Raw genomic sequence first — 144,179 nt, 5'->3', positions numbered from 1 at the left:
TATGATATAGAGGGGGTAAATTGAAGTGTGTTTGGTTGTCAAAAAGTAAATACTTTAAAAGACTATACAAGACGAACAACACAAGGTAGAACGGTACACAAGATTTTTTTTTTAGGGAAAAACTGTTTATAACATTTCATTAGTGATCAAAGTTTCAATACAATTGGGTATATAAAACTAAATAGCGGGACTAGTGAGAAATGTGACATCTCCTGCAAGAGTATGAGCCACCACATTAGCTTGTCGCCTAACAAACTCCACACGAGAGTTGGTAAACTTGGACGAGAGCAAAGACCGGGAAGCGATGATTATGTTACCGACTTCGGTTATTTCTTCCCGACCCGAGTAAATTGCATCTTTTGTGGTTTTTGAGTCAACTTCAAAATCAATATGATCAAGTTGCATATCACTCACCCATTAAAGAGCATGGTAGAGACCCAAAGCTTCCCCAATATCAACCGGATATACACCATGAAACTTCTTGTTTTAGCCAAAACAAAGACTCCACCTTCATCACGAATGTAAATGCCGATGTCGGTTTGTTACGATGACCGAAAAATGCCGCATCGATGTTACACTTCATGCGGCCATGCTCGGGAGCTGCCACCACAATTTGGGCAACGAAGGTACATTAGGGGCAGCAACGCTAGCTGGCGATGTATGCAAAACAACGGGATACACATTCAAAGTATCGGCTCCGGAACCATTTGCAAGCTTCCAATCTTCAACCAACGACCGAGTTCTTTCAACCACCAATGCATAAGTTTCCGTAACATCTTCACATACCTTTATATTCCTATGCTTCCAAATACTCCAAAAGAGTGCAACCAACCGTTGAGAAAGCGAGGCAAATAAAGATGGTAGCAAAGAAAAAAATAGCCTCAATAGCCAAAGGTGACATTGCCACCACACCTTGAATCTCTTGCCATAAACCTGCCATAAACCAAACTGAACAACAAAATGACACTCAAAAAATATGTGAGCTAAATCCTCATGATTAGAATCACAACTTACACACCGAGTGAGACAATGAACACATTTATCAAGCATCCGAACCCGAGTTGGTAGGCAACCCCGATACATTCGCCAAATCAAACTTTAAACCTTCGAGAGGAGCTTTAAGTTTCCAAATTCCGGCCCAATAACCGGTCTTTGAAGATGGGATACATCTACTAACTCATTAACACACAACCGGTAAGCACTTTGCACAGAATATCACCCATTCTTTTCGGCCTTCAAAAGTAACTTATCATTGTGAACTGTTCACAGAGAGGTGTGTTGATAATTTTAGAAGTTAAATCCTCACTAAAGACTTTTCGGACAATAGGTTTGTTCCATCGTTTAAAGTAGGGATCCATAAGGCTATTTATTGAGGCACGACTAACAAAATGAGCTCCTGGAATATTACTTGGAATATTTTCCCCATTAAGACCACAACTCATCAAGAATAAGGATACAATTACCTTGACAAATGCTCCAACGAGCACCTCCTCGGACAATGAATCGAGCACGGAGGATGTTGCACCACACATAGCTCGGATTATGACCAATGTTAGGCGTTAGATATGATTTATTAGGAAAATAACGCGTCTTAAAAATACAAGACACAAGAGACTCGAGATTCGTTTGGAATTTCCAACCCCGCTTACCCAACATAGGTAAATTGAAAGCCGAAAGATCTTTGAAACTCATACCTCCTTGAGTTTTATGCATCGATAATTTTTCCCGAACTTACTTACGACAAACTTTTAAGATATTGAATAATTTTTTGTTTTATACGATGTTTGATAAACAAAATATTTTTTTAATATTTTAAACAACTTGTATTTGAGATAAAAAATTATGTCGTCATTTAGTCCTCTACCCTCTATTTGTTTTGTCTATGAAACATTTTTACAATCGAACACGGTATGATTGAAATTGTCAAGTTCTTTTATTTTTTAGCCGATCAAAAGCATTTTCGCAATCATTATTATTTTTTGTTGAAAGGCACCTTCCTAGCACTAATTTGGCTGTTGTAATAATTTAAGTTGATTGATTCTTGGTAAATCTGAAAAAGAAAAATAACTATTGTGACGTGCATGATAGTGATTTTTCATTTATTCTGAATGAAAGAAGCAAGAACAAGTTGGAAACACACAAGACCCACCCACCTCGCCACAACGATAACAAGACTTTCTTCTTTTCTTCTCTGTCTCATAAATAACCGTCATCAACCTCTCTCTCTCTCTCTCTCTCTCTCTCTCTCTCTCTCTCTCCATTTTCTTCTTATTTTCACCTTCAAATCAAATATATACGAATAATTGATACATGTTGTTGAAACTTTGCTGAGACCTTGATCCTTTTGAATCTAATCTATGGAACAGCTTGTCAACTTCATCATTCGTCCACCAAGGTATCAATTTTTCAATCCAAAAAATACCCTCTTTTTACTTTCCCTTATTACCCAGATAGGTTTTTTAACTTATACCTCATATTCTTCATTTGGAATTTCGAACATGATGTAATTCAATTATAAAAATTTGATTTTTATTTTCTGCTATATCTTAAATCATGTTAACTTAGGTATTACTTTATCTATGGTTGGAAATTTAGATCTATTATTTATTCATCATGCAAAAAAAAGTATTTTTTTCCTTCCAAATAACACCTGTAGATTTTTTTTTTTGTTATTGATTTTATTGTCACGTGATCTTGAGAGTTTCATGCTTGAATGTAACTGCTACTTTAGATGATGCTGATGTGTGATTAAAGTGAGATCTATGAAGTTAAGTGATAATCAGTAACAACAGTTTCTTATGATTTGGTAATTCTTTAGTTGTGATTTTGGCTCTTTGGTATTTCTATGGTTATGATTGATTGATGGAGTAGGATATTAATGAGATGTTTTGTTTTTACACATAATCTAAAGCTTAACTCAACTGCAAAATGCCAATATTGTTAGACTGACCACCATCACCTGGGTTTGATCCTATGACCTCGCAGTTGTGTGTGAGTTTCAAATGGTTCTTGTCACTTTGTCTACATGCCAAAAACAATGAGTAATTGAGAATATAATATAGTCCCGTAAAAAGAGATAGAAAAAAAAGCGCAACCATTTTTTTCAAGAGTTATAATGAGAAGGAACAATCTTTAAAATTTTGTAGATATTAGAGGATGCCCAGTTTCAATATAGGCCTTGAGTTGAGACTGATCTTTGCGTATTACTATCAACGAATCGAGTAGTATGCAATATCCCTATCCTATCATATAACAGCTACATTAAGCACTTCTACTTTGGGCCATCTCTTTGCAAGTGTGGTCTAAAGATAAATTGACTTGTATTGTTTATTGCCTAACCAATTTATTTGTACTATTTTAATTTCAAATTTAATTTAAACTAAGTTTTAACTATTATGATATTTTGACCGTATCCATTACTTGGGTGCAGAGCTGAATATGACCCCAATAGTGATTTATTAGATAAAGAGTTCTTGCTGAGAGGGAAGTGGTATCAACGGAAGGATGTAGAGGTAAGCTTAAAAAAGTAGTAGAATTCAGTATGTTAGTAAATTTTTGTAGCATTGATTACATGGAGGAAATGCATTCCAAGATAGTTTTTATCTTATCTCACAGTTCGTTAGTGATGGATTCACAACTCTTAAATTTTTTAATCCTCAATTACTGTCTTGTCATCTTTTTATTCGTAATATTTTCTTCTTGTGTTCTTCCAAGTGATCACTACTATTAATAGACAAAATTTGTGTCAATAGAGAGATCCATTAGGCAGGCCATTATTGACTTCAATGAGAATTATGAACATGTGAAATTGGCACGGCACCATTAATTTCTACCTTGAAAGACATGCCAATTATATGCTTGAAATATGCCAAAAGACATACTACACGTAGTTCTTTATTGCTCTTCTTGAAACTGCAATTAGAAGGTTTTCTTATCTATAATAGTAGAATGTCAGCATGAAAGGCCAAGTTATTTACGTTTGCATAGTGAAATATAGTAAGATAAGAAAAATTCTATTCTAGAAGAATTATCCTTAAATGTTGCGGTGATTACTTTTGTTTAGAATACTTCTTTTCTACTTTTCATACATAAAGGGTGTGTATGTGATGTAACTTCTACAACTTCCTTTTCTGTTGATTTTTGTGTTGCTCCCCATCACAAGCATTTTTCTTTGAATCAAGTCATACTTCCAAATCTACATGGTCAGCCTCTAATGTATATTGATATTGTGCAGTTAAAAAACAGTCGGGGTGATGTTCTTCAATGCAGCCATTACATTCCTATTGGCAGTGCTGAAGGAAAGCCTCTTCCTTGTGTAATATATTGTCATGGAAACAGGTAACTTCATAATAATGTTTTTTTTTCTTTCTTTTTTTCGTTTGACAACCATTTGCCATTCGACAATATTCCATTGAAACTGCAAACTTTTTTCTGGGCATTTCCAATTCTCCTTTGAAGTTTGTGTGTGTTTTACTTTGCTTTCCTTTTTTCACCTCTAAAAATCAGGTATATATGATCACTTCGTCTGTTAATTTTATTTTTGCAGATGGTTTACATTTTCTACTAGGGTACCGTACAACCTATATCTAGAAATTAACTTGCATTCATGATATACTTAAGTCCTTTAAATATTCCTTTTTTAGCTGTATAGATTTATACGTTTTATAGGTCTGGCAAATTGATTGTTTGAAAATCACTACATTTACACATTATAACGATACTTCTATAATTTTACTCATAATTTATTCTTTCTGACAACAAGCATTTTTTCACATCGCTTCATGTATAAGAATGATTATTATAGAATGAACATTATAGATTTATACGTTTTATAGGTCTGGCAAAGTGATTGTTTGAAAATCGCTACATTTACACATTATAACGTTACTTCTATAATTTTACTCATAATTTATTCTTTCTGACAACAAGCAGTTTTTCACATCACTCCATGTATAAGAATGAACATTATAGATGATCCAGCATAAAATTAAAAGAAAAGGCGATAACTATGATGTTTCTTAAAATTGGGCTTAGGGTCTATCTCATCCCCACAAAACCTGCTTGTTAGGTGAGAGATGTCCATCACTTTATAAATTATAACCACAATATACTATTTAGACTATATCACCATCCAATGTGAAACTTCCAACATATTCCCTCACGCCCAAGACTGGGCTTCTGAAGTGTGATCAGTGTGGCCCAATAACAGATGAATCAACTGATCTAGATAGAATAGACATTGATACAATTTGAAATTTGGGTTTGTGACCCATTTCTTCCCTACAAAACCAACTTGTATGGACACTACTCATGACCACTATTTAGGCCATACTATACTATCCAATGTGAGACTCTCAACTACATTTAAGTATTAGTCATCTAGTTAGTTATGTTATGATTTAGTAGAGACTGAAGAATCTTGTTAGTTCATTGTATGTTATGCGGACAACCTAATAAGCTCCTTTTTCCGTCGAAGTTTTAAACAATCTAACCAGAATTTTAAATTTCATCTTAAATTATGAAATTTAGATGCTTGTAAATTTATTTTGATGCCTTCGAATGAGAGAAAAAGGGAAAGACATGGTGCAATCACGTGTGTCTCAATTACACAATGAAGTCTCTTCATACAGGCTTAAACCAATAAATAAAATTATTAAAAATGTTCTATTTCTATTTACACGATATGATATGCCTATCCTATAGAATAAATACATGGATCCTAATCTTATCTTATCTTCAACACCTTCTATATGGATTATTTTCTGGTCTATGACTTACGTTTGGTGTTATATAGTTTATTGATTTCAATTTCATAGGGCCATGCTGATTAGTTGCAATGTTTATTGACAGTGGATGTAGGGCTGATGCCAGTGAGGCTGCTATAATTTTACTTCCTTCAAATATTACAGTTTTCACTCTGGATTTCTCGGGATCTGGACTTTCTGGAGGGGAGCATGTCACTCTAGGCTGGAATGAAGTAAATACTTGCTCAACAATCTTTTAAAAATATTCAGATCTGACTTTTATTTTACCATCAATTTTGCTTAGTCTTATTACTGTTTCGTTTATCAGCTATGGGGAAGGAGTAATTTTCTCCTTCTTTGTCCATTATTAGAAAAGTTCATGAAATGAAGGGATAAATGATATGTAATTATTTTCCCTACCGAAATCTTCCACGCATGTTGGCAATAACACATCACTAAACTTTATGTAAAGATATCTTCAAGAACTTGCACATTGATGTTTTTGCAAGTTCATTCCAAAATTAGTTCAAGTTGAATTTCGTAAATGTTTTATTTGACTAATCTGAAGCATCAGTGGAATTATAAAACTTGCTATATGATCGGGGAGGGCACTTATCCTTGATTCTTTTTACGTTTTTCTTTTATTACAGTAGAACAAGTTTGCATATATATCACTACTACCATTTGCTTTGTGGTCATTATTGATGGTGAAATATATATGTCATTATTGTTTGTTTGACATTATTGACTGTTCTCAGAAGGATGATCTGACTGCTGTGGTCAACTATCTGAGGAATGATGGAAATGTCTCTTTAATTGGTTTGTGGGGCCGCTCAATGGGAGCTGTAACTTGGTAGGTTTTCTCCGTTCTATTATTCCTTTGAATTTTATTTTGGAATGAGGTTTTAGGGAAGGTTTGCTCTTGCACATGGCTTATGTAGCACTGTAGCAATGATGTGTAGTTTGTTTACAATTTATCAGTTCTTGCAGTATAATATGACTGAGAACTAGGAAGTTTTCCCAAATTTGTTAGATACTTCCATTGATTGAGATTTCACTATTATTTATTATAGGAAACTACAGTGCATGGATTAAAGTCTGTTAGGTGGTTTTGGAAATGACTTGTGAACGAAAGTTATCTACCAATACCATTACCATTCTTGAATTAGATTGTTTATGTCATTAGTTTTAAACCTGAAGATGAAGAATCTGATCATATATTCAAGTATGCATATTTGAAATAGGAAAGAAGTTAAAAGTTCTGCATTTGTGTAGATTTGTGGTGATGTTTCTTTTTGGTATAGAAACTCGTGTATATCTTAATTCCCTTATGATTCTAAGGTTTTTCTTTCTCCATCTTTAGTGCACTCAATTATGTACTCTCTGGTTATGTAGCCATTCAGACCACCACTTTGGCTAATGTAAGTGGCTTTTCCTCATGCATTGATTATGTTATTCTTGCAGCCTGATGTATGGAGCGGAGGATCCTTCAATTGCAGGGATGGTTTTAGACAGTCCCTTCTCTGATTTGGTTGATTTGATGATGGAACTCGTAGACACGTATAAAATTCGTCTGCCAAAGTTCACTGTGAGTATCTTGTATATTGTATTACTTTTTTGGGTAAAAATAGTAATACCTTTTACAGAAAGAATATCTCCAAATGTTGAATTTACAGTCTTGTTTAATACTTTATTTCCTTTTACATTGAGGTCGTAAGAATTATCTTGAGTCTGTGGGGTGTACCTGATACAAAAAGTTTGATTGCAGACGTCATATCAATACCAATGAAATTCCCTTCTGTCCATTCTTAAACTTATTACCAAGTAACACTAAGGATGAAAATACCTGCAGTCTGTGAGACCCCGATAAAGGTCTGCATTAGAAGAGATAAAGGGCAAATGCCAAATAGGCATATTGGTCAGGAGCAGTAACTAACTATAGGACTTTATTGGGTGGTTAGGGCAATAAATATAGGGTGGATGGTAAAAAGAGGATTGGAGGGAGCAGAGACACTATAGTGTATTGTAAGAAAGGGTAATGGGCTCCAGATCTCTCGTAATCCTGGAAGAGCAGAGAGGAGAGATTGCATGCCTCATGAAACAAGTATCATCTTGATATTGTCTTAGGCATTCTTCAATTAAAAGTCGTATCGTATCTCTTTCTTCTTGTTTCTTGGCCAGTCTATCGCAGTACTTGAGGGTCTGCCAACCTCCCTGCCCAAAGGGCCCCGCTGCCCCAGAACCTCACACATAGGCATCCTGTTATGCTGTAGTGGAATATTTCTCATTGTGCACTCCTTGCCCACAATAATATGTGCTTAAAAACAAAGACTATTCTGCTGCGACATAAAAGTTCTTATCAAGGCAAGGGGCATGCAACATTAAACCAGTATGCTGTTATTGCCTTGCCTTGCATAAGTTTGTCAAGCAAACTATTAATTTAACACTTGGAATGTTGGGACTTCTGATAACTTGTAGGAAACCTCATGACATGCTAATGTTCCTTTACACTTTTAGAGGAGGTTTCATTGCCTACAATCCTTTAGTTATACAAACCTTCAATTTATCATGTTCGCTGCTGCTACTACAAAAGATTGTTATTTTTGTTAAGAGGGTTGCGATTATCTGAAATATGCTGTGTATAGATCTTATACCGAATAATTAACATACTTCATATCATCTGGCTAATATCTGATTTAACGCCTTTACTTGTTTTGTTCTTATCATATGAATAAATTTTCATTGCCATTAGGACTCCCCATTTAGTAATAGATAAATTGTTGGTGCCAGTACTTGCTGTTATGCTGATTCTGTTTCATTTTTCTTGTTACAGGTGAAGTATGCAATCCAGTACATGAAAAGAATAATCCAAAAGAAGGCAAAATTTGACATAACGGACCTCAATACTATTAAGGTTGTTTTTCCTTTATTTTTATTTTTCTAATTATTTGTTTATTATTTTTTTGATAAAAGGTTCTTTAGTTAAAGAAATTACTATTGCACGTTTTTATGAAATGATTGATTAGTCCAACATAAAAAAGTTATAAGCTAGAGCCCCTTTGTTTTTCCTCATTACTTTTCAGCATAAAAGTCAAAGTTTCCCTCCAGCCCGGACTTAGTTAAACAAACATATGTTTTTTAGCTTGAACTTGAAGAAGTATATGCATCATTGTGTCTCATTTTCCTGCATGGTTGGTTATATACTATTTGTCAGTCATATGAATCTGAATCTCCAAGTTCATTCGTAATTTATTCAGTAATTCATAATATATTCCCCACAAACCTGTGCTGATTTTCTTGTACAATTACTCGATGAGTTGCAATTATAATTAGTAGCGAAACCTTTGCTAGTTAATAAATGAGTATGTTAGTTTGATTCAAATGGTTCTTTATTTCAAAGTATACTTTTGGTGGTAATGGGGAAAGGTCTTGCATCTTCTGCTTGTCCTTCGTTGCTTCCTAACTGGTAAAGCGGAAATTTATAAAACTTTAACCAAAATCAGCTTTACAGTGTTCATTTTCAAAATTTTAGATCCTAGCTAGTTGCTAAACCTGTGGAAAACAGTGAAGGTTTTTGAGTACTTGCTTAAGTCGAGTGAGTCACATATGTCACGTGTGTTTGAAATATCTGATTTGGTCCTCATTTTTTTGTTCTAATCTGATCTTGTCCAGATGATGCAAAGCAGAAAATCAAAAGAAACAAATAATATTGCTTTTGGTTTTGTTCTGTTTTCCTCTTGATCATATATTGCTTTTGGTTTTTTTCAATTTTTTGTATTGCCCATCATATTCTTTCATTATTTGTTTGCATTGCAGGTAGCAAAATCTTGTTTTGTTCCAGCTCTATTAGGGCATGCCATTGACGATGATTTTATACAACCCCATCACTCTGATCGTATATTTGAGGCTTACATGGTAAGTGTCTCGACAAGAGTTCCTTTTTCTATAAAAAATGATTATGAAGCACGGACACTCCTCGGATTGGGCGTGTCCCAGTCGGACACGTGTCGTGTCCGACACCGACACGACACCGACACTTGTAATTACACTGAATTATGTGATTTTTCAAATTATTAGCTGTGTCGGCGTGTCGGTGTCCGTGTCGTGTCCCGTGTCCGTGTCCGTATCTATGCTTCATACTATCTGATTTACAATTGTCAACTTCTTGTTCTGTTGGGCTAGTCTAAGTCCCCATCATATTTTGTAGGCCTTTAGAGCATGCCTTCAAAATTATAAAATAAGTCCTTTAGATGTTTAAAGTTGCTTAAAGTTCCTCTAGATATTTCTATTGTACTAATTCATTCACTGTTTTATATGCCCTGCATTACGGATCTTTAATATGGGTTTCTGTGCTTTGCAGGGAGACAAAAACATAATTAAATTTGAGGGAGATCACAATTCTCCACGTCCTCAGTTTTACTTTGATTCCATAAACATCTTTTTTCACAATGTTCTGCAACCTCCCGAGGATGAGGTTGGTGAATCATTTTATGACCCTGTAAATGATTACTTCGGTAAGGTAAAATCAACAATGCATATCATTTGTTCCATTTTTGATAAAATTTCACTGTTAAATAGTGAACATATTTAAAACTTGACTCTTTACTCAGGATGCATGGAGATCTGTGCACGAATTAGGCTACAGCAATGAATCATCTTCTAAAAACAAAGGCATGGTCCAAGTACCTAATTTCTTAATTATTTCTTTTGCGTGGTTTCCATTAGAATTTTTGTGTGAATCTCTTACCTTACCTGTTTATTTGTTAGATACAGAACCATCAACTAGCAGTACTGTAGATGCTATTAAGGAAGTCCGTTCCAGACGGCCAATGAGCAGGATGGAGGTTTGTATTTATTAGCTCTCAGATGTATTTTAAAAAAGATTTCAATAATTTTTTGTCACACATTGTTTTATATTATGATTTCAATTGTATTTGAACTACACTTGAGGTGCTAGCTAAGTGGTAAGAGCTTAGCATTGTAACCTCAAGTTACTTAGTTTGAATCCCCTCGGGAGTGGTTGTAAAATGACCATTAGCATCACATTAACTAATAACCCCCCGTCTCCTCATATTTTTAAAACAAATTTGTATTTGAATTCTGTGGCACTGATTTTATTGCATGACTTTTCCCAGGTTCCATCTGATATTTCTTCAAAAGATGAACAAAGTGTAAATGAGGTATTTCCTTTTTATCCTTTTTTTAAATTGAAAATTTATTTATATCTTCTTCATACACACTTGTGTATATATATTTGCTATAAGATTATTGGCAATCATACAATGGACCATGTACGGGCCACTGCATTTCTATTTTGCGCCACATACATTTTTTTGGTCGTGGTGGTCTGGTGGATGACCACTTCTAGTTTAACCTACTACCCAGTACCTGGGCTTGAAGAATGTAATTCAAATATCTAACTTTAGGTTGAAACTGATGAAATACTTCGGATTTTAACCACATACATGAACTAGATTCTCACAATTTGCATGATTTTCTTGCAAGCAGGAAGAGAAGTGTGGTGATACATCCCCACCCTCTTCATCCATGATAAGCTTTGAATTGTCAGATGGTCATCCTTATGGTCCCCATGTACCCACCGTGTTGGATGACAATCAGTATGTGGAATATCAACTTGAAGACCTTGCAGGTTTTCCATCCAGTGCAGAGGAGGAAGAAAGAGTGAGTCAAGTTGACGACTTCACATGATCTAAATACCACCTGATTAACATACATGAAAAAAAAAATGGATTCAGAGATTTTATTTATGTTTGATTTGTGTATGATATTCAGATGTTAATGGAAGCAGTAATGGAGTCACTGAAGGACCTGGAAGTACAAAATCCGAAGGCAGAACAACCACCAGCCAGTAGTATTGCTAATGTATCTGCAGAGCCATCAGATAAAGATGACTCACATTCTTCACAGGAGATTTCTAAGCCCATGCAAAAAGAATCTTCTCTGTTCAAATACAATACAGATGCAAAATCTATAACCATTTCCATTGCATCAGAAGAATCTGTACAGTTGAAAGCTGAGTCAAATACCATTTCAGCGGTTTCCGAGTCAAGTTCAATTGGGGGAACCCAGCCACCCCTGCCACAGGACAACACATTATCCGTAACCGAGTCTAGCAATACAAGCGGATCTGCTCGCAGTGATAGTTCTGCTAGTTTACAAAGTTCATCAGATACTGACATATCACATAATACAACCGCCACAGTAACTGTTGTTAGGAATCCTGCTGGCCATATCATGGATGGTTTAATGCGTCGTTGGGATTTCAATTTTTTCAAAAATAGCAACTCACGGTGACCACCGAGAGGTTCTCTTCTATTCATGGTTGATTATACTTGTTTTTGTAACTAAGAAAGAAAATCATAGTCTGTATCAAAGAAATAGGTTGCTCGTGTGTAAATTTTAGTAAATGTTGAGATTCTCATCTAACAAATTTCCAATATTCTTTGGCTGTAAGTGAGCATTATCATATTTTGTTTTGATTTTGTGAATTTAAATGGGGAACAAACTTTTTCCAAGTAACCGTAGTATATTATGTTAACAAAGTTAATGGGGCAGCTGGGTGTATTCAGTTATTGGTCTCTTACCCATTTACCCATGCAATTCACCCATTGTATTTTGATTTAAGTATGACTAACTAACATTGTAGGAAACACACTACAATACTCTATTATCTCTTTCCTTTCTCTCCTTCATGCAAATTCAATTATTTTTAGAGGATTGGATTTAAATAGAATATAGGGAAAGGGTAATTTTTAAAAGTGGCACTAATAATCATTTTCCAATAAAATTGAAGGGAGTAACATTATTATGATCTTCGTTTTCTTAAATTGTTATTGAAGTACATGTGATGCCTCAAAAAGCATTTTGGTGCAAGTAAGGTCGTTTCCAAGAATTTGGTGGCCTAAGACGAATCTACAATTTGAATAAAATTTCGAAAGTAATTTTGATGGAAGAGTTTGGGATGATGGAAGGCTGGGATTTTGAACTCCCTTTATAACATCACAATAAATTATAAATTGGTCAACAAAGACCTATTACTAACAACCACACCTCCCATTAGAATTTAAGTAATTTTTTTAGGGACTAATGAACCCCAATTATTTTTTGTTGCCCACAAAATTCACACTTATTTTTTAAGGTCTATGACGGTCGCCACTGCCTCGAGATACGGCCATGGATACAAGGATCAATGGATTGTTGTCATGTGTACATTATTCATTAGAAAATAAGCCTGAACAAAATATAAAATTACACTTTAACATTGGTATACTTTGCCTCCTAATTGATAGGTGTGGAGGTTCAAATTATTTAAAAACGATTGTAAATGATACAGATAATTTAAATAGAAAATTTAGATATGTATTTCGATCAATTCCTTTTCTTTTTATTTTATAAAATTTTGCTGTCGTTTCTTGTTTGAACAGTTTTTTTTTGTTGATCTGTTTGAACATTTTTATTAAAAAAATTGCAATATACTTTTACTGTAATTGGCTGATACTTTTCTTAACGATAATTAATTGCAATAATTTTTTTTGAAGGAATTAATTGCAATAATGAAATTTTGAATATTTCAATTTATGATTTTTTTCAAAGATGGAGGAAATACTCTAGAATAAAAGATTCGAAGAATGTGATTTTTATAAAGAAAATGTTAAATCTTTTTTTGAACGAGACAAAAATGGGACATATATTAACAACCTAATAAATTAGTGAAGCTGGACAAAATGAGCGGACACATCAACGGGGTCAACTCCGGACACCCCAATCCAAGCAACGACCATATGCCATAACTGCTAAAAATGGGACAAGAAACAAATAAATGCCGTGTTGTTTCCACTTCCCCACGACTGTGACACAACCGTGCATCGGGGGTAATCATACCACGAGTCACTAAATTCGCCTTTGTTGGCAATCGATTTCGAAGGAGACACCAAACAAGGATTTACACCTTCAACGGAACCTGTCTATGCCAAATTAAGTCGAAATCCCTGTAACCATATTACTCCCATACGAAGTGAGCAAATCATAAGCCGATCGGACAATATAGCTTCCTACGGGATCACGAGACCATCTCCGGTGATCTGTAGAATTAACCCTGCAAAACAACATTAGCCAACAACAGCCTACACTCCTCCACTAACATCTCCTCCCAATCCCACAGCCTCCTACACCACTCCCACACGTCACCCCCTTCACCCCAACCCTTGACAAACATTTCCTCCACCGTTCGATTTTGATTAACGCTTAAGTTATACAAGCGCTGAATCGAACCGACAACGCAATACCTCCCACTCACGAATCAGTCCAAATATAAGTATCCCGCCCATTTCCCACCGTTTTTGTAACACTATCGTGGAACCACCCATCTCCGACACCTCCTCCACTACTACCACGCAAACGCACAACCTCCTTCCACCAAGAAGAGGCTCGGCCTCCCCCATCAAGCACCTCCCCATTATCTTCACCATACCGGGCAGCCAACACTTTATACCACAAGCCCTCTCTATCTACTAACAACCTCCAACACCATTTGCCTAAAAGGGCCAAATTAAATTCATTCATTCTCCTCACCCCCAAACCCCCTTCCTCCTTACGAACACAAATATTTTTCCAACTAATCCAAGATGTTTTCCTAAGATCCTCACAACCCCCCCAAAAAAATTTATTAAACAAAGATTCTATAGAAGAGATTATACTGACGGAGCTTTGAAGAAGAAAATGTTAAATCTAATGGTTCAACTAGTTGATAAACGTAAAATTAGATAAAAGAACATCCTTAATTCATAATATAATTTATATAAATTAATATTTAAGTATTTAGAATTTAATAATTTAAATTTATTTATTAATTTAACGTGTTTTATATATTATTAACTTGTTTTTTATTCACTAAAAAATTATTTTATTTAAACATTTATTAATAATAAACAAATAATAGTAAACGTAACGAGTGAACGAGTTTTTTAAAAGAAGAAAATCAATTGGTAAGGACAATGCATAATATATGCAAGACCTGGGGTTCGAATCCCGGACACCACCAAAAAGAAGAAAATCAATTAACGTAATAATGTACAGTTCTTTTACCTTGGTATTATTATTGTGTCATGCTAACTTGCGTTTTTACGGCACATGTTAAGTATTTCATAAGTAGTAAATATTTATTACAAAACATTAATTTTCAATCTCTAAAATTATAAATTGGCATAATTTTTTAGACAAAATTTTCACTTTTAAGTTTATAACATGTGACCTAAGAGCACAAATTAGCATTTCTTTAATTTTTATTTTTGTATCGATGAAGGTAATAACCAGCTAATAACACTTTGTTTAAAAAAAATTAGCTAATAACACTTGTAAAAAATAAAACTAGCTAATCCTAACAATAACAATGAACTTCATTCTTAAAAAAAAAACAAAGAACTTTTTTCAAAAAGAAAAAACTAATACTCTCTCTGTCCCAAATTGTACGACGTTTTGGACATTTCACACATATTAAAAAATATAATTAATATTGTGTGAGAAAGAGATATTATGAGTTGTTTTACAATATTGTCTTTAATAAATGATATGGGAAAGATAAAAGAAATAATTGAAAGAAGAGAAAGTAATGAATAGTTAATGATATAATAGAAAAGGTAACATTAATGTTTCATTGATATTGTTAAGCGACATATAATTTAGAAATTTTTTTCTTCTAAAGCGACATACAATTTGAGACGGGGGAGTAGTAACAATGAACGTATACCCCTTTTCACAAGAAAAAGAAAAACAATGAACGTATTGAATTTGAGCGTATAATTTTATTTTATTTTTGGTAAAAAAGAGAGTCGACACCCTGAGCATATAAATTTTAGAGCTTAAAAGTGGTGAGAGTTTAAAACAACTTTGCACACACAACTAATCAAAACATTTAAAATTGGCACATTAATTAAATTATTGTTCAGTTAATAAATGATAAATTAATACTTATGATTAATATATTTTTAATTTTAAAAATATTATAACAACATAGATTAAATCTAAATTATTCATATAAACCTTAAAAAACTCTCAGGATACTTCTTGAGTACAATTTTAGAATCCCCAAATGAAGAAGATTTTGTGTTATTAAGGAAAATGAATATCCCTTCCATCCCAATGACCTCTATTTCATGCACTTGCACATTCCTTATTTTTAAAATTCTCTCCTCCATTCTTTCCAAACTCGAAAACAGACGCGTCTAAGTTCTATCCTTTTTTATGACCAATGCACGACAAAAACAAGGAAATCATAAATTAAATACATTAAAAATGTTTCCTTACAAGTTATTTTTTTCTGATATTTGTATATTCAATAAAAATTCTATTGACATTGTTTTGGTCATGCTACTTAAAAATTATCTATAAAATGGGATTTCTATTTTATGTTTTTTAAGGAAAAATGGGATTGTTTTTTTATGACCAAGGTAGTGAAAAAGAGACAACGATTCTCTCCGGTGTCTTTTTCACCGCACTTGGTCCAAGTGACAATCTCAACCATTAAATTGCTTTTAAATAATTTTTATAGAGTTTAGTGAACTAAAATGAGCGGCTGAGATCCCACTGGACTCTCCGGTCACTGCAGCAGCTCCGTGAAAAAGATATGATACTCTTTTGAAAAATATGTAGAGAAAAAGATATGATACAAAAGTATGAGCCTTTTTAAATGACATTTCCGAATTTAATGCATTTGATTTTTAGGACAGAAATGTTTCCTTCCACACTGCACCTTTTAACAGAAGAATATGCAAAAAGGCGTTCACACATGTAATTCACATTTCACATCCTGTATCTTTTTCAAGAGTTAGGTTTTCCTCCCTCATAAATTGGACACAAGATTTGTTCTATAGGATCATACTACTACGTTCTTGATTTCTCATGAGACCGAAACATTAACGAGACCTCTTTTCAAATTAATCCACACATTTAAATTTCTCTATCAATCTCATTTACTGTTTTTTTAATAACAATCTCATTTACCTTTTTTTTTAATCTCATTTACATATTTGTTGATATTGAACATTTCCTTAAATGCACTTTTTTTTTTTTTACTTCCATCATCTCAAAATAATAGTCGTTTAATATTTGTATATGATTGTTGAGAAAATGATTAATTGTATTGATTTCAATGAAAAAATTAGTGCAATTTATTAAATTACATTTATTGATTGTAGTTAGTAGAGTAGTTAAGTTGGATGAAATTCAATAAATAAGGGTATAATAGTGGAAAAAATAAATAAATACTACATTGATATTGTAAAGTAACAATCATTGTGAGACAAAAAAATAAAAATAAAGAGACAGATATTTTGAGATGGAGGGAGTGGTTGTTTAAGATTTATACACGATTGTTAAGGAAATGATTAATTGTGTTGATTTTAGTGGTTATAAATTCAACTTTTTAAGGCGAATAAGTTGGGTGTTTGAGGTTCGAATCTCAACCCCTGCATATATTATTCAATGTCCGTAGCTAAACTTACGAGAACTAAATGCATATTATTTATTACCGAGTATTTTAAACTAAAATAAAAATTTCTTAAAAAGAAAACTAAAATAAAAAATTAACCATTAGTTTATTTATTTATTTTTACTGAAAGAAGCTTCTCCGCATATTCGCAATTGGGTTTCATTCTTCCCCCAAAAGTTAACCATTGGTCTTTTTTGAAAACACCATTTGCAAAATTTCGTTCTTTTTTTTTTTAGAAAGGCTAACAACACTCTCTTTTGAGCATTCTCTTTAGCACTCACTCTTTTATTGGGTGAAATCAATATGGGACCTACACTTTGGAAATGGAACCCACATAAAGTGGTGGGACATACATTGATTTTACCCAATAAAAGAGTGAGTGCTAGAGAGAGTGCTCAAAAAGAGTGTTGCTAGCATTCTTTTTTTTTTTTAATTAGCAAAATTTCGTTCTTGAAGATAGACTTATTTGGAATGGAATTTTTTTCTTAAAAAAATACTTGAAATTAATATTATTATCAAATTTAAATTAATTTCAATGCAGCAACACAAATACAATAACAATTTCATTAAAAAGTTTCAAATTAATTTTCTTGGGGGAAGTTTCAAATTAATTATTAGTAAAAATAATTAATTGGGTTAAGAAATATAATTAATTTTGTGTTGGAAAGAGATATTATGAGTTGTTTTAACCCTTTCAAAAAAAGGAAAAAAACGCTATGCTAGGTTTCCTAGCTTGAGCGCCGATTCTTAGTTTTGTGGTCTGATCACCATCGCTTGTGGTTTGGCTTTAGATTAATTGTTATCAACCCACTTTCAGATTTCTTCTTATACACACGTGATTGTCCAATTCCAATTTGAAGCTTTATTGTCCAATTCCAATTTGAACCTTTACGTGAAAGCCTTACTTGCGTGAAAATTTGGAATTGAATTTGTTTAATCAATTTCCAATTCACGGAAGTGCCACTCAATTCCATTGCAATTGGATTCATTGGACTCAGTCGTTGCCATGCCTTTTGACTGGCAGGCTGAGTTTCCCCCGTTGGCCACTCCTGCAGCTACGACGGTGCGTTCCGGTCCACCGGTTGCAGCTTTTTGCTCATATTTTGTCGGCATCGACACCAACGTCATCTAATGATGATCTACCTCAGCCATCCATTCGAGGGAGACCCTTAATATCAAAATTTCGCAGGGAATGTATGAGAAAGGCATGGCTTTTTGTAAGCGAAACTTGCGAGGTCGGTGGTTATCAACAAGGGCGACAAACCGTACGCGAAAAGGGATATTGAGCTGAAACTTCGAAGCTTTGGAAGACATCGGGCGCGTGGTCCCTGCTTTCTCTAGGTAGGGGTTATTATGAATTCATTTTTGCCTCCGAGGATGATTTACGATCGGTTTGGGCGATGGGAACGGTAAATTTGAAACCTGGTTTGTTACGGTTTTTTGAATGGTCCAAAGATTTTAATTTGCACACACAACGTAACACACATGCCCAAGTTTGAATCCGTTTTATGGCTTTACCTCAAGAGTATTGGATGGATAGGACTCTTCGTGAGATTGCTAGTGCAATTGGTACTCCACTCCTTATTGATAATGCGACATCCAAGCGTCTTTTTGGCCATTATGCACGTATACTTGTCGACATGGATTTTACTCGCAAGATTTTCTATGAAATTGTTGTGGAAAGAGAGGGCTTTGCTTTTCCCGTTGAGGTGGTTTATGAGCGTATGCCGGATTTTTGTACTCATTGCCAAAACATAGGGCATCATGTTTCGGTTTGTCGGTGGATTCACCCGGAAAGAAAAAGAAAATAATATAGAGAAGGATAAAATCGCTCGGGGAAAGAAGCAGTTGCCAACACGAGAGGATTGAATGGGTTCCTCTTCGGGACAATCCTTCGGGTATAGGCTCATCTGCGGCCTTCCAACAACATGTGTCTCGGCCGGTTGCTTTAGAGAAAGCTTTACGGATTCAACATTCAAGTCCACAAACTTGTCTCTACGGAGATTGTGAAGGAACCCGCACCTTCTACAATTAGTGTTCCATTGCAAAATGTGGAGGAAGTGGTCCCTCGGCGTACCTTTGCCTCGGTATGCGAACTGTTCTTACTTTAGGCCGAAAGGATGTTCAAGAAGTTTCTCTTGAGAGGGAAAGAGCTGCTACTAGTCCTCCAATTGCTTCTGCTTCTTTGTTTACGCAGGAGAAGGTGCCGAAATTTCGGTTGAGGTGCCTTTTGATGTTACTAGCCCCGCCGCCGGCTTGCCGATGTAGAGGTGCGGGTCAATATTGATGGGGATGGTTCGGACCTTTGCTCAAATTAAAGGGTCTGTTGATGCTTGTAAAGAAGATGATGCGGCTGTTGATAGGGAGCCCTCTTTATTCCAACACGCGACAAACAATATCACATGAGGCGAGAGGTAAATTTATCGTTTTCGGTCCCACCCGTACAACGGCATGTTAGCAAGAACATTCAAGATGGTCTTGATTTATGGGCCGAATTCGTGAATATGATCAACGAATGGCCGATGAAGGCTTCACTCAAGTTCTTACCAAGGCGCGAAGCAAACTCGTAAAAAGCAAGTCCTTGGCACGTCCTATCAAACCCGCGCAAAGAGTGCTCTTCCATCTTCCAAATGATTAGTTATATTGGAGCTGTGCGGACAAATTGACGAATATGGGTCATGGGATTCAAAGTTCTATTTGGTTAGATACTCTTCGGCGGATCGTCGGTTGCATATGGATTTCTTCGTGATAGAGTTGGTTTGTTTAACTACTGGATTTTCTTAGTACGTAGTAGTTTTTTTCCGGCTTTTTTTGTTTGTTTTCTTGGGGGTTTTGGCCTAGTCCCCCCTCTTCTTGTATATTTTTTTTTCCTTTTTTTTAATAATATTTTAGAGTTTGGCGGCATAGGACGGAGGTTTCCCGGATGCCAACCTAGTTGGTATGTCGGTGTTTCCTTCCGATGTCTGCCATTACTCCTTGCTTAGCAAAAAAAAAGTTGTTTTACAAAATTTTCTTTAATAAATGGTATATGAAAGATAAATTAAAAGAATTGAAAGAAGATAAAGTAATAAATAGTTAAGGATATAATAGGAAAAATAATATTAATGTTTCATTGTTATTGTAAAATGACATATAATTTATGAGAATTTGTTTTCAAAGCGACATACAATTTGGGACGGAGGGAGCATTGTTTTGCGAGATGTTAAGAAAAATGAGAGAAACTAGTTTGGACACCCGTGCCAAGCACGGGCTAGAACCCCCGAAGGGAGTAAGATATTGAGGAGGAATACAATTATGGTGAAGATATGGACATTGAGATTGACGTAGAGGATGTCCCTTCACGGTCGGACTTTTCCCTCATGATGGACGGACGGGGCAGCATGATGAGTGATTCTCACTTGTCATTGTAGTAGTGTAGTGTTTACTTTTGTTTTTGATTTAGTACTTTGCATAATAAAAACTCATGTGTGATTGCTGCTAGTGTCTTGATAGTTTAAATCCCCCTTATTTTGTAATTGCATCGGCATTTGTTTATTAATGAATTTTCGTTGATTCTGAAATTTACCGGTTTTGTAGCATTTGGTTCATCAATGGTGTGTCAAAAGTTCAAAGGAGGTAGAGCTTGCACAAGGATACAACGGTGAAGTGTACGGCAGTGTAAATTGTCACAACTTCCATAAACCTAAACTTGTAAGTTCACAAACCAAATTTTTATTTTTCAATTTCCACAAATATGAGTGCTCCATGCTGTGCTATTTCTAGGATTTGCGAATTTTCTTTATGTCGATTGGTTGCATCTCATAACACACTAAGGCAAAGTGCTTGTACCTTGAGCCTTTGAAGCCTACCCTTTGCATTGAATATTTCCATTTTTAAGCCAACTTTGAGCCAATAGGTTAGACCACGTTGTTTCGGTGACAACCCATGTTACATGCCTAGAGCCTTAGGATGTTAAACCCGATTCTTGTTGGAGTTATGCATTGTGATGTGTTGGCAAAAATATAAGTTTGGGGTTGCTCATGGGATAGCAACTTTCTAAGTTTGGGGTAGGGGATTTAGAGAACAAAATTTTATACTTTTATGGAAAATCACTATGTCTCTAATAAAAAATATCAAAAAAATGAATGAAAATCAAGTTGAAAGTACAGAGAATCAACTTACAAAAAAAAAAGGTTAATAAATAGAGACTTTGTAATTATAAGTGATCTAAGAGCTCCACGTGTTCTCTAAAGTCCCAAATGTTTATGTGAATCTATTTTGTGGGTTGTTTTCTTTCAAGAAGTAGCATAACTCCAAAGTTTTAATTTTAACCTACTTCCCAAATTATCCCACCTTGTTTAACCCTGGCCCCGTTACACCTTGAAAGTCCTTAAAAGTGTGAAATGTGATGCAACTTTGATTGATGTTTAGAAGGTTTTCAAATTTTGGCAATATAGTATTAGCATGTCGATTGTGTGCACCTTGTATTTAAAATGTTGCGTGAAGTTGTGGGATGATGATTGGCAAGCATGTTAGCCATCTAATTGCTAACAAGAAGATGAACTTTTGACACTTTGCCATTGTTGAGGTAAATGCTATGTTACTGTTGAATTTCATTTTTAAAGTTTATTCCTTGAGGACAAGTAATGATGCAAGTTTGGGGTTGTGATGACACTAGGTCATACATTACTTTTAGAGCAATTTTTATGTAATTTTTAGGCTGAGTTCAGGTGTTTTCGGCATGAGTTTAAGGCTAGAAAAGACAATTTTGATGATCAAGGGAAGCGGAAATCGTACTCCGATTTATGTCATCGTAGTTCGATTTATGCTGAAATTTTGAAGCTTTTGCTTCGTAAAAAATTGGGCTACGATGAGACCATATCGTGCTCCGATGGAGAAGCGTCAGGACCTGGTTGACCAAGTTTTAATGAGAAATCGGACTCCGATTTAGCGGATCGGGCTTCGATTTTGACGAACCCGATTTTTTATTATAAAAGCCAAGTTGTTTTACGGAAGAGGGGTTCGCAATTTTGGAGAAGAAATCATACTTTTGGAGGCTGGATCACGAGCAAACGGTGGAATACCACCAAAACTCATAGCCGGTCATCATTTTCATGTAATGAATTCTCTTTTGTATTTAGTTATTTGTGCTTAGCCATGAGTAGCTAGATCTATTGTGACTAGGTCTAGAGATGATTCTGTATTAGCTTCACCGATGTAACCTTGAAACTACGATTGTTTTATGAATATTAATCTAGTTCATTCAATATATCTTATGCTTAATGCTTTTATGATATTGACACCATATAATTGATCTTAGAGATTACTTGACTACGACAATAGCTCGTAACTCGGACATAGTTATCTTGTTCAATCTAACGGATGATCTAGGGATAGAAAGTTGTCGAGGTTGTGATAATTGAATTAACGGACTCAATAGCCTTTGATGATTATAGGTCCACCTAAGGAATTAGGGAATTGTGATTAGATAAGCGGACTTAGGATCAAGGGATTGGCCTAAGTTAATTTGTTAATTCGTCGTTTACTTTGTAATATTCGTAAAACATAAGAATCGGGTTGCTAGTAAGTGAAATACGAGATGAATCGAATGCCCTAGTCATCTCTCTAAATTGATTTTAAACCAAAAGTTATCTTTGTTATTTCAAATTATAATTGAACTCAAATCCAATTCGCCTAAGGCGACCCCCCTTATTTACACACATCTTAACAATAACATTCTTGTTTAGTAGAAATCAAAACGGTCCACGAGGATACGAATTATTTTATTACTTCGATATTAATTAGTACACTTGCTAATTTATTATCAAGTACTGAAACTTATGAAATATTGATAAATTATGTCATGAAAGAAAGATCTCAATGGAATGAGATGGAACCAAAATGAAGTCAACATTGACGTATTTTTGGATATAATATAGCGCTATATGTGATAAGTAATAATGAGGATCTTGAATTCAAGTATATTAAGATTATAGAAAAGGAAAATATCTCAGATGGAAAAGAGACAGTTCCGGTGAAATCAAACTCTTTGGACTGTAGTCCGCATACTCAAAGATGTGAAGTTAAATGGATATATATGATTTTTCTAGCAAAAAGGGAATTAGAATGGTAAAAATACATACATTTATATATATATATATATATATATATATATATATATATATATATATATATATATTGTCATACCTCAATTTTTGACCTAAGGTCCCACCGACACATGTCCTCTTACCGGAATATTCTCTGTCTTTTCGGTGAAAGAATTCGGCAAAGTAGTACTTTAAAATACCTCATTTTTTGGTCTAATATCGGGCCCTCTTCTCACCCTTTTTTTTTATTATTAGTTTCTTATTTTTATCTTTAGTTTTTATTATTTCCATCTTTTATTTAATTTTATAATTTTAATTTTTATTGCCAATTTTTATTTTATCTTTTAATTAGTCATTTTTTATTTTATTTTAGTCACGTTCATTTTATTGTCCAAGTCAATAAAAAAAAAAACAAACAAAGTGTCAATAGGTCGAGAAAATAATTGTCCACGGTCCTTCTTTTTTCTTTGCGCCACAATCAACTCCAGGTTACAAGAAGTCTGCTCTTTCTTTCCATAAACGCGAGAAACGCGTTTCTTTTGTCATTAACCACCATCAAGCCAATTCATGGCCCTTTAATCTATTTCCTTTTAAGAATTTGCATCGGTCTTTATAAGAGAAGGAGGAAATCGTAACCGAGGACACACAATTTTACCCAACAACAATTTTCACACGCACAAATATTCACCCTGTTTTCAGTTTAAATTTTATTTCTAAAAAGGCCTAGCCACCGTAAATATTTTCGTTTTGTTTCTTTTATTTTTATCGCTGTTGTTCTATACCTCAATTCATTCGATTTCAATTTTCAGCCGCTATATGGTTATATAATCGCTGCAGTTCTATATTGATTTCAATTTGCAGCCGCTATATGATTATATAAATTTGAGAAACCTTATTCCCATGCAATTTTGAAGTTTCAATTGTCCTTTATTTCTTATTTTTATTCACGCTACTTCTTTCAATTTGCTATTCTCATATTTTATTGTTGCAGCCTGTTACTTCCTTGGTTTCGTGATTAACAAAGGGATGCACCAATTCAATTCCAATTCCTTTCCTTGTTGTTGCGCTGCTGTTCCACTTTAATCCAAATTGATATTGCCTTTCATTGTTGCTATGCACTTATTCCCTTAATTGAAAGTCATTCATCAATTAACAGGTAGTAAATTGTTCGAGTTTAGTTTAGGTTTAATATCAAACATATTTAATTTTCCGCCGTTTTTATTATTGCACAATTTAGAATGTAAAAATAGGTTTTAATGTAATTTATTTTTTCACTGCAGACCCTAGAATGTATAGTAGGTTTTTATGTAATAGCTTTAGGTGCATGTGCGCGGGTGTGTGTGTGTGTGTATGTTTACCTTTTATGCTTGGTAGTTTAGGTCAAAGGTTCTCGTGGTGGTCCAACGCCACCATAAGGTCCCTACGCTTTTATTTTTTCTGCTCCGTTAGTTTAATTTTTATTCCAATTATTTGAAAACAACAAAAAAATGCATATAACAAAATCACAAAAAATATTTTCATAAACAAACCTTGATCCTAAATCAAGTGACCGTCTTTTTCATTTTATTTTCTTAATCAAACTTCAATCAATTTAATCTTACTTCAAGTCTATTCCTTTCAATATTAAAAAATACAAACCAATTCCATCTTGCCACTTGGCTCTTTACTTTAAAACTTTTTCAAAACAAATAAAAAACACCCAACCAATCAAACGTCAATTTCTACCCCGAACTACGAGGTTTTGATCCCTCACGGGTACGTAGGCGAGAGGACACTCGTCCTTCCAAATCAATAAAATGTAGATAATTAGGTCTTCCTTTTTTAATCATTTCAGAATTCCATTTTTAAAAAAGCAAGCAAGTTTAAAGCACAAAACGTTAAATAAAACCAAAAGGTTCTCGTAGAGTACTACGAATATTTAGGGTGCTAATACCTTCCCTAAATATAACCAACCCCCGGACCCCCCAATTTAAATAAATTTTTTCAAAGTCGTGAAATAAAAAGTGAGTCAAACGCTAACCAAATAGCTTTGATCTCCGAAAAATGACGCGACGAAATGGCGACTTCCTTTGGGGATACCTTAAGAGGGTTAAGCCTAACTTGGTTTTGTTTAAAATTTTGTGCTTTAAACTTGCTTAAAAATCAAAAAAATCAAAAATCAAAAAATAAAAGATGGAAATTCGTGTATATATTTGTTCTTCCTTCTTCTTTCTCCTTTCTTAAACGTGAGTGGTGAGATAAGTCCTACACCCGGACTTGAGGGAAACATAAGATAGGATGGTGGTATAATCAAAGTCCCATACCGAGAGTAAGTTTCGGGATATGGCACATGTGATAACCCCACTCAACGGAGGTCTCTTGGAAGTAATTTATGTCGACATGAGTAGTCGTGATTGGCATTGCTATTTTCAAGTGATTGTTAATGTTGAGGACCTTTAGTTACCTTTAACCCATCTTGGCCTTTTAGGACGTAGTGCGGTGGCTAATCAAGAGTAGTCTTGAGTTGGTTGATACGCGATACTACACTCGGACGAGACTTTCTTACGAACGTTGTTGGACCGGAAGTAGTTCCGCAACCCGATAATGTTCGGAAGTGGTTGACAACTACGGGAACTTGGTAGAACCCTTGTTACAAGTACAAATGAAACCATGGTCCTTACCAAAAGACGTTATTACCCTTGACTCCAACATTATTGACTTAAACCTCGCCATGTTTTCACTATTCTTGTTGCATAATCATGCATACATGCATACATTCATAAACTTTTTCTCATTAAATACCGAAGGACTTCGATAAGTTTTTATAAACATTAGAGGTATGAACCTTATAAAAGGAACACCGAGAAATACATTTTCAAAAGTCTTATCCAGACCTTAGCTTTTGTTGGGGTCTCTTTCCTTGACTTTGCTTTTGCTCTTAAGGAAGCTGTTTGTAACACTTCAAATTATCAATTGAAACAATGTTCCTTATAATGTTTACAATTACTTTGAAAAGTCCTTCAAATAAAATAAAAATTGTCCATTTTTGCATAAGCATATCATGCATCATTTTGCATTCATATTTTTAAGTTCGAGTCTTACATTGTGTTTTTTCTACAAAAGTCAACTCGTTTCAAAAGTGGTCGACATCCTCATTCAAAGTTAGTTCGCACCTACCACACTCGTGCAAACAAAAAGGGTGAACATATCAATGCGAACAAGAGATCACAACACTCCGGGCCAGGTCGAGAGACCGAGCACCCCGGTGGTTTCACCGGTAGCTTCGCAAAATCAGCCGCGGTTCCAACAAGGGCCCGAATGCCAACATCAACGGCGGCCTCGACAACGGGCTCCAAGGATGCGGTTTGACCCAATCCCAATGACATATGCGAAGCCGCTTCCCATCTTGCTCATGAAGAGCCTTGTCCAAACTAGAAAGCCTCCTCTAGTGCTTAATGAGTTGCCGGTTTGGAATCAACACGACCTCTCATGTGCCTTCCATCAAGGAGCATCCGGCCATGACATCGAGCACTGTTTCTCTTTGAAGTTTGAACTCCGAAGGCGATTAAAGCCAATATCTTGCTTTTCGAAGATTGAATTCGGACGTTCAAATTAATCCACCGCCGGACTATATTAGCCGCAATTGGGTCGTTTTTGATGTTCCTTCTACTACTTATTTGTTCAAATAATGCGTTAATTTGTTGTTTGCTGCTTTTCAAAAAAATCGTTTCGTCCGTCCGAGACGAAAGTGAACTTGTGTAGGGATTTTTGCTTCATGTGTTTTCCATCATTAATAAAAAGTCATTTTTATCCCGGCTTTGCTTTTTATTTTTGCTTTTTCGGAAAAATGGTAACACAAAAAACCAAAAAAATAAAACTTACTTGCCAACATCAATAATCAAATCATGCATTAATAAACCCGTTGAACACTTTAACCTTGTACTCTCTTCCACCTTTGAGTTCCTTGTATCCGAAGTGAAGAAGTGAACAAAGAGACTCTGATGAAATCTTTCGCATCTTTGGGGCATCTTAGCCGTCAAAGCGGCAAACAAAAATATCAAGGAGATTGTCTACGAAGATGACTTTCATTTACAAAGACTAGCACAAGGTGCTACCATACGCACTTCATGAGCATTGTACTTCGGTACACATTTCAACGAGGGCAGCCCCCTCCTTCCCCAATATGCAACATGGAGGTCGTGCTTCTCGTGGAAGTCGAAGTCCCGTCAATAGGAGTTCTGCTAAAGTCCAAGCTTCATCGAATTTAAACGAATGACGACACTGGTGCAAATATATCAAAAGAGGTTTGAAACAAACTTCCAACAAGAAGGTTCGTCCCTTAATTGAAAGTCATTCATCAATTAACAGGTAGTAAATTGTTTGAGTTTAGTTTAGGTTTAATATCAAGCATATTTAATTTTCCGCCGTTTATATTATTGCACAATTTAGAATATAAAAATAGGCTTTAATGTAATTTATTTTTTCACTGAGACCCTAGAATGTATAGTAGGTTTTTATGTAATAGCTTTAGGTGCATGTGCGCGGGTGTGTGTGTGTGTATGTTTACCTTTTATGCTTGGTAGTTTAGGTCAAAGGTCCTCGTGGTGGTCCAACGCCACCATAAGGTCCCTACGCTTTTATTTTTTCTCGCTCCGTTAGTTTAATTTTTATTCCAATTATTTGAAAACAACAAAAAAATGCATATAACAAAATCACAAAAAATATTTTCATAAACAAACCATGATCCTAAATCAAGTGACCGTCTTTTTCATTTTATTTTCTTAATCAAACTTCAATCAATTTAATCTTACTTCAAGTCTATTCCTTTCAATATTAAAAAATACAAACCAATTCCATCTTGCCACTTGGCTCTTTACTTTAAAACTTTTTCAAAACAAATAAAAAACACCCAACCAATCAAACGTCAATTTCTACCCCGAACTACGAGGTTTTGATCCCTCACGGGTACGTAGGCGAGAGGACACTCGTCCTTCCAAATCAATAAAATGTAGATAATTAGGTCTTCCTTTTTTAATCATTTCAAAATTCCATTTTTAAAAAAGCAAGCAAGTTTAAAGCACAAAACGTTAAATAAAACCAAAAGGTTCTCGTAGAGTACTACGAATATTTAGGGTGCTAATATCTTCCCTAAATATAACCAACCCCGATGAAGTAATTTTGCATCAAACAAGATAAGTATTTGTGTATCGTCTCCACGGGGAATAGTGCGTTATCAATGACAGTTTAACATCGATTATCATTCAAAGTATTAAGAGTACTTGTTTGTTTGAATTGAAATGTATCTAGCTAAACTAATTGCAAAAAGTAAAAGTTGAGATAAATAAGGATTGAAACTTGTTAGGAGTAGCGTTCCTTAACCAAGCGTCACACGTAACCTAATTGATCTATATGAATTCTAGCTTCATAAGCAACATTATCACAGTCAATTCTAAACTATCCTTCGTGTCCAAAGTGATATAATTATTTCTAAGTTATCGTTTAAACATTCGTGTCCAAATTCCTTAAACGATAACAAAGTCGATCGGATAACCTAATCGACCGTGTCCGGCTGGTTAAGTTATACGAAAGCATTTAGCTCTTGATTATGGTGATTATCGCAAGATTAACAAAGATGTCAAGTAAGTTAACCTAAGATATATTGCTATTCTAGCTCAAGATTCAAGAGTTTGTGTCCAAATCATCTTTGAATCTCATTGAAAGCATTAACACAAGAATAACAACAATATTGAATATAAATTGCTAGAATCATATTTTGCAAAATCAAAAGATTACATGTTAAGCAAAGATCAAGTACCTCTCATCCCAACAAAGGGGATTTAGCTACTCATCATCATGGAAGCCATGCAAGGATGGATTGAAAAGGAAGGATTCATTACACTTGTGATGTCTCAACAAAGTATTAAGATCCAACTTCCAAAACCAATCTTACTCAATGAAGAACTACCTTACTTCTCTCTATGAAAATATCTAAACTAAAACCTAAGAGAAGCTAAGAAAATATCAAGCTAAGATATGACAAGATTCTCTCCAAAGAGTAGCAAGTGGCTATATAAAGACTTCGCACTGCCGAACTCGCGAGATGCGAGCTACATCACTCGCGGATGCGAGTTGCTTACTGGACCAATGATACGCTGTCACGTCATAACCGAGGGGATCAAACCGCCCTAACTCGCGGTTGCGAGTAAGGGAGCTCGCGATTGCGAGTTGCTCGCATCCGCTACTCGCGGTTGCGAGTGTGAGTGCGAGTTCCTTCTCTCTGGATCGGCTTACGCCCAAATAGTACTTTTTCATGATTTTGATCTTAAATCAATGTCTTGAGGCTAATTCCTGCACAAAAGGATAAAGTAATGATAAGTAAAGCGTAATAAGGCATTTAACGCTTATTTCTCGGCTTTTCCTTCGATATCTTGTAAAACAAGTAACAAAAAGTGTATGAAATACAACATGAAAATAACACTTTTTAGCACTTATCACCCCCGGACCCCCCAATTTAAATAAATTTTTTCAAAGTCGTGAAATAAAAAGTGAGTCAAACGCTAACCAAATAGCTTTGATCTCCGAAAAATGTCTACCATTTATTTTTAAGAGACATATATTCATTAGACACATTCACCTAAAGGGAATTCAAGAACTTTTCGTACTTAAGTTCGGTAGCACATGAAAGGCTCAAATTATATGAAAGATGTGCTACAATATATTTGTATGGCTCACTTGATAGTGATATATGCAAAGTTTTAAAAACCGGCTCGGACCGGCCGGTTGGACCGGTCCGACCGAGAACCGGCGGGGGAAGCGGTTCGAGCTAAATAATGGATCGGTCATGCTTTCAAACCAGTGTGAACCGGTGTGGCTCGGCCAAAACCGGATAAAACCGGTGACTTGTCGGTTTTCCCAAACCGGACCGGGTCAATGCTGGAAAAATGCATAATAGCGAAGGAGAAGAAGGAAGGAAGGAAATAAAAAGAAGAAGAAGAAGGTTTCGCTTATACAACATCTAGTTTAATTGTAAACCAACTTTGTTCATATGTTTGCATCATTTTCTATTGCATCTTTGTGTATAGCAATACACATGATTTAGATTTAGAAGAAGGAAAAGTCACACTCACACACATAAAGGGAAGAAGAGAGAGAGTTTAATGAATATTTTCTTAAGAATATACAAAGTTAAGTTGTTGAAGAGATGTATATTGTTTATGGGAAAGTGTGCATTCCTTGGGACTCCATATGCCTATTGATTAAGAGAAATGATATTTTGACAACCATTTTGTGACAATTTTTAAACTTTATCTCTCATACTCACATGATATGGTTATTCTCTCTCTTCCTTTTTCCCTCTCCATTGTTTTTGACCAATAAGAAGAGAGAAAAACAAGGTTGTCACCAAAGTTGTCATTAAATTGATGTACAAATATCATTGCTCATTGATTAATTTTTGTTTTGAAAGTTAGTACTTAGCACAGTGTACTACAATTACATCTGTTTTAAATTTTTTAACTCTAAAATATTTTTATTTTTTGGTAAATTAACTCTAAAGTACCGATGAATCTCATTTATGAAATAGAACAAAATATGCGTCTCATATAAACAAAAAAATAAACAAATATCTTATGGCTTATAAGTTTTTATTAAAAAGATAGACATCTTGTCGAAAAAATTATAAAGATAGATATCGATTCATCCGGTTTAATACATAGATAATTATTTATAAACACCGAGTTGAATATCGAGTCAACCGGTTTAATACGATTCAATTATGCGGTTCAACCGCTGACCCAATGGTTCGACCAATGACTCAATACCTTCACCGAGTCGATCACCGAGCCGGTTTTTAAAACTATGGATATATGAAACTCCCTGAAGGATTTCATTTGCATAATACATACTATCAAAATTATTGAAAAGATCACATCATTTGTCCATTTTAAGGATTTGGAAATGAATTTGCTATAATCGATTTTATGATAATGATATAAAATATTATTAGAAATCCCGAAGATATTCTAAAATTTGTTATTATATAAATGTTGATATGGACAAATCTAATTGATTATGTAATAGAATGATTGTGATGTCACTTGATGTGAGTAAAGATCATGTCCTCAAGAAAATTATGAACATCTTGAATTGGTCAAGTGAGGACACGAAAAGTCAAGCATACAAAGTCAATACAGATATTTTAGTTTTGTCAATACGGATATTGCGGCAAAGTCAAGCATACAATTTGTACTTTAATGAAGGAACAATATCACCCAATCATTTGAAAATGCTAACACCACATCAAGGAAGTGGATAATGATCTTTATTAAAGATTATGATCTTATACATACAAGAAACTTGCGAGTTTTCTAAAGGAGGTTCTTTCAACTCAATATGAAGATATTTCAAGATCCGCTAATTTGGAGAAGAGTATGAAGAGAGATCATATCTTTCTACGAGTCGTCGCCAATAACTAGTATAAAAGATTATATAAACTCTTTCGTTACCTTTATGAGGGGGTGACAAAAATGTGTTCGCACTCTTTTCCCCTTAACCAAGGTTTTATCCCACTCGGGTTTTCTGGTAAGGTTTTTAATGAGGCTGATTATGACACAAAAGGATGTTGTACTCTTTTTCCTTCACTAGAATTGTTTTCCCATTGGGTTTTTCTATAGTAAGGTTTTAATGAGGCATATCCCGATGGACATCCAAGGGGGAGTGTTATGAATAATAAGCTTAGTGGATGTCCATCCTTAATCTTCCACCTTCCACCTTCCACCTTCCTATAACCCCCTATTAGTGAATGTATGTTTAATGGTCCTTAATGACTTTGATCATTCACTTGCTCATTTGTGTGCTATAAATAGGACCTATATTGTAATGTAAAACGAGACACTTGTGAAGAGAATAATACAAATTGCTTTCATCTTCTCATTCCTCTTCTTCTTTGATCTTGTGCTTTTACTTTATTTCTTAACAGTTTTGCACATAAAATTAATTTTTTTCCGACAAATGATGAATTAATTATGAATTTTTAAAGCGTCGAAAACTCAAAAAACAAAACAACGGAATCTTGACCTATAAATCAAATTTTGTGTTGATTGTTCGCGTTAGACATCTATAAAATGCATAAAAAGGATATGAAAAATTTCATATCATTTATAAGATGTCTTGATTTATTTTGATTTTTCAAACAAAACATGATAAATTGCAAATTTGTTCCAAGTAAGCATATACGCACGAGTCAAATTTTGTTCTCTAATTTTGCGGGCATGGTGAGACCATCATATCAATCTTCACCATAAAATTTTGGAGTTTAAAATGAAGGATGAATTATTATGAATTGTTTAAAAAATTCTTAATTATGGGGAACGAAAATTCATAATCAATCATTCCTTTGTGAAAAATTCTAATTTCATATAGAAAACCATATTTTAACGTAATAAACAAGATCTGCAAAAAAGTATAAAAAAATTCAACCTCTATATCACTTTTCCGAGCTTTGTGTATACTTTTTTAGGCAAAAGTGAAAATAAAATAAATAAAAAAGAGAGAGATACAAAGACCGGGGGACATAAAACCTGACCGGTACAACCCAAAAGGGGATACAACGATATAAAACAGACCTAATGGATCTCTACCCTAATCTATCATAACAAAATTTCACTAATCACGAGCACAACCCGGCGAGCCCGTGTACGAGCGCGAAACCGGTTTACAAAAAAAAAATATGAGAAGTAAACTTTTGCTAATAATAGTTAGGGTTTGAAAACGGCGAATGAATTGACCGCGAACACGGTATCAAAATCCAAGTGCCAAGCTCCCCGAACAAAGCGGCAAGCATAAAAGCTCTTTCGAGCATTATATACCAAAGTGTAGGTGGACACGAAGACTTGAAACTGCAGATCTCAACGGACACGAAAACATCGGAGAGTCGAAGCGAGTCATGCCACAAAACACAACAAAATTCAAACAGACGCATAAGAACTCGGATCAAGGGATGAGTCCAATACATTAATAACCAGACCCTTTCGGCTTAACGGAACCACACTCTTTCGGGTTTTTGAAGCCAAATCACATCAAAAGAGGTCAAAGTCTTCAACCACCCGATCTACGATCACGAACAAAAAGCAAAAAACATACCACACACGAAGAACACATAGTAACAAACCACCGGCAAACCAAACACAAACACGACAACTCCACCAACTACCAACCTACAACGCAAACAACAACACCAAGAAGTCGGAGACCCAACGAACCAACAGCCCACCGATGACAGGAAAACCGGCGAACATAAATAACCGGCGAAAACAAAAACGAAAACCCAATCCTACCGACACTGGAGACCAAACGGCCGCCAACCTAGTGAACGAAACCGGAGCAAGCGCAACGGCTTGCACCTTCAAACCACTGCAAAAGTTGGATCTTCCATAACCGCCGTCGAAAGAAACACCGGCGAAAACGGAACAAACCAGGAGGAAGCTGATGGGGGAGAAGGAGCGAGTGTAAAGGAAAGACCGACGTCGGAGAAGATGGCAAAATGGTGATGCGGGGTACGGAAGTCACTCGTCGCATCACCAAAACAAAACGGCTACATCGAAACTCAAGGATTTGTGTATGCTAGAGGATAAAAAATAAGAAGAATCTCAAATTACAAATTTAGAATAGGTATTTTTTATTTTATTTTTATATGATCATTTTTCAGACTTAATGTATATTATGTTTCAATTTAAACAATTAACCTTTTTTATTTTATAGAATTTCGCGGTCAATTCTTGTCTGAACTTTTTTGGTGATATTTATTTTATAGAATTTTGCGGTCAATTCTTGTCTGAACTTTTTGGGTGATATGTTTGAACATTTTTTTATTAAAACTATATAGTAATATACGTCCACTATAATTGGTTGATACGTTTCTTAATGATTTTTTTTTGACGTTACGTTTCTTAATGATAATTAATTGTGATAATGATATTTTTAATATTTCCATTCATAATTTTTGTATATACTAACCATGTATATAGAAAGTCTAATTATTTGTGTAAAAATAAATGCATTGAATAATATTAGCAAATACAAAATAAGAAAAAATACATTGAATTAGAAATAATTGAAAATTCCGTAAAAATAAAATAGAATGACTGTGAGAATTAAAGAGCACTTTTTTTTAGGAAGAATAAAAGCATTTTTTTTGAGGAAGAATAAAAGAGCACTTGTAGAATGACCGTGAAATACTTTTTTAGGATGACCTTGAAATACTTGATGTTAGAGGAATGGATCCTCTCATATGATATGATCGTCCATTGAAATCATCACTATCCATAGAAATGAAGAGAGAATAAATTTGAAAAAAAAAAAAGTTGAATTTATTTTTTTAAGGGAAAGTGAGTTTTAATTTGTAGAGATCATAAAACATGAAAAATATATGAGAATTTTCTTATTGAGAGAATCCATTCTGATGTTAGAAAATTGGGAATACATGTTACAATCAAATTTTTATTTTATTTTATTTTTGGTCAAAATTTTCATTTTATTTAACTAACACAGAGTTAGGATCTTTTGATTCTTGTTAGATGTCCAAGGTATCCGACCGACTTAAGACCATTAGATCTGTTATGGGACTAATTATGACATCTATTATGGGACATCTATTTTATTTTATCATGATTATATCAAATTTCTATTTTATTTTATTTCTTTGATAAAAAATATAATTTTATTTTACTAACACCTCAGAGTTAGGATCTTTTGATTCTTGTTAGATGCCTAAGGTATCCCAAAGTCTTAAGACCGTTAGATATGTTATGGGACTAATTATGGAATCTACTATGGGACATCTATTTTATTTGATCATGATTATAGTGCCTTTCAAATGGATGACTCCAATAAGGATTACGTACTAATTAAGTTTTTTTTTTGGTACAATTAAGTATTTTTTTTAAGGAAGACTTACTAATTAAGTTAGAATCAATATATGATAATATGCCATTATAACACCTCTCAAAAAAACTATGTCATTATAATAAAAAAAAGGCAAGATAATATCTTGTCATATTAAATATTAATTTTAATAATAATATGTTAAAAGAAAATAAAATTATAATAATAATCTGTTAAAAGAAAATAAATAAATTATTTGATAATTAATTTGAGATGGTAGTATAAAATGCAAATGAGAAGTTGTTTGAGACAAACCCATCATATCACATTGCAATCCAAGTTGTGAGTTTTCTAGGCAAATTCATCTTCGGCACTTGCCATTTGAGAAGATGGAGAAATCCATAGATCATGTTACGACTGAAAAGGTTAGCAATCATATTCCTGATGATCTTGAATTTTTTATTGTATCTAAATTGCCTCTTAAATCTTTGAAACGGTTTAGTTGCGTACAAAAATCATGGTCACTCCTATTACAAAACTCTAATTTCATGAACATGTACCGCAATTATTTCATATCTAGTAATCATTCTTCTTATGATGAGGATGGTTCGTGTCTCCTCCTACAACAAGCTCTGCCATATTTTCCAAATCACCATGTGTTATACTTGCTTTACGGTGAGAATTTTGAGAATAAGGTCAAATTAGATTGGCCACCTCCATTTCAAGAGAATGGCCAATCTGTTTTTATTTTGGGTCCTGTTATTAACGGCATTGTACGTCTCTACCAAGGGCGTACACCTAATGTTGTGTTATGGAACCCAACTATTGACAATTTGAATGTCCTTCCTCATAGCGCTATTGAGTACCCAACACTTTATGAGCTTGACTATATTTATCTTCATGGATTTGGTTATGACCATGTTAAGGATGACTACAAGGTGATTCGATATGCATCTTATACTCTTGATGCACCTAATATTGAAAATTATATTGAAGTTGGGATAGTATGGGTGTCATGTCGTTACATATGGGAGATATACGGTCTAAAAAGTAACTCTTGGAGAAAAATTGATCTAGATATGCCTCAATGTTATGGGACTAGTGTAGGTGCCTTTGTGTATCTGAATGGAGTTTGATATTGGTATAATAATGATACATATGAGCCATTATTGGTGTCATTTGACTTATGCGATGAGGTGTTACGTACTACACGGATGCCTTCGATATGGATGATAATTCCGATTTTGTGATTGTGTTGAGATACTTGATGGTATTAAATCAGTCCATTGGTTTGATCTCAAATTATTTTGAGACAACTACTTTTCACATATCAATTTTGGGTGAACTCGGAGTGAAGGAATCTTGGACTAAACTCTTCATTCTTGGACCCTTACTTGGCATTGAACATCCTATTGGAAAGGGAAGTAATGGCGATTTATTCTTTAGAAGAAAAAATGATGAACTAGTCCGGTTGAATTTGAATACCCGGATAGTGAGGAGCTTGGTGTTAAAGGGGAAGCGTATTGTTGTCAGGTAGTTATTTACAAGGAAAGTCTTCTTCCTCTTGGAGGAATAAATGATTGATTACTTCTCTTTTTTGATGTAGAGATTTCACCCTAGAGGTTTATGCAAGTGGCTTTTAGAATTTTACCATGTAATACAAATTTGCTTGTCAATTGCGCATACCAAAATTAGGGGAAATACTTCCATGACATAGCTTGTGTGCCATTGGTGCCATTGGGGAAATTCTGGCCAATGATGTGTGTGGATGTGTGTGGGGATGTGTGTGTGATGTGTGTGTGTGTGGTGGAGATGCAAGCTATGACATCAATGGCACACAAGCTATGGCACCAAAGTGGAGTCCCAAAATTAGTATCAAATATATGACAAGTTAAAAACCGATTAATAATATCAATCTTGCAAACTGTTTGTTTCTTTTTGTTTTTGCGTGTGTTTCACTGGTCATTTTGGCTGGTTGGTTTGTTTGATAAATTTGTCCCATAAAAATTATTGGTTCCTTTCATACTCAGGTAAATTTAATTGAGTTAAAATCAATATAAGATAAGTTAAAATTTGATTGCTAATAAAGTTTTGTAATAATGCAATCAGTGTCATTCTATATTATATCAGATATGTTCGAGAGGGACAAACAAAAGCTCACAGAAGAGGGACCAGATTTTGGTTCAACCTATATGTTTTTATGTTGCATGATAGTTTTCTCAGGCAGACTTTAGTCAAACCTTAAAAGTTTGACAAAATAGAATCTCGATGCGATACCGAGGCTCTGTTTGGTAAAAATAGCGGATAGCTTATAAGCTAGTGATAGGCGATAGGCGATAGCTTATAGCTTATAGGCGATGGGCGATGCGATAGGCGATAGGCCGATGACTTATAACTTATAAGCTAATTGAAGTGTTTGGTAAAATTAGCGGTTCAATAGCCGATAAATGTAAAATGACATAAAAGGACATTTTTAATTCATAACAAATTTATTCACTAAAAGGACATTCTTATTAAATAATTTTATTAACTAAAATTTTATTTCATATTCATTTTTAATTTAATATTTTTTTAATTGATGGATGGTCAAAGGCCAATCATTTTAATATTTCTACTACACAAAAAAATTAAACGTTATTATAAAATTTACTCAACTAATATAATAGGAAACTTTTTTTTAAAGGAGAATCGTAACTTTCATATCTCTTCCTATAAAACATACAATTTAATTTATTTTAGATTATAAATAATAATAAATAAGAAAAAAAATAAAGGCTATCGAATAAAGAAAAGAAATTATGTAACAAAAAAAAACTGAAACATTGATGGTTAGTGGCCGGTACCCAATGAGAAATTGAAAATAAAAATACTCGGCTGCCAAGTATTTAAACGTTACTCTCTCGGATATATAAAAAAAAATAGAGGGTAAAAGTGGATTTTAATTAAAATATTAAGGGTAAAAATGTAATAAAAGATGATAAGCTATAAGCTATATGCTCAAACGCTACTTGAAATAGCTTCGAAAAATAGCTTATAAGTTCGTGGAAATTCGTGAAATAAGCTATAAGCTCGTGGTAAAAGATTGTTACCAAACGAGCTTTTTTGTCAAACGAGCTTATAAGCTATAAGCTATAAGCTATAAGCTCATTTGGTGGGCTTACCAAACAGAGCCTCAATATATGAACCTTGTTAAACCCTAAGCCAAGTTTAGTGGCACCTTAGGCAATTTAAACGCTAAATCAGATTTGAACACCACGCCAAATTTAAATTTCTCTACATGCACACAACTAAACATTGAGTCCATTTAAAAATATTTTAAAATTTATTATTTTTATGTATCGCAAATGAAGCAAATTGTTCACTTAATAAAAGATTCGAGGCTAGCCTTGCTTAATATATTTGCCGTTCAAAAAAAAAATAAAAGATTCGAGTTTTTTTTTTTTTTGAAATGAAAAATGTTAGTATTCTTTATACTTGTTAATATTTTGCTTCGAGTATGGATCATACTCTCAACCTTGTTATCACTCCGCTCCATACATCTTCTATGTGCGAAGTAACTTGATTTATCCATCATTATTAGGAGGAAATTGAGAAAAAGGTTTGCCAATGTGTCTGTGTTTTTTTAAACATGCTAAAACGAAATCTAGGGTGTTATTAAAGAGGGAAACAAAATCATCAAAAAAAATTGTCCGTTTTATGCACTCAAGTCATAAGTATGCAACTTATGTAGTAGTGAAATTTGCCCGTTTTAAATTTGATATTTTGGTGATGGAAAGCACTGAAGTTAGTCTGATTGTTGCATCAGGAAAATGAGAATTGGTGCTCTTAAATTTATCATAATAAATGCAAAGAAGTTCAACATATTCAGTTTTGTGGTAGTCTTACTTAAAAGACTTATATTATCAAGTTATATGTTGAATTTGCACCAGGAAGTGTAATGTGATTAGACAAACCCCCCTTTTGCTGTTTTTAGAATAGGAATGCGAACTGAATTTTTGGAATTTTTTTGAAGTAATTGTTTTATATTTTATCAATAAATTGTTATTTTTTGAAAAACATTTTCTGCATAGACTATATATAAAGAAAATACATTTTTTTTTGAAAGAATAAAGAAAATACATGAATTTGAATAGATTATTTCCATTTTTAATTTTGCCTTTCATTTTGTTTCATTTTTTTACCTTTCATTTAAATGTTTTATTTACTATTTTATTCTTTTTATAATATTATTTAAATTATTAATTTAAAAAATAGTTACATCTTATTAAAATAGGAATTATCCCACTAAAATAAGAACAATATTATCTTAAAAACGTATAAAGCGAATATGAGATTTTGAACTAGATTTTCTATTATTTCAATTATACCTTTAAAAAAATTCTATAATAATGTTATATTGTCGTTATGGATGAGAGTTAATATTATATTAGTTATACCATTGCATAATCGAAAAAGATAAGCCTAATTTGTTACAATAAATCACAAACATTTTTTTTTGGTAGTGTTACAATGTAACGACTAACTAGGCAAAAAGAAAAGGAAAAAAAGGAGGAGAGTCGAAATTAAGTTCCAAACTTATCTCTCAAAAGAGAGATTCCATGCCGGGCGGAGGGCGGTTCCGGTGAGCGAGAGCACATTGTATGTGATCTTTCCTTTGCCATAGAATGTTTGCACACATATTTTGTTCCTTAAGAACATGCATCAATATTGTATTTCCATTTTCATGTAAATCATCTCTAATATGAATGATATCGGTAGCATAAGTGTGCAATATATGATCACGACCATCAATAATCATGTCAACTGCTTCCAAACAATCACTCTCATAAATAATGTTGACATAACATTTTTTACCGCAAAAATCAAGACCTATCTGGATAACACATAACTCAACATCACCTCCGGCTTCATGGTGAGAAAAACCGGCTATCCAATCTCCATCATGGTTGCGAACAACACCACCAACACCTAAACAACCAAAATCTTCTAGAAAGCTACCATCAATATTGAGTTTGAGTGTACTATCCGGAGGGGGATCCAATGAGCTAAGAGGCGCAATGAGTGTGAGTCCAAATTAAGATTTAGATAGTAAGAAATGCATTCATAATGTAACAAAATAAATCACAAACATCTATTCTATAACAAATAATTCATGTATTCTCTATTTCTATTTATACTCTTTTTTTCCTACAGACTCTATCTTTTCCATAACAGATAAAAATATATTCTATATATATGATTTTAATCAAGATCTAGTTTCATAACAAAAGCGGGAAGTTATACCCGACACCCCTACATTTATACCTTCACCCCAACATTTGACACAAACTATCAAATTTACCCTTTGTATAAAATAAAACACAATTACCCTTTCACTTTTTACCCCCGACTTTTTCTAGAAAAACCGCGGCATTTCTTTGGAAAAAAACGCTATTTGGAGAACACGATCGAAATTCACTCTTCCTTTCATGTGAAAACACTTCCGTGCTTCTGCTCCCAACAAACAATTAGCCTTCTTTTATGTGTGCTCTTAATCGTTTTGTGTTCTTTCTCTTAATATTTTCATGTGTTTGTTCTCTTGATTGTTTACCGGAATTATTGGTTAAGGTTTTCTAGGTTTGCCAAAGTTTTCTAGGTTAGTGGGTTATCGGAATCGTTCACGAAATCGTGTTTTAGGTTACCGAAATTGATCTATGAATCATTGATTCCCGGGAAACACATGCAAAGCGTTCCGGTTGAAATCCGGAAAAACGTGTGCACAACATTCCGGTTGATGCTTCTCATAATCGTTTTGTCGGTTCGGATGCTTTTTTTCTAAGTTCTTACTTTTTTCTCAAACTTTTTAAATAAAAAGAAATTGAGATGGGAATTAATGCACCAATAAAATTGAGACGGAAATCTGGAATATTGTTGTTCTTTATTCAGATTCATAAGGCTTGATATTTGTTAATTTGTTATGGTATATAAGCTCTTGCATACTCATTTTGGTATGAGAGTAATGGTTAAATATTAGTTCTTGTACAACAAAATCCCATACTTCAAATATTAGCTCTTGCGTACCTGTTTGTAAATGATATGCAAAGCTTTCGGTACACATTTTGGAAAAAGCAATGATGAGTTTTCCGGAAAAATATTGTAAATGTATTATAGGAGGTTCTGGAAAAATTTCAGAAAGATGTTATAGGAGGAAAAATTTGAGGGTGAGAAATTAATGTGGGGGTGAACTCATGGGAAATGTTAAAAGTGAGGGAGAAAAATTAATGTGTAAAAGGTTAAATAATAAAGAAGGTAAAATTGGAATTTTTGAAAATATGTAGGGGTGAAAGTACATGTGTTGGGGTATAGGGTAAAATTTCCCAAAAGCTGTTTATAATTTAAGCAAGTAGCATAATAGAAAGAGAAGATAAACAGGCCGGAGTGCCCATTTGAAATGTAGTTTTCAATAAATTTGATTTCATATCTCTTTCCTATAACAAATAATTCATGTATTCTCTATTTCTATTATACTCTTTTTTTTTTCTGCAGACTCTAGCTTTTCCATAACAATTTTTTTTTAGGGTTAATAGGTTTTTACTCCCCGTAATATAGGTCACTTTTGGTTTTGCCCCCTAGGAAATTTTTTTGTTAGATTTGTCCTTGTAAAATTGAGATTCTTTGGTTTTGCCCCCGAGCCGTTGAGTCGGCGAATCTCCTATGTGGCACGGCTGCGTCGGCGAATTCTGCCGACATGGCGCGCCGATCGTATAATTATTTTTATTTTTTATTGGGGTACACGTGGCATTTTTTATTTTTTTTTAAAAAATATTTAAAAAATTGAAAAATTAATAAAAAAAATTTAAAAAAATTGAAAAATTAATAAAAAAATTAAAAAATTCTGGAAAAATGAAAAATTGAAAAAAAATATTAAAAAATTCTGGAAAAATGAAAAATTAATAAAAACTTGAAAAAAAATTAAAAAATTCTGGAAAAATGAAAAATTAATAAAAAAATTGAAAAAAATATTAAAAAATTCAGGAAAATTGAAAAATTAATAAAAAAATTGAAAAAAATATTAAAAAATTCTGGAAAATTGAAAAATTAATAAAATTAAAAATTCTTGAAAATCGAAAAATTAATAAAAAATCTGGAAAAAATGAAAAATTAATAAAAAAAACTGTAAAAAATGAAAAATAATCTAATAAAATGAAAAATAATGAAAAAATTCTGGAAAATAAAAAATTTCAGGAAAAAATTCTCGAAAATATTTAAAAAAATTCGAAATTTTCAAAAAAAATTAAAAAGATTAATCATTTTTAAAAAATGAAATTTTTGAATTTTTCATTCGTATTTTTCGAAATTTGGTTTTCAACAATGTCTACTACATTCGTTGATTCATGTGTTCTATTATCGCCCATTATTTCCCCTTTTCTCGACCATTTAAAAATTACAACTAATTAGTATTTCCTGAAATTTTGCCGGTTGTTCTTCTATCGGGTGCAATATCGAACTCTATTAATCTAGCTTTCTCATTCACTAATGTTATGACATGTTGGTTCGTTTTATTTCAATTGCATGTCTTCAAATTTAAACTTGGGACCTAATACAACCATACAAAACTAAATTTTAAAGTGATGAATGCATATATACTAATCAAAATTTCGAAAAATACGAATGAAAATTTCAAAAATTTCATTTTTTTAAAAATGATTAATCTTTTTAATTTTTTTTGAAAATTTCGATTTTTTTTAAATATTTTCCAGAAATTTTTTATTTTCCAAAATTTTTTCATTATTTTTCATTTTATTAGATTATTTTATTTTTTTAATCATTTTTTATTATTATTAATTTTTCCAGAATTTTTAAATTTTTTCAGATACTTTTTTATTTTGATTAATTTTTCCAGATTTCTTTAATTTCTTTAAAAAAAATTCCAGAATTTTTTAATATTTTTTACAGTTTTTTATTAATTTTTCCATATTTTTTATTAATTTTAGATTTTCAAGAATTTTTAATTTTTTTTATTAATTTTTCAATTTTCCAGAATTTTTTAATTTTTTTTCAATTTTTTTATTAATTTTTCAATTTTCCAGAATTTTTTATTATTTTTTTTCAATTTTTTTATTAATTTTTCATTTTTCCAGAATTTTTTAATTTTTTTCAATTTTTTATTATTTTTTCATTTTTTAAGAATTTTTTAATTAATTTTTCGATTTTCCAGAATTTTTTAATATTTTTTTTCAATTTTTTATTATTAATTTTTAATTTTTCCAGAATTTTTTAATTTTTTTTAATTAATTTTTCAATTTTCCAGAATTTTTAATTTTTTTTAATATTTTTTTAAAAAAAATAAAAATGCCACGTGTACCCCAATAAAAAAAATAAAAAATAAAAAATTTATACGATCGGCGCGCCATGTCGGCGAATCTGGCGACGTCACGTGCCAAGTAGGAGATTCGCCGACTCATTGGGGTCGGGGGGCAAAACCAAAGAATCTTCATTTTACGAGGACGGAATCTAAAAAAAAAATTTCCTAGGGGGCAAAACCAAAAGTCACCTATATTACGGGGGTAAAAGCCTATTAACCCTTTTTTTTTATAATAATTGTAAAACAAAATAAAAAAAATCAACTTCACATTAATCAAAATATAACTATATTCTTCAAGGGTAAAAATCCTCTAAATAGAGTAAAGTGTAACTATGAGAAATCAAGGATTGTTATAGCAGCAAACTCATGATTTATTAAAATATATTTACAATATATATCTTTAATTTGTTAATTAACAATTGATATTGCTCACTTTACATTTTAAAATGGTGTTTTTTTTAAAAAGAACACTCTAAATAATGTTTTTATCCGAATCCGTTCTGCAACTAAGTTTCGATCATCTTGGTTTTCTCTTATCTCTAGTACCCATTTTGCAAATTTGCAATTTGAACTTTTTTCCCTAATAAAGGCTTAACAAAAAATTAAATAAGATACTTTTTTCCTAGTAAGCATATACGCACGAGCCAAATTTTGTTCTCTAATTTTATAGGCATGGTGAGACCATCTTATCAATCTTCACCATAAAATTTTGGAGTTTAAAATGAAGGATGAATTATTATGAATTGTTTAAAAAATTCCTAATTATGGGGAACGAAAATTCATAATCAATCATTCCTTTTTTTGGTAAGATCAATCAATCATTCCTTTGTGAAAAATTCTAATTTCTTATAGAAAACCATATTTTAACGTAATAAACAAGCTGCAATGTACCAAAAAAAAAAAAAAAAAAGCCTGCAAAAAAGTATAAAAAAATTCAACCTCTATATCACTTTCCCGAGCTTTGTGTATACTAGAGGATAAAAAATAAGAAGAATCTCAAATTACAAAGTTAGAATAGGTATTTTATTTTATTTTTATAGGATCATTTTTCAGACTTAATGTATATTACGTGTCAATTTAAACAATTAACCTTTTATTTTTTTAAGAATCAATTAACCTTTTTATTTTATAGAATTTCGCGGTCAATTCTTGTGTGAACATTTTTGGGTGATATGTTTGAACATTATTTTATTAAAAATTTATAGTAATATACGTCCACTATAATTGGTTGATACGTTTCTTAATGATAATTAATTGTGATAATGATATTTTTAATATTTCCATTCATAATTTTTGTATATACTAACCATGTATATAGAAAGTCTAATTATTTGTCCCGTGAGCATAGCTCGGTTGGTAGGACAATGCATTATTATATGCATGGGTCGGGGTTCGAACCCCGACACCCCACTTATTCACCTTATAAGGTGAATTCTAGCCACTATGCTACCCGACCAAAAAAAAAAAAGTCTAATTCACCTTATAAGGTGAATTCTAGCCACTAGGCTACCCGACCAAAAAAAAAGTTTTTTACACAAATAATTAGACTTTTTTTTGTCGGGTAGCCTAGTGGCTAGAATTAATATTAGGAAATTAAAATAAAAAATTCATTGAATGAGAAATAATTGAAAATTCCGTAAAAATAAAATAGAATGACCGTGAGGAAAAAAGAGCACTTTTTTTTTAGGAAGAATAAAAGAGCACCTGTAGAATGACCGTGAAATACTTTTTTGTAAGGATGACCTTGAATTGAAATACTTGATGTTAGAGGAATGGATCCTCTCATATGATATGATCGTCCATTGAAAAAAAGAGAGAAAAAAAGTGAGTTTGAATTTATTTTTTTAAGGGAAAGTGAGTTTTAATTGTAGAGATCATAAAACATGAAAAATACATGAGAATTTTCTTGTTGAGAGAGTCCATTCTGATGTTAGAAAATTGGGAATACATGTTACAATCAAATTTTTATTTTATTTTATTTTTTGGTCAAAATTTTCATTTTATTTTACTAACACCTGAGAGTTAGGATCTTTGATTCTTGTTAGATGCCCAAGGTATTCCAACGACTTAAGACTATTAGATCTGTTATGAGACTAATTATAAAATCTATTAAGGGACATCTATTTTATTTTATCATGATTATATCAAATTTCTATTTTATTTTATTTCTTTGATCAAAAATATAATTTTATTTTACTAACACCTCAGAGTTAGGATCTTTGATTCTTGTTAGATGTATAAGGTATCCCAAAGTCTTAAGACCATTAGATCTGTTATGGGACTAATTATGGAATCTACTATAGGACATCAATTTTATTTGATCATGATTATACTACCTTCCAAATGGATGACTCCAATTCCTTCAAAAAAAATAAAAATGGATGACTCCAATAAGGATTACTTACTAATTAAGTTTTTTTTAAGGAAGACTTACTAATTAAGTTAGAATCAATATATGACAATATGTCATTATAATACCTAAAAAAAATTATGACATTATAATAAAAAAAGGCAAGATAATATCTTGTCATATTAAATATTAATTATAATAATAATCTGTTAAAAGAAAATAAATAAATTAATTGATAATTAATTTGAGATAGTAGTATAAAATGCAAATGAGAACTTATTTCAGGCAAACCCATCATATCACACTGCAATCCAAAGTCGCCTTGATCATACTGCCGTTGTGAGTTTTGTAGGCAAATTCATCTTCGGCACTTTCCATTTGAGAAGATGGAGAAATCCATAGACCATGTTACAACTGAAAAGGTTAGCAATCATATTCCTGGTGATCTTGAATTTTTTTTTGTGTCTAAATTGCCTCTCAGGTCTTTGAAACGGTTTAGTTGCGTGCGGAAATCATGGTCACTCTTATTTCAAAACACTAATTTCATGAACATGTACCGCAACTATTTCATATCTAATAATCATTCTTCTTATGATGAGGATGGTTCATGTCTCCTCCTACAACAGGCTCTGCCATATTTTCCAAATATGTGTTATACTTGCTTTCTGGTGAGAATTTTGAAAATAAGGTCAAATTAGAATGGCCACCTCCATTTCAAGAGAATGACCAATCTGTTTTTATTTTGGGTCCAGTTATTAACGGCATTGTTTGTCTCTATCAAGGGCGTACACCTAATGTTGTATTATGGAACCCAACTACCGACAAATTGAATGTCCTTCCTCATAGCTCTATTGAGTCCCCAATACTTTATGAGCTTGAATATATTTATTTTCATGGATTTGGTTATGACCATGTTCAGGATGACTACAAAGTGATTCGATATGCAACTTATAGTCTAGATGCACCTAATATTGAAAATTATATTGAAGTTGGGCTAGTATGGGTGTCCCGTCGTTACATATGGGAGATATACAGTCTAAAAAGTAACTCTTGGAGGAAAATTGATCTAGATATGCCTCAATGTTATGGGACTAGCATAGGTGCCTATGCGTATCTGAATGGAGTTTGTCATTGGTATAATGATGATACATATGAGCCATTATTGATGTCATTTGACTTATGCGATGAGGTGTTCGTACTACACGGATGCCTTCGATATGGATGATAATTCCGAATTTGTATTTGTGCTGAGATACTTGATGGTATTAAATTAGTCCATTGGGTTGATTTCAAATTATGCAGAGACAACTACTTTTCACATATCAATTTTGGGTGAACGCGGTGTGATGGAATCTTGGACTAAACTATTCGTTCTTGGACCCTTACCTGACATTGAACATCCTATTGGAGAGGGAAGTAATGGCGATTTATTCTTTAGAAGAAAAAATGATGAACTAGTCCGGTTTAATTTGAATACTCAGATAATTGAGGGGCTTGGTGTTAAAGGGGAACTGTATTGTTGTCGGATAGTCATTTACAAGGAAAGTCTTCTTCCTCCAGAATAAATGATTGATTAGTTTTCTTTTTTAATTTAGAGATTTAACCCTAGAGGTTTATGCAAGTGGCTTTTAGAATTTTACCATGTAATACAAATTTCTTGTCAATTGCGCATACCAAAATTTGTATCAAATATATGACAAGTTAAAAACCGATTAATAATATCAATCTTGCAAACTGTTTGTTTCTTCTTTGTTTTTGCGTATGTTTCACTGGTCATTTTGGCTGGGTGGTTTGTTTGATAAATTTGTCCCCTAAAAACTATTGGTTGCTTTCATACTCAAGTAAATTTTAATCGAGTTAAAATCAATATAAGATAAGTTAAAAATTTGATTGCTAATAAATTTTTGTAACAATGCAATCAGTGTCATTCTATGTTATATCAGATATGTTCGAGAGGGACAAACAAAAGCTAACGGAAGAGGGACCAAATTTTGGTTCAACCTATATGTTTATGTTACATGATAGTTTTCTCTGGCAATTGTTTGTGATTGCAAATCTTACTATATATCTGTTTGACTAGGATAGACTTTAAAAATTTGACAAAATAGAATCTCAGTACTGAATATATGAACCTTGTTAAACCCTAAGCCAAGTTTAGTGGCACCTTAAGCAAATTAAACGCTAAACCAGATTTGAACACCACGCCAAATTTAAATTTCTCTACATGCACACAACTAAACATTGAGTCTGTTTAAAAATATTTTATAATTTATTATTTTTATATATCGCATGCAAATGAAACAAATCGTTCACTTAACAAAAGATTTGAGTATTTTTCTTTTTGAAATGGAAAATGTTAGTATTGTCTATACTTGTTAGTATTATGCTGGGAGTATTTTATAACCCTAAACCCTAAACCTTGTTATCAGTCCGCTCCTTATATCTTCTATGTGCAAAGTAACTTGATTTATCCATCGTTATTAGGAGGAAATTGAGAAAAAGGTTTGGCAATGTGTCTGATGTGTGTTTTTTTATTTTAACAAGGCTAAAAGGAAATCTAGGATGTTATTAAGGATGGAAACATAATCAATAAAAAAAATATTTGTCCGTTTGAGTGCTTTAAGTCGATAAGTATACAACGTATCACTTACTCTTAAAGCTTATTAGGTTTAGCAACCATTAACCCTAATTTTTCCCTCTAATACTCCAGCATTAAATGTTAATGAGGCAACCCTAATTTTTTCCCTCCTATTCCATTCACAATTTGAATTTCGAAATTCAAATGCTTCTATTTCCATCTCATTTGAAAATTATTAATTATGGTTTGAATTGTTTATAATTTTCAATGTATTCCTTTGGCTGATAATAATATCGACCCTTGGCATAATCCATGCAAAAATGAACAGATCCACACATTGGCCACTAAATTTTGTTTCCAAAGCATGGTTATTTACTACCCCACTATCCCTTATTCTGCTATATAAATGCCAATCAAGCTCTATCTATTCTCATGCTTATTATCTCCTTCATACTCCCTCCATTCCTTTTCTTTTGATGTTTTAGAACTTAAACTATATTTCAAAACTTTTGATGTTTTAGTGAATTTATTATTATTTTCTCAAGTTTACCCTTGTTGGAAAACACAATAAACTATTAAAGTAGTTGTGACATTTGGTTTATCACATGTGAATTTAATGATAAATAAGGACATTTAAGTAAAACACACACAAAAGTTTATATTCTTTAATTACTCCTTAAAACTTGTGTCAAGAGCTAAAACATCAAAAGAAAAGGAATGGAAGGAGTACATCCATAACCAAAAAACACGTACTCATCTTGCTGATGTCTGGAGATAAAATTGAAACCTTGCTTGCATACCATTGTTTGACTGGTATATAACACACTGTTTTCATCTTTTTCTGTTTTTAAACTATTAATTTGTGCGTAACATTTAATGCTGTTCGTTTATTTGACAGTTCCATCCTGTTTCTGAGATGGACAAGGTTATCAATAAGTTGAAACTGAAATACAAGACTTACGTTGTCGAGTATGACACAGAAGATGTGGGTGATTGTTTCAGTTCTTTTATTATTTCAAATTTCTGTTTTAGGTTAAAGTTTTGTGCTTACACTTGTGTATGTTTTGTTTTAGGGTGCTGTGATGTTGCCCAACATGTTTGGAGCTGATTCTGTTTGGAGACAAAATTCATCGTTTTGTCAACTTGACTGACCCAAAGAACAATTAGTTCGAAGTTTGGCTTAATGCTGCAATATTAGCAATTATTATCAATGTAATGAATGAACAATGGTAGTGTTTGGCCAAATTTCGATTTAGTTTAAGTCTGTATTTTGGTTAGTTGTATGATGGGAAAGAAAAATCCTTCATCAATTCAGTGACTTTTCAGATTTTTATTAATTCAATGAGTACGTTATTTAGTTATACACTACATGTTTACATTGCTTTTGTGATTTTCTGCAAACAAGCATAATAATATATTAACCAGCCCTTGATTTAGTAGTTCTCACCCACATTTTTTTTTGCGATTTAAGAAGCAGAATTTTACAAAGGGTTAATAACATAAAACTATTGCATAAAGCAGCATGCAACCTACTTAATTGATAAACAGTTATCTTAATTTATCAAACTACTTATGGTCATGCATATCCTACCAACGTAAATGCAGCTGATCAATAAGAAAAATGAAGTTATATGTATTGTATCCAAAATATAGTGATTTTACCAATATTGTTTTAAGTTTGTAACTGTGGAAAGCAAATATAGTTTGGTACACTGAACCAAAAAAAAAAAAAGATTCTCGAAAAAAATGCTAATGAATCTTAAGGATCCTGCATTTTTCCCTCTATTAATCCTATTTGAATAAAGTGAATAATTAAAGGTTGTTACATTGGCAATAACTAACTTTGATATTCCTAATTATTGTTTTAAATAACACTGTGAAATAAATTAGTCAATTCACTTTATGCATGGGAATAAAATTTGGAAGCACAACTTTTTAATATATATATATATATATATATATATATATATATATATATATATATATATATATATAATTCAAATAGATAACTGATTGTGGGAATTTACTTTAAGATAAATTGACTTTATATATTTACTTTATAGATAAATTTAACTTTTCATTTTATATTTATTTTTTGACAAGAAATGTGAAATAAATTGATTAATACCACTTTATGCTTGGGACTGGCATTTGGCTGGACAGTTTTTTTCAAGCGCCTCTTTGCTTCCCAACGTCATTAACTAACGAGGTAACCAACAACAGAAATTGTGGAATGTCTGTTAGACTTCCCCACACTAATTGTTCAAATTTGCTTATTTCTTTAAAATTTACTGTATTACCAATATCTACCGGAATATAAATTATACTCTCTCGGTCACTATATAAGCAAAATTCAACTTTTTAGATTTATTTAATAAATTATGTCTTTGACCAATAATATAGACCAAATACATCATTTATGCAATAAACCTAAAAAGTTGTTTTTTGCTTATAATAACGACCGGAAGGAAGTACATATTAATATTCGGTCGGAAGAGTCTCTTTCCAAAACATAGTGGTTTACAATTTTCCTTCCAATCCAGAGAACTTTAAAAGCATCAATGTATGAAATCGTTACCCTTATAAGACCCGTGCGGCGCACGGGTCGGCTATCTAGTGGAGTAGTGAAATTTGTCCGTTTTATATTTGATATTTTGGTGATGGAAAGCATTGTTAGTTAGTTTGATGAGAAATGCTAGGGTCACACCCTCTAACACACTCTCTAACACACACCAATCACATTTTGCCATGCCATCCACTTTTTTTTACATTATGACTTGCTACCGATTCCACCATCCTTCATTACATTTATTATTATTAGTTAAATTAAAAACTAAAGCATTTAATCTTCCTGTACTTCAACCTCCCACCTAACAAGACTTTGCGGGAAAATGTGGATTGGTGCTCTTAAATTTAACATCACAAATACAACTTTCCCATGGTGGGATAATCTTTCCCCTACCCATCCTAAATGCCACCTTAGTTGTAACATGAAAGAAAAAGAAAAAAACTTACGAGGTTAATTCGAATTCGATGCGGAGGGCCGAAAGAGGGTTAAAAGAGGGTTAACGGGGACGATTAGTGACATAGATTAGTAATCCACGTGTTATTTTGTAATTGGCTAACGGTTAGAACAATTCATAAGGAACTGTGTGTAAGTTTTCTCCTTAAATTATATTTATTGTTATATATTTGTTACATGTGTTATTTGTATTTAAAATTAAATTTAAAATTAAGGGTATTTTTGGAAAGAAAAGTTCAACCCAAAAGTGTGTTGAAAGGGGTAGTTTTCTTTATATATAGTATAGATACTATTGATAGCTTATTCTATTTTAAATAGCGTTTGAGCATATAATTTTTTCTTCCACTTTTACACTTTTTATTTTATTTAAATGTCAATTTTATCTTCCCTAAAAAAATGTCAATTTTACCCCTTATATTTTATTATTATTTAAAATAAATAAATGAATGCAATAAATATGGGGTATAAACAGGTTTGCGTAAATCTTATAAAATAGTATATTTTCAACGGTGCTATAAACTTTTTTTTTTGTGGTGGCCGGGATTTGAACCCGTGGTGGCCGGGATTTGAACCCCGACCTTGCATATTTTATGCATTGTCTTTACCAGCCGAGATAAGCGCACGAGGACAACGGTGCTATAAACTGATTAGTTGTTTGTGTTATAATGAGTATTTTTTTCCAAATAATTTAGTAAATAAAAACTCCTCTTTAGATGAACAAATAAAAAATTTGTTCCCGTGAACTTAGCTCAATTGGTAAGGACAATGCATAATATATGCAAGGTCCGGGGTTCGAATCCCGGCCACCACAAAAAATAAAAAATAAAAAATTTAAAGTTTGAACTTCGATCTCTTCATATTGCGGCGTACATATCAATTGAGCTGCCCACGCGGACGGTTAGCAAGTATTTCTATCTCTAGTCAATAAAAAATCTATTTTCATCATATATTTCATTTTTTAGATCTATATTTTATGTTAAATCTACCTCAGCCTCTCGGGTTTTTTCAACATGTGTCTTTTATAAGTTCTCATTTACAAATTCTTATTTAAAACTTGGCGGTTCAAGAGGAATGCAAGCGTCAACGGGGGAACCTTTGTTTTTAGAGTATGTTTTATTTCTTTTGTAATTTGTTTTTAGTTACTATAAGTAACTATTAACTAAACCCTAATTGGTTAGCTTTTTCTATCAGAAACAACAAAGCTTCTGCAAGAGCCAAGGAATAAAAGATATATAGAGCAGATCGACAGTTCCTCTTATCGGTGTCTCCGTTCGTTACCTCTCCAAAATCATGCCTTACTAGCTTTATTGATGAGAGAACCACACTAGCTGTTGCAGAAATAAGTTGAAGCCAATAGAGAATTCTACTTACATGCCTTGAAAGAAAAAACCATTTAGCATAAGGTAATAATGGAACTTCTGAGCTAACCCACATCCTAGTTGGTGTCCTTGGTGTTGTTGCCTTAGTTCTGTGCTTTGAGGTAGACATCATTTCCTTGAAACTTTTGATTCCAATTGTACCATCAGTAATGGACCATGTAGCTTCATGCTGCCATTCAAGCTCCTGGCTTCTGCTGAAAATTCTAGTACCTTCAACAACAAGTATGATGGTGATGAACCAAAAATCGGTTTTTTCTAAGGTGACAGCAAAACCACCAAGAAGGACAACAGTGGCCCAGATGAAACCAAGAGTTCCTAACCCTGTTGCTGCTTTTTCAAGCACTGCAAGCTGAAGAGCAAAAAGGGTCAGTTTCTTTTCTGGAGCTATATTTGTTGTTGGAGAAACCGAATTCGCAGCGTCGCTTTCTGATTTCTCTATGCTACTCAGTAAAGATGGTTTTGACATGGTTGTGCCTGTGCTTCCGGTGTCGCTAACTTGTAAATGAATGCTTCCTTCTCTTTCTAATGAATGATTATGATCCATGGTAACCAGCAATTAGTGTGAGCTATATTGATATTGATTTGAAGATAAGGTGTGATGATTCTGATGAAGATGAATGCTGTAGAGGGCACGTATATATTCTGCTGCCTGTTGAGGAAAGAGTAACGTCAAGCTTTTCTTTCAACCAAATTTTCTAACAAGTTGGTTATGCTTTTGTAACACAACTACTAACTGAGGGTTTAAGAGGTTGACTTTCCATTGCCAAAGATTGAAAGTTGTAGTAATTTAGACAAAGGATGAGAGAAAATAATGAGAATTTCGTATATTGTTGATAATGACTATATTAACTTGATAGTAGTTTGATACACAAACTCAATAGTAATAATTCCTATTTAAAAATTCACTTGAAACAGTTGTGAAATAATCACCGTTATTAATATTGTCTCCTTTAAAAGAAAAATATTTTCCAAGTGCATGTTTTTAGCACATATAAATTTTATTTTAGTGCCACCGTTATTAATACATATAAATTATTTTATTTTATAACAGATGTGAAATAATTATTAATGTTTAATAATTTTGATGTCTAATGCAATGTTTTTGAAGGAGTGTCTAATGCAATGTTATTTATTTTTAATAAATATAAATTGTAGAAGATAAATAATAAGAAAAAAATAGAGAAACATATTTGTTTTCTGATGTGAGAATAATATAATCTATTGAAAAAAATAGTCACACATAAAAAAAGATAAGACTTTTGATAAGAGTTTATAAAAAGAGAGACACATTTCACCTTACAAACCAATTTTATAATTATGAATTAAGCTCAATATAAAAACCTAATACAACCCTTGTTAATATACTATACAAGTTCGAGTATTTCAGAAGAGTTGCGCACTTCATCATACACCTAAATATTAATTAAAAAAACATTGACTTGATTAAATGACAACAGATTGTAGTTTCTTTTGTCTTCTTTTCGTAACAAAAAGTTTGTGAGTTAGACTCTAAAGGTTCACCAGGTTTAGAATAGACCTCAAACTCAAAGAACTCTTACAAAGATATACACCGATCACCCACCAAAGAGGTCCTCACATCGACGAGTGAAAGTTGAACCCACGACTTTACGGGTGAGTCAACTCCTTATCAACCGAGTCAACCTTCATTAGCTTCTTTTGTCGTTAGCTATTTGAATCTTAAGAAAAAGGAAATTTTGAAATTCACTTTCAAAGATATTTAAAGTCTAACAAAAAATTGTTTTTGGTTTGAATTTAAATGTCTTGTAAAAGCCTGATGATAGGTTGTTGACATTTTTTTTTATTGTTAACAAAACAGATGTTCTAATAGCTGTTTCTATACGTACATCATTAAACTAGCATTTGACTTCACAATCTGTGAAGCTTATGTGTCTATCTTCCCACAAGAAAGGTGGATATTCGTTCTGATCATTCATCATTCGACCCAATTCCCTGGCAAAGCACTCAACTCTATATAGAAAATACAATTTACATTGTTTTAGTTGTCACTCAAAAGCAATCACTTTGAATAATGTGTCATATACCAGTTGGTCTATGGTCCAATAACTTGTGAGAAATAAAATATTCATGTCTACCATATTTCCTTGAATGAAAGGAAATAATAACAACTATAACAATGCTGGAGTGACATGACACAGTCATAGAGAACTTGTTCAATGCCAAATTCGATCAAAACTAACAGTTCAGTAAAATAAAAACTTGAAAATGAATATATCGAAGTCTTAAATCATGACATTTCACTATGTTGTTGTGTCCTAATAAGTGGCAACAGATAACACATGAGATATGGTGGAGCATATATGTGAGGAAGAAATCATTATTTTGATTATAAAACTACAAATGTCATTCTTGTGGTGCCGAAAAATGAGAGCAATACCAATGGCTTGTATTCTGCCAGAAAGAGAGCATCACATACATGTATCTGTAACTGCACAGCCTTCCTTTGATGCCTTTTTAAGATCACTCACTCATTCTCTGTTATTAACAAACTAGAGAGCGAGATAATCATAATTGGACATAGTGGAACCTTCGAATCTTCAAATCAGCGACACAAATTGCAAGACCTAATAAAAATATCAGCTAGAGACTTTTAGTCTTTTAATCCATTTGGCTTTCCCACTGTTTGATAGCAATTAGCAAACAAAGCTATGCAACCCATATCTTCTGTTGAATTCAGATGATTGATCGCGGTTTCTTCCGGAACAAGATATCCAGATACCATTTGTCAGGCACAAGGGCAGCTTTCAGATTCAGCCACAAATTCAACATATTGAAACTCTACCAGTTACTCCCGGCTCCACCTGGAGCAGCAGCAACTTTTCGTGCTATGTATTGAGGCTTCGACTGAAGTCCACTTGAACCTTCAATTCCATCTTCTGCTCTCTCGTTTTTACAGCTTGGATTTCTTTTAGGATATGAGTAGCTTGAAGCAGCATACTGAGCTGGAACAGATGGATTTCTAGTTGTCTTCCGTTGGTCAGCCCCTGCTACCCCACCATTGTAATGCAATAGGGAACCCGCAATTTTTCTGGGCCGTGGGGCAACACCTGAAACCACAACAAAAAGAAACAAATTTAATTCTTCTCAATAGATGCATTAATTAATAAATTCACACCCAAAGATGGTACACATAGACAAGACACAGTGACAGTGTAAGGGAGAATCAATGTATTAAAGCGTGAGAAAGGAATAGTAGCATACGAGTCTCTGTAAAAGATCTTTAACATGTTGCTTTTGCATGTTATCATTTGAGAATCATCAATACTTGTTTGTATGTTATTATTTGGGGATTATCACATGTTGCTCATGCATGCTATGAAAACAAACTGAAACATTTCTTTGAGCTATAACAAAACTAACACTTATATTTTTCAAGTATTGATAATTGTGGATAAAAATATTCTCTGATAGGCAGTATTAATAACAGTAACAATAATCCAAAGCCCAGTTTCTTCAATAATCCTGCAAGTTTCAGCCATTTGCATGCAATGCCCACGTGGAAGCCGTTGAATCTTTTATTTTATTTTTTAAAATTGGAAAAAGAAGAAATTATTATGAACTAAAGTGACGTTAATGACTATTTTACAACCATCCCCATGAGGATTTGAACTCCGTCCCTTGAAGTTACTAGGTCAAACTCTTGTCACTGTGCTGACACCTCATGGACGAAAGCCATTGAATCATAATTACCATCACACATAAACTTATTGTTTCAAACAATGGTGAATGAAAATGCGAAAAGACTCAACAATGAGATCAACATTCTTGGAAGATAAGTTCTGCTGTGCACATAAAGAGTAGAAAAGAAGAAAGCAAAAGAGAGAAACTGAGGAGTGATAGAATACGTACTTCGATTAGTCATGACACCTTGAATATTTTGAGGAGCTTGTAAAGGAAGCCTGTTCGTAGGAACACCACCACTCCTATCAATGACCGGCTTCTCAACTTCTTTAATGCAACACTTGGAGAGATCATCTGCGGCAACCTCAGCCATATTCTGTCTTGAGTCGTCTGAATACAACACACACTGCCTGCATTCACATCATCAAATCAGCACAGCTGGCGGTTCAAGAGTAGATAAATAGGACCGTTGACAAGATAAATAAGCACATCAAAAGAAGAAAGACTCGTTTTCCAGACACTCTCACAAAGATTAGGATACCTGGGTAATGATGCATGTTGCCTATCAAGTGGACTAACAGTACCACCTTTTCCATAATGCTCCTCAAGGTATGCAAATTGCTTCTTGAAGTGGTCCACAGCACTATCCGTACAAGTTAGGAAAAAGGAGAGAGGAAAGATATCAAAAAATGAACTGAAATACTATATAAAATTATAAATCAGATTTCCAAATGTAAAAGCTCCCATAGATGCATGAAATTTCAGGTAAACTTACTTTTCACTAATCCAGGTAAGAGTATTTAATAACATCTAAACAGCAAGTATTAAAAAGAAATATTTACGATTACGATATTTGAGGCTCTAGAGAAGAACAACTAGAGCAAATGTTGGATCTTGGATGAAAAAAAAAACATAACTGTAGTACCAGAATATCAACCAGACTTATCAAGTGTAGATTTTAGTACCAATATCAGGAAAAATATTTAACAATGTCATTATAAATTTACAGATTGCAATAAGTGTTCTAAATCATGCATGAGAAAAATGAAACATGAAGTTGGGCATTAATACCTTGGATACATGAATCCTGTTGGCTCTGCTCCTTCTAGATATTCCTTTAACATCTTTGGATGGTACTCCAGAGTCTCTCTATATATAAGCTCTCGCACGTCTTCCTTTGTTATCCTGCGTCTCTCAAATTCAAATTCCATCTTGCTTACTGCCTGAGCACAAGGCTCTCTCTCAAACTTGGCCAAGCCGTTAAAATATGGATCCGCTAGAGCCTGAAAATAATCCACAACATTTGCTGTTAAAACCAAATATGATGTGTGGAAAGTCACTGCAGATGGATGAAAATCAACCTCTTCCGCAGTAGGTCGATCCTTAGGATCAAATGCCAGCATTCTTTCTAACACACGAAGAGCAAGGGGGTCTGCATTAGGAAACTTTTGATACAAAGGAACTGGCTTCTTCTTACGCATGGTGCTCAAGTATCTCCGAGCTTTCTCGTTACGTATCTGTTAATATATGGTCAAGGTTCTATTGAGTAATATACAATAAAACAATGCTAGAAGGCTAGGAAATAGAACAGACCCTAGCGATGGCTTCAGGAGATGGTGTTCCAAGGAAATCAGTCATGAGGTCTAATTGATGGACAACATTCTTCCCTGGGAAAAGAGGTTTTCCAGTTAAAAGTTCCGCGAAAATGCAGCCAATGCTCCATATGTCTATAGCCGGAGTATACTGAGAGAAAAAAAAAGTTTGTCGCACTAACTAAAAGTAGCATAATAATAAATCAGTAACAAGGAAAGAATCATAAAGTTAGAGCATTATCCATCTTCGAGCAACCAATACACAATGATGGCGATGATAATAATAATAAAGATACAAGCGGTAGCAGATATTAAACCTTGGAGAAAAAGGATCCACACAATTCAGGAGCCCTATACCACCTTGTTGCAATATAATCCTGTGAGTAAACAAATGAGCATAAGCATGATGACCAGAGAAGAAGAGCTACATTGAAGGTGAGTATTTCAAGAGAAAAAGATTCTTACTGTCCAGAATATAGCAGTTGGTGTATCATTGAAAGCTACTCTGGCAAGACCAAAATCACAAATCTTCAGTTTGCAGTCAGCATTTGCTAAAATATTTTTTGGCTTTAGATCACGGTGAAAAACATTAGCTACAATCCACAAGAAAGTTTAAAATCAGCCGCAGTGATCAAATAACTTCAACTTCTCATAACAAAACCATAACTACGAAAATGCTACATTAGGAAATTTAAAACTAAAAACTAGCTAAATATAAAGATCATGACCTGTGTGTATATACTTTAAACCTCGAAGAAGCTGATAGAGAAAAAATTGGTAATGTTCTCGAGTCAAGTCATCGTTTGCTTTGATGACTTGATGTAAATCTGATTCCATAAGTTCAAAAACAACATATATATCTTTGAATTCCCTTCTAGAAGGAGGTAACAAAATATGCTTGATCTCCACAATATCAGGATGACGGAGGAGTCTAAGAAGCTTGATCTCACGAAGAATACGGGTAGCATCAGAAACATGTTCAAATATGTCATTAATTTTCTTTATTGCAACCTTTTCTCCAGTGTGTGTATCATATGCAGAGCAAACCACACCATAGCTTCCTTTACCAATTACTTCCTCTATCATGTATCTACTCCCTTCACCATATTCCGTAAAGAAGTCTACATCTATAGATGACTGCATAAACACAACAAAGCCAAAACCACACATGTAACTGAATGATCTGCAACACATAATATTGTAGAAGAAAGTTGCAAGCACGGCAGCTAAGGATTTTGTCCATGGATAAATAAAGGGTAAAACTAGCTATAAATTTTTAGACAATGAATATTATTGTTCTTAATTTATACATAAAAATATAAGATTTAATCAATGTTGATAAATAGTGATGCTTTAGCATTATGACATCGCAAAATTTGAACAAATCACTATTGCTCAGCAAAATGCTGTCAAATAGTGACTATAATGGTGCCATAGCACTGCAGTGTAGCAGAATTTGGACAAACAGCTATTTTTAGCGATCCGAGATTGACAACACTTGATTTAATAATCGGCCAGAGTACATTAGAAACGATCCCTTTCCAGCAATGATGAAAATCATATTTTCTAGGGATTTTAAATCCAATATTCTGAATTTACTATAGTTGAATTTGTGAGGATACAAAAAATAAGGAAATTATCAATCACTGGATTTAACTTAGTCTCGCAATAGGGCATTATGTCATTGTTTTAATCCACACAACAAATCCCAACTTCTCAAAAACAGGTCATTGATGCGAAAAGGAAATTAATAAAACAGCTCTGCTACTTGTCATAAATGACTTTGCACAATAATGTTCAGCAAAGCAGAAATACATGTATGCTAACATGTAACAGTTAGAAATTAAACAATATGCAGTCACAGAGCATACTTCAATTTTATGAGGAAGTATCCAACACAATGCACAATTGAAAAATATATATTAAGAAAAACTATTGAAAATTATAAAAGGATGTGGTAGGATAGGTACAGTTTAGGGTGCGCATCTGCACTACTCGAACTTTTAAAAAGTTGAACATATAAGTTATAACCCTACAGTATACTTTTGCATTTTGCACCATAGACTCAAGAGGTCCAAACTATGTATGTAAAAACCAAACCAATGAACTTATGAACCCAAAGATCCACTCTAAAACAATTATTTCACATTATAATTGTAGTATTATCTTTCTAATTTTAGCTTATATTAGTTGTTTTACAACTATAAAAATTCTATACCACTGCAAGGAAAAGTTTGAATTTTTTTAAAAATAAATTCCATAATTTCTGACAAATCTCAACCCGATTAAATTAAATAAATAAATCAAACCAAACTAACCTAATCTTCATCGGTTTGGATCGTATTTCATGAGAGAAAAATTACAAAAATCAAACCAAACTGACTATTTTTTCCCTCTCCAAAAAGTGAAAAAACCGAACCAAACCGACCTATCAAACCCTGGCCCAAACCACTTTCAATTACTCATTCAAGTTAACACCATAGGTCAGGGTCGTGGATACACCACTATATGTAACTTTAAAGAAGTGCTAATACTAATGGTACAAATCCAATCCATAGAGCATAAATTACAGAACAAGAAGCATTAATCATCTACAATACACATAAAAAATGTTACCATGGATATGATCTCACAGTCACAGACCAATAATGCTATACAAAAAAATGCTACATAATAATAAACACACATTGAAAGAAAAGATAAACTTAGTTAGCATATATAAAAGTAAAATTGAGCAAGTTTACCTTTTTTCTCTGATCAGGAGGCATCTTAGTAACTCTATTCGATTAATTCAGATCACTGAAGAGAATAACAAAATAAAAAAAGACAACCTTAAAATAAAAAAAAACTTGAACAGAAGTGGTTGGAAGAGGAAAGAGAGAGAGGTTTTGGAGAAATTAAGGTTGTAAGAAACAGCGGAAAAAAAACTAAAGTAGAAGGATCTATGTTCTGTCTGTCTAGTGTTGGCGGCGATAATCACTAACTAAAAAGGAATTGATGGATAAATAAATAAATAAAGGAAGTTTAGATTTGAGAAAGTGAAGAAAAAGAAGAAAAAGATTTGGATTTGGATCTATCTATCTATCTCGGAGAGAGTAAAGAAGAAGAAGTACTTCAGGCTGAAGAAAATGTTTTAGTAACTTTTTAAAGTTGCATATAGCTCTGAGTTGGAGACTATACATTCATTTTTTTTAGTTCTACTTCTAGATATAGATGGAAATGTTTTTTATTTCATTTATTTTGGTCAAAAATCAAGTTCTATTTATGGAATGTATTAATGTTTCTTTAATATTTTTAGACTATGCAATAATTACTTCTGATTATAAAAGTGATCATTTCTTTCATTTTTCATAATTTCTCCTTTTATTTTGAAAAATGAAATTAAAAATTCGAGAGGAATTATTGACCAATGACCGGTTATACATTATATCAATTTTGCAGGTTTATTTATTTCAAGAAAACAAGAAAATTAACAAAATTTAAGATAAATAAAAACGTTAAATTGATTAATATTTTTGGAAAAACAAAAAACTGTTTTGACTTTTTTGTGAGATAACTTTTTTTTAAACATTTTACAAAATCATTTTTCATTTTACAAAAACCAAAAAAACAAACAAATATTGCTTATTTCAAAAATTAATTTTTCAGAATGATGTTATAGAACAGATTTTAATTTTTTTTAAAAATCAACACACAATCACCCTAAAAAAAAAAAAAAAATCAACACACGATCAAACAAGCATTAATATTCTTCAAAATTTAGCTTGTGTTTGAATTAACGTTTGCAAATATACCTTTGAGTAAACTTCATTTTGCAAATGTACTTTTAGTTAAAACGAACTCACTTTGAATTTGAATGAAATGGTTTAGGGGCTGGTGAGGGCTCATAAGGGCTGTTGGCTTCAATGGTTTTATGAGAGCATAGACATCTCAATTCTCTAGTATCATGCGTCCTCTCAATACTGTGACTCTTTAATGTGGTGAAACTCTATTGAGATTAGGAAATTCAAGGATTTATTATCAATTCTTTCTTTCATAGTATTAAATTTGTAAACAAATTCTATTAATTTTTCAAAATACCATTTAAAGATGGAGATGTTGCCGAAAAAAAAATGTCTATCAGAATGCAAATAAAATAGGTACATTTCACAAAATTCATTTTGGATTCCTTCATTTTAATGTGTACAAACTGTTGTGTATTTTCCTGGTTTTCTAAGTTGCATTGATGTGCTTTTTCCATAACAGGTTGCAATCATTTGCAATCATCAGCGTAGTGTTTCAAAAAAACCACAGTGAACAAATTTCAAAGTTGAATTTTATTCTAAAATCAAAGTTGAATGAAAAGATTGATGAACTTCAAGCGATAATACTATTTAGAATTTGGAAACCTTGGTGCGAATATATTTCTCGGCACTGGCTCATTTTGATTGAAATTTAGAGGGCATGCAAACATATACTTGGTGGAGCTAACCTACCTTTTAATTGTAGGCTGACTTGAAGGAGCTGAAAATAGATTTGGAAAGGGAAAGAAAAGAAAAGCCACCTCTATCGAGTTCGGACGGGAAGAACAAAAAGAACTTGAAACTGAAGCTGGTTGATTACTAAAAAGATGAAGTTGAAAAAATTTAGATATATTTTTATAAATAAATAATTTGATTCAATCAAAATTTTAAGCGAGTCTATATAAAAACGACACTGAAATTTCTAAAACATCGAAACAATCCTACATTTCGAGGTGAAAGTAGTAATCCTCATCAAAAGGTTTGTAAGGACGATGAAAATATATGTTTCTAAATTTGAAGAAATAATTAAAATGTTAAAGAGAATCCTAAATGGTATCGATGTCGTATACTAGTTTAACTTTTGGTGAATACAAAGTACAAATAATACAGGGGCAAGTGATTGTGAGCTGTGAGTAGAAAATCATCGCAACTTCAAAAGGACAAACAGACAAGGTATCACGTGAGGTTTCAATCCCTTTCATTATCATTCAATATAAAAGATAAGAGGGGCTATTTTGTATCTATACGTCAATCAACACTTGTAAACTAAATACGGATTGGGTCCAGGTTTCAAACTGGTGCTCCTTTTCATCCTAGGAGACAGGACGTTACCATTACAGAACCAGACACAAATATGCAAACAAGGTTTCTTCTTACCTGTTTCTAAAATTATTGCTTGATAATAATTGATGGACTTTTTTCTATTGATTTATCATCCATATATTAACACCAAATCCTTTTTTTACAGGATTCATCAAACATGTTTGAATGTGCTTTCAAAATAAAATATTTGGATTCTAGATTTATCGATCACCTCCACAGGTATAACTATAAGACTAAATAACACCATCAATTATTAAATCCAGCCACGCACCCTGCATCTGCAAATGCTCTTTGTACATGACAATTGGACCCAAATTCATGGGGTCAATTATCAATCCTTTTATGGATTTGGAACTATAATAATTTAACTTGTATGATACTCTGTGGCCTATGCAATATCATATTCTAATAACTGGACCAGATCAATTCAAATGTCTATGATACGCCAACCTTATAATCAAAGTGCTCAACATTGAAAACAATTAAGCCAGTACATTTAGGTACGATGAAAATGTAAAGAAATCGGATAAATTATAGCAACCAACTAGGTTTTGTAAAACAAAATAAATCACATCACAGAACAGCTCCTACTATTCTTGATATTACTAATGGACTAGCACATCCACCATTACATCCAGCAAGCGAAAAACTGAAATCTCAAAAATCCTCGACAAGGAACTAGCCTAGTAGAAGAAGCCAAGGACCTTACCACCAACATTCTTTCTCCTAGCCTCTTCATGATCCATAATACCAGCAGAAGTGGTCAAAACAATGTATCCAAACTGCATATTTTATAATTATAAAAATGTAAGGGAAAACAGAAGAAACAACATATACACACAAAAGGAAAGACCCAACGTTCATATAAGTTCAATATTTGATCTTAAATAATAACAATTTAAGGACAGCAGCACAAGAACAAATCATCAACCTAGATCATCCAAGCAACAAATTGTTGACAGAGCTCAAACTACTAATTCCACACATAAAAGCCTCTAGTAGAGGCTAAAATTGATCATAAAAAACGGAGATTTTTTTTAGGACTAAACTGTGTTTTTTGTTCCACAAAGACCAAATAGGAGTAAGAAACTATACAAAAGAAACAAGCCAATCTTTAATATGAAGCATGAACTATCATGATTTGGAACAAATTTACTCGGCTTAACAAAATGGTAACCATGCAATCGATAACACTGAAGAAAGCTCTTCAAAGTTCACACAAATATGCATTGGAAGTGGAACATGCTAGCATAGCTATATGTAAGAACATGGTCCTGTTTGGATAAACAGCTTACTTTACAGCTTACTCCCTCCGTCTCACAATATTAGTCGTTTAAGGTTTGTGCACGATTATTAAGGAAATGATTAATTGTGTTGATTTCAATGGTAAAATTAGTAGCATTTACTAAAACACCCTTATTAATTGTAGTTGGTGGAGTAGTTAAGTTGGATGAAATTCATTAAATAAGGGTATAATAGTGGAAAAAACTAATAAATGTTGCATTGGTATTGTAAAGTGACAATTATTTTGAGAAATAGAGAAAATGCTAAAGAGACAATAATTGTGAGACAGAGGGAGTATAACATAAACACCTATCAAAAGATAAATTAAGTTTAGATTGTTATCTTATAAGCTATAAGCCATGTTTATGAAAATAAGCTGAAAATAGCTTATGAACATGTCATAAGCCGTTTTCATAAGTTCTCCCAAACATTCTCACAGGTGATAAGCTCAAATAAGTCAATTCCAGCAGACACTATGCAAAAGAAGTTTCCCAAAAATTAGTATTGTTTTCAACTGACCTGTCTGGAAGGGAGAAGTCTAGCAGTCCAACCTTCAATCTCCTTGACACCGACATCAAAACGAGGACTAATAACCCCACATTTGTTCAACCTACCATTCAATTCAACAACGATTTTCCCAGATCTGTGATCATCAACATACTCAAACTCTCCAATATAACCTATAAAGCATAACCCACAAAATATATCAAATCAAAAACCCTAAAAAATTGAACCACCAAACATACCCACAAAATTATATCAAATCAAAACCCTAAATAATTGAATCATGCAACCTTCAATGAAAGGAAAAAAAAGATTTTAGAGGAATATATACCGTGTTTTTGCATAACGATGAGGAATTTGATGATAACCTTAGAGGAAGGCCTAATCATAACTTGACGCTTTCCTCTTTTCTCAGCATTGTACATACTCTTAAGAGCATCGTTCAAAACACTGACTCTCACCATGGTTTCTGAGATTCACAAAAACTGATTCAATAACCTAAACAGTGATGAAATGAAATGGAAGAGATTTTAAGAAGAAGAAGAAGATGGATCTTACCGAAAGAGAAGAGAAAGGTGCCGGAAACACGTCGCCGTCGAAGAAATCGAAATCAGAGGAAATGAAATCGCGACGGCGCAATTTGCAAGTAAGATGAGACTTATATACTCCTAGGGTTTACAAGGGTTTTGATTTATGACTTTTTTTTCATGATTAAAAAACTATACAATTTTTTTCTTCTTAAATTTTGCAAAAAGTAATTATTATTATTTTTTTTATGTTAATTGTCAAGTTAATTTATCGGTTTATGTGAAAAGGAGACTGTTGATATGAAATTTAGTCGAAAGTAAGTAAAGTCTAATAAAAAAAATTATTTTATCATAATAATTCTTTTAGTTTAGCAACTAGTTGTCATATTGTAGTTCATCGAAATTGATAAATTGAGCGGGTTTAAAGTAAAGGAAAATAATTAAACTTTTAAAATAAGTTAAAAGATCAAAGTGATATTTGAACCAAAAAACTAACCCATTGTATATGTCATTTTATTATTTTAATGAAGCATGATTTTTTTTAGTATAGCCCTAATTATTTATTACTTTCATTTTTACAATTCTTGTATTTTCTCTTCCTTATTTCACTAATGAAGAATACGTTTGTAAAATAAAGTGAATAAAATTATGCGTGTTTGTTAATTCGTGTTATTTATTAACATGACTTCTATTGTGAGATGAATGTCTTCATAAATTTATTTTAATTGAGGTAAAATTTATAGGTGGCACTTGTGTGACATAGCATTTGGTGATAGAATTCTGCTATTTACCCAACAGAAATTGTTCGCACCCAACTAAAATTTCAAAAATACCCCGCGTGAGTTAACTCACGCTAGTGTTAATCTCCGCGTGAGTTAACTCACGCGGGGGCATTATGGGAATTTTAGTTGGGAATGAGCAAAAACAGTTGGGTGAAGAGCGAGAATTTTTGATGACATTGACCAACCACAATCTTACAAGTGGCTTTCTTCTCTCTTTCACAAGTTTTTTTACACTTGTGCGATATCAGTAGTAATGTCACCCAACTCCTACCCAAAGTTTATGGTGTATGGTGCACACGGCACATATATCTTGCACCTCTCACAAGATTGTTTTTTAATGGATTGCTAAGTTATATTATTAAATGATATAACGAAGCTTAGTGATGCAATGGTAGAAAATAAACTTATATATGTATAATATTTTTTATTTTTTTGTTTACATATATGATATTGTTTTACTTATGCACATTAGACGAAAACCCAAATATAATTCAGAATTCAATGAAATCAAATTGCAACAAATGAATCCTTAAAATAGACCTTTAGGATTTCATACACATTTATTTTGTTGTAAATAATAAAAGCATGGAATGAGTGACATTTTCACATCCTCCACTCTAGGAGTTCTTCATCCAACAAGATTTCTCACTTAAGATGTTTATCAAACCAATCCAACAAGATCTGACGTGCCTCCTCTGAAGCCTTCACAGCTTCTGGGTCTTTAGTGTCATACCTTATAGTCCAGCCATGCGAGACATTAGGAAATATTTTTACAAAACTATCAACCTGCACAAACAAAACGATACATGAGTGATATATCTTAAAATACATGACAATTTGTTTTTTTTTTAATGTCAAGTGTTAGTAAGTAGTTGTTAGATTAGTTTTTCTACTTTGTCTGGGCCGGGTTTGAACTCAAGAACTTAAATTTTTTATCTCTTCACTCAAATTTACTCAACCTCACTACCCAATCAACATAATTATCAACTAACGCTATGGACTAGTATATTGGAATTTAATTTGGAATAAGTATGATCTAAATACTCAGAATTTCTTGTATAAGGAAAACATATCTAAGCTACATACACAGAAATGTATATATGTATGTGTGATGGTAAATAACAACAAAATAGAATGGAAGATTCACTGACTTCAGATTTAGCAGCCAAAACTTGTTCAAATTGTTTTATGACCTCTGGAGGAGTAACTTGGTCGTTCTCAGCTCCAAGTATAGCAATTGGAATATTAACACCTGAAAGAAAGACTAATAATTAATTGCTACATCATGAACATTGTAAGAATATATGGAAAATTTATCATAATATTTGGGTTTTATCTTGAGAGTAATTCAGAAATCAGAATACTCATGCTATTTGTTTCATTATACAATTGCCGACAAATAATATGTTTTAAAAAAGACAAGAGTAATTATTATTTATCCCTTCTTAAAAAAAAAAATTATTCTAATAAGCGGTAGTTAAACACTTCACGTAAGAAGTTAGTCAATAAAAGCATAAAACTATAAAACTATAGTTAAGAATTATTGAGCCTCTTACATTCAAATATATTTAAAATTGGTGATAATTGACAAGAAGATGACATTGCTTTATTAAACTAATTTCCTGAGTCCTCTAATCAAGGAATATGCAAATTGAGGAATGTTTCAAACACTGAAAATCCATACCTTTGATGTCGTCCACTGTGATATATGATGGATGTGCTAACACGGCAGCTTGAATGAGTTTGGATTTCCCAAGTTCACACACAGTCTTAGCTGATAGAAAGAATAAAACATAATACTTTCTTTAAGTTTATAATATAAGTTAGTTGTATTTAAACTGCTTTACTTCGAATGTAAGAAAACCAAACAAGTGAAAGACACTCACCACCCCAACAAAATCCAGCAGCTCCAATAGTAGAAATACCTTTACTTTTTAAGGCTTCAATTATTGGTTGTGAAATTTCAAAACCTTTCTCCTATAAATATAATACATGCAAGTGCCAGAAAATTATGTGGAAGGCACAATAACAATAAACAAGGCGTTTAGCATCTTAATCATAATTTAAGATCAGAGTTATTAAAAATTGAATTTCAATATAAATGTACATTTTTTTCTTATTTAAAAAAAATATCATTAACAACAAAGTACTATCATTATAAAAGTACTAACTGGTTGATGGTCTTTCACCCAAACATCTATAGGTCTGTCAACATTCTGAGGATCGTAGGGATCGCCGTTGAAGAAGTCGGGAACCACCACATAATATCCGGTTGCTGCAACCTTGTCTGCAAACATCCTTCACAAACAGATCAACAAAATGTAAACCATAAGGAATATTGAAACAACCAATTCTTTTGTAAGTGAAAAAAAAAGTCAATTACAGACCAAAAAGTCAAAATCTATATTTAAGACCAGAGGGAGCGTTTAGTATCAATCAACATTTCATATTGGAAACGTGAGAATTGGTATTATCATCATCATACCTTAAAATTGGGGCTTTATATCCTACAAAACAAATTAAGCATGTGAAGTTAATTAAGCATGTAAAGACCAAAAAAAAAACTGTTAATTAAACATGTGATGTAGATGCATTCAATATATGAAACCATGACCTCCGCAAAATACATGAGAAGGAAAGGCAATAGAACAGTACCGAAAATGTCGGAGACGAGGAGAATGGCGAAGGTGCAAAGAGGAGAACCAGTGAGATAAGCATCAACACCACCAAGTTTAGCAACATGGCCAGCACCACTGAAGGAGTTCAGAACTGGCGGGTTTGAGCAGCATGCCGGACCTAACATTTTTGTTTGTTTGACCTTTTAACTTCACTTCCCTCCTTCAATACTCAACACTCACATTTCTATTTATAACTAGATATGTGTAGGACCCACTACATGTGGGTAAAATCCAGCCAAAGAAATTTGCTTCTAACAAATTGTATGCTATTGTCTTCAGTGATAAATGCATGCTGCATTTTTCTTACAGTGGCCAAACTCTGCTATAGCCTTTCGACTTGTAGCTTGCGGGGCTGATTTTGAAGAATATTCAATATTGTGTGTGGAAGAGAGGTGAGAGAATATTGTAATATTTTTTTTAAAACAATGAAATATCTTTCGGAGTGTGTCATATGGTTTTTTCTTGGTATTATAGAGTTTTTCATGTTAAATATTTTTTTTTAGGGAAATTTTTCATGTTAAATATTGGTATTTAATTTTACTGCCACCGCTGCGCTGTAAGATTCAATTTCTTTTAGATTTTGGAATTTTAATTTACACTCGCATTAAACTCATCGAGAGGCAACAGTATGTATAAAATAATATGAATGTATTTTTTTTTCTATATTATGTGTGAAGGTTGGTCCCTTGATCTATAGAGCAGCATTTCAAATGCAGTTTGTTTGTTTGACCTTAAAGATTTTTGTTTTGTTAACCGCACTTCCTTCCAAGTCCAACACTCCCGTTTTCTATAACTAGATGCAGGAAAATGACGTAAATACTATATCAAGAAGTCTTTGTTCACAAAATATCACGAAACACGTTACGGTTTAAATAAATCAAATTTTTTAGGGTCGATGGACAAGAGGTAAATTGTACCAAAATTCACACATATAACTATAAAGTTTTAAGTTGTATTCTAATAAAAGTGTTTAATAATGTAATAATCTCGACGTTTATTTTGAAAACGCCAAAATGAAATGTATATAAATATAATCACATCAAACACGCCCTTCCGGCACATGATGTACTAGAATCGTACATTTAAGTGTCAAATTATGAAATGGTTCTCGGCAAACAATAGACAACCAAAACAAAACACAAACTAAAACGCGTCCTAAGAAACGAAACAAGACACTTAAGAGGATTAAGTCACTACTTGTGATAATCTAAATCAAACTTATGGGTAAGCCTCTTTTAACCACCAAAATGAATGAAAATTAATTTTATCACATAAGATTTGCATGTTTTCCTCTTTGTGTTGAAAAATTCGCTTCGTTTCTTTCTTTTTAGATAATCCACACACAACTAAGCCAAAGAATATGCATAATTTTGCTAAGGTTCTTAGAGAAACCTATGAGAGAAGTAAAATGAACAAAATGTTCGATATAAAGTCTAGACCTCGCCGCGACACATCCTAACCAAAGAGAGAGCAAAGACCAAATCTTCCCAAAAAATCGCAACGAACGAACAAATGATTAACATCCTCATCCCCGACTTCGGCTCAATTGATTTGGCATTACGATTGCCAAGATTAGCTAGCCTCCTCGGACTAATCCACATAGGTAGAGCATCATTATCATTTTCCCGAGCCATGACTACTTCGGTTCACTCTTCGGAGATGAATGTGGTGAAGAATGTGAAGAATCACCAAGTGAAATAGTATGCACCGAACCCGACGGAGAAGGAATAAAAAGTAAAGATTCGGTGAGCCGGCTGGCTAATCTCTTAGCTTCCTTTGCTTGAGCTCTAAGTAACCTAGTAGTTTTCTCAATCTCGGGATCAAATTGTAGGTCTTCGCTAGCAACGGTACCTCGCATAAACAAAGTTCACCAAGACTATACCGAGTGGTTAGCATAAAAAATAATGAATGATATATGTGTATATGTATATGCATGAAAGAATTTTGTGCAAAATTGACTTAACATGACAAAATTGTTTCCATACTTATAATAAATTTTCCGTTACTCCCGGCAACGGCGCCATTTCGATGTAAGATTTTTCCTACATGTCATATAACTATGTACACGTGAGTATATATAGGATCGTTTCCACGGGGAGTTACGTTTATTATAAGCATTTTCGCAATAGTTCACATTAAGGGTTTGGATATAATTTGTTTGTTTGTAACACTATATCCATAGATTACAAAAGTAAAAACGAGAGGAGATTGAACTATTTCGCTTGCGGTATAAGATAACGAACAAGCATAACACGAAGAATCTCTCGATCGATTAACGGACTCTAGCTTTATAACCAATATTATTACAATCATTTCTACAACATCCTTCGTGTCCAAAGCGACATCGTTATTTCTAAGTTAGCGTTTAAACATTCGTGTCCAAATTCCTTAAACGATAACAAAGTCGATCGGATAACTTAATCGACCGTGTCCGGCTCGATTAAATATCCGAAAGCATTAAAATCTTGATTCAAAGTAATTATCAAAGGTTTACAAACTTGTCAAGAGTGATATAACATAAGATAGATTGTTATTCTAGTTCTAGATTCAAGAGTTTGTGTCCAAATCATCTTGAATCTCTTTGAAAGCATTAAAAGCAAGAATAACAACAATATTGAATCATTAAGCTAGAACCTTATATATTAAAAGATCAAAAGATTACATAATAGCTTGATTGTTACCTCAATACTACATAGAAGGTGATAGTTACATATAGACATGTAAACTAATGCAAGGAAGGAAGGAAAGATGAAGATTCCATGCCAAGATCCTTGATGTCTCAATGAATCTAGGGTTGAATCTACTCCTTAATCACTTGCTTTGTGTTTCTCTCTATGAAATAGCTCTAACCTCTCTCTAGAAATGTATAAAATGTTTCAATGGAATAGTGAATAGTGCTAGAGAGAGGGAAAACTTGTATTTAAATGGGCTAAAAACGTGTAATCTCGCTTAAGCGAGATACATCTCGCTCAAGCGAGAAGCCTAAATATCCAACCATGGCCAATGAAGTCTTGCCACGTAGCCCCGCTCCTTGATGAAGTTGCATCTCGCGTAAGCGAGTTAGACCTCGCGTAAGCGAGGTTGCTTGAAACTTAAACCGCCTTAGAATCCCGCTTTCGAGCGACATGGAAGCGAGATGGAAAGCGAGATGCTCATCTCGATCCCTGGAGAAATCTCGCGTAAGCGAGATGATCACTTGGGAAGCGAATGTTGAGTTTCTCCACCGGAAGCGAGTTGTAAGCGAATGTTGAGTTTCTCCTCGGAGGAATCTCGCTTAAGCGAGATGACCTCGCGTAAGCGAGATTTGCTTGGTTCACACACTTGAGTTTTGGTCCTTGCTTGTCATTTCCTGCATAAATTGGGTAGAATTAGGCATATAAAGCATAAATGGTATAATTACAACAATTGATTGCTTTTCCGTAGATAACTTGCATAACAAGTCACTAAAAATGCCTCTTTTTCCACATGAAATATATTACTTTTGAGCACTTATCACTTTACGGGAAGTTAACATTGGGATCATTATTACTTCTTGGAAGCTATTAGTTAGTGAGATCAATAGATATAGATATAGCTATTAGCGAAATCATCAAATGTAAAGACAAAAATTAATGATCACTTGGGATTTTCAAAGAACAGTGTGATAATCCTTTTGTGGTGTGAAGGAGCAAAATACAAATAACTTTCTAGTTTCAATGCATTGGTACCCCAAGAAATAAGCCAACTAATGAAAGAGTTAATTGTGAAAAAGTTCGACCCTTTATAATCTCCTAATGATGTGTCTTTTATTGATGCACTTCCAACACTAATTCTAGATCCTAATCACTAAATCCTTTTTGCCTACCGCTATACAACTGGGTGGATATGACTTACACGGTTATAACAATCTTTCATCGAAACCAACCTTTATGGAGAAAAAACATAATCACGTAAATAAGCTATCATAAGCTATACTAATTAGGTTAAGTGAATATGACCGAAAAACTTTTTCATGACTGGTTGTGCTATGTTACGAATATACATTTTCGAAGTCAAAGACAACCTATATTAAAATTCAATTCTAATTACTTGTAAATTGAAATCGTAGATAAAATTGGGGAGGCATTACCTATTTTGAGTAGATCGTAACAAATAGTGCTTTTTCTTCCTCATTTTCCTCTGTCCCTAAAAGCCACATCAAAGCTTGATAGCCTTCGTGTCCTTATCGTTCTCATATGCCACACTATTGTCTTCATAAAATAGTACAAATAATGAGCAAACAATTGTCTTGTTTGAAATCATTGGAGGACAAAATGGAGAAATAAATATTTTGCAAGCTCATTATTCATTAAATTGGTTTACCTTTATGTCTTGCATCTTGTGGTTGTTTCTTGTTCTCATGAATATTTGCCAAAGCCGAAACAAAAACCAAAACAGCAACCATAAGTAACACAACCAAAAACAATTTCACGGTTAGGCAACCGAAGTAACAAAAACAAAAACAAAATTATTAGTCGAGTGAGTACCTACCTAAAACTAATGCAACCCACAACTATCTTCATTGTAGTTGCAAAAATTCAGGTTCTCCAACCTTCATAAGTAATGCAACTTTAGAGCAAAATTGAAAAGAAAAAAAAAGGATTATTCATCAGTACGACCTATCACATAAACAAACACCAACGTTTTAGTGAAAAATGAAATCGAAAGAGATGTAGCTAAGGAAGAAATCGATGATATCTATACCGGTTAAAGAGTGGTATTGCAGCAAGGTTTCAATTTCGTCGTCACCAACCATCAATCGCTAAGCATCCACAACCACCACCGTCCTCACCAACATCAATATGCTCACATCTCTGTTCTCTCTCATGCCGTCGTCGGTGACATCCTCTTCTCGTCGGTGAAAACGTTCTCGCAACACCACAACCACGATCATGCCGGTGAAGACCTTGCAACACCGCCTTCACACCATCTTCTCACGTCCGTGATCTCGCAACACCGCCTTCCCACCATCTCCTCACGCCGTTGATGACCCGTTAAGACCCGCAAGTGACGGCGACATAGAGGATCGAGATAGGAGAAAGACAACACCGGTGATGACGCCGGTGGTTGCGAGAGAGAGGCGTGTGAGAGAGGAGGGCAGTGAGAGCCGTATTTTTTTTGTCAAAGGTTGTTATCTCTATAACTCACGTAGAGAGAGAGGGAGGGAGAGAGAGAGAGAGAGAGAGAGAGAGAGAGAGAGAGAGATAGAGAGAGAAGGAAAAGTTGTAGAGGGGGAAGAGAGATAGAGATGCAAAAGGAACCATCGGGAAGAGATGCAAATATGTGATGAGAGAGAAATTGGACATTGAATGCAAATATGTGATGAGAGAGAAATTGGACATTGAAAACGTATGTTACGGTAAACAACATATACCTAGTAAATGCCACCAATTTTTCACTTGTTTTTCCAAAGGAAAAATTTGAAATTCAAAATGGCATGGATTTAGGAGGGAAGTTTTTTAGGGTTAACCTAATTAGCAATTAATGCAGCAAAATTAGAGGCAAATTTGTAGGGTTTAGTTGTTGCATTACGTAATAAGCTTTACAAGTAAGGGATTCTCTCTTTCCCTCAAAAAAAAAAAACTTTTAATTCTCTCTTCTATTAAAAAAATAAAATATCATTCACTCACACTCTTCGAAATAGACCTTGTAAGAGTAAAGTTACCGAATCGAATCAGCCGTCGAAGAGGACGAAGACGTTTGAATGGAGACGAATCAACCGTATCTGCCTCACGAATTGATCATTCAAATCCCGCCGAGACTACCGGTAAAGTCTCTTATTCGTTTCAAATGCCTTTGTAAGTCTTGGTTTTCTCTCATCACTCATGATCCCCAATTTGCAAATTCACCTTTCCAACTCACCGCAACACCCACCTCGTAGAATTCTGTTCATATCAACTCCGGATCTTCATGATGATTTTGCTTCGTTTCACTCAATCTTCATTTTCTCGCTTCGAATCATATTCTAAACTTCAAATTAAAGGTTCATGTAGAGGCTTTATATTATTGCATTGTACTTCACGCCTCTACATATGGAATCCATCCACAGGATTTCACAAACAAATACTGTGTCTCCTTTTGGTTCCAATTTAGATGCGTAATATTTCTATGGTTTTGGGTATGATCGGTCAACGAGATGATTACTTGGTTGTTTCAATGTCCGGTGATCCATCACACTTTGAGTTTTTCTCGTTGAGAGTTAATACATGGAAACAAATTGAGTTCTTCCCTTATGCCAATCCATGTGAGGATAAGCCCAATGCGGGGGTGCTCTATAATGGGGCTATTCATTGGTTGGCTTATCGTTATGATTTACAAAAGGATGTTATTGTTGCCTTTGATTTAACCGAAAGGCAACTTTTTGATGTGTATTTGCCGGATGAGTATACAGATACACTTGATTATTGTAGTTTGTGGGTATTTGGAGAACTTCTCGGTTTAGTGCTATAGATTATGGTAATAATAGAGATGAAATATGGGTGATGAAAGAGTACAAAGTGCATTCATCTTGGACTAAAACTCTTGTTCTGTCTATTGGTAGCACTCCCAATGAGAGCTTTTCCCCATTGTGTTGTACAAAAGGTGGTGATATTATTGGAACGGATCATGATACCGGATTGGTGAAGTACGATGACAAAGGACAATGCTAGAGTATCACTCCTATTCACATGAATTTGAAGTGGCCGTGTATACGAGTCTCTGCTTTCACTCCCTATTGAAAGTGAACAAGCCTAAGAAGAAAGAATGAGGTTGTGAAATATTATTCTTCACCATTCATTTTCTTGATATTTATACCGTATACTATGAACTCTTATTTGTTGCATTTGTAGAGTACTACGTGTTTGAATTCATTTGTATAGTACGAGTCGGTAAGTACTATCACATGAGCTAATGTAATAGTATGTCATAAAATGTTTATTGGTCAATTTTTTGTAATATGTTTATTGGAAATGTTGACAACTTTGTTTGTGATTTATGTATGTGCAAATTTGGATTGGGTTCTAATGTATGTTACGGTCGTTGCTTGAAATCATTTTATATTGTAATTTAGTTGATGAATTTATGCATGTTGATAAGATCAAAATCACAATTACACTACTCTTACTTAAAGCACTTCATTAGAAATATGATGATGGCCACATATGTATTTGAAGGTTTTGTTCACTAATTTCCGCGAACTACGTTAACTTTGGCCCTTGCCATTTCTCTGTTTCAAACCGGGAAAAAAAGCTAATTTCAAATTAATGAGCTACACATGAACGGGGAAATGAATTTTTAAGACTTTAGATCATACGCATCAAAATGTCTATCAATTGATACCTATTCAATCGGTCAAAGTCTCCACGGCGTTTTCACGCCCCTCTACTTAGAGGTGCACCATGTTGATAGGAATCGGCAAAGACCTTCTTGTACACGTCCTCGAGGGCTGCATGAACCTAAATAGTGCTACTCCGATTACAACTTTGGGTTTTCATGATGAATAAAGATCAAAAGCCATCACTATGGGATAAAGTAATCATTTATAGAAGCAAAAAATGCCGAGTAATTAGCCAAATACCCCCCCCCCCCAAATTGCAAGCGGAGTCAATTACCCCCGTAGTTAACGAAATATCAATTACCCCCCCCCCCCCCCCCCGAAATTGCTTAACAATGATCAATTTCGTCCATCCGAATCCATTTTGCCGTTTGAATGGTGACGTGGCCGTTAGCGGCCAAATGGCACATCCACGTCGGACGGTAGATTAAGACATGTCATAGGGCGGTTTTTGACCGGTTTTTTTTAAAGGTTTGTTTTGTATCCGCAACGGTAACTTCTTCTTTGCTATGTCAATAACCATAGCTTCATCTTCTTCCTCATTCTTCGCATCTCAATTCGGCATTCTTCCTTCTAAACCGTTTGAAAATGATGGGTGGTGGATTTGGATATACAAATCAAAGGAAAATGAAAGAAACAACAAGTTCTCATTCCATGGGTGAAAGCATGAACATTATTACCCTCAAATGCCACCGTGAACGAGTATACGTGATCGAGTTCTTTGGGAACCGAAAATAATTTTGGTAGAGAATTTTTCTCATGCCCATTTCCAAAGGTAATTGAACCCTAATTTTAGTTTTTCCATTTTTTCCCAAATTCATTTACCCCTTTCGTAATTTTAGGGATTTACCCCATTATTATACCTAAATATGAGGTTTATTAAGTTGTTGGGTAATTTTGATATGCCGGGTAACTTTGATTTTGATTTTCGGGATCATAAGTACAATTGTAATTTTTTTGTATGGGTTGATGAGGCCGAGGCTTTGGGGCTGCTTAATGGGACACTTGATCAAGATGTCCGGAAGGCTGGACCGTTGAGGAAGAAGGATAATTTGAAGAAAAGAAATGCATGTAATGATTGTCAAAATGGTGGTGATGGTATTTGGAAGGTACATTTGATGGAGAAAATGCAAATTTCAAGTCAAGATAGAAATAATGAAGAGGTGTGGAAGAGAAGGTTCTTGGATAGAATTGATGCATTGATGAATGAAGTCAAGTTATTGAAGTACATGATAGTATTGTTGTGTATCTTGGTAGTTTTCATTAAAATTCTTGGTTGACAATAGTTATATGAAATATGTATTGTTGTTCTAAGTATTTTCATATGTGTATTGGAAACAAATGTAAGAGGCAATTATGCTAAGTTGTTTGTGTTGTTATTGTTCTAAGTTGTTTGTGTTGTTATTGTTCCAACAAGTGCGTGTTGAAAACCCCCTTTGTAGTTTATCGGTAATGGTCAAAAACCCCCTGGAATATTTAACTTATAATGAAGTTCACACCTGCCGTATGAGTGTATTGGAATATAAAACAGAATGATAAAACTTCTATTGAAGCTCATAGAGCATAAGTTTTAACTTATAATAAAACTTCTATTGAAGCTTGTAAACCTTAAAGTACTTAATACATCCGAACTTACAAAATATTACCATAAACCATGAGTTCATAACTACTCAATACATGATAACTTCCAAAATATAAGTCTAAACCATACTAGTTCATAAAGTACCCAATACATCATTAAAATGTTATAACTTCCAAAACAGACGTAAACCAAAATAGCATTAGGTACTTAATTCCAAAAGGCCTAATGGTTTTTGAAATAGCTACTATTTAGGATTACGATTTCGCATTCCGGGATTGGGGATAAATAACATGTAATCGGGCTCATTTGTATTAGGACCCGACTTAGGGAATGGAACTACGATTGGTGGTATTCCCGAACTTGACGTTGCCACCAATGTGTGTGTGTATGCCCGAACTTGTGATGCTCCTCTCATTGTAGATGGCCGGAGTGGTGGTGGTCCTCTCATTTGAGAATGCTTTGAAATAATGGAGGTCCTCTAATTATAGGTGGCCGGAGTGGTTGTGGTCCTACGATTGGGGGTGGTCTTGCAGCAAAGCCATCGGGGCATACGACTCGGGCCCTTAAGCCGTAAGTCTTTCTCTACAAAATTGAAAATTATTAGTTAAATCGGTACATGTATTAGGGAAAAAATCGATTAGTTGGTGTAACTTTCATACCTTCTTGCTAGGCCTTGATGTTTCGCCTCCCGAGATGGTTGGTCGCCTAATGGTCCAGACCGAGACAATGGAATTTCGGTTTGTGTTTTTACTGCAACTTGTACATTACTCCCTTGTGGTTGTTGTCCATCGGCTCTTGCTTCGCTACTTCATCTCTTACTTCTGTCCATCATCTCTTGCTTCGCTACTTCATCTCTTTCTTCATGTCCATCGGCTCTTGCTTCAACTCCTTCAGCTCTTGCTTCCCCATCGGGTACAGGTGGCTTTTGAAGACATCCCCTACCGTTGTGGCCTTCTTGTTTGCATATTGAGCACGTCCACACATTATATGACCTCTTCAACTTTCCACCAATCACATCACATTCATTACCATCCTTCCTTCTATTCTTTTTGGGCTGCCTCGCACTTCTTTTAACATTGGGTGGAATAGGTTTTAAATATGGAGTCTTTTCCCAAAATTCTTGTGAGTTAGTGGGGTTGATAAAAAACTCGATAGGTTGCATGATACGATCCAAAAGATAGCAACCCATCACAATAGTCTTCGGGTTTCTGCATTGATGTGTAATAGTGAACATGCATGCATGCAAGGAATACCTAATGCCATATCGGAACAAACGATATAAATGTGTATTAGATTCAAAACCTAAACTTGTATCAAAATTCATAAAAGTCGCATCGTAATACATGTAAACAAAAGTTTACTGACACTCGCCAATATCCGCATGCACAAGTCATAGCTTCTAAGTCCACATCAACCTTGATGCTTCCTTTTTGGACTTGGTACCTTAAACGTGGAGGACCGGTCCAAGTAGGTGTCCACTTGTTGCTTTCAATTAACTCCTTTTCTAAACGACTTGCTTGTCTTGGACAAAGAGGCCCAGTTCTACCAAAGAAACTTCACCTTTCTTGTAGTCATGGTTCTCATGATGTAGCATCTAACCTCTTCGGCCATTGTCAAAATAGGCTTTGTTACGTAGTTCACTATCTTTGCATTAAACACCTCACAATTGTTGTTTGTAATGCTATCAACCTTTGAGTTTTCTTTGAAGTATGCCCTTGTCCAAGCTTCTTTTGGCCACTTGTTTAAATATTCCCAAGCACTTTTTTCGGGCTTTTAACTTTATCCATATGCCTATTGAACCGAGACACGGTAGTTGACTTAGCACAATCCCAAACAACACCTCTTAACTCCTTATCTTTCCAGTTCTTTGTAAAGTTTTTCCACAAGTGCATTGCACAATACCTATGTGCAACACCAGGCATGACTTCTTGAACGAGCGAGGTATAAGTCCTGCGCAACACGAACAAAAATTTAAAATAAACTCGCATGTAAACGAAAACATTCTCGTCGAACCCCCTGTAGTTTATCGGTAATGATCAAAAACCCCCCGTATTTTATCAAAGTTATAACACATTAAAACCGCACATATATTTACGCACCGTCATAATTTAGTAATGTTCAAAACCGTACATATATTTCTACACATATATCCCAAGCACTTCTTTTGGCTATACACACTTATATATGTTTCATAAGTAGTAATAACACAAGTAATAATAACATAAGTAATATAAGCATGTACTAAATAAGTAATAATACCTTCGCATATCGGATATTAAGTTCCGGCCATGTTGCGTATGTTGACCCAAGTCATTTTGCAACAAGGAAAGAAACCATTTCCAAGTTATCTTTGTTTTCAACATCCACAATTGCATAAGCAATCACATAAATATGATTATTTGCATCTTGGCCAACAAAGCAGACAACAATTGACCACCATAATAACCTTTTAAAAAGCATCCATCCAAACCTATGAATGGTCTACAACCAGCCTTAAAACCCTTCTTGCATGCATCAAGACAAACGTAGAACGTCCGAAATTGGGGTGGAGAATTAGGAATAGGTATGGTATCTATCTTTAATGTTGATTCCAGGTTGCTCCTCTCTAACTCTTTGGCATAGTCCCATACTAGGCCATATTGCTCCTTTTCGAACCCTCAACCACTTCTCTAGCTTCCCTTAATGACCTTGTTATTTTTGAGTCGAAAGAATCACATTAAAAGCCGGCTTGAAGTGATCATATACCTCTTTATGTGAGATAGTTGGCTGAACTCTAACTTTTTCCACTAACATCTTAACCACCCATCTTCTATTTGCCGCCGATATGTAAGAATCCCCGCCGCAAGTATGTTCTTCATGGTATGTCCGAGATACGAAAGCTTTTTCTTCGATCATTCTGCGGCGGTATATTTCCCAGCGACATCCGTTAACATCCCGCTTGCACTTAGCCCTCGCTCTATATGACTCATCTTTTACCCGGCGTATATCCGCGCCTTTCCGTATTGTGTAGTCCCTAACAGCTTCTTTAAAAAGAGCCAATGATGCAAATTCCATACCCGCTTCCAAAACAACATCACCAAATGATGCACCTTCGTTGAACCGAGGGAAATTGGCCTTTTTAGTACCGTCACCATCGAATCCGTACTTATTGGAGACTTCAAAGCACTTCGAATGATATGAATCATCGCCTTCACTTTCACCTTCCCTTCTACCTTGCATAATACCACTTCCACTTCCACTATCTTGATAATAACTCTCTCTATGACATGGTGCATCTCTAAACTCAACATGGTAATCCTCGTAACCACTATCCGAATCACTATCACTTGGTGATAACACAGACCTCTTCCTTCGAATAACCCTTTTCACCTTTTTTTCCCTTCCGTTGTTTAACCTCCTTTCTCATCTTCGAAAGCTCCTCATTCAAAGTTTGCTCTTGTTGGATTAATTCATCAGCACATGGAAAATCATTTGGATTTTGATTTTGTCCCGCACCTTCTTGCCTTGCTTGAGACTCTTGACCAGATACATCTTTTGGCTCTAAATTAACTCTTGTTTATGTACGTTTTTCAACTTCCCTAACAAGTCCTTCGACAAATTCCATGTCGGCATTCTTCACCGGCTCTTTGGATACTTCACATGCACTTATCCGAGTTTCAGCCAACTTCATTGCTTCTTCAATCTCTAACCTTTCGGCTTCGGTGATATGCTCCACCTCTACACACTCCATAACATAATGTGTAACGTATACGTCAACACAATTTCGATTTCGCTTTGCGGCGTCAACCATGTTGATTACGTCACTATCAACGTACAATGGCCTCAACCCCAAATCATAATCTTCGCCAAATTCTGCCCTCATCCACTGCAAACCCTCAACATTCCCATAATTACCACCTTTGCACCCATTTTTTTAAGATCGAGTATGCAAACGAGGTGCGGGTCTACATCCCACACACGTCTTTGATTCCCCGTATATTCACGGTTACCTCTTCCATTTCTTACAAACCTCCCTCCATGATACATGACAAGTGATATGTCCCCATTCATCCTATACATCCGGAAAAATAACATTGAATCGAATAATAACAACTTAACCCTAAAAAACAAACATCAGATAAACATGCAAAATCAAAGAAATTAATAACATTCAAATACTATAATATCACATATAAACAATAATAGGATGATTAAAATGGTAAAAGAGATCATTTACATATCAACCTTATTTGTCAAAAAAATCTAATCTTTAACATGCAAACTCATTCAAATGGTAAGATTAAGATATAAAACGATAAGATTTTCACCATTTTAGTAGTTTTTTTTTTAGAGCAAAAACGAGCAACAACGTTTAGAACTTAAGAGAACTGTACCTTTCGTACGTGTTGCCTTACGGTGACGGAATGACGACGGTGACACGAGCAAGAACAAACGCGAGCAACCGCAGTGTTACACGACGGCGACGAGCATAACGGCAACGATTACGGTGGTTCCGTGACTTTTGGTGTACACGGTTGAAAGGGAGAAAGTAATGGTCCACTTGTAACTAAGGTTATTTTGGAATGAAGAGGGTGAAATTAGGGATGTAATTGGGGGGAAAATAATAAAAAAGTATTAAAAGTAACTTTGCACATTCAGTCATTTACCCCCCCCGGCAAGTCACGACACATCGGCATCAAATAGCCACATCATCACCTTTAACAGAACCGGTTAACGGAAGGACGAAATTGATCGACGTTAATCAATTTCGGGGGTAATTGATATTTCGTTAACTACGGGGGGTAATTGACGCCCCTTGCAATTTCGGGGGTATTTGACTCTTCACTCAAAAAATGCCATATTGGGTGAAGAGTCATTGCTTACTAAAAAAAGTTACACAAGTTCAGGGCATAGCAAAAACAACAAAGATTTTATGTTAAAATTTTACACATCTGCATTCCCTTTTCTCAACTTAAGTTTGCATAGTCGTATTGGTAAGAAATACCAGAGGAACCAGTCTTCAAAAACTACATTAAAAGTGTGTGTTATAGCTTTGCATACATGCTTTATAGAAACTATGACTTTCAAATTGAAAAAAGGAACATGTGTTTATAAAAATTGAATCATGGTTTACATTTTTGAACTGTACAGGTTTCAACCGAATTGCATTTGTGTGAACCGAACTATGAACCAAACTGAGCTGAACTGAACTGCTATTCGTATGAACCAAACCCAACTGTTTTTTGGTATTGAATTGATTTTAAATAGTGCAAAATCTGACTCTTTGGCTTTTAACTAGTTAAAAAACCAGGTTTTTTAAAATTCTGAACTGTTTTTTAACTATTCAAAATAAAAAAAATTAGTTGATAGGCTATATTGTCAAATGCAAGACCTGTGTTTTGACCTGTTTAATAATCTGGTTATTAACTGGTATGTACCTAATTGACATGTTTATTGTAAAATATTAGTGAAGTGAACAAAAATTAGTGGAAGTAATTTCAACGCCTTGTTTGTGTTTATACCACAAAGGAAGAAGTGACTAACCAGTAATTACACCAGGCCATCCTCCAAAAAACTAATGCAAGATTAAATTAATGTCAGAATGGATACCACGTTTGTATTCCACTTAAATTACGAGTCTTTGATCAAACTTAAATGAATGGTTGAGATTTGGTGTCAACGAATCCGTTAACATCCAGTGTCAATGGATCCTAACTCATTAATGAAATGTCATAATCATACTCCTTTTAAAAAAAAAACTATCTTAGTAAGTCCCCTGAAAAAAATCTTAGTAAGTTTAAATGTTCTAATAAATCTGCAACGAAAAAAAAAATGTTCTAATAAATATTCAACAAAAATAGAGCAGCAGTTCAGAACGTGTGGACCTGACATTTTTGTTTGTTTGACCTTGAAGATATTTGTTTTGTTAACTGCATTTCCCTCCAGCACATAAGACGTAATACTATATCAAAGAAGTCTTTGTTCACAAAATATCACGAAACACGTTACCGTTTAAATAAAGCAATATTAATACGTAATGTAATCGTGATCATTTCTATCTTTGACTTTGAACATTTTTTATATTTTTATACACATGCATGTGTTTTCATATTAAACATTTCTATCTGTAACAAAAAAAAAAAAAATATTGAACATTTCTATCGTTTCATATTTTTATACACATGTGTTGAACTTGTGAAGGAAGAGTACCATTACCAAATAAGGATCTCTATTAATACAACGCATCATCCTACAAAGAAAAATTAAGCAAACCAAAACGCAAAAGAAACAACAGCAGGAGCTGAGGAGAAAGGCACATACATGATGGAGACGAAGAATCTCCCTGAAGAATTGATAATCCAAATCCTGTTGAAATTGCCAGTTAAGTCTCTTAAAGAGCATATTGATAAAGATATTTTTTTTTTCCAAAATCAAAAGAGCGATTGGTCCAAAAAATAAAGGATTTCTAACTAGCTTGTTGTCCTAGAACAATTAGATGGAACAAGCGAGCGGAGATAGTTCGGGATTTAATCCCATAGAAATGAAAAATCTTTCGTCAGTAAATTCAATGGTATAAATTTTATCTCGATGATATAAAATCGGATCAATATCATGAATAACAATATCTGAGCTATCAAATCAATTCGTTTCAAGTGCGTTTGTAAGTCTTGGTTTTCTATTATCTTTGATCCCCGCTTTGCCAATTCACATTTTCAACTTAACACCGCAACACTAACTCATAGAATTGCGACCGTTACAAATTCAGCTCATGAAATTAGATATATAGATTTAGAAGCATCTTTCATCGATGTTCCTGCATCCTTGAACATTAACTTTTTGCAACCCCTGGTCTTATATTCAATTTCAAGGTTCATGTAGAGGGTTCATACTTTTGCATACTCGCTCAAACATCTACATATGGAATCCATCCACCGGACTTCACAAACAAATACCTTTCTCCCCTATTGCTTCCAATTTAGAATATTTCTACGGTTTTGGGTATGACAGGTTAACAGATGATTACTTGATGGTTTTAATGTCCTACGATGCAAGTAAAACCTTAGCTACTGTTTCATCACATTTGGAATTTTTCTCGTTGAGAGATAATACATGGAAAGAAATTAAGGGTACTCACTTCCCTTATAGCAATCCCATTCTGTATCAGCCCAAAGCAGGGTTGCTCTTTAACGAGGCTATTCATTGGTTGGCTTATCATAATGATTTGCATCAGTATGTTGTTGTTGCCTTTGATTTAATGAAAAGGAAACTTTGCAATATGTATTTGCCAGATGAGTTTGACAATATACTTGACTATTCTGGTTTGTGGGTATTTGGGGAATTTCTCAGTTTTTCGTCTAATAATTTTGATAATCATACGGTTGAAATATGGGTGATGAAAGAATACAAAGTGCATTCATCTTGGACAAAGACTCATGTTCTGTCCATTGATGCCAATGTTAATGAGTCTCTTTCTTTTTCCCCATTGTGCTGTGCAAAAAGTGGTGATATTATTGGAACATGCGGTGGTATTGGATTGGTGAAGTACAATGACAAAGGACAGCTACTAGAGCATTGCTCTTACCGTAACGATTCACGTGAATCCCAAGTGGCTATGTATTAAGAGTCTCTGCTCTCCCTCCCTGGTGAAAGTGAACAAGCTTAAGAAGAATGAGGTTGTGAAATATTCCCCTTCATCATTTTCTTGATATTTATATTGTATTATGAACTCTTGGGTGGCTGCATTTGTAGGGTACCATGTGTTTGAATGCATTTGTAATATAGGTTAGTATGTCACATGAGCTAATCTAATATGTCTTGAAATGTTTATTGGTCAATTGTTCGTAATTTTTTTTATTGGAAATGTTGACAGCTTTGTTTGTGTGATTCACTGTTATTTATGCATGTGCAACTGGATTGGGTTCTAATGTATGTTCTGGTCGTTGCTTGAAATTGTTTTATATTGTAATTTAGTTGATGAATTTATGCATGTTGATCAAGATCAAAATCACAATTACACTACTCTTACTTAAAGCACTTAATTAGAAATTTGATCATGTCCATCTATGTATTTGAAGGTTTTGTTCTCTAATTCAGCGGACTCTATTAACTTTGGCCCTTGCCATTTCTCTGTTTCAAACCAGGAGAAAAAACTAATTCCAAATTAATGAGCTACATATGAACAATGAAATGAACTTTTAAGACTTTAGATCATAAGCATCAAAATCAAATCACCCTATGAACCTAAATAGTGCTACTACACTTCTATTGGTTACTGTATTTGAACACACCTAGGAACTGAACAAATCTGCATGTAAGTTATTCTTTATCAATTCAAACAGCTCTTACGTGCAAACAAGCTCACTCTTCTGAATTAACCATGTTTCAGCTGGAGCTTTTCAACATATTTTTTTATTTTATGTCCAAAGAAGTATTACTATTTTCAGTTTGAGAGTTAGTTTGGCCTGGTTTTTATTGGTTTGATCTAAATGGAGACTTCAAAATTATAATTCCTATTTTACAGCTTTGATTCTTTTTTCCTGTATAAAATACAATTGCAGCAAGAGCCAGAAAGTAATGTACTTAACAATACAGGAAAATTATAAGTAATTTATTTCTTGTACAAATGAATCTGGAAAATTAATGAATATATTGTTGAGTTGAGCTAGTCGTCCATTCTTAGATCTTTAAAGGTATATATGTTTTCTGCTTTGTTTTTCATCATCCAAATTGCCAGCTCCACTGTGATACTAGCTTCTTTAATAAAATTTTCGATTCATGAGAACTCATGTATTTGAAAACATTTGTTGCTAGTCCAGCCATCACTTGTATCTTGTTTTCTTCTGACATGATTACTTGAAGTATCTGCAGGGTTGAAAAATGTCAAAATGATTATTAAGATTGTGTTTAAAAAATTATAACAATGGTCAGAAAAACACTCACTATACTATAGGTGTATTATCTGTTGCTCCTCTTAGTTGGTGGAACTATTATGATCCACTATAGTTGCATAAACTTCTTAGAGTTCTAGCTGCATTGACGTGAAGCAATGGATCTTTCGATGCTTCTACAAGCCATTCCAGTAATTTGAGGTTTTAAATTTCATGACAGTTACTCTTTTTTTAATGCAAGCAATAGGTATTACTAGAAGAAATAGGGAAAATCCCAAATTAGAGTAGAACTCCTAGAGTATTCGAGAGACTCTAGACAGGCCCAATGCCAAAAGGCCCCTAGTCTATACAAAATGGCAAGATGATTCTCTCTAATCCTCATCTCTATTTATTGGCCTAACTACCTCTCAACACACACATTAACTAATTAACTAACTTACTAACTAACTAACAAGTAACAACTTCTTAACTAACAAATAACAATAACAAACCTATCACATTGCTAAGGCCTCACCAGCAGCAGCTGTTACATTTGCATATTTCTGATCTTTTAGTATGCCGTGTTTGAAAAAATATGTTGAACAATTCTTGAAGTACTCCACCTGCAGCCCCAATTTTCTCTGCTGCATCACTTTCTAATGCTAGGCTGGTTTCCAATTATGAACCAAACTGAGCTGAACTGAGTATGAATCAAACCCAACTGTTTTTTTGGTGTTGAATTGATTTTAAATTGTTCAAAATCTGCCTCTTTGGCTTTTAACTAGTTAAAAAATCTGGTTTTTGAAAGTTGTGATTTGACCTGTTTAATAATCTGGTTTTTGATAGTTGATATATAGCTTATACTGTCAAAAGCAAAACCTGTGATTTGACCTGTTTAATAATCTGGTTATGAACTGGTATGTACCGAATTGACATGTTTAATATAAAATATTAGTGAAATGAACAAAGATTAGAGGAAGTAATTTCAGTGCCTTGTTTGTGTTTATACCACAAAGTGACTAACCAGTATATATCTATGTGTGCGCGTGTGTGTGTTAGAACACATGTATATGGCAGTGAAATCAAAGCAGGGAAACTCTCAAATCTGAAATCAAAGCAGAAAATATATTGACATGGCAGGGATCCTTTGGTGTTGTTCATATAGAGGCTATGGTCCTTGTCATGAGTTTCTCAACCAAACTAAAATGTGTTCAAGATGTAATAGACTTGTGATTTTTCTGATATCAAAACAAAACTCATGTAAATCAGACACACGGCAATAAATAATCCACGGACACAGAATCAGCATTATAGCAAAATCGTGACTTGCACAATGAAAAGATGGTTTGTTAACATAATGAATGAATAAAAATACACTACAGGAAAACTAGATATTTCCGTCCAGATTTTCTGAGAACCTAGCGAACCCGGAACGTGCTTTGATCTGACTGTTGCAGGGCGCCAATTTCAATGTTATTTCCGAGGAACTTTCTGAGGAATTTGTCCACAGAATATTTGAAAATATGACCGTTGTAGTTGAGTGTGTTTTCGAGGCAGATTCCCGAGGAAAGTGTCTTTCCAATGTGTAATAAGCTGACCGTTGAAGACATTACAGTGTGATACTATGTTGATAGATGTCATTTGTTAAAGGGACTTATATTGTTGGATGGAGTTTGGAGCTAGTATAAATTTATTTTAACTGAGGCGCTTCTATAAGCTAGAGGTTAACCGAAACTAGACCAAAAAATTTCCATTGGAAAAGAACAAATATTGCTTTTATTAGATAATAAATAATTCAGAATATAACGAAATCAAATTGTAACACATGAATCCTTAAAATAAGACTTGTTATGTTCTCATATCACATTTATTTTGTTGTAAACAATAACAGCGTCGAATGAGTGAGATTTTTACATCCTCCACTCTAGGAGCTCTTCGTCCAACAAGATTTCTCACTTAACATATTTAACAAACCAATCCAGCAAGATTTGATGGGCCTCTTCTGCAGCCTTCACAGCTTCTGGATCTTCAGTGTCATACCTTATAGTCCAGCCATGCGAGACATTAGGAAATATTTTTACAAAACTATCAACCTGCACAAACAAAACGATACATGAGTGATATATCTTAAAATACATGACAGATTTGTGAATATATGCACATTCAATAACACCAACATAATGAGTAAATTCTCACGTAAGTCTGGTAAGTATCACTCTTTCTTCTATTTAGTCTCTAAAGTATATGAAAGTAATAAATAACTTGTAAAGCTTAACTAGTCCCTAAAGCTAGAGGGAATAGTTATAAAACAGGTGGTGGTGATGGTTGCAATCTATTTGCCACATTATCACTTCACAGATAGTATCAACTAAAGGTATGGACTAGTATTAATGTTCAAATTGGATTAAGTATGACCTAAGTGCTTAAAAAATTTGTATAAGGAAAATAGATTTAAGCCACACACAGAGAGAAATGTATATATGTATGTGTAATGGTAAATAACCACAAAAGGAAAGAAGATTCACTGACATCAGGTTTAGCAGCCAAGACTTGTTCAAATTGTTTAATGACCTCTGGAGGAGTAATTGGATCAAGCTCAGCTCCAAGTATAGCAATTGGAATATTAACACCTGAAAGGAAGACTAATAAGTAATTGCTAGAATATGGACACTGTTAAATTATATTATACAATTTGGGTTGTATCTTGGAGCAATTTAGAATATTCTAGCTTGTCTTTTAGGATTATGTCATTTTTCTCTATATTTCATTCTGTTTCCTTATACAATTACCGACGACTAATATTTAAAAAAAAATCGAGGAAATGGGAAATTATAATTAATTAAAGTGACACTAATAACCATTTTACAATCGTCCCTGTTGGAATTTTAACTTTTCCCCGTTATAAAGTCAAACTTTTATCATTAAGCTAACACATCTTATGGACGACTGACAAAGAATATTATTTGCCTTTGAATAAGGAAAATATTTGTTTTAATAAGCAGTAGGTAAACACTCCATGTCAGGATGCAGACAATAAGACTAAAATTGATGGCATGGTGATAGACAAGAAGCTGCAGCATGGCTTTAGTAATATTTTTTTATTAGAAGATGCTGAAACTCCTAATTGAAGAATATGCAAATTAAGAAATAATAATCCAAACATTGAAAATCCATACCATTGATGTCCTCTACTGTGATAGATGATGGATGTGCCAACACAACAGCTTGAATGAGTTTGGATTTCCCAAGTTCACACACAGTCTTAGCTGATAGAAAGAAGAAAACAGTACTTTCTGAGTTTATAGCATATTTTAGTTGTATTTAAACTTATAATACCAATATTATGCCTAAGACGAGCGAAAACTGCTATATACACAGAGGAGGGTAAGAAAACCAAACAAATGAAAGACACTCACCACCCCAACAATAACCAGCAGCTCCAATAGCAGAAACACCTTTACATTTTAAGGCTTCAATTATAGGTTGTGAAGCTTCAAAACCTTTGTCCTATAAATGTAATATATGCAAGCACCAGAAAATTATGTATTACAATCAATAGACAAGTCACGATTTTTGTACAGCCGAATTGAAACAATCCATGATGTTCAATATACAAATGCAAACCACCTATAAATGTGGCAAGTGTAATAACATTACACAAGGCAAACATCGTAGTGTGCATTTGGTTAAAACTATTTCTGCCGCTGTCATGCATTCACATGCCTTTTTAACTTCAAAATAAGAAGCTGGTCTTTCTAGCTTTGAAAAAACGCACATTTACAAGTTTTCCACCACAAAAAAGTCACTTAATCATAACCGCGGATCAGAGTTATGAAAGCTCTACTAAGGATAGCAAAAATTGGAATTCAATATAAACACAGTATTTTCTTATTTAAAAAGAATCATTAACAACCAAGTACTGTCATTAGAAAAGTACTAACCGGTTCATGGTCTTTCATCCAAATAGGTAAAGGCCTGTCAACACAGTCATCATCATAGGGATCGCCGTAGAAGTAGTCAGGAACTACCACATAATATCCAGCTGCCGCAACCTTGTCTGCAAGATTCCTTCACAAACAGATCAACAAAATATAAACCAGCAGAACAAATGCATTTAGCAAAACAAAAAGAGAGTTGATATAGACCAAATAAAAAGAATGACATATAAAGTCATGAATCATAAAAAAAGCATACCTTATAAAAAATTGGTTCAAGTTTTACTAAATTAGAAACAGATAAAAGGTGAGAATTAGTTATCTTACCTTATAATTGGAGCTTCATATCCTACAAAACAAATAAAGCATGTGAAGTTAATAAAAGGTATATTGATTAAAGGCAAAAACTGTTAAACTATGAAGTAGATGCATTCAGTACATGAGCAGCAAAAACAAAAGCAATAAATTAGTACCATAGATATCAGAAACAAAGAGAATGGCTTTGGTGGAAAGAGGAGAGCCAGTGAGATAAGCATCAAGACCACCAATTTTTTTCAACATGGCCAGCTCCACTAAAAGAGTTCAGAATTGGTGGGTTAGAGCAGCATGCATGACCTGACATTTTTGTTTCTTTGACCTTTTGTTTTGCTGTCTGCACTTCCCTCCAATACTCAACACTCTCATTTCTATTTATAACTAGATTAGATGTAGGAAATAATGTACTCTCCTTTCAAAATACATGTCGCAATTTTGCAATGTGTACTATTCATACGACTTACTTTAACTATACTTTTTAACTAATATATAAATCCAAATATTAGCATGTAAGGTATTGTTTGATTTGTCTCGATAAATATATTCAAAATATTTAATTTTTATAATTTTTTACTTTAGATAATTAAAGATATTAACGGTCAAAATTGTGCGTTGGCATGTATAAAGTGGTTGACTGTGACATGTATTTTGAAATGGAGAGAGTAATTTTTATTTTAATATAGAAATTGATTGCTAACAAATGCAAATAAGAAAATGCTAACAAATTTGAAGTTGTTGGCATGACTCTATCATTATAAATATACAAATTCTTAAACTTTTTTTAAGGATCATCTCAATAATATATGTCAATCATTCAATTATAAATATACAAATTCCCAATTTCTTTTAAGGATCACTCCACTTAGACAAAAGCTATAGTCAAACGTAATTTATTTTATTTTATTTGTCAATTTTGTCTTTCAACAACTTTGAGAGCAAAATCAAAATAATTCTATAATAACTAATTGTTTTTATACCAGCAAACAAGACAAAAATTATAGTAAAACAAAAATTTAGCATTTTACTATTATTTTTTTTTTACAGCGTTTTACTATTATGTTTGAACACGCATACACCCAATTTTACACATTAAAAAGAAAAAAATCAATAGAATGATGCAATAAATGTGATATGTTAGTAATATGATAGAAATACGAAGATAACGAGAAAACAAGATACAAGAAACTCTTTAATTTAATACTCGGTAAATTAATAAACTCTTTAAAATAATAAATTTGTCCGGTCCCGACTTGGGCCAATGTAAAAAATTGAAAAACTCGATAAAATAATAAGATAATAATTTTTCGGGAGATCCCTTTATAATTTTCGGTCCCAAGAAAATCATAAATTAATAATTCATAGAAACTGAGAAAAAATATATTAAGAATACATTAAACATATTTGTTCCTCTTGTTTACATTTACCGTACTTCAAAAGTCATTATTGATTTCCAATGCATATGAACACCGTAGTTACTAATTTACGTTGAGTCTCAAGGTTCGCTACAACGTAATTCTAAGAGGCATAGACTAATTTGCCTTTTTGTTTGGTATGTACAAGATAATTACTTAAAAACTCTTTAAATTAATAATTATTAATTTATCGATAAATTAATAACTCTCTAAATTAATAAATTTCTCCGGTCCCGACATTATTAATTTATAGAGTTTTAACTCGTATTAGATAGGTGTTTGAGAGTTAAGGGTGTTTAAGAGCTCATTTTTTAATCCCTAAAAAAAAAAACTCATTTTTTAAGAAATAGGAGAAAGAAAAGGTGTATAAGAGCTATTTTCTAAATATATGTCGCTTTTTAAGAAATTTTTGTTTCATTTTACACGTTATTTTAATAGTTTAAGATTACACTTTATCTATTTTACCCTTGTTTCTTTATGACTTATATTTCAGATTTTCTATAAAATAATTATTCTCGCAAGTAATTTTTGTTGAAAAGAATTTAGGGGATTCATGCAACTCTCCTAAGTAATGAATGTTTTTAGACATTTTTATTTGCTTAAAAACAAAGAAGAAAGTTTAAATTTGACAAGTAAAATCAATGACTTGACCAAAAAAAGAAACAATGAATTCAAAACGTTTAACTGCAAAGACAAAATATTTTCGAGTGCAAGCAATTGAAAAAAAGAAGCAAATCGTTTTCAACTACAGTAGTATTTGCATTGAAAATGATTTTTATTTTATAGTATTTGCATTGAAAATGATTTTTATTTTATTTTGAAAAATTTATTGAAAGTAACGGATGAGAGGATTATGAGAAGTGGAGAAAATCGAAGACATACTAGAGAAAATATTTATTTACATTTCTCTCCCGTTTCATATTAAATTTTAAACTACCGCGCCTTCTCTTGTGTTAAACATTTAAGTCCATTTTAATATAATCAAATTTCTAATGTATATTTCTTCTGTATTTTTTATTCGAAATATTTGCAACAAATAGTTTTAAACTTTATTATAAACTATGAAGCAATAACAAATAAAATAAAAAACTTTGACAAATTACTAAAGCCGATAAAAAATACTATTTGTTAAAGGAGGAAAAAAAAAAAAGAGAAGGGCGTATGCATAAATCTTGTGCCTCAACTGCGCCGCGGAGAAAAATAATACTATATATGTTTATCTCCATCTTTCTTTCACTTATTTTTTATCTTCTGCAACTTAAACATTTTTCAAAAATAATCCAATTTTGATGTCTAAGAATCATTTCTCCCCCTATATTGTCCACTTTTAATGCCAACGGTAATCAACAATGCATGTCCCTCGATACAGGTAGCAATCTCAATAAAGGATGTAGAAATAATTCACATGGAAGATTTTCATTAAACAATGCTTTTCACTTTACATGCTTAGCAAACCATTCTAGTAAAATTTGATGGGACTCATCTGCAGCTTTTACAGCCATTGCATCTTCAATGTTGTACCTGATAGTCCAGCCATGTGAAACTTGTGGAAATAGCTTTACATAACAATCATCCTGAAAGAACAAATTAGTTCATCAGCCATACCTCAATGCAGAAAGAGAATGTGAAAAGTTATGCAAAGCTTTAGGGCACATTAAAGTTGCTCTAAACTAATTTTGAAAGAACGATGTTAATGTTGTACGATTTTGTCGGAAAACATAAAGATTTACGTGATTCGACATTTGTTTGCCTACGTCCGAAGAAACACTAAAAAAAAGCACTCATATCCATTATTATAAATATATTCTACAAATTACTAATTACTATATTCTACTAATTACTAACATATTATCATTGAGATGTTACAAAGATGAAGGAGAGGATCATACTACCCCAAGTTCAGTAGTTAGGAGTTGCTCAAACTGTTTGAGGAGTTCTGGAGGACAATATTTGTCAATCTCAGCTCCAAGTACTGCAGTTGGAATACTAACCCCTGAAATTAACACCAAATGTTAACTACTAAGCTATGTCCATATAACTTACCACTGTAGCATTATGGTCTTTCAGAATTGATATAAAATGAATTAGTCCTCATCAAAACACGAAAAAATGAGTGTGCTTCCAAAATTAGCAAATGGTTTTTCCTCCTAATTTAGAGTCGGGATAGACCAAGCCGACTGACACGGGTTGTCTAGCCTACGTCAAGGTCACGAGAAAGGCGATGATATACACTGGTGGACATAAGACCTTTTGCAAAACATGTATGATTTTAAGAAGGCATAGAAGAAGAAAAAATCGTGATTCATGAATCGTTAAGTAATGCCAATAAACACATAACATATATACACACACACACATGTATAACTTCTTACCCTTGATGTCATCCAAGGTGATAAATGAAGGGTGTAGTAGCACAGCAGCTTGGATTAATCTAGACTTGGCAAGTTCTACCACAACCTTGGCTTATATGTTAAAGGGAAATATCAACACCAATCAATGAACTGAGTAATTAAGCAATATATTTATGATTGTAAGTTCATTTATCTATTTGTCTTATCAAATCCATGTATATGACAAAAAGCATATATTTGATGAATCAAATATGCTATTTAAACAAACAAAATAACAAATTAAATAGGATGAAAATAAGCAGGAATCAGGAACTCACCACCCCAACAAAAAGAGGCAGCTCCTATAGACAAAACACCTTTGTGTTTCAAAGCTTCAATTACTGGTTTTGCATCTTCAAAAGCTTCATTCTATTAACAGAACATTACTATTAGCATATCAGATGATGCATTACAATTTACATTTTCAAAATATTTGTTCGGTGAAAGTCATACTAATTAATCATCAAATACCAATACTAATGTCATAAAGGTAGGTAGCTAGCGAACATAAATTTCTAGAAAATCATCGATCAGAAATGCTCAAATATCATATTCAAATTTCTAACAAGCACACAATTAATCTTCTGAAGTAAAAGAACTCACTGGTGGATGATCTGTTAACCAAACAGGTAAAGGTCTGTTAGCATTTTCTGAAGTGAAGGGATCTCCGTATAAAAATCCGGAACCACTACATAGTACCCTGCAGCTGCAACCTTGTCTGCAAGTTTTCTTTTAAACAAAAAAGGGCCCAAATTTTGCATCACAACTAATATAAGCACAAATGAATCATTTTACAAAACTTTACTTGGAAAACAAAATTTATACTTGGGAAGAAAATATTAAAATCATCCATACCTTAGGTTCGGAGCTTCGAATCCTATACAATAAGTTGAACATATGCAGTTAAAAATGCGATACTGCTTGCTAGTTTTGTATCAATAACTTTAACGAAACAACATCCAAAAACAGAATCACATATTCACACTGCATCACAATGATAGACAGAAGAAAATAACATGATGTTGACTACATATTGTACATAAACAAAAGTATAAACAAAAACATTAAAGTGCTAAAAGAGGAAGAGTTTTAAGGTACCAAAAACTTCAGAAACCATAAGAACGGCTAGGTTAGAGTCAGAGGGACCAGTGACATAGGTGTCTAAACCTCCAAGTTTTTCAACATGGCCGACTCCAGAGTTTGGATTGAGGATTGGTGCATTTGAGCAGCACTCAGGACCTGACATTTTTCTTCTGTAACTGTAATCTCTTCACTGCATGGCCTCATTTTCTGTCTTCCAATGTACAAATAAACCATCAACTAAGATGTTGTTCATTAGATTAAGATTTAATTGCAAGACTTTCTGGGTTTAGTGCTTATTTAATATTTGGGAGGGGGGGGGGGGGGGGGGGGGGGGCTAAAGTAAAATCATCTTTAGAGAAAGAAAATAATTAATTAATAATCTTCATTTTTTAACATGCGTAATCACTTACGTCCTGGTGATTGCTTGGCAAACACGGTCAAACTGATCATTGTTTATTCTATCTCCTACTAGTCAATGTATATTTTTTCCAATGAGAACGAGAACATACTATTATGGCTTTTAACCATAAGAGTAAATTACACTCCCGTCACCTCAAAGATACTTGAATTACACCCTCCCCTCTTATGTTAAAATATACACTCCTCTCTTGAAAAGTAAAGTTGATACTCCCCTCCCTTTTGAGATGCTTGAATTTCAACACCCTCCCTTAATAATTAAACATACACTACACTTTAATCTATTTTAACATAAATAAACATTTTTATAATAGATACTAATTTTGAATCACGATTTAAAAAACATAAATTCATTTTTTTATAATTTATATGTCAATTATAATTAAATTTAAATATTTTTTTATTAATTTTATAATTTGGAGTATAAAATTCACATTTAAATAAGCATTACTTAATTGACTTTAGTTATTTTTCACATATTTTAATTTTGTTTTGGGTTGTTTCATATTTTATAATAGGATTTTAAACTACATGTTTATGAAATTGTGACTAAAAAATAGCGAAAAATATTTATTCAAATTTTGATTATATTAAAATGAACCCGTAATACTATTTTTCTTCAAAGAGTGTTAGGCTATATTTATTTTTGCTAGATTATTAGAAATAAAAAGAAATATTGAGTGAGTAAAGCGTAGATTTTAACATAAGAGAGGAGGGGAATGTAATTCAAGCTTCTCTCAAGGGAGGGAGTGAAATATTTTCTAATATGTTTTGAATAAGAAGGGAGGGAAGTGTATATTTTAACATAAGAGGGGAGGGGAGTGTAATTCAAGCATCTTTGAGGGGAGGGGAGTGTAATTTACTCTAACAATAATTGCAACGAATAAAAACAACAAAACCCGTTGACACAAGAACACAAGCAAACCAAACCAGGAGTAATAAAGAAGAGAGAAGGAAACCAACGGGGGTTTGGTCTAGCGAAAAAAGCTAGACTCTCACAACGTGACAAGACAAACTAAAGGAAAGAATTTGGTATGTGAGATGTCTCGAAGAAGATTACCTCCAATGGAAAGAATTTATGGAAAACCAAAAAACGGAAGAGAATGTAGAAGATAACTCTACGAATTTATGTGAGAGAAAACGCAGAACAATTTCATTATAATGAAGAACAATACAAGATAAGTCTATGTTTTCCCTTGGCCCCTTGCAATACCCCTAGTGAGAACCAGTTACAAGAATCCCCAAGTCTATCTCACAATCTCCCTAATTTTCTATCCACAATGTAGAAGTTTAAATGAAAATGGCTCACACTTTGGTTCGTCATGATTTTCTTACATATAGAGATACACTATGATTTTTCAACTGAAACTGAATTCTGTTAGATCGTTATGGCCATTAATTTAAATATCAAATTGTAACTGAATTAATAGCTAACTGTACCATCCAAAAGCTACATTCCGCTTCTGAGAACTTGGTTCAAAGATAATAGAAGATTTAATACAACTTGGGGCACTTTAACAAAAATGGAACTCGCAAAGGTAGTGTCCATTCGAGTCAATTGAAGTATTTTATTTTTCATAACAAATATGCAATGGATACCAAAAATATTAATTTAAAACAATAACTAGTTAAATGATACCAGTCATTTATCAGCATTAGCTATTTTAATTCCACCAAATGTACTGAATGTTTTTTGGTCACTAAACAAATGCAATGCTGCAAACAATTGTGGTAATTGGGTGGCGTTCACAGACACAGAAGGAAAAACCTGTGTTTATCTGTGACAACTGAGGAATAATACTTCTGTCAAAAGAAAAAACACACACACACACAATGCTAGACAACATATACATTATAGTACTAAACAATTTCAGAGATATATTCGGAAAAGTCAATGCAATGAAAACATCTAGTGGTTGATCAAATTGGTTTTGTTTACCACTCTGTTTCCTACGATTGATCACAACGAAACAAAGTGTACTATAGCTGTGGGGTGAAAACAAACAGAGTTCCTTTCATTCAGCATAGCATAAACCACATATTTAAAGACAAAAGTCTTAAAGTATGGTTTCTTAATATTTCAAACTGTTTCAAATCACAACTGTCCACAGGAAGAAACATTGTATTATATTTTTACACATACGCTGAATCTATCTATATGTGTCCGACACACAATAATACATCATTTATTATATTGTAAACTGAAGCTATGTGGAATGAGTAGCATGTTGCATGGTTCACTACACACGTGGATACAGAGGATATCAACTGACAAATATTTCTCACTTGAGATGTTTAGCAAACCAGTCCAGTAAGTCTTGATGTGCCTCATCTGCAGTTTTCACAGCTTCTGCATCTTCCGGGCTGTATCTCACAGTCCAGCCATGGGAAACTTTAGGAAATATTTTCACAAAACTTGGCTGCACGACAAAAATAGGTTCATGAGTTACTAGTGTTTAAAAAGGTGAAAAGGATAAGTTAAACAATTTGACTAATTATATATTCTTGTAACCAACAATGCGTGTGTTTAGCTTCTTCCAAAAAAAAAAAAAAAATATGTGTGTGCATGTATGCATGCGTGTGAACCAAAAAAAGATAAGATTAGAATATCAAAAGATGGCATGCGTGTGAACCAAAAAAAGATAAGATTAGAATATCAAAAGATGGCAGATAACCACAAACGAAAGAGAAAATTAATCTGACCGCAGATTTAGCACTAAGGATTTCTTCAAACTGTTTCACAAGCTCTGGAGGAGAAAGTCTGTCAATCTCAGCTCCAAGTATAGAAAATGGAATGTCAACACCTGAATAAGAACAATAATTAACTGTTAGAATATGAACATCTCGGCAGTTAAGAAATATGTTTCTACTACTTTGCTTCGTCTTTATTCAATCATTGCAAAGTGAAAAATGACTCGAGTTTACATGAAAAAAGCTCCAAGTAATCAATTAATACCGAGTTACCGACATAAGTTAGATAAACTGTAACAAAAGACGCAAAGACAATGGGAAAAGGAAAAGAAATGTCAACGTAAACTACCTATGTAGCATGTAATTAGCCTCTAGAAGCATAAGTTAAATGCCCAGTCCATTAAACTGCATCTTATACAATAAGCAACAAACAAATTCCTAATTTTTGCACTAGTATATAATCAATTGTATATTAATTTAACATATAAATAAATATAACCAATCATGAGGCAGCTAAGTACAAATATTAAGCTGCTATTTCAAGCACAGTCCATTGTGTTTGAAATACCTCTGCTGTATGTTACAATTAAATGCATATTTTTGGTTTAGCTAAATTTTTATACAAAAAAAAAAAAAAAAAAAAAAAAAAATCAGCTAAAACATCTCTCTACAGTATTTTTAAAATTAGTTAATCTGAACATGCACTAAATTAAATGATTATGATACTCCCTCCGTTCTAGATTAACCGAGCCATTTACTCATTTCACACATATTAAGAAAAATGTATAAATGAAGGAGAGAGAAAAATAGTTTTAAGTGCTCTTGTTAAGTATTGGTGCATTTTCTACTATAATAAGTGCAAAGTGGAATATATTGAATTGGGACTGATGAAAGTAGTATTAATTAATGTTGTATTGAAAAGTGAAATGGGTCAACTTTTTTGGGACAATATTTTTTTGCAAATGGCTCAGTTATTATGGGACGGAGGGAGTAATTAATGCCAATAGAATATGTAAGGTACTAGTACAAATAATAGGCAACTATGGTGTAGATCAGCATGAGAAAATATGATCGTTTTGGAAGACATTAGCCTGACGATAAATATGGTCATTAAGGAAGTGCAGTATGCCTATTACTTGAAAACATACAAGCATGTTGTATGCTTAAATTGATTGTAATTACAACTGGTAAGCTTCTTTTTTAACAAGTCACAACATAAATTTAGTAGTTACTTTCAGCAGAAGATTTTAGAGACATTCTCCATACAAACAATACGCAAATTAAGAAGAAAAAATACATACCCTTTATGTCGTCCACAGAAACAAATGATGGATGCAACAGCACCGCAGCTTGGATAAGTCTGGATTTTGCTAGTTCAGTAACAACCTTAGCTGATACAAAAAGTAAATATAGTACATTCTGTGAGTTCAATTTTTAGCCTAGTTGCATTTCAAACATTAAATCTGACTGATAAGTAAACCTATGACGAGCTCAAATATTTTCGTACAGAAAAGGTGTGGGATGCATAAGAAATAAGTAGAGGTGTGGGATGCATAAGAAATAAGTAGAGTATTAGCACTCACCACCCCAACAAAATCCAGCAGCCCCGACAGATGAAACACCTTTACTTTTTATGGCTTCAATTATGGGTTTTGCATCTTCAAAACCTTTGTCCTGTTAATATAATAATAGGTATGCATCAGAGAATGGCACAATTTGTACATTTAGTTTGAGACAATTTGTGATGTTCAATCAACCGATCAAAACCACCAATAAAGGTGGGAGGACAATGGCTGAAGCGATAAAAAAAAATACTAAGACAAGACATCTGAATTTAGTGATTCACATTCCAAAATTAAAGTTTCAGTAAGTATACAAAAACTGGATTCAATTTATTAGAAAAAAACAAAAATATTTTCTCTTTTACTTATCAAAGGAAAAAAATCATAAACAACCAAGAATTGTTAAATAAGAACTAACCGTTCCATGATCTTTTATCCAAATAGGCAAGGGCCTATCAGGGTTCTCGGGATTGTAGGGTTCACCATTAAGGAAGTCGGGAACAACCACATAATAACCAGCAGCTGCAACTTTGTCTGCAAGCTTCCTTCAAAGCAGTGAACAAACAATATTACTTATCATGTGAACACATTACAATGGACACAAATCACAATATAGAGAGAGTAGAATGAAACATGTAGATTGTATTGGTAATTTGGTACTATAATCATATACCAACAACATGAGAAATTATAAGCGAAAAGGTAAATATTACCAATAAACCAAATAATTCTACGACAAATGCATTGCCTATAAATTAAAAATCTAGTCAAAATCTAACATATTATGTACAGCAGCATGCAGCATTACTTTCTTGACCGACTTTATAAATTACAATTATATGTCCCTTCTAGTTTTTTTAAGAAAATAAATGATCATTTAGTAATGAGAAATTGGATTAGAGAGAACATGGAAAAAAGAAAAAAAAAGCAGTGCTCACATAAGCAGGCACTAGAATTCAAGAAACCTAACAGGAAAAAGTAAAAAAAAAAAAAAAAAACTCCATTTATCCCTTGCAATAACAAGGTACATGCAAATAAACACCAAAAATGACTAAATTTGATACAGAAAATAGACATCAGAATTAGCTATACCTTAAATTTGGCGCTTCATATCCTGCAAGACAAATTAAGCATATGCAGTTAGTAGAAGGTTTTGGTCAGTATACCCAAATGCTGATTTTTGTTACTTTCAGATGAACATGAAATTCATAGCCACAAAAAGTACAAATTAAAAAATAAATATCAAGAATATAAATGCAGTATGAGGGCCTGTTTGGATTGGCTTATTTTTGAGCTTATGAAAAATAGCTTATGCAAATAAATAAACTTATATGTTAATTCATATGTTCTCACTAACGGAAATTGTATTTATATAAGCTATTTTTTTATAAACTACCTTGACAAGCTTATGAATAGTACATAAAAACTTATTTATTTGCATAAGCTAAAAAATTAGTCAATCCAAAGGGACCCTGTATCATATTATCATTATCAACTCTAGTGGTGGTAATAAATCATAAAGAAATGATTTTTTGTACAACCAAATTTGGAGAACTTTGGCAACAAATTTTTAAGTGTTTAACAAGATTCAAATAGGTGATTAATTACTTTAAGTGGATGGTTAGTAGATATACTAAAAATGTGTTGAAAGTCAATAACCATGAACTATGAAACACATGCACTCCTCGGATTAACTGTGTCCTAGTGTTTTACATGCGTCGGCGTCCGGTGTCGTCGGTGTGTGGTGTCCGGTGTCCGTGCTTCATAGACCACGAACTTGGACCTAGTTAACCATAATTTTTAAGTCTTTAAGATAGATTTGAACACGTTAAAATTGTGGTTGATGGTGTCAAAACTTGTAGTTAATAAAGTAAAATGAATGGTTAATGAGTTTTGACACTTGATATACACAGTAATCATCTACTATTGAAGAGAATTAAGCACTTAATTAAGCAAAAAAAAAGGTGAATAAAAATGGAAAAAATTAGAGAAGAGAAGAGAAGAGAAGGTACCATAAACATCAGAGACAAGAAGAACAGCGGATTTGGAATTAGGAGAACCGACGATGTAGGCATTGAGAGCACCAAGCTTTTCAACGTGACCAGATCCTGCATTCGGATTCAGTGTTGGTGGGTTTGCGCAACATTCTGCTCCCGACATTCTTTCTTTCTTTTTGTTCCAGGGAGGTAAGGTTCTGGCTACTACTACACGTATCTATAATATCGAATTAACGTCAGTTTTGAGATTCATACTTCTAAAGCCTTTCAACTTTTTGCAAAAAGAATAAACAACGGAATCTTTCATTCATTAAAATAATTTCAATTGTGTAAAAAAAATTAAATTTTTTGTAAAATGTATAAATTGAATTGTGATTTCCTATAATAATTAAAATTTATTTTTTTAATATTTTCTTTTATCCATCATACTCGTTGAATTTTTTAAAATAACCGTTCATTTTAATAAAAATTCATTTTTTTAGATTGTATTTATTTTCTAAAATAATTTGATAAATAAAAATTACGAAAATTACTTTTTTATTAATAACGCTCGATCTTTAAAAAATATTCTTTTAATCCATTGTGATTAAGATCTTTGGCCTTAAGAATTGCTCCAAAACCCTTTTTTATAAAATTGACTATCTTCCAAATATACGACTTCAATTATAGAATCTGATTCTTTCTCAATTTGTTTTTAATTATTAGACCATTTACAATGGTAACCAACATTCAACACCCTTCAACACCCACTTTTTCAATTCCCAACACTCCACATCATCTTCTCTCTTAATTCAACACTCATTCAACTTTAACCACTCCATGGTTTTTTTCATTCAACACTCTACCCCACCACCTTTTATTTCTTATTCTTATTTAATTTTATATTTTTGTTTTTATAATTACATAAAATTACAATTATCGATTATAATTAAATTAAAATAAAGAAACACTTAACATTTTTTGTAAAAACAAAATTTATTTAAATAATTTATTTTTATTTTCTTAACTTAAAATGCAATACAACAAACTAAGCACGCAACACACAAATAACTTAAAATGCAAGAAAAAAAAGCACACAACACACAAGCAATTTATTTAGTACGATACAAATCATCTTCAATCACGAAACATTCCAAACTTTGTCCATATGTGCTTCACTAGATCCGCTTGCAATTCGTGATGAACATTTGGATCACGCAACTCGGATCTAGCACGCACATGATTTGCAAAAGTGGGTAACACCTCGGTTGAGTATGGTTGCGGTGTACTAGATCCACTTCCCTCGATTGCTCAAAATCGGTCCAACGTTGAGCATATGTATCTCGTTCATCCTCAACAATCATATTATGTAATATGATGCATGACCTCATGATGATACCCAAATCGGCTATGTCCCACAAGCGAGCTGGTTCACGGATGATTTTAAATCGAGCTTGAAGCACTCCAAAAGCACGTTCGATGTCCTTCCTACGGCTCTCCTGTTGTTTTGCAAATAACTTATCGGGTTCACTTTGAGGAAGTCTAATCGATTTGACGAAAGTTGGATAAGAAGGGTAGATACCATCGGCTAGATAGTATGCCATATTATAGGGACGTTGATTCACAAAGAAATTCACCCTTGGAGCCTTACCTGTTCCACATCATCAAACACGGTGACCGGTCTAGAACGTTGATATCGTTCAATGTTCCTGGACATCCAAAAGGCATGCCGGATCCATAGATCATGAGATGCAACCGCTTCAAGAATAAGCTGTTGTGGTTCCACTTATCCCCCTAGTAAATTGACCTTCCCATGCTTTAGGACAATTTTTCCACTCCTGCATGCGATCAATACTCCCGATCATCCCCGGAACCCCCGCATTTCACTAACATGTAGTATTCTTTGAAGGTCATCTTCGGTTGGTGCTCTCGGTACACCTTTGCCTCATACAATCGTATGATTCCTTCTGAGAATCTACGTAAGCACTCCAATGCTTTGTAGTACCTCCTATTTTGATGTATTCATCGACCGCATCTTTGCCACACCATATGCTAACATTCGCATTGCGGTTGTACATTTTGCTAAGGGTGATATACCTTCTTTGTCGGTGGCATCAACTCATTTGGGTGAAGTAGTTATCACTACTTGAAAGGTCTCCAACGATTCAAAGGAAAACGTGTTTTTGCATCCGAACCGACGACGAAACATTGCATCGTCATATGTAGGCTCATTGGCAAAGTAGTCGTCAATGAGTCTTTGGTTTGCCTGTTGAATGATCTCTATTTAAATATTTTCTACTACGAGATCCACTACCTTCCTCTATTTGTTTTCGACGCTGAATAAATCGGTTGACGATATAAGTGTCTTGACATCACGGTTTTTGAAGTAGGCCGTGAAATCATAAGGATCCATTGATAATTTTTGGTGATATTGGAAGTAGATATGAATAAGATTTGTGATATTGGAAGTAGATCTAAATGCAATTTGCGATATTGGAAGTAAATATGATAATTTTTTGTGATATTGGAAGTAGATGCGAGTCCCTATATATAGAATATGTGTGGTGGAGAGTGATGATAATTAAAGTCACGTATGCAATACCATGGGCTGTGATGCATAGTATGTGTAAAACAAGTAGTTTGGAATACCATGGGGTTTGTGAAATTAAATTCAAGCTTGCGAGGCTTTCTCGGACTTTCTCGACTTTTGTGTGTGTTTGTAATTTTATTTGGCGAGCATGTATATTTAAGTATTTAATTTTTTTTTCCATGTTCAACATATCAAATGGCGCCATTTGTTGTTTTTTTTTACTATTTTTTTGTTTGCCATGTGAAATGGCGATCATAATATTTGTTTTTTTTTTTAGATTTTTTTTTGCATGCCAATGGAAATGGCGAGCATCTATTTCTTTTTTTTTTTTAATTTTTTTTTGCATGGCAATGGAAATGGCGAGCATCTATTTCTTTTTTTTTTAATTTTTTTTTGCATGGCAATGGAAATGGCGAGCATCTATTTCTTTTTTTTTTTAAATTTTTTTTTGCATGCCAATGGAAATGGCGAGCATCTATTTTTTTTTTTTTTAATTTTTTTGCATGCCAATGGAAATGGCGAGCATCTATTTGTTTTTTTTTTAATTTTGTTTTTGCATGCATGTGAAATGGCGAGCATACTATTTGGTTTTTTTTAGTATTTTTTTTTGCTTGCCCTTTGAAATGGCGAGCAAAATACCATATTTATTGAAATGAATATGAGAGGTCTAAAAAAACGTGGTTGATCCACTACTTCCCGAGATCTCTTAGATCCACTACTTCCCGAGCCAACACTTCCTCCTACTTGACTAACATAACGTGGTTGATCACGGAGAGCGCGCCATTCTTCCTTTAAAGTAACCGAACATTCTTCCCACATGCATATAATTCCTGGGCTTTTGCCTCCACATCATCTTCCGACCAACCGCTTCCTTGCAAACGCTTAGCGGCATCATAAGCACCAACCCATTTATTTATTACTTTGTTCATGTAATTAAAACGGTTTCGACATGCAACTAGATCACGGGGAGAATCAAATGAGCAATACTCATTACAATACTCGGCAATTTTACCCCAATATGTTTCTCCTCTCTGGTTTCTCCCAACAACACTCGCTTGTTCCATATTTAATCCATGCACTAATTAGCACCAAATTTTGTTGAGTGTTCCATGCCGGTTCCTTACTTTTCTTGCTCTTAGGAGTTGAATCTTCGGTGCCTTCATCGGCAATCGTCATGCCACCGGGAGTTATTTGTGTTGAAAATTCGGGATATTGAGATGCACTACCACCGGGAAAATTTTCATTCTCCATTGGCATATAACCATGAAACGGGGGTGTTTGAGATGGATATCTCATCATCGATCCATAATATCCATGAAAGTTTGGAGCAGAGGATGATTTGGTTGAAATTTGGTGTAAAACCAAAATTAGGTACGTTTTGAGGTACGTTTTGAGGTATGTTTTGAGGACGTTGGTTGAAAAATAGATTTGGATTTGGATGATTGTTGGGATTTTCGTAGTTAAATGGGAAATTAGAATAATTTTGGCTGTTGAAAGGGTTATTATTGGGATCCATTTCACAAAAAGAAGATTAAAACTTCACTTAGTTTGCTAATAGAAAGATAATAATGAGATGAAGATAGTGAAAAACTTGGTTTTTTCGTGTCCAAATCAAATGAACCAAGTCTCTATTTATAGAGGAAAAAAAATCATGAATTTTGGTATTTTTTTTTTTTAATAATTATTTTTCACCGAAATAATTGATTTACAAAATTAAAATCATAAAATCTGCGTGACCAAATCGGAGAGCGTGACACGTACGGGCTTATCCAAAAAGCAATCCCTCTCTCTTCTGGTCCGCAGCTCACCACGCTGTTCTTTGTCAGGCGCGTGTCTTTGCACGCGCCCGTTCGGTCCAATAGCAAGCCGCCACGTGGCATTACGTGGCAGATTAATTGGTGTTGAATCTGTTCATCCTCTCTCTCATGCAGCGCCTCATTCAACACACATTCAACATGGCATTGCAGTGGTTTTGGTTGTTGACTGTCAGATTAAACAATGCCATTGCACATAGTCTTACATGGAAGGCCTAAGCCTCTAATGATCCTCTAAATTTATCAATTTGTGTTTAGTTGACTAAATGGATATTTTTAATATGATAGGTTTTTTTTTTTTTTAACACAATAATGTATTAAAATTAAACCATTCATTCAGCCATAACAATAACAACAATTGTCATCAACCCCATTAATCCAAATTCATAAAAACCAACTAAATTATCCAAAATTTAAAAATACTAGGGTAGGGACAAAAACATAAACCAAAATCAAGCATCAGCTTTCTGATAAACATAGGTTAAACCACACTTCCCACAATAATGACGATCAAAATGATTCGCCATGAAAGTTCCAGCACCACACTCAGCATTTGGACACTCCTTCCTCAGCCTCTGCACCTTCCCAGAATCATCAACCTTGTAAAACTGCAACACAGCAAGCTTCACCTTCCTATGCTTATGCTTAATCTTCTTGGGTTTAGTGTAAGTCTTCTTCTTCCTCTTCTTCGCACCACCACGGAGACGGAGAACGAGATGAAGAGTGGATTCCTTCTGGATGTTGTAGTCGGCGAGAGTGCGGCCGTCTTCGAGCTGTTTTCCGGCGAAGATAAGACGTTGTTGGTCTGGTGGGATTCCTTCCTTATCTTGGATCTTGGCTTTCACATTGTCGATGGTGTCTGAAGATTCAACTTCGAGGGTTATTGTTTTCCCTGTTAGGGTTTTCACGAAGATCTGCATCTTCGTGATTAGGGTTTGCGCCGGTGGAGAATGAAATGGTTTGAAGATGATTAATAATATGATAGGTTTGTTTTTGAGAGCTAATAAGATAAGTTTGTTAATATAAGTTGAGATTTTATATAAAATTTCTCATCTAAAAGGATTTTATATAAAATTTCTCATCTAAAAGAAAATAGTTAGTCTTTCTTTTTTATAATGAAAAATATTACAAATTTTACTAGGAAAATTTTTGTTTTTTTTTTATATTTGGTTTATAAAATCGTCAAAAAAAATATATTTGGTTTATAAAATTGAAAATGGAATTTGTTGATGCCTTAAATTTGCGTCAGCTCTTACGTCAGTGGACACTACAGCAACGTTTTAAATTTTTGTTTCGAGTAAATTAAATGAAAAATTGACAGCAATGGACCACCATATGAATAGCATTTATAATTTAATTTTTTTTTCAAGGAGCATTTATAATTTGAAAGTGAACACAAGCTCCTCATGGTTCGTTTTTTTTTTTGTCAAATATCTCATTCGATTTTTTATGTTAAATGTTATGATAAGTTAGTCCGAAATAGGGTTGGAAATAGGAATTAAATGCCGATCTATTGCTTACTGACGCAGCGCGTAGGTCAGTCTGGCACTGTTTAAGCTCTGCAGCGAGTGCATTTATGAAAAATGTTAGGTTTAAGCTTTTGAAAATATCTATTTAAGTAAATAGGTCCGACTTAAAAATTATCAAAAAGGCTACGAAGCTGAAAGACTGACATATTTATGCATATTATTAAAATTTATTTTTTATTTATATTCAAATATAATTTAAATTAAACATAAAAATCAAGAAAAAAAAACTAAAATAATGGACTTTTTAAGTAGGCTTTGATGCCTTATAATGAAATAGTCTTTTAAGGCCTTATAGCAATAGACAGACCTTACGGTGAAATAGGCTTTAAGGCCAATTTAGTCTATTAAGAAGTAGACAAAATTAAATATTTAATGACTTTAATATGAAGTAGGCTGTAAATAGGCTTCAAGGCTAGGCCGGACTTTTAAATAGGTCGAGGTCGGTAGAAAAAATAGGCCTATGAAAGGCCATAGGCACAGCTCGAGCTTGCAAAAAATTTCTTAGGCCGGACGCATGCCTATCAAAGCTTGACCTGGCATATTCCCACCCCTAGTCCGAAAAAGTTTCGTTAGAAATTGGTTCATTAAATCATAGAATATTTACATTGTTATTCATATTATTTTCGGCCATCTTTATTAATAAGTGTTTATGAATCATTTAATACTGAAGTGGTAGGTCCAAAACTGTTTGGCAAATCATTCATGATTATTTACACCCATTTTCTTCTTCATATTTTGAATTCAAACATAATTTTACAAATAAATATTTAATCAACGAATATTATAAATAAAATAATCGATCAATTTTGTTTCAAATTAAGATTTGATGATACAATTATGAACTAGTTTTGAGAACAATGAATTTTGATCTATCAACTTAACAATAAACGTCTACATGATCACTTTTTAATTGAGTTTGATGAAAATAAGATAATGGTGTAGATATTTTATCATTTAAAGGACCAATTTGCAATAACAAAAAACTTAAAAAACTTACTTATTATAAACATCTAACTTAAAAGATCATCAATAGTATTTGACCTACTTTTTCCAAAACATTTATTTTAGAACATCAGTTTGTCAATAATATACAACTGCAAATACTTTATTAAAAAAGTATATCTAACTATAACATTTGTCTAGTGTGAATTAAACCGGTTTGGATAGTTTTGCAACGAACCCAATTATGGTGTTTCCTTTTTTTAGGGGTGTTTAAACCGAACCAACGTAAACCGAAACCGTAAAAACCGCGTTTTGGATATATTTGGGTCATTTTTCTACTCAACCGCATGATTTGATTTGGTTTGCGGTTTTTATTTTATCAACCGAACCAAACCGCAAAGCATAAGAAAAACATTTATTAAACCTATGTCATCTAAACTAGGCATGGCAATGAGGCGGGGTGGGGGCGGATTTTACATTCCCCGTCCCCATACCCGATTCTCATATACTTACTGTTACCCTACCCATACCCAACGGGGATGAGAAATTGAAGCTCATCCCCATCCCCGACGGATTCGGGTATCCCCGCCCCATCCCCATCCCCGCATTGAATAATTTTTTTTAATAAAAAATAGAAGTTTTTTGCAACCCTTAGAGAAATGTTGTAAAGCATTATCCTGCAATATGATCACTTTAACATTTGTTAGACCGATTGATTTAGTTGCTCCTTTAAATATCAATGTTAGTTTTCTATAACGCGGCAATTATCAAACAAAATAACATGACATATTAACATAAAGTAATTTTTTGCATTTGGGACAGGTTTGGGTATGGGTTCGGGATGAGTACCTATATACCCGTTACCCGTCCCATACCCGTGTTTTGAAATCGGGGAAAACCTAAACCCATACCCAAACATGGTGCCGTCTACGGTGCAAGATCGGAATGGGTCATGCAGGGTACAACATGATTAATATGTTAAAAAAGTGGATTAATTTAAAAAATAATAGTGGATAGGTAATTAACATTAATACGGTTAACATGTATAAGTTGTGAATAGCTTATACTCACTCGTTCCTTTGTAAGTGTCTTTTTAGGGTGAATTTTTCGTTCCTATTGCTTGTCTTTTTGGTATTTTAAGGGTACGATTTATCAATTATACCCTTTGTCAATTTTCTTATCTTTTTCAATAAAATTAATTAATGTTTTCTATTTGGAAAACTAAAGTTTGTTTTTTTATAAATAAAGTTTGTTTCTTGTTATTTTCAAATTTAAACAAAATTTTGTTACAAATAATGGTTTCAAGAAGGGTTAAAATTCTATATATAAGATGAGTATCAATCGTTAAAAATTTCAAGTGCAAAGTAAAAGAACAAATTTGAGAGAAGAAAAATAAAAGACTCCATGAATGTTCAAAACAAAGAACAAGTAGAAGACTCATTTGAGCTGATGAGAGGTGAAGAGGGAGAAATAGTTGAATACTCATTTGACAAGATACAAGAACAAGAAGACAATGAAGAAGAAGAAGTTTCATCAAGAGTACTAATGAATTTTGATTTAAATGAAGATGCAGATTATGAATTTAATTTGAGAGAGAGTGCGAAAAAAATAGAAATTTGTTGGAGAAAAAGATAATAACTGACAATTGTTTGTTGCGAGAGAACGATAACATATTAAATTTATTGGAAAAGATAAAGTGTGTGCAAACAAATAGGAATTTATTGGTGGATTAAAATGAGGGTATAATAGGTAGAAAAAGTGTAAAAATACACAACGCTAATTTGGTGTTAATTTTCTAAAAAAACACTTAAAAAGGAACGGAGGGAGTAATTTATAAAGAATGACATAAACAGAATGTCATTTGGGATTTTTTTTGGTTACAATGTCATTTGGGATTAACAATAGTTTCTTTGTTTATAAAAAAAAACCGAAGAACAATACATAATAATTTAAATTGGTGTCTCATACTCTCATTAGATAATTTATTCAAAAAATATATATATCATTAGATAATATTTCCGTTTGTCTTAAACTTATGGATCCACTAAATAAATTATCATATTAAATTTGTATTGAAATTATCGACCCGGTATTAGATGTAACAATGATGATATTCTTCTTTTTTTTTTTGAGCAAACAATGATGATATTCTATTTACTATAAGGCACCATGTATTTTGAAGTTATTTTTTTACGTTGCATAAACACTTACTCTTAAACATACATCATGGGTAAAATTATAAATGTCACAAAATAGTCTAATCTCAATTTAACTCGCATTTTTTTTTTATATCAAATAAGCTCTTAAAATTATTGTATACGGAGAATTTTCAAAGACAGTGTCCACCGTTAATCTATCATACATACTATCAAGAAACTTTCTTATAATTTATTCCAAAATCAATTGCATTTATTAAATTAATATATATAATAAAAAATTTGAAAATTAGTGGGTGAGTTAACCAACCAATCTCAACCATTGAAAATCTTAAGATTATATCTAATGGCTTACATCACTTTTGCAAAAAATAAAATAAAATAAAACGGGTCATACAGGTGGGAGACCCATGAAGGTCATGCACCGCGGCCTTTGCCCCCAAACCCGAGTCAAAACGTGAAAAACCCGTCAAATTGGGTTTGGTTAGGGCGGGTAACCACGGGTATGGGTTTTGTTGTCATGCCTAATCTAAACTAATACTCATAGAAACTCAACGAAAACTTTTATAAAATGACATATTTTTTCTCTTGTTCAATTTATTCTTTGTTTTTTTATTTCAAAAACGTTTTTATGTGCTACTTGATTTGTTAAAGAATGGTAAAATCTAAGTCTTTTACATTTCTTACATAATAGGATTAATTTTGACTATGTTTATAATTTGGTTGGATGAAATATAAAACATTGTTGGAAACATTACCGAAAATATGTTGTGTTTTAGTTTTTTTAATTTGATTTTAATGTTGGGAACAAAAAATTGTATTGCCTCGAAAGAACCGAACCAATCCAAATTGCAATGGTTTGGTTGAGTTTGGTTCAGAATGACTTTTTAAAGCTAACGTAACCAAACCAAACCACATTTTTTTATCTCACGATTAAGATGACATTTATGCTCAAAGTCGAACCAAACCGCACCGCAAACACCCTACTTTCTTTTACTCGACATTAAACCATTTTTTTAAATTAGCATCACCATTTTTAAGCCAGAATATTCGTGATGCTTTTTTCATTGCATACTACACTAAATCTTTGAAAGGTATAGCACCAGAGTAAATATTGAACATAACTCCTTTCTCTTAACATCATCTCAACCCATAATTTCGCCTTTATTATTAAGTTGCAACAACCGAACCTTGTCCTCCTTTATTTTACGAACAATATTAAAACTAAGAGACAAATGTCACTCCCACATACTACCTTTTATCATATTTATACACTAAGTTTGATCATCAAATTTGATTAAGAGAAACCAAACAAGTGAGATTGATACCAAATGTTTATTCAAAATCTTAAGGCATTAAGTATATGAATCATCTCACTTATATGTTGTTCAAAATATACTCTTTCATTTAATATAAAACTTTAAATAACACTTAATATATCTTAAGCAAGTGTGCAAATCTCTGCATTTGTAATTACGTGACATGGTTAGGTAAGGTCAAGTGAAGGCACAACATGTTCAAAAAGGTTGGTTGGTAGTGATTTCATGAAGGAAGATTTATGTTCCTATGTTTCACGAGAAGAGAGAAAGGAAATTAGAAGAAAAAGAAAACATATGAAAAATGAATTTGAAGATGTGAGAAGATTTGGGAAAACAAGAAGTATTGTGTGTTTTGTCCGTGAGAGTATAGGGAATATTTTGAGTTGATGGTAATTTTATGGGTTTGTTAAAAGAGTTAGAGATTTTTGAATAACCATTTTACCAAAAATTAGGCTAAATTAAAAAAATATCATACTTTTAAATGTCTAATAAGCATGTATTTTGTCAATTCAATTTAACACATCTATAATTTTTCATCACTTTGATACATCATAACATTTTCTCCCTCAAGTATGTTTTGGATTCTATCCTGTGTTTGACATGAGTATATCCATACTAGTTTAATAAATACAACAAGTCATGTGGTTTTAAACGTAATAGAGGTTGTTGCGACACACGATTAGAGGCCTTATTTAAAGTTAGAACAAAAGTTTGCATGATTAGCAATCAAAATTGACATTAGAAATAATCAAATTTGAGACTTTAAAAGAAACATACTCTCGAGCCAACACCATGAGACTAACTCAATTGAGATTCCTTCAATATTAAAAACAAAATATGTATTAGTAAACTTTTTTTTTTTTGGTGGTGGCGGGATTCGAACCACTGGACCTTGCATATTTTATGCATTGTCCATACCAACCGAGCTAACCTCACGAGGACATGTATTAGTAAACTAATATTCATTCCGTTTCAAAATGAGTGTCGTTTTAGGTGTTTACACACATATTAAGAAATGCAATGATTAAAAGAAAGAGAATGATTATTTTACCAAATTATCCTCATTAACTATTGGTTAGTTTTAAAAGTAATACTTTGGAAGTAGTGTGCGAGTATTAATTGGAGGGTACAATTGAAAAGAAAAAGTTATTATTGCGTTGAAAGGCGAAAGTGACATTCATTTTAAAACAAATTTTTTTTTAAAAGCGACATCATTTTAAAACGGAGGAGTATTACAGAAATATACTTTTTTGAAGATTTAAATAAGTATATATGAATGAAACAAAAATAAATTTGAACAATTTGTTTAGTTTCATTTATGTAAAAAAAAATTGAGATAACAGAAAAGACAAAAACGTCGTCGTAAAGTGTGATGAAAAGAAGGAAATGAAAAGTAACAAAGCAGTAAAATCATCCATCAATCCAACATCTTTGGCAACAAGCAACTTGTATCTTTGTTCCGGATAACAGAGCAAAGGGTTTTTGAAGGGTTTATTCTTCTTCCTCTTCTTCTTATCATCTTCTTCCTTAAACAAACAATATGGGTTCTTTGGAGAATGGAACGCCGAAGAAAATAAGAGGAGAAGAAGAAGAAGAACCAATACTAATGAAACAAACACAGAGGTTTTGTATGTTCCCTATTCGCTACAAACAACTTTGGGAGATGTACAAAAAGGCTGAAGCCAGTTTCTGGACCGGTACATACATTTTTTCTTTTTCAATTTAAATAACCTCTGTTTTTCCATTATTTTTCTCTGTCATCTATTTTAATTTCAATTTACCAAACTTCAATTTTGTACTATTTTATTCATCCCTTTCTTTGGAAAATATCTCAATTTCGTAATTTCAATAAGTTAGTTTTATTCATATACTGTATAGTGATTATACAAAACTTCCAAACAACAATTTAATTTTTTCGTATTTATTAGTAATTAAATCATATTAAATTGGTTTCTCTGAAGGCGTTGTTCCTTTACACAAATTAGTGTCTCTTTCTATGATAAAACGTTTTATATATAGTTTTTGTTAGAACAACAATCTGGTTCAAAAGAGTAAAGAAACAATAAACACAGACAATGAACACATGATGTTTGGATGATTTTGCCTACGTCTCCGACTGCAGAGTGTCTTTTGAATTTTCAGTGAAAGATTAGAGGATTTCCGGTGTACAACTTGAACACATGGTTTTTGAATGTATTTTGAAGATGGTTCTTTTGCTTACTTTGATGCGATTCTGATGAATGGCGACTTATTACTTGAAATATATGTACACTTTCATTTGTTGCCAAAGCCAGCCACTTTTGGAAACTATAATTGAGCACTGTTGTTTTCATGTGATTGATTGAAAGCATAGCCTTTTTACCTTGATCATTCAATTTTAATAACTGAAGTTGGTTGACAGCTGAAGAGGTCGATCTCTCCTATGATGTACAACACTGGGCAACCTTGTCCGACTCTGAGAAGCACTTCATATCACATGTCCTTGCCTTTTTTGCTACATCTGATGGAATCGTTTTGGAGAATTTGGCTGCAAGGTTTCTGAATGATGTTCAAATTCCGGAGGTAGTGTTTTAAGCATTTGCATTTTACTCTATTTGTTGCATTGTTAACTATGCCCTCAATTTACCGATTAGTTTCACATACTACTTGCTTTAGATGTTGTTAGATAAATTGAAGACTGAGCAGTGGAATCTGATGTTGTACACCTTAGGCTGTACTTTATGTTAATTCTTCTTTTAAGGATGGATTTAATTTTCATAGTACTTTTTGTTGTAGCATAAACTTTCTTTTTCCCCTTATTTTAGCACCTTGTCTTTTGATTGTTTGTTCCTAGAGTTGTGATTTTGTTTTGCTTCTCTTTGGTTTTATTCATATGTGTCAGCACTTCCTGGGTTAACTTTTTAACAATTGATTATATTTATTGATAGGCTCGGGCATTCTATGGATTTCAGATAGCAATCGAGAATATTCATTCTGGTATAGCTTAGTGTTTTATATCCTCCTCTTCCTTATCATAATATTTCTCCCCTTGCCTGATTTGTGGTTTTATTTTTGTCAGAGATGTATAGCTTGCTGTTGGAGACGTACATCAAAGATTCTAGAGAGAAACATAAATTATTCAATGCAATTGAAAATCTTCCTTGTGTTGCAAGGAAGGCTGAATGGGCATTGAGTTGGATTAACAGGTGACCGTTAATCTTAATCGCACTATGAATAAACTGCCAAGTAGGCCTGTTGCAATTTGTAATAGTAAAAGTCTGGCCCTATCATGTACCAAAAATTGATTGGTTTGATGGGCCAGCCTGCCAGGCCAAAATACACTGGCAACACCAGAAAGGCAAAAATGATAAATCTCGGCGTTCTGGTTTAGTGCAGTTATCTTTTAAAGGGAACATAGAAATTGCTTTCTAATAGCTTCTCATAATGCATGGGCTGCAGTTCCACTTCATTTGCGGAGAGACTTGTTGGCTTTGCATGTGTTGAAGGGATATTTTTCTCAGGAAGGTAGTTATCTCAAGAAAAAAAAAACTACTTATAGAACTTCCCTTGTTTCTTTTTCAAAAGTTGTAACGAGTTTTGTCCTATTTACTTAACTAGTTTGCCCTTCTTTTCAATTATGGTTTGCTTTCAGCTTCTGTGCCATATTCTGGCTTAAAAAGAGAGGATTAATGCCGGGTCTGACATTCTCAAATGAGCTAATCTCTAGAGACGAGGGTCTTCACTGCGATTTTGCTTGCATGCTATACAGGTAGTATTGGTTAACTTTTTCATTCATTAGTTTTGGATGACGTTGTATAAGGATGTAATGTTTTGATATTAGTTTTGGATGATTCAATGGATTGCAATTGCCTGCAGCTTGTTACTGAGACAGCTAGATTTCGAACGGGTTCAAAATATTGTACACGAAGCTGTTGAAATTGAAACCGAGTTTGTCTGTGATGCCCTCCCTTGTGCATTGATTGGCATGAACTCCAAGCTTATGAGCCAATACATAAAATTTGTCGCTGACAGGCTATTGGTATGACAATAAAATGTTTTCGTTTTGCCTTGGTAACATGGGAATTATAAGTTCTTCTCCCAAGATTGGTGGTTACCCGCTTTTCTTTTTTGCCCTTTCAGGTTTCCTTGGGGTGCCTAAAAATTTACAACGTGGAAAATCCCTTTGATTGGATGGACTTTATTTCTCTGCAGTGAGTATTTATATTTCGTTGATACCATTTATTCCACTACATCTGTTTTATCATTCTTGAAAAAATATTGACTTAGGTGTGACCTGTATTTCATGATACAAACACTTTTGTCAATGTTTATAATTATAGCATATAGCATATCTATTAGAAGTTAGAAACAACTTCTAGCATATCTATTAGAAGTTGTTTCTAACTTTTTTTGAAAAGCTTTCAATTCAATAACAACTTATGAAGAAACACTATAAGTAGCTTATTAAATAAGCATTTAATTCAAGTGTTTATCCAATCACATAATACAATGGCTTATCACATATGCAACATGATTGAGCAGAGGAAAGGCCAACTTTTTTGAGAGAAGGGTGGGTGATTATCAGAAGGCATCTGTGATGTCAAGCCTCCAAGATGATGGGAAGAACTTTGTTTTCAAGCTTGATGAGGACTTCTAATCATGATTATGTTAAGTTAAAGCTTCAAGTATCATTTATGGGATGATGGTGATGTATTCGGCATCAAAATTTTTGCTTATTATCTTTGTCAAGTTACAGTTTAGCCTACACATATATAGGTAATTACTAGCTGGTATTATTAATTAGGGCACTTGTATAATATTTTTGTTCTGTTGTTCCATGACATTGGCATGAATTTGTAATGTCTATGGCTGCCAAAAGCTTGACCAAGTTACTCTATTTTCTATCGTAAAGCACTCTGTTAGTGCGCAAAGCAATAAGTTTATACTCAATAATTATATATGTAACACTTCTTTCTTTCATTTCTCTATCTCTCAATAGAGGGGAGTTTAAAGTATAATTGAGTGTTCTCTTGTAAGATTTGAGAGTGAATTCTGTCTTATGTTTTGAGCCACTTTAGGTGGATTGAATTGAAACCTGCAAATTATTAATTACTCAAGCCTACAACCCCATTTCAGGCCATACAATACAACGTTTAACTTCCCTGCATGAGTTGAGAATCTAACAATGTCAGATGATCAAGAGTCAACCAAAGTAGTAAAACATGATAACACTAATCACCAATTTCTAAAATGTAGCCACCGGCAATGAAGTGTATTAGAGTCTGAAAACGGAATGTTGGCCGGTGACATTTGGCGAAGTTGATATATGTTACCACCATTTACTCTCATGTGTAAATTTACACATGAGAAGATCCATTCCCCTCTTTCCAGCTTCTTAAACTACTAAGAACTATGATATTTGGTCATATAAATCGTAACTTTCAAGTCAACAAACAAAGGTGGCTATGCTTTGTCCCTATATGTCTATAGTTGTAATAAACAAATTATTGGCATTTCACATTGTTTGTCCTTTAGATAGTGCAATGCCTATTATCGTTAAAATTATACAGATCACTGTTATGTTTGTGTCGGAGTTTTGGTTAGACAACACCACATAAATGAGATTTCACCAGTATTATTTCACACGAGTTGTATCTGTATGTATTTATCACACTTTCAATAACAAAAACAAGATGGATATTATTTTTATAAATCATATCCTTATGATTTTCGAACTCGAGGCTTTCAGAAAGAAAGACACTCCCCATGGCCCCAAACCAACAATCCAGACCAACCCAATGGATTGGCCAGAATCCTATGCCTCGAAGCTCCTGATGCTTGACCTTGTCTTGTACCGCTAGCTTTATAAATCATATCTTTATGATTTTGAATTGAATTTTCACATGTTTATGTTACTGAAGTCGTCCATGTGAAATTGTACAAAGATTTCAAGATTGTTGGTTGATGTAAATTTATGGTTCATTCTTTTTTAATTAACTTATTTTCTTAAATCATACACAACCAAGTTTCTTAAAATTCACATCATTCTTTAATATAACCCCAATATTTTTGTCAGTTTGGTTTAGTGAAAATAAAAAGTAACAAAAAAATCTCAAAGATCAGTTGCTTAATCTCACATGAGCTATAATTGATATAATAAGGCCACAAATTTGACTTTTTTTCTTTAGCAATATTATTCCCTGAGCAACAGGAACTGTTTAGCTTTATGGAGGAGTTAAAAAGATGCTGTTGGTTTGTCAGTAGCACTAACCAATATAACTATTATGACTCCTATTTATGTTACTCACTCCGTCCCACATGATAGATGGCCTTAGTTAATGATATGCAAATATTGACTTAACATACATTGGCCGTATTTTTCTACTAATATACAAAGATAAACGGTGTCATGTAAGATGTTGTTGGATTCGTCTCGATGAGTATTTTTAAAATATTAAATTTTCATAATTTTTTCTAATAGAGAATTGAATATATTAAAGATAAAAAATATGCATTGATATGTGTGTCGAGTCTGTGTCGAGTAATATGGGACGGAGGAGTAAATAATTCAGTTTTGATTTGTCATCTTCTAATTGTTCCAATTTCATATGGACCTTATATATATATATATATATATTTTGACAATATGGACCTTATATTTCATATGGACCTTATATTTCATGATAAGAATAAGAGAGTTACTTTTCCCACCCTATGGCCTCCTCGCGCGCCCTATGCAAATTACCAACATGCCCTCCGGAATATCTATGAAAATTCCGGATTATATAATCCGGACAATTGCGAAGTATAAAAGCAACTTCACCCCCATTTTTACGAGTTTTACATTTTCACTTTCCCATTCTCTCTCTCTCTCTCTCTCTCTCTCTCTCTCTACATTATCCCAAATTCCGAACACCACAAATCTTGTCCAAATTTGGAGTTTTCTTGCTCAAAAGCACCGCATTTCAACCCTTGACAAACATCATGGAAGGTAAGTTCGATTTACGTACACATGCAAGTTCAATTAGTTCGTTTTTTTTTGAATTCTGTTCGAATGCAATCCGTATTTCGTTTTCGGAGTAGGTTGTTGCTCATCCGGATTACGAAATCCGGACAAACCCGCAGAATGTTGTTTTGCTTCGTTTTGTGTCTTGTTTGATTGTGTTGTTTGATTGTGATGTTTGATTACCCTAATTTGAATGTTATAGAAGGTTCAACGTCTAATACTCGGCGCGTAAGGGAGGCAAGGCATGCTTCCGTAGGAGAGCGCGTAGGGAACGAGATGGAGGTTGAAGGTGTTGTTCCTACGAGGCGTCGGGGTGCTAGAGCACGCCGTGCCGATGTCGATCTGATGTCGAGGATCGGCGGAGCGACAACGGTATATGCCCATGGAGGAGGAGCGAGGCTGATGTGGATTTGCGGCATACGGAGGAGCAAGAGCTTGAGGAGGAGCTGCGGGGTATGGACGAGGACATGGAAGATGTCGAGCCACAACAAAGGCGAAAGAAGAAGGAGAAGGTGGTGGACCCCGAGCCACTAGATGACTATCCCGGTGGCCCACACCCGACCGACTGTTGTGGAGGTACCATGTGCACGTGGCCGGGAAGGCGGGCGATGGCGTGGTATGTCTTGTTTAACTCACTTTATATATGAAGCTCACTTTATATACGAAACCGCTTGGTTATGTCTTGTTTATATCTCGAATGGTTTATTTATTGTTAAATATGTTTGTGAAGCCATGAGTTTAAACTCACTTTATTAATTTTAAATATTTGCGATGGCGTGGAAAATTAAAATGCATCAACAACGGAAAGAAGATAGAGGCGATGCATGATGATGACACCGGACCTATCATGGCTGCACGGTGGTGGGAGAGCGGATTGCGTCGCATAGGCCTTGGTTGGCTCCGGGATACGAGCTACACGATTATTGATCATGGGGTGATTTGTGCGTTCGTGGAGAGGTGGCACGAGGAGACTTCCGGCTTCCACCTTCCATTTGGGGAGATGACGGTCACACTTGATGATGTGGCCTCTTTGCTGCATATCCCCATTGACGGCATGCTCTGTCCCACGGGTCCATATCACGGGACGAGGCGGTGGAATGGATGGTGGAGTACTTGGGGTCTGATGCGGGTGATGCACTCGAAAGAGGTCGAGAAGACCAAAGGTGCACATTGCGGATTTAACTACTTGGAGAGGATATTCAAGGAGCGGTTGAAGGAGCGAGAGGGATTTGGCGGAGAAGTATAGTGTGAATGAGGAGGTGGAGAGGTTGTGGGACCAGTCGTCCGCATATATTTCTTGTACTTGGTGGGCATCACGATCTTCGGTGACAAAAGCCGGTGGAATGTCCATGTTGTCTACACGAAGTACTTCGAGACCTTGATATTTGTGCTAATTTTTCATGGGGAGCTGCGGCACTAACTCGGTTGTATAAGGAGCTCAACAATGCCGCACGTTGGAACACCGGCCGGGTGGCAAATACATCATTCATTGAATGAATCTAAAAAGTGAAAAGTTTCTTACATTTGAGACCGGAGGGAGTATGTTTTATTTTTTAATTTAAGTGTATATGATTTGTATATTTATATGTGGTTGTCTTTGGTGCGGGCTTGGGTGTTTCATCACTTCATAGGTATGGGAAGAAAGGATGTACGGGACGGATATGTGGAGAATTTGTATCCACGCGCGATGTTTTGTGCCACTTTGCATGGTTTAGGCACGGTGGACAACTACGGGAACTATCTAGATGCGCCGGATTTGACGAGGGTTGTCATGGCCCCATATGCCGCACCGTCGTGCACGTCCGTTTGAGCGGGTCGGCCTTTACTGCGGATGGGCGAGATGCGGAGACCGCATGGTGAGATATACGCCGAGAGGGTGCTTCGCCGGTTTGGGTGGGTTCGGACCATACCGAGACATCCCGTTCGAGTGCACTGTTGATGTTAACTTGGCGGAGATCACAAACCGCTTTCGGCGTGTCCTTGATTATACGCCGACACCTCGGGAGTTGGGACGGATTGCGGTTCATGGTGTGGAGGTAGAACATGGATACATCGAGTGGTTTTACCGGTGTCTCATCCACGCATGATTCTCCCGGACATGCGGTATCGGTGCCACGGCCACCGAGAGCGTGAGGTCCTTGATGCCCGAGCCGCTCAAGATGATGGAGACCTTGCGTACTTACGGCTTAGCGGAAGGATGACTCGCATCGAGACCACATCTATCTTTGTGATGAGAAGCGGTATGGTGCCGAAAGGAAGTGAGGAATGACGGCATTTGGAGGATGCGTTGAGAGAGGTGCATGATGCAAAAATTTACGGTCGTCGAAAGCTGCCGAGGGTGGCGGGGGTGGTGGCGAGAGGTGGTGGCGGGGGTGGTAGCAGAGGTGTAGTTATTAGGGACCGATACTATTTTATGTAATTTTAATGTTTGAATATTTTGGATAATTATGTTATGTACCATTTGGATAATTATGTTTTATTAAAGTTTAAAAATTATATTATGTTGTTAATTTTGATGTTATAATTTGATTTACGGTTTGCGTATGGTCAAAGGCCAAAAACATTGATTGAATACGCTCTAAAACGAGAGGCTCGGCCAAAACGGATGGCTTCGCCTCTGTCTTGATGCATTCCGGATTATATAATCCGGACATGTTTAGCGCATTCCGGATTATATAATCCGGAATCGTCGTTCACCACCCCTTTTTGTTGACTTTCAACGGGGTGATTTACATGTTTCGGATTATATATTCGAATCTCTCTAACATTTTCGGATTATATAATCCGGACCCATATTTTAATAGCGGTATCATCATCCATCGGGGTGAATGGATTGAAAAATACACTAATAGATCTTTGGATTATATTTTTCGGATTTAGTTCGGATTATATAATCCGGATTAGGGGTATTTTGGGAAAAAAAAAACGAGGGCGCGCGAGGAAAGACATAAGGTGGGAAAAGTAATTCTCTAAGAATAATAATCACTTTGTCCCTCTTTTTTCTCATATGGGTTGTCTACAATCACAGCCATTATACACGGTCAACTACGGTCTAAATTTCATGTTCGATATTTTAAATTTAGAAAGAAAAAAATCGAGAATGTGCGTTGAAATTTGAATCATCTAATCTTGATTGGATTGGACGGTCTAAATGTAACCGACGGTGTCCAATCTTAGTACATGTTTGGAATAACGGTAAGATTGAATAATCACGGTAAGCCACGATGATTTGGTGAAGCTATGAAATGTAGCTTTTGTCAAAATATCTGTGATTTTGACAATCTAACCACTCATCCAAACAAGCACTTGTCCATACGTGACTTAGTGAAGTGAGTCACACCGCACACATTCCAAATTTTTTTGTGATATATCTCTAGTCTCTACCACTCACTCCCCTGGCTTTCCTGACACACACATAAATAAACATATTTCCAGGATGTTTCCCTAAAGAGAATGTTGCCACATTGTTCCTGTATGGTCTCAGTTAGTCACATCTTGAACTAATAAACTCTTTTTTCGTCACTGTTGTGCAACAAATGTTAGCACAGTAGGACTCCCCACCAGCCTGTGACTTTCTATCTCTCATTTCACACTAAAAACATAACAAAACCCCAACAATTGAAATGCCATGTCCCATTTGTGTCATTCTCATTGGTGTGTAGCTAAACCCTCTATAAGTGATTGAAATTTTATCTTGCCAATTTATCTAGGACCCATTATATAGCTACAAGCTGTATATCAGTTCACTAGACTAATTCTACAGGTCCACAAAGATTAGCTATGTATGAGAAGAATCTTATCTTCAATATACTTTCTACTTAATGATAAGATGTAACTGTTTTAAAGCCAATCTTTCATATTTTCTAAACAGTGAGACATTAATTATTTGACAAGCTTGTAAGTTGTAATGTGTTTCGGACTGGTTGGGGTCCATATGAATCGGACCTTCGTGCCGTAAACCCATCTCCACGAAATAGATGAGAGATTAAATTACACCGAAAAAGTTATATTAACAGTTATGCTCATTCAATAATATTCTACGGAGTAAATATTTGTAAAAATCAACGATTGGATTGAAACTTACTATCATATGCTAGTTCATAGCTATAACTTTTGACATTAATCTATAATCATTTCTTATATGTGACCAATCGGATGATGATTTGGACAATACATCGAGATTCATGAGTTTTTGTTAACACCTTTTACGGATTTTCCCGCCATGTCAACTCAATAGTCCCATTGTATAACAGGATCATATCCAAAACAAGATACACATTCGTTATTACCTCACTCTCCAACTCAAATCACTCAATGACTTGAGTTTCGAGTGCTTATAGGTACACCGCCTCGTTAGAGACCTAACGCCACTTTTAATCATAATGTATATCACATGCTTGAGCTTGACATATTTTGAAATAGAACAAATTAATCTCTTTAAAGTGGCCCAGGTGATTTTGAGGTTTTAGTTTATTTTATTGTTTTCATTTCATCCCTAAAGTCTTTAAGCGAATATCAAGGGCTCAAATGTGTCTCTGATTTGAAACAATTAATTATCAATAAAGTTAAATAGGACCCTCTCTTTGATGATAGGATAAGATGTTAGCTTTAGCTACTGTTTAAGATAAGTGTGGTGTTTTTATACTTGCTAATCGTTTTCAAGGAAGGGACAATCACTAATGGTCGACAAAATTTAATTTAACTAGAAAATGTTCAAAGCTTTTGAGTTTAATTTTTGTAAAGAGAAAGACATGTGCTATTGATGTGAAATTCAAGTACAAGTGGAGCCTTAAGTCAAGCAATGCAAGAATACACGTGGATCCAGTTACAATATTAATCTCTTGCCATGTAGGATTTTATCTTCAATCTTGAATTCAATATAAATTGTGGCCAAGGTGAAGCTACCAACAATTAGCTTAGCTAGAGACTTAAAATGGGAGGGAGAATGTCTAAGTTGAGGAGAATTGTGAGGCAACAAAAGGGGAAACTTTATATTATGAGAGTGTGTATCTCTATGCTTCTTAATTGGCATAAGTACTCTTAGCCACTAGAAGCACTTATTTTTAAGGATTATCAACATTGAGGTCCATCAGCATTCAATGAGCTTGTATAGTTATAGTTATTAGTTAACATCTAGGAAGTGTAATATGTGGTTGCAAAGTGAGTAAAGATCAATTTTCTTCTTTATACTTATACTCTCTCATACTTTGTCTTTCACAAATAAATGAAAATAATAAGTAACTTACAGCGTTTATATTCCATTAGTATATAGTGTTCTGTCACATTCATCTTGTTAGTACCTAACATTTTATCAATGTATAATGATCTATAGGAACTTTTCAGATGGATGTGACAAAATATTCAGATTATCAATAAACTGTTAGAGACTATTTATTATTATTATTTATTTGAATTAAATGATAAGTTGAAGGAGGAAATTGGTGGTTGAAAAATATATGTGCTAGTAATGTAAAATCAGTCTCCCCACCTCCTGAGGGCAATTATGTAAACACAACAGTTTGAATCACAATGTACAGTCCAATGAAAGGCATTTCATTGTTTGATTCAATAATATGAAATACTTTTAGTATTAATTAAAAGGAACCAACCATTGATTCTCCACCACATTGTAAAAATAATTAATAAAATATCATAGCTGGAATACATTGGTGTTTGTTGACATGATACTTTATCAACATGGAAATAACATAATGGAATCCATACAAAGAAGCCTGAAAATGAGGCAGAAAATCGTATATATATTTATATGGTATATAGTATTGAGTATTGGATTGTAGAGACAGGGTTGAGCAATCCTACAAGGATGAGCTGTTGAAGCAAAGTCTATTTGGGAGAGAGACAATGTGACGAAGACTGCTTTGTCGTTTTCATATCCATTAGGTTAAGGGCCACCCTTGTCGGTTCCTACGTGTTCTCGCACATTTTTCACTAATCATAATTCATCACTACCTTCTTCTATATATAAATATGTGTGTGTATTATCAATATCATTAGTTCTTGTGTTCTATATAAGAGTTATAGCTATAATATCATATATTAATTAGTTCTAAAGAAGTGCATTTTGTATAATACTTCTTCCTATATATAGCAAGACAATCATTAGCAATGAAAATAGGAAAGCCTCGATTGATGCGACGGTGTTCAAGGCAGTTCAGGGAGCAGAAAACTAGACTGTATATAATGTGGAGGTGCACTGTTTTGCTTCTAATGTGGAATGATAAACTTGAATATTAAGGCTATAGTGTTGCTGAATTTTTGTTACTATCATGTTATGTGTGTATATATATAGTCACAAACTTGAATATTAAGGCTTCACTTGCTTAGGTTTCATTTCATGTTTTCTTCTCTTATTGTGTAAAGGTTGAGTGCAAAAAATGTAAGTAAAGGGTATCCTACATATATATTTTCAGTTTTTATCTCTTTTAAGATTGAATTTGAGCTTTCTAATTAGAATAACTTAAGCATGATCTTTTTGTCAACATGCATGGTAACAAATCTCAGCATTTTCTCTTTTCTTTGTTGCATATAATCTTCTTCAGCCATTTTTTTACCAAGTTCTTGAGCCATTGCTTGAAGTTTATTTTCTTGATGTTTTTCTGATTGTAATAATTATTACTGGCATGTATGTGTTTGCTAAAAATAAATTCAACACGCTAATGCACAGTACAACTCACTACAAACCTGTTGGATTAAGAGAGAGATAATGAATTTTCTCTTTCTTAATGCAATGGTTCTACAACGAGCTGTACCCTCACCGGCACTGCTGATGATCCATACAAGCCTTTCCATTGCAACCGAGGAATCTTACTGGTTGCCAGACACAATCTATTGAATTATTGAAATTGGTCTAGATTATATGATTATCAACATCAATTATCAGGTAGTGGTGGACCTTGTTAACCATTCAAGAGTATATGTGTGAGCAAGGCTCGCTCTATCATAACTTATAAGAGTGTCATGGTTTTCTTTAATGTAAAATGAAATTAATATTCAAATTGATCTTTTAAATTATATGAATGTATCAATCTTTTTTGGTATTAACCTCCAGTTTCTCGGAAAAGGGGCCCTATCCGAAGAAGTTCCTTTCATTGAAGGTAAGTAAAGTTTGACAAAAAATTGTTTCCACCCACAAGACGCTCATTAACCACTTGAGTTAAATCATTTTGGTTGCAATGTATCAAGGATCCTGAAATTGCAACATTTTAATCAAACTTGTCCATGTGTTGTAATATCGAGGATGAATTTGAAAGTAAGTTAATAATGTTGGTGATGCATTTGAATTTTAATCGAACTTTTGGAACTATCTCATTCTCTGTGTTCTTTATTGTAAAAATATTATTTCTCATACTTAAATTATCATGTATACGCACTGCACTGGACATAACTGCTTCTCCTTAGGTTGAATTTCCCTGATCTACTTTGAAAGTAATCTCTTTGGCAGTTAAAGTGTTAATGAAAACGTTAAGAATTGAAGTAGGAAACGTTTCTTTTAGGCACCGATTAAAATAATTGTTCGAACATAATATTTGCAGCAGGAAGCAGCATCAAGTCAGAAAGTTTCTACTAGAACAAAAATGAATTTAAGCACTTTCAAAAAGAAAGTTTTAAATTAATAAACAAGATTAAATTACTTAAATACACTCCATGCCTTCTTTTCCAGCATCATATAGTTGATACAAAAAGCAACCTCTATATATTTTAAAGGTATTTAACATAGAGTTCCTTGTTATCTAGTGGAATTCAATCCATTTTCCTCTCCAGATAACTTAGGAGTTTGCCCTGGCTTACTTTGGCCTCCCTGGATTGTTGAAAACAGAAGAAATACAAAAACAATTAGCATCCATGCTGGAGAATTCAGTAAAACAGCCTTTTCAAGCAACAAAAGCTAAATTATATTATCACAGCCAAGAAAGTTTCTGCATTTAGAAACTTCAGTTGAGATGTATCCATAAAAGAAAGATAAACTAACTTTAAATTAATAAATTATTTCGAAGGGTTTGGGAGGTGGAATCCGCAACTAAATGCTAATCATAGTCACACACATCTAGAGGAGCCATTAGATCTCTGAAGTCTGAAGTATGAAATTGATTAGTTGTTCTAGCCATCCAAAGGTTTAATAGGATCAAGCTCCTTTAAAACAATCAAAATACTTTAGAGGGTAAAGTGAGTCATATTAAAACACAAATAATGGTTGATATTGTATATATACGTGTATAATAATCATCATTGATGTATTGAAATATTAACTCTTTCTTCTCTCACTTTACTCACTTTAGAGGAGTTAAATTTATCTAAATACTGGTTCAGTTTCTGTCAGCATACTTTTTCCTACTAAGTTATCAGAAAAGAAAATATTATATAGTATGACTCGCTGCAGAACTGTTTATAAAAATTGCTACAAGTGAAAATGGATATGATGTAAAAAGACTTGATGGAACACATTTATGAAGGGAAAGCTCCAGTTCTTTCTTCATACTCCCATCACATAAGATTACAAATTTTAACTTCTATAATGATTGTTTCAATATTCAATAATATATACAAATAATGAAATTATTGTTTTTTTTATTGGTCAGATAACTTGCATGCTTAAGGAAGAAGGATGAACCATAACTAGGGGGGTCTATGAGTTACAATGAATTAAAGCAGATGACTGTTAAATTGAAAGGAACAAAGAAACCTTAAAAGACAATAAGAAATACACACACAAAAATCAGTTTGGAATTCAAGGCACCACCACTTATTCTATCAGAGCGCAAAAAAACTGAAAATAATTCACTTGTCCCTATCACTCAGATAAATTAATTGTGAATGAATGCATCTTTTTTGGGTTGAAGTGGGAAAAATATCCAGAGTCAGTACAAAAGATATCGAGGCATGGATCACCAATAACTATCCTTCACTAAACCATATAATTAAAAGGTAATGCTTGAATAAATTTATTGTTGAGTGAAATATGACTAGGACAAGCAATACCTTTCTAGAATATAATGCTGGTATTATCATAGTAGGGTTTGAACATATAGTTTTAAATTTTCAAAAATTGTTCATACTTGAAGCTTTTAATGGAAGAAGAGATACTTAGACTAAGATATTAATCTCTTCAATTCATGTTCTTCATACAATGCCATGCAGATCATCTAATTACATGAGAAATACACCATACAACGAGAGAAACATGAAAAATACAAGACCCAAACCTTAAAAAGGAACCATTTTCTCAGCTCAATAGGAAAGAAAAAGATTGATTTCACTTGGGAACTATAGCAGAGAAACAAATATTAAAATCAAAAAAGATGTGTAATGTTAAACCACTTACCGCTCCCTTTTGGCCAGTCATCCTTCGGACTGATGGAGCTCGTGCCATTGAGGAAGCAGCGGCAGCTGCTGCAACACGTATTCTGCAGAATACAATTGATATAAAATCAAAATTCAGATTTGCAGCAGTTTCATCCATATCAGCATTTATTATGATACTCTCTAATTTCTATTACCTTTTATGAACGTCAACATATTCATCTGTCTCGTCTACAATTTCTTCCTGCATTCAAGAAGCAATTCAGTTCAATTTAACGTGCGGAAAAAAATAAAAAAATTGTGGGATGCACATATTTTGGAAGACAAAAATTTACTTGTAGGAGTTCTTCAAATACATCTTCCAAAGTGATAATACCAATCACTTCACCATCTTCAAAATTTTCGGAAGGAGCGTTTAACATGCCATCACTACGCTGCAAACCAGTTTGCTTATTGATGATGGGAAGCTTTGAAGGCTCGTCAATGTCAACAACAACATTTTCTGATTTTACATCCTGCTTTTGTAGCAATGGAGTAGTCAACTGTGATTCCCCACCAGCACTTTTCTTTGCATCAAATTTCTCTTCATCAATTATTTGTGGAGTTTCTTTGCCTTTTCCCTTAGCCTTAACAACAGCAGCCATATGACTGCTTCCCTTTTGGAACTCATTCAGTATATCATAGAGAGGCATATCGGATGGAACCCTGTAAATATATACCATAACAAAAAATTGGGATTTTTCGCAGTTTGTTTGAAAGACTGTGACAGGAGAATAAATTTATAAAAACACACCGTGGAATTCTCCGGATAGATACAGCGCTAACAGGGGTCTCAGTTTCAGGTCGTACAGTAAGGAGATTTTTGACCTAATTATAAAATGAAAAAACAAACATGTGAGGAAGAAAGAACCTAAAAGTAATGAGATAATATAAAGTTAAAACATGGAAAAATACATACAAGTAGAAGCCCAATAACATTCTTGTGATTTCCAGAATAGACGGGAACTCGGCTGTGCCCACGAGCAAGAATTTTTCCCATTGCCTCCCTAATTTGAGATTGGCAGGATAATAGAAGTTTTAAGGAAAATAAAATAGAGTGGAAAAGCATGATTCTACACTATGCATATATTTTGCATATACCTTGAAAGCTAATATAGATCCTACTAGTTTGTGGGAAGCAACAATAAACATTTCCACATGGTCCAGTAAATGGTATAGTTGAAAAAATCTTCAGCGACAATAATTCATAAAGATGAAGCAAATGTAAACTTTGTCCAAGAGAAAAGTCCATTTCAAAACAAAGTCAGTCCCTTATGGGCAACATACTGAAGAAGAATAACGACAAAGAAACTAAGAAAGCTTACCAGTCCAATTTTGAATTAACATCTAAAGAAAATGTTGATTCAATAGGAGTCATAGCCTCCTCAGCAGTCTGCTCAAAAACACATATGAATAAGCAAAAGGAAACTTAAATAACAAGATGGAAAAGTAATGTATCACATATATTCTTTATACAAGTGATCAGCTTCCAGCATGATATAGTTAATAACGAAGCAAAACACTGAGAGAACTCAAGTATTCATGAGAATGTATTACTAATGGAACACAAGAACACTATAAGTAGAAAGTGAGTGCTGGAATAACTTGGTGTGGCACATTGTTAAATATTTAATAAACCCCAGTTCTCTATCCTATTTCCTACACCATTGATGCTTCCCAGTGTCCCCGAATAGCACAAACTAGTTAAATGTTTCCAGGTAAATAAAGCAACCTTCGCATGTTTCTAATTTCCACCATCATCAATGTATATTACAACTCAACACAGGTAAGATACATATTTTTCTGCATTGAGTATCATTATTGAAAAACAATATTGTATTGACATGAAATAGAACACTGACAAATAGGTTGCATTGAATGTGGACGGTGACCTGCAGCACTCACCTTTTCGGTCAAATCAAGGGCTCCACTGATAATTGTCGTCTCATCATGTGTAAGCTCTCCTCCTTTCCCAGCCTAAAAAACAAGAAAGTTAAACATTTATAAATCAAATACCTAAACAAAATAGTTGAGTAGCTTTACCAAAGTTAAAAAGACTTATTCTGTTTATTTGAAAACAGTTACTGATTTATACCTCCTTTCCATGAATAGAGACAAGAGCTTTTAACTGAGCACGCCTGAATAAAGCCTCATCATGCCCCAATAGGTAATCCAAAACCTGGAACAAATATTCGTTAGGAAAAAAAATACTTGGGAGCAACGTCATTAAAACAAAAACCATTTATGCTCCCGGGGGAAGAGCATAGAGCTTTTGTCTCCATTTCTTAGGAGACTGACCATGGTTTCAGCCAGTAAGGTAATAGTGATAATTTTATATTGCTGTTGCACGAGCACATTCTTTTAAACTAGACAGGACATATATAACTGTCTCCACAAAACAACTTTTAAAAGGCCTTGATATATAACTAAAGGGATTTGTTAGAACACACCCACTAGTTTTTATGTGGGAGTGTTTTAGCAAGCTACACCTTAGGGTGTATTTAACTACTTTTTAGTTATAACTTGCTAAAACACACCTAAAAAATAAGTGGGTGTATTCTAGCAAATGCCTATAGGAGTTGCTAACATACACCCACTTATTTTTAGAATGAGTGTTTTAGCAACATTCACCTTAAGGTGTATTTAACAACTTTTTAGTTATATCTTTGCTAAAACACACCTTAATAAAAACTAGTGGGTGTATCCTAGCAAACCCCATATATATATAAAAACACACACACACACACACACACACACACCATCATATCATTAGCCAGCATAACGACTTTTCAAATTGGTGTGTCATTGGAAATAATACATCATAAGATGATACCCTAATAATTCTCCTTTCTCTTTTCTCTTGTTAATTGCATTAAATTGGTTACCGAAAGAATGTCATGGAACAACTTTCGTAGTATAGTAGAATATACCTTTCCAACCGGGTACGAAACTGGATAACATATAACCATTAAAATCCGCACAAGCCATGCAAAGTTAGCACCTACGGCGAGACCATATCTACTACAAATTGCTTGTGGAATAACCTGAAATTAGATAAACAAGTTATTATTAGTTAAATAAAAAGACTTAACAAATCAACTGGGGTAAAAATGTTGAGACTAAACCAGTGAACTACACAAAGTAAAGAAAAAAAATGACATACCTCACCGAAAAAGAGAACAAAAGTAACAGAGAGAATGATAGCAAGAAATTGATTGAAGAGTTTATCTAGGTATATAGGAAGAGCCTGCAGATTGGAAGTTTGAAAGCCAACGGCTGTCAAAAAGTTAGGCAGGGTTTAGGAATCAGTGCAAACAAAATCAATACTAAGCATAAGAAAAGCTGCGTATGAATAAACAACTTAATTAAACGTTTGTAGAATAAGTGCTTATCATACATGTATAAGCGATCTCTATAACAAAAATGTAAAATAAAAGTCAAATTATTTTTATTTAATGCCCGTTTGGATTGGCTTATTTTTAAGTTTATGAAAAATAGCTTATGCAAATAAATAAACATTTATGTTAATTCATAAGTTCTCAATAAGGAAAATTGTATCTTAATAAGCTGTTTTTTCATAAACTACCTTCACAAACTTATGAATAATACATAAAAGCTTATTTATTTACATAAGTTTAGAAACAAGTCAATCCAAACGGTACCATAATCTATAAGTTGTTTTCATAAGCTGAAAACATTTTTTAGACATGTTATAAATAGTTTCTATAAGCTCTTTCAAACACAAACACAAATAATAATGATTGAAATTGAATTACCTCCATAGCAACGGCATTACAGAGAAGCAAAGTAACAAGAAGTTGATGTTGTTTTTTAACCACTGGAAGTATGATTGCTGCATAATAATAACATAATTGAAGTTTTCAATGGTAACAAAATGAATCAATATTGATTAATTAATTAAAATTAATTAAGTAATTAAGAAATGTAATGATTTAGATAGGTACCGACCGGCTTGTTTTTTCTCAGAAGGAGAACCACTACGTTCAAGAATTTCAAGGTCGACAAGACTGAGAGACATGAGACCAAGAGTGAGACCGGACATGATACCAGCAAAGCATACGAGAAAACAACAGATGCCGGCGTAAGCGATCCATGTTACGGATCCAAAAGGTATGCCTTCATTAGCGAGTGATAAGTGGTCACGAGTTAACATCCGACTCACCGTCAAAGCATTCAGCAAATTCACCATCGTCATGGTGATACGTCGTCTTCTTCTTCCTTCTTCTTTCTGTTTCAGTTTCTTCGTTGTGTTGTATGTATGTGGTGGGTGGTGGTGGTGAGGTCACGTGCTATGGAAATGGATGTGTTCCACGGCGATGATGTATCCACGTCATGTATTGATTATCATAACCGAACCTCAACTACCAAACAAACAAACAATCGCATCCCGCGTTACTTCTTTCCCTGCGTGCTTATCTCTCTCATTGGATCCACTTCCACTTAGTAAAATAAGTAAAATTTAAATTCATTTTTATTTTTTTAGGATTCTTTCTTTCGGTTGATATTCATATAGAGGTAAACAATAAAAAAAAAATTACAGCTTAGTTGGGTAGATCCGTAGAAGTAAGAGCAATAAGATGAAAGGGGGTTAGAGTTGAAACTGGATAAATTGTGAAAGTCAAATCCATAAGCAAGTTACTTGATCAAAATGTCTATAAATAATATCTCTTTGGATCTCTACAATGTTGACGAGTGTTGCTTTTTGGTGCATGAAATCCATTTTTATGATTAGTATAAAATGGATTACTAATAATACCAATGAGTTGTACCAAAAGAAAACTTTGCGGTAAAATAAGTTCTTAGATGTAACAAAAAAAAAAACGAAGTTATTGGGGATAAAAAATTTGTCATCTACTAAGTGGTCGAGATTAGAGAATATACTGTCGATACATACGCCTACGCGAGAAGCATCAGAATCTGTCAAAAAGCACTAGTAGTATACTAGCATAAAAAACTTACATGTCACATGTGAATCTTAGTTGTCACTGATTCAAGTTCGTTTGATGATAAATGTCAATGAAGTAAGTAACAAGACATTGATTTTCACATGTACTAATGTTATATTGACTATACTCAATGCTAACTCGACCTTACATTAACTTCAAACGTTAGAAATTAGATGATCTTCTTTTTCTATTAAAAGAAGGATGATCTAATAATAAAGGATTGTTTTTATTGATCGGGAGATAAAAACAAAACAAAGAAATTAAGACATTTCTTGCATGAAAACCCCAAAAACATCAACAAGATAAGATTCGATTGAGAAAGTGGAGAAGTCAACATCTTCAAAGCGTTCACACTATATATACACACCAAACTTGTCCAGCCAGCTGGGCCTTCTCCAAAAATGTGGTTGAAGGCCACCTACTAAGGGAGCCTCATAAGAGAAAGTTATAAGAAATGATATTTAAACAAATACAATTTTCATTCTCATACTACATTATATTCTATTTTCTCTCTTCCTTTCTCTTTCTTTTATTTTTGACCAATAAAAAAAGACAAAAAAAATTATCACAAAAGTTATCATCAAATAATTGTATAAATATTTTTTAAGGAATGGTTGAACAAATATTATTACTTAAGTCGCATTGCATGGGATGAAAATCATGTCGACATCTCCTTAAAACCAAAGATCCCAAGATCCATAATACTAACCTTAAATATTAAAAATATCACTGTCTCGTACTCAATTAAAGTATATATTGAACATAAAAAATGGTCCGCCAAATCTATGAAAATCACCTTATTAAATCTTGCCTTACCAACTTGCGCCAAATTAAAGATTCTCCGGGAACCTTAGACAAATATCTTCAAATCTTTACGTAAGGTATGGTAGAGACTAATTCGTCGAACACAGTTCAAACAAATAATATTATATAATTTGCCCAAAACATATTTATAATACCAATCAAGTTTAAGACGGCTCTAGTTGATAAACATTTTTTTATACAAACACCTGAGTTATTTACCGTCTAGATAGACTCTTTTTTTATATATATATATTGACTCTGATAGTCATGTTATAAGCAAATAAAATTAAAATTAATTATAGCAAGTATGTTATTTATTATGTCTTATTTGATGGTTAGATAAGAAAGACGTGCTAAAGTATCTTAATCCGTGACTCTGTGATATAATACATTAGAAAAAGTATATAATTTTCTGTCAAAAAAAGTATATAATTTTTGAACTCCGAATTTTCATGTAAATTTGTTGATGATAAAAGAGGGCTAAAAGCTTAAACTAGAAACCACATAGAAATTGAAGAAGATTAAAAATCTGCACGGAATATATGTTACGTTGAACCACACGGTCATGAAATCAGATTGTTAATAAGAGAAAGCAACATGCTCCTTGCTTTCCAAATAATATGAAGAGCTATACCAAAAATTAAATGCCACATAACCTTGTTTTTACTACACTAGGTAGAAGATAAGTTGAACAGCATCCAGTAATGCAAACCTCTACTATAAAAAGTGTTGCACCCCTCTTGATCAACAACTAACCTAGTGTTGAGAAATCCTAATGGCTTTGTAAGTTGTCTTAATAATGAAGGCACCATCAGAGCCTACGGTTCCAACAGGGAAAATCCATAACTTCAGCAATTGGAGGTTTAATGGCAGCAATTTTCTGTCCCCTGTAAAAATTATGAGAGCCGGTTTGCTCTCTCACAATGAAATATGACTTTTGGTCTCTAACAAACAAATGAGGACACTTTACTCCCTAATTGAATGTTTTTGGCTGTTATATATATGTTTTTGTCCATGCTGTCAAATGTCAATCCACCGTGTCACCGTATTTCCTTCAAATTAAGGGACAATATGATCTATGACAAATAATGGCAAAGATACAATTTAATCCCTATACCTAAGTATATCCCTAAATTGTATCTTCTTTCTATAAAACATATGAACCTCCATTGAAGCACCTTTAACACGACAACAATGGAAAGAATGGTGGTTGTGATGACAAGAAAGCTTAAGAAAAACTAAAGAGAGAATTTGAACAATTGGTCACCACTTCATTCTTGTTAAGGTATATGGATTTTGTTTTGAAAGAAACTTGACAACACTTGCTTATGAATACATGGTGGATCACTTAGTTTTTGTTTCATGGAAGAAAAAAAAGTCTTCGGATATGAAAAGCTTCATGAGATTTCAATCCCAAATTGGCGATTTTTGTCTGACCAAACCTTGCAACACATAAAATACTCACAAAATTGGAACAACTTATGCAACATAGATTTCAATATCAAAGTTGTTGATTATGTCAGGCTATATGGGGTGAAATAGGGAAGCCAAAAGTAATCAATTTGGGAGGGATATAAATGTCATGGAACAAGCTGTATTAAAGGTGCTTCAACTGAGGTTCATGGAGTTGTGATGAAGAAGGTATAATTTATGGGTTTAAATCATGTATAAGGACTTATTTTAGAAATCAGTATCCATTAATTCGATTCGATCGCATCACATGTCGGCAACATTGTGACACGCTGGACTGACAACGTGAAAGAAAACATTACATATCAGCAAAAAGAATCAAAATTTGCTATGGAGGTTTTGTTAGGGACTAAAGTGTCTCAGTTTATTTTTATGAGGGACTAAAGGTTGTATTTTTTATTGTGAGGGACCAAACCGAGTCTCAGTTTGTTAAGGACTAGAATGAGTCTTCACTCTAGTAGTAAGCCATAAGTTTAAAAGCTACATGAAGTATCTTATCAAGAAATGTTACAAGCAACTTAAATAAACTCTGATATCAAATACATCTAAACATACTTATAAGCTAGTCAAATAAGCTAAAACTTTCCTATTTACCTAGGCAATCATTGTCTTATTCATAGAGCTTTTTGTCTGCGCTCTTCCTGTATAATATTTAACCAAAGCTAGTAAGCTACACATTCTAGTTTGCTTCTAGATTGTTATATTTTTCAGCTGAAAGATTAGAAATGTTTTAATATATTTCTGAACACAAATCCCCTATATTGGCACAAATCAGCACCCTTAGGCCTTAAGGGCTTAACAAACTAGACAGCTATAGGAAACGCATTGAGACAGACAGAGTCAACAGTGGTTATAAAAGACAGAAGGAGGAGAGGTGAAGTTTCGAACGGATTTTAAAGGGGCAACCTTAATACACTGTTCAATATAGATCACAAATCATCTAATAGTGCTTGCATTGCATATTATCACCTGTCACCGTCAGTGATTGGCACTTTTAGATCAAAAGGTAGTATATTAGTATTATTACTGCTGTTGTTAGTGCATACAAAACTATAATTTACCAAAACGAACCCCCAAGGCACAATGCTAGAAATTCATAATTAAGCTGCATTTTACATGTATTGTATGCTTACTAGAGTGGTTGATAGAGACAGAGTTCATGTCAGTTAAAATTTGTAGGCTTTTCTCTTCAAACTTTTTGATGATCCAGGCTTTGCAATTGTAACATAAATAAACCTGCCATAAAAAAACTGCACCACAAAAACCAGCTCACATGTCATCAACATTGTATAGTATGGAAATGATATCACTTACAAGTCACTGCATGCATACCTTTCCATTCATCTCTTTTGCAGCTGATTGTGCAGACTCTTCCTCGACAAACCAAATATATGCAAATCCTAGAGACTGCCCAGTTTTTTATCTATCAAAAGCTTGACTGCCATGAAATAAAGCAATAAAAAATGAAGATCCTTAAACACTCAAGATTTCCAAAACTTGAAGTTCCATTAATTCAAAGCAAATATGATCTAGCAAGTACCTTTCAGAAAACACCCAAAATATATTTATAATTACCTTGAGTAACTTCACCAAACAGTGAAAACACTTTTGTTAAATGCACTTCAGAGGTTGAGAGAGGAAGCCCTGCATTGGCCGACCATGAAGACTTCAGTACAACTACTTAACGCCAAGTGGAAATGGATAATTTATTACGACAAGCATTGCAGGAAGGAAACGGATCAATAGATATGAGCTTAACACCTGCTTACATATATGCAATACAACTGTTTTTGTGTGTGGATGTGCGATGATACAAGAGTGGCAGAATGGGTCCAATGACTTTTTCATATAATTAGATCGTAGGTAACAAGGGAGCAACTTCACTCACCGCCCACATTTTTAAATAAGCACGCATAATTTTCGGAAGTGTACTTCCACAGGCAGATAAAAATTGTATTCTTGTCCAGAAGTGCACATCCGGACAGCACAAAAACTGTGTTTTCTTTCAAATGTAAAGTGTTTCGGGGTTGGAAAAGTTCCTCAGAACCAACAATGCATGCGGGCAGGGGTTAGGAGGCTAACAAATTTCAAGATCAATATTTGTTTAGTCTGAACTGGCGCAGTCCGAAGTTCCAAGAAATTAATCTGGTCGGAAATATAATCCATTTATTTTATCTTGTTGTATTGTAAATACTAAATAGTAATACCAGAGAGGCAAAGAGCTAGCACCTTAATTTGTTATCATTGTCCCAAAATTCAAATTCAATTTGATATACACATTTTAATCAAGACCGTAAGAGCCTTCTATTCTCATTCTCTAATGAGAAAGTGAAAGTAAAGCTATAAAATATCTAATGTGAAAGTAAAACAAAATTTCCATGCAGACAGTGAAACAAGTAAAGCAATTAATAGAGTTTCCACAAAATTGAAAGAAACCCGTTATTGATTAAAGGGATAGGGACCAAAATAAAGTTACCTTTGATGAAGATTTTGGTTGAAGAAGGCGTATTACATTCGACAGAAGATTCAGAGGAGGTGGAGCAAAAGCATGGAGAAGGTGCATAGCGAGTGGAGGTAGAAATTGAAAGTGAAAGAGTTGGAAATGTGATTTTCGAAACTGTTTGTTTCTTCAAACTCCCAGACCCAGACAGATGAAGGAATACTACAATTTGGGGTTTGCATATAGTACTACTACCAACAACAAGTGCCATTAGATTTTGAACACAACACTTTCACTATGTCAACTGATAAAAGAGAATGTGCAAGTGCAACATTGTCTTTTTGTTTTTGTTTTTAAGTTTTGCTTTTAATCTTTGGTAAAAATAATAATATAGAATTTTTTGTTTTGGTTTTTGTAAAATCATTTCATATTGAAATTGGCTCTTATTATATTCATTTTATTTATTATCTTGAGAGACTAGAATCAAATATTCTACATATTATAAAATAAATAAGCAAAAACAAAAAAAAATCTTGGATTTGCAAGGACTGAAAAAAAATCATTGTAATTTATCTTTTTTTCATTGTATTTTTGTTCTTTTGGTCGATTTGGATATGGATTTTCAAGTTTTAAATATAAGATTCATATGCAAACATAGATGATAGACAAAAAAAAATCATGGATTTGAAGCTTGAAAATCATCCAATTGAACCAAAAGGACATAAATGCAATGAAAAAAAGATAAGGGATCAAGTTGTTATCTAAAATTAAGTTAAGGGGCTATAAATGTAATTTTGCCAAAAATAAATTTTTTTTTGACAAAAACAAAATGATAATCATTCATTCAAATCAAGAGATTACATCATTCAACACCGTTAAAAACATAAAGGATGAATTTGCGAACAAACTCACAACATCCAAGTTAATAGCATATAACGACATAATGCCTACAAAAATATATGATAAAAATAAAGTGACGGAATATTCATGCCTCCGGATCTGCAACGTTGACGCCCAAATCTTTGATTGAATAATTGATCTTTCAATATGAATCAAATTAACACCGCAAGAAGATGGGAAATCAAACATCGCCGCACAAAACTACGAAAAACAAACCACCGCACTTAGATGATGAAATCACGAAGAAAAAACCTAGATTTATGTGAAAATCACTTATTTAAATTGAAATTGAGAGAAAAAAGATGAAGAGGTAAGGGTGTAACGGTTCGGTTTGGATTGATTTTTAGTCAAAAAATGTCCGAACCGATGAAATCTTTATCGGTTTGGATTGGTTCGGTTTTCACCGTTTTTCAAAAAAAAAACGAACGAAATTAATCGGTTTGGTTCGGTTTGGATTGGTTCGGTTGATCGGTTTATTTAAAAATACAATTAAAAAAAAATCATATTCTCACAAAATATTTTATAGATTTGTATTTCATATTTTGTTTTTTCATGTTCTCTATTTTTCAAACAACTTTTTATAACTAACCTTACTCTATATTTCATACATATGATCCAAGATTCGTTCATCCATCATTCTTGAAAAACAACTTCATCAAACTCAAATATTTCAATCATTCATGATCCATACATGCATCATTCATCAACAAACACAAAAATTCCAAAAGAACATCCTAAAATTAAAACATAGTCAAAATAACTAATCCATGCAAACTAAAATTAAAACATCCTAAAATTTAAACATCATGAAATTATAGTCGCCATGAAATTAATTAAAAACATCCAAACTAAATCAATCTAATTCCAAGGTGAATCGTCAACCGATGAGATGAGAAGATGATGAGAGAAAGTGAATGGATTAAAAAGTATTTTATGTTTAATTTTGGGTTTAAACATAAGTTTGTGTAAGGTATGATAATATTAGTAAAATAAGGAGTGTGGTTATCATCGGATTGGTTTATCGGTTTCACGGATCTCAAAATGAAAAACCATGAACCAAACCAAATTAGATCGGTTTCAATTGGTTCGGATCGGTTTCAAACCGAACCAAACAAGTTCATATATTTTTCCGGTTTGGTTCGGTTTGGACTTTCGGTTTCGTTGGTTTTGTCCGAACCACTTACACCCCAATGAAGAGGGGTGATTTGAGGTCAAAAATTGACCCAAAACCACCCCCTCAAAGAAGAAATTGGAAGAAAAACCTAGAGAGAAAAACTAGGGCCAACTTGTTGGAGAGGGAGAGAAAAAAATATTGTCAAAAATAATCAAGCCTTGTTTTTTAACAAACAATTATATTTGATCCATAAACCGCATCTATCTCCTATTTGGGGTATTGAAATGTAATAAATAGTCTTTAAACTATTAAAATCTATCAAATTAGTTTCTCACGTGCTTTTAAAATAGGAGAGAGTGATAGTTGAACGACTAGATTCTTAAAAATAGATCAAAAACAAAATTGATGGATGGAGAATAGTTTAGGGACTATTAGAAAATGCTAACAAACGTTCCTATGACATTTGTTAAGGAATCAAATATAGTATTATTATCTTGTTTTATGTGTAGTCAACATCATAAAAGTGTAAAAGAAATGCTTTTTCAATAATGTTTATTTTGTTTTCTTGACAAATGCCTTAGTGATACTAGTTAACATGATCGATCTCTATATATTTTATCGTTTTTGAACTAAATATGTGAAAAAATGAGTCTAGAGATAAAATTGATGTTTTTTTTAGTCCGGTGTATAGTTAATGAAGATTAGTTTAACCTATTTAACGATAGAAATGACTCAAGTCGAACGCGACTAAACTCGCCTCCACTCGATAAGAATTGGTTCAAATCAAAACTCGACTTGAGTTCGACATGAACTCTTCTTTTCGGCTTGAGTTTGACTCACTTAAAATTCATGTATAGTTTGGTTCATCTTGTTAGTTTCGGTTCGTTCACTCGAATCAAATAATTCAAAAGATTTTGTTTTTGTAAAAAAAAAGTCAAAATTTTCGGATATTTGAGCACTTAATTTATTTATTTATTTATTTTAAAAAAAGGCAAAGATTGAAGTGAAATTTAATGATAGACACAAATACAAAGTTTGCACACGAGTAAATATACAAAAAAAAACATAGAAAATAAAAAACTTAACCAATTACAAACCTCTCAAACAAAAATACAAAAGCGCATATAATAGAGACAAAAACCAACAAAACTCTACAACTAGAATTAAGAATATCCTCAAAATACTCTTCTACATTCAAATTTCAATTATATATGTATATATTCGAATCAACTTATGAACCAAATGAATTGAACTATATATAGCTCAAATTTAGCTCATTCGGTTAACAAACTTAATTTTCTCGCTTAAGTTCAACTTATTTGGTTTGCGAACTAAGTCCAACGAGTTAATTGTCGAGTTAAGCTATAAACTATGTTTCAGTTGATTGGTTCATTGTCAATCTTCCACTCAAGTGACTGGATCATATTTGGGTTGAAAATCATCACTTCTCTACATCTTTGCTGTTTAGACCCCGCATATTGCTCACAAGTCACCAATTTCATCAACCATTTCTAGAACAACCAGCAGAAAAAATTAGACAAAGTTTTCATTCAAACATTTTGTCAAATACTTAGGCGCATAAATCCTACACTCACATTCCTAAACAATTTTTTTTTTGAGAGAATTCCTAAACAAAATTTAAATACCACATTTCAAAAACAATAAACAACAACAAGATCTCTATATAGACGATACTTCAATAAATCTAATCATCCTATTTTGCTAAGCAAGTGCCAAACAAATTCTATTTGCTTAACAACCCTAAACTTCAATAAACACAAAATGAAAAAAACTAACACTTACTTTTTGGGCTTGAGAATAATGTGACAAGAAATGTAGAGTCGTTGACTTCGGTTGAAAAAGAATAGTGTTTTTTTTGCCTAAAGTTCCAGTTTTTGAAGTTTCCAATCATCAATAATAAGTAATAACACATATGAGAAACTGAATTTTGTTTTGTTGTTGCTATGGGGACCTATCAGAATATATCTTTTATAGATTTCAAGCGGAAGATAACTTCCGATAGCATTGAAATGTAACTTCCAATAGGTTTCCAAGAGGCATTTTCAAAATTTTGGAGGCTTTTAAGCAATATGGGAGGCCTAAACAATAAATTTCAAGGCTTGAGCTTCAAAACTAATAAGTGGACCAAAGATAGTCGATTAAACTAAAATGGGCCGTCAAAAATGTAGTTATTAAACCCAACATAAAAGATTACTGATTTTTACACCCTGTACCTAGTTCTTGCACTGCCGAAGTTTTTAAATATTTGGAATGGGATATAACAAAAATCAGTTTAGTATTTTAGTAAAATTTTCAGTTGAGCATATTATGGCCATGGGCGGTTCCACTGTCCGGCGACCCCGGGCACTTGTCCGGACTCGATCTCGTACTTTCCTTATATATGACACAACCCAACAATCTATTAACCCGTTTAAAAAAGAAAAATTTGGGTAAAATCTGAAAATTCTCACACGCAAAGAGGTCTTTGAAAAATATTTACCTCATAATTTTATTTAGCACATTATTGGCAGGTTCATCTCTCTTATTTTAAAGGATTAATTGTTCAAATTGACCATGTAATATACAATATGTACGAAAATGACCTGTAAAATACAAAACATATATTCTAGCATTGTGACTTGAGTTTCTTCTTATTTTTGACCACCCTATAATATACGTTTAGTCTAAAAATGTGACCTACAAGTTGCATTTTTTCACTATTTTTTACATACATGTTTAGCACGTTAAAATATAGCTTTATACAAAAAATTAAATTTTTTCGACTAGGAACAAATTAATGATGAATTTTTATTCCCCAATAAATTTGTATCTCGTTTAAAAACTATAAAATTTCATTGTGAAGGTTCTTATCATGTTCAAGTCATGCCTACAAAATTAGGGAACTAAATTTGACATGTGAGTATACGCTTACTCGGAACAAAATTTCGATTTTGCACGTTTTGGTTGAAAAATTAAAATAAATTTAAACGACTTCGAAATGCTATGAAACTTTACAAATCCTTTTTATGTATTTTTATAAATGTCTTTTGGTTGCTTTTTGGACTTTGCGTATATTACAAGGTTATAAATAATAAGAATCTCGAATTACGGGGTCGAATATGTGTTATTTAATTATAGGGTCAATTTTCGGACTTCACGTATATCACGGGGTCAATTTCAATAATTAACCATATTTTTAATTGTATTTTTGTTGACAAAATGAGAAACCTCTTTTATTTCGATTTATATT

The 144,179-nt window shown here is 33.5% G+C and overlaps 9 protein-coding genes, 1 long non-coding RNA gene and 10 pseudogenes across 15 annotated transcripts; 7 read left to right on the top strand and 13 right to left on the bottom strand.

The window, feature by feature from the left end:
* Window positions 1–2,193: 2,193 nt before the first annotated feature.
* LOC146902448 (uncharacterized) lies at window positions 2,194–12,280 on the top strand. Of its 2 annotated transcripts, none has more exons than XM_085735778.1 (14): window positions 2,194–2,395; window positions 3,431–3,512; window positions 4,235–4,338; window positions 5,851–5,977; window positions 6,503–6,597; window positions 7,209–7,332; window positions 8,578–8,658; window positions 9,561–9,659; window positions 10,105–10,263; window positions 10,355–10,415; window positions 10,518–10,588; window positions 10,880–10,924; window positions 11,253–11,426; window positions 11,538–12,280. In XM_085735778.1, the coding sequence occupies exons 1-14, from the start codon at window positions 2,358–2,360 to the stop codon at window positions 12,057–12,059; spliced, it is 1,782 nt and encodes a 593-aa protein (XP_085591904.1). In that variant the 5' UTR covers window positions 2,194–2,357; the 3' UTR covers window positions 12,060–12,280. The 2 variants fall into 2 exon arrangements, with proteins under 2 accessions (XP_085591904.1, XP_085591903.1); XM_085735777.1 differs by having other exon boundaries at window positions 10,512–10,588.
* A 23,290-nt stretch (window positions 12,281–35,570) lies between these two features.
* Window positions 35,571–36,779, top strand: LOC146902447 (F-box only protein 8-like; annotated as a pseudogene).
* Window positions 36,780–46,194: 9,415 nt separating this feature from the next.
* On the top strand, window positions 46,195–47,636 carry LOC146902446 (F-box/kelch-repeat protein At3g06240-like; annotated as a pseudogene).
* Window positions 47,637–49,200: 1,564 nt separating this feature from the next.
* On the top strand, window positions 49,201–49,843 carry LOC146902445 (uncharacterized). Its single transcript, XR_015022873.1, has 2 exons — window positions 49,201–49,452; window positions 49,541–49,843. It is a non-coding gene; the product is annotated as an uncharacterized LOC146902445 (long non-coding RNA).
* Window positions 49,844–52,644: 2,801 nt separating this feature from the next.
* On the bottom strand, window positions 52,645–53,725 carry LOC146902444 (uncharacterized). The gene has a single exon (XM_085737139.1). It carries the CDS (start codon window positions 53,410–53,412, stop codon window positions 52,645–52,647), a length of 768 nt encoding a protein of 255 aa, XP_085593265.1. The 5' UTR covers window positions 53,413–53,725.
* Window positions 53,726–54,954: 1,229 nt separating this feature from the next.
* Window positions 54,955–61,298, bottom strand: LOC146902443 (mitogen-activated protein kinase 15-like). 2 transcript variants are annotated; one of them, XR_015022872.1, is made up of 11 exons: window positions 60,865–61,298; window positions 58,849–59,257; window positions 58,586–58,713; window positions 58,438–58,497; window positions 58,122–58,271; window positions 57,890–58,045; window positions 57,600–57,811; window positions 57,070–57,171; window positions 56,757–56,938; window positions 55,292–55,954; window positions 54,955–55,241 (listed from the first exon to the last, which is right to left on the bottom strand). XR_015022872.1 is itself a non-coding variant. In XM_085735776.1 (10 exons), exons 1-10 carry the CDS (start codon window positions 60,886–60,888, stop codon window positions 55,686–55,688), a joined length of 1,692 nt encoding a protein of 563 aa, XP_085591902.1. In that variant the 5' UTR covers window positions 60,889–61,298; the 3' UTR covers window positions 54,955–55,685. The 2 variants fall into 2 exon arrangements, 1 of the variants encoding a protein (XP_085591902.1); XM_085735776.1 differs by having other exon boundaries at window positions 54,955–55,954.
* Window positions 61,299–63,676: 2,378 nt separating this feature from the next.
* Window positions 63,677–65,645, bottom strand: LOC146902442 (small ribosomal subunit protein uS8z/uS8w). Its single transcript, XM_085735775.1, has 4 exons — window positions 65,572–65,645; window positions 65,345–65,482; window positions 65,029–65,189; window positions 63,677–64,007 (listed from the first exon to the last, which is right to left on the bottom strand). The coding sequence occupies exons 2-4, from the start codon at window positions 65,475–65,477 to the stop codon at window positions 63,909–63,911; spliced, it is 393 nt and encodes a 130-aa protein (XP_085591901.1). The 5' UTR covers window positions 65,478–65,482; window positions 65,572–65,645; the 3' UTR covers window positions 63,677–63,908.
* A 1,152-nt stretch (window positions 65,646–66,797) lies between these two features.
* On the bottom strand, window positions 66,798–69,142 carry LOC146902441 (endo-1,3;1,4-beta-D-glucanase-like; annotated as a pseudogene). Its single transcript, XR_015022871.1, has 7 exons — window positions 68,978–69,142; window positions 68,808–68,829; window positions 68,494–68,620; window positions 68,209–68,299; window positions 68,007–68,096; window positions 67,474–67,574; window positions 66,798–67,108 (listed from the first exon to the last, which is right to left on the bottom strand). The product of XR_015022871.1 is annotated as an endo-1,3;1,4-beta-D-glucanase-like (transcript).
* A 5,580-nt stretch (window positions 69,143–74,722) lies between these two features.
* LOC146902440 (F-box/kelch-repeat protein At3g06240-like) lies at window positions 74,723–76,116 on the top strand (annotated as a pseudogene).
* A 2,552-nt stretch (window positions 76,117–78,668) lies between these two features.
* LOC146902439 (uncharacterized) lies at window positions 78,669–80,182 on the bottom strand (annotated as a pseudogene).
* Window positions 80,183–80,701: 519 nt separating this feature from the next.
* LOC146902438 (uncharacterized) lies at window positions 80,702–81,974 on the bottom strand (annotated as a pseudogene).
* A 2,112-nt stretch (window positions 81,975–84,086) lies between these two features.
* Window positions 84,087–85,704, top strand: LOC146902437 (F-box/kelch-repeat protein At3g06240-like; annotated as a pseudogene).
* A 2,810-nt stretch (window positions 85,705–88,514) lies between these two features.
* Window positions 88,515–91,360, bottom strand: LOC146902436 (endo-1,3;1,4-beta-D-glucanase-like; annotated as a pseudogene). The gene is made up of 7 exons (XR_015022870.1): window positions 91,170–91,360; window positions 91,024–91,045; window positions 90,703–90,829; window positions 90,178–90,268; window positions 89,938–90,027; window positions 89,291–89,391; window positions 88,515–88,854 (listed from the first exon to the last, which is right to left on the bottom strand). The product of XR_015022870.1 is annotated as an endo-1,3;1,4-beta-D-glucanase-like (transcript).
* Window positions 91,361–93,595: 2,235 nt separating this feature from the next.
* Window positions 93,596–96,199, bottom strand: LOC146902435 (endo-1,3;1,4-beta-D-glucanase-like; annotated as a pseudogene). Its single transcript, XR_015022869.1, has 7 exons — window positions 95,912–96,199; window positions 95,669–95,690; window positions 95,417–95,542; window positions 95,092–95,182; window positions 94,796–94,885; window positions 94,316–94,416; window positions 93,596–93,997 (listed from the first exon to the last, which is right to left on the bottom strand). The product of XR_015022869.1 is annotated as an endo-1,3;1,4-beta-D-glucanase-like (transcript).
* A 2,108-nt stretch (window positions 96,200–98,307) lies between these two features.
* On the bottom strand, window positions 98,308–102,918 carry LOC146902434 (endo-1,3;1,4-beta-D-glucanase-like). Its single transcript, XM_085735774.1, has 7 exons — window positions 102,579–102,918; window positions 101,659–101,680; window positions 100,985–101,111; window positions 100,588–100,678; window positions 100,306–100,395; window positions 99,017–99,117; window positions 98,308–98,733 (listed from the first exon to the last, which is right to left on the bottom strand). The coding sequence occupies exons 1-7, from the start codon at window positions 102,724–102,726 to the stop codon at window positions 98,596–98,598; spliced, it is 717 nt and encodes a 238-aa protein (XP_085591900.1). The 5' UTR covers window positions 102,727–102,918; the 3' UTR covers window positions 98,308–98,595.
* Window positions 102,919–103,550: 632 nt separating this feature from the next.
* LOC146902433 (uncharacterized) lies at window positions 103,551–106,431 on the bottom strand (annotated as a pseudogene).
* An 830-nt stretch (window positions 106,432–107,261) lies between these two features.
* On the bottom strand, window positions 107,262–107,914 carry LOC146902432 (ubiquitin-ribosomal protein eS31 fusion protein). Its single transcript, XM_085734164.1, has one exon. It carries the CDS (start codon window positions 107,864–107,866, stop codon window positions 107,399–107,401), a length of 468 nt encoding a protein of 155 aa, XP_085590290.1. The 5' UTR covers window positions 107,867–107,914; the 3' UTR covers window positions 107,262–107,398.
* Window positions 107,915–114,319: 6,405 nt separating this feature from the next.
* Window positions 114,320–117,907, top strand: RNR2A (ribonucleotide reductase 2A). Its single transcript, XM_085735772.1, has 9 exons — window positions 114,320–114,589; window positions 115,294–115,454; window positions 115,820–115,868; window positions 115,951–116,077; window positions 116,331–116,396; window positions 116,524–116,640; window positions 116,748–116,910; window positions 117,012–117,082; window positions 117,414–117,907. The coding sequence occupies exons 1-9, from the start codon at window positions 114,433–114,435 to the stop codon at window positions 117,526–117,528; spliced, it is 1,026 nt and encodes a 341-aa protein (XP_085591898.1). The 5' UTR covers window positions 114,320–114,432; the 3' UTR covers window positions 117,529–117,907.
* Window positions 117,908–127,455: 9,548 nt separating this feature from the next.
* Window positions 127,456–133,498, bottom strand: LOC146902430 (DUF21 domain-containing protein At4g14240-like). Its single transcript, XM_085735771.1, has 13 exons — window positions 133,204–133,498; window positions 133,011–133,087; window positions 132,398–132,481; window positions 132,165–132,278; window positions 131,330–131,413; window positions 131,140–131,211; window positions 130,560–130,627; window positions 130,154–130,241; window positions 129,989–130,062; window positions 129,531–129,900; window positions 129,393–129,439; window positions 129,218–129,299; window positions 127,456–127,696 (listed from the first exon to the last, which is right to left on the bottom strand). Exons 1-13 carry the CDS (start codon window positions 133,448–133,450, stop codon window positions 127,625–127,627), a joined length of 1,479 nt encoding a protein of 492 aa, XP_085591897.1. The 5' UTR covers window positions 133,451–133,498; the 3' UTR covers window positions 127,456–127,624.
* Window positions 133,499–137,350: 3,852 nt separating this feature from the next.
* On the bottom strand, window positions 137,351–139,255 carry LOC146902429 (RNA-binding (RRM/RBD/RNP motifs) family protein). Its single transcript, XM_085735773.1, is given in 5 exon segments — window positions 137,351–137,725; window positions 137,808–137,893; window positions 137,896–137,913; window positions 138,051–138,119; window positions 138,952–139,255. Coding segments are annotated over 5 exon segments (492 nt in total). The 5' UTR covers window positions 139,187–139,255; the 3' UTR covers window positions 137,351–137,641.
* Window positions 139,256–144,179: the final 4,924 nt, after the last annotated feature.

The sequence above is a fragment of the Medicago sativa genome, chromosome 8, assembly GCF_051527215.1.
Source record: "Medicago sativa cultivar Bolivia chromosome 8, Bolivia_mono, whole genome shotgun sequence".
Classification (NCBI taxonomy): domain Eukaryota; kingdom Viridiplantae; phylum Streptophyta; class Magnoliopsida; order Fabales; family Fabaceae; genus Medicago; species Medicago sativa.
This window is presented reverse-complemented; position numbering and strand designations above follow the sequence as displayed.

Bases quoted from the DNA above. Each gene is read 5' to 3' on its own strand.
- LOC146902444 (XM_085737139.1), bottom strand. From the start codon at position 53,412: ATGGATCATAATCATTCATTAGAAAGAGAAGGAAGCATTCATTTACAA.
- LOC146902430 (XM_085735771.1), bottom strand. From the start codon at position 133,450: ATGACGATGGTGAATTTGCTGAATGCTTTGACGGTGAGTCGGATGTTA. The intron at 132,279-132,397 runs GTATGTCATTTT...ATCTAATTTCAG, and splicing joins TTGTTCTCTTTTTCGGTGAG to GTTATTCCACAAGCAATTTG. The intron at 127,697-129,217 runs GTAAGTGGTTTA...TCAACAATCCAG, and splicing joins TGACTGGCCAAAAGGGAGCG to GGAGGCCAAAGTAAGCCAGG.
- LOC146902434 (XM_085735774.1), bottom strand. From the start codon at position 102,726: ATGTCGGGAGCAGAATGTTGCGCAAACCCACCAACACTGAATCCGAAT. The intron at 101,681-102,578 runs GTACCTTCTCTT...TTTGTCTTGCAG, and splicing joins TCTTGTCTCTGATGTTTATG to GATATGAAGCGCCAAATTTA. The intron at 100,396-100,587 runs GTGAGTGCTAAT...TTTTTGTATCAG, and splicing joins TGCTGGATTTTGTTGGGGTG to CTAAGGTTGTTACTGAACTA.
- LOC146902432 (XM_085734164.1), bottom strand. From the start codon at position 107,866: ATGCAGATCTTCGTGAAAACCCTAACAGGGAAAACAATAACCCTCGAA.
- LOC146902448 (XM_085735777.1), top strand. From the start codon at position 2,358: ATGGAACAGCTTGTCAACTTCATCATTCGTCCACCAAG. The intron at 2,396-3,430 runs GTATCAATTTTT...ACTTGGGTGCAG, and splicing joins TTCATCATTCGTCCACCAAG to AGCTGAATATGACCCCAATA. The intron at 10,416-10,511 runs GCATGGTCCAAG...TTTATTTGTTAG, and splicing joins ATCATCTTCTAAAAACAAAG to ATACAGAACCATCAACTAGC.
- LOC146902442 (XM_085735775.1), bottom strand. From the start codon at position 65,477: ATGGTGAGAGTCAGTGTTTTGAACGATGCTCTTAAGAGTATGTACAAT. The intron at 65,190-65,344 runs GTATATATTCCT...TATGCTTTATAG, and splicing joins CATCGTTATGCAAAAACACG to GTTATATTGGAGAGTTTGAG. The intron at 64,008-65,028 runs GTCAGTTGAAAA...TAAAATATGCAG, and splicing joins GACTTCTCCCTTCCAGACAG to TTTGGATACATTGTTTTGAC.
- RNR2A (XM_085735772.1), top strand. From the start codon at position 114,433: ATGGGTTCTTTGGAGAATGGAACGCCGAAGAAAATAAGAGGAGAAGAA. The intron at 115,455-115,819 runs GTAGTGTTTTAA...ATTTATTGATAG, and splicing joins ATGATGTTCAAATTCCGGAG to GCTCGGGCATTCTATGGATT. The intron at 116,911-117,011 runs GTATGACAATAA...TTGCCCTTTCAG, and splicing joins TTGTCGCTGACAGGCTATTG to GTTTCCTTGGGGTGCCTAAA.
- LOC146902443 (XM_085735776.1), bottom strand. From the start codon at position 60,888: ATGCCTCCTGATCAGAGAAAAAAG. The intron at 59,258-60,864 runs GTAAACTTGCTC...GTGTTTATGCAG, and splicing joins CTCCTGATCAGAGAAAAAAG to TCATCTATAGATGTAGACTT. The intron at 58,498-58,585 runs GTAAGAATCTTT...GTTTACTCACAG, and splicing joins CAACTGCTATATTCTGGACA to GATTATATTGCAACAAGGTG.